Genomic DNA, 121,109 nt, shown 5'->3' with positions numbered 1-121,109 from the left:
AGTGTTTACTGAGAACACTTACCAAACATGGTGGGATTGTTGATGCGAAGAGAACGAGAAACGGTGTCACCACCCGATACATGAGTGCCAAACCTAATGATGAGGAGAGGTATTTCTCATTAAATGAGATAGCCGCTCATTAAAAATACACAAATATAGGTATAAATAGCTGGGGAAAAGGACTGTGGAACAGACTGTATGATTGGTCCCTGGTTCTGATCCTGTGCTCGTGGGCCCGTCATCTGGAAGTAGAGGGGGCAGCCTTTCACTGTCATATGGATGGGAATAAGCACAGGCTTGAGATCCCCCACCTGGATCAAAAATAAAGTACTGAATTAAAATAAAGAAAGAGGCCATTCAGATTCACCATAGAACTCAAGACACACTGCACAATCACTCCCTGCTTTATCCACAGTTTACAAAATGAACATCAGTGTGTACTAAATGACACCATAAACTCATCAGGAACATGTTTTCTGAGATCGTAGAGCAGAAAACAGGTGTCGCCACCTGCTGGCCATTAAAAGAAATGCAGATTTAAGGTAGTTCTACAATGGCTTTACCTTTTAAGACTTAGTAGCTACATCCATGTTTTATATCCAGTTTATTACATCAGTTACATCACATTTATTAGCTTAAACTGTGGCAACATACTTTGCATATGAGGTGGTCTGTGTACTCCCCCCACATGTCAGTGTAGGCAGTCACGTCCACAGCCCGACTCTCAAACGCTCCGAGTGTCCCCGTGTGTGGCGTGACAAAAAAAGCGGCGCCTTTTCCATGAGCCAGCAGGCTACTCACAAACTCTGGCAACGAGCAAACAAACAGAGTCAGTTCCTTGTTTCTTTATATCAAAAGCACAATCTGAAGATGATGCATACCCTCGTGTGCTTTTTCCTCTGCTTTCTTAGCTTGAAGAGAGTGGAGCGGATTCGTGACGTATGCAAATCTGCGATTAAGATGCAGCCAGTGTCAGATTTTCTGTCAAAGCAGAGTTATACTTTGATCAATAATTCAGCTCCCTTCACCTTTTCTCTGGCTGCTTATTTGGCTTCAAGGCATGGCAGGTGAAATATTCTGCCTCTACGGTAAAAGGAGCCGGGATAGCAGTTTGATTGGTTATCAGTAACTGCTTGCTAACAGCACTCTTCAAAATGACACCATCTCCAAACTCAAGTACTGGTGTTGAAGGACTCTGACCATTTGGACTAGAACGAGAAAAAACAGTTTTTTCAGTATCTGAAACGGAGTTATTTGATGCAGTGGATTTTTAGATGCAAGACTTTAAGGCAAGTTCACTACCAGACACCGGGCACACTGTAAGACACACTGAGTTTCTTGGGTTTGGCCACAATTCCAACAACAAGAGGGGAGTTCATTCCCTGGACTTCACAGACAGCAGCAACCTCGGTCAGCTCGAGCTAGAAGAAAAAAGGTGAGACTTTTTTCTTTCAAACTTTAGGTGTGTTCAAAAAAATGCTGCAAACTAGCACTTACGTCTGTGTGAGCAGTAAAAGTCACTGTGATCTCCATGCTGACTTTAGGTCCCAGAGTACCAGAGGAGGGGTCAAAGGTGGCTGAACACAGTGAAGCTTGTTTGCCCTGCAGCTCGGCCTGTTCAAAGCAACAATAACTATTAAAAGACAAGCTTGATATAGCCCACATGTCCATGGAGAAAGATCTATTTCCCATTAATAATATGTACTGAAACAACCTTTTCCTGCATACGCTAGTGCAACTTAATACAGTGAATGTTGTGTTGCATACCAGCCAACTGAACTGTGATGGCAGCAGGGTCTGATTGAAAAGAGTTACGGTGCCTGTGGCAGAAGCTCCAACATAAAGTTCAGGGAAGGACAGCGTGCAGTTCAGAAGACAGACGTGGGACGACTGCACGTCTGCTCGCACTGACAGGTGACTGTAGGGAACACACAGGTAGTGCTGTTACTTACTCACATCTTATTAATATGGTTAATATGGTTTTTGTGGATTGTATTCTAGACTAAAAGGAGGAATCACATTGTTTTATGTGACTGTGCTTCCTTACCATCCTGTCCCATTTTCCACAGTCAGTTCCAGCTCAGTTTCAAACAGCTGGCAGGAATGTGGCTTAAAGAGCACGTCCACATTGCAAGAGGCCAAGGGAGGCAAGAGACCCCTGCTGGGTTCAACTGAGATCTAAGCAGCAACACAGATTGTTTATATGGAGTCACTTCATGAACAGAATGAACAGTCAGCCTAGCTTTCATTTTATCGTGTTTCCTATGTACCTGTGAGTCTTGATGCTTTCTCTCCAGGATCCAAGAGGCTTCCAGCTGGGTGGTATTGGTAAGGAACAGGGTAGTCTGAGTCTGTTCTCTGGGTCTTATGGGTCCAAAGTCAATGCTGGGCACATTGAGAGTCACTGTGGGGCCCTGTTTAACACCACCAAATGATAGTAATGTCACAAAAATAGACGCTACAGTAATGCATTTATGCTGTGTGGTTCAATCTTACTTTGAAGGAGACTTCTACAGCCAGAGTGACCGGCTCATGGTGGTGCTGTATGTGGCAAACCAAACTAGTCACAATATTCTCTGCTTTCCCTCCCGTCACAGTAAGACTGAAGTCAAAACATTCATTCTCCTCTGGATACGGCCCAGTAAAGAATTGTCAAGCCAAAAAACAAAAAAGATATAAACATTTAAAAATTATACTTTTTTGCACTATTAAGCAGATCAACTCTGTAATGCACCTATTCTGCCAGACGATGGCTCCACTTCTATTACATGACAGCTGCTGTTAATTCTCTCCCATTGAAAACAGATGAAGGTTTTGCTGTGGTTCCACATCTGGTGCACGTACAACACAGAAACAATAAATTCATTAATAATAGCGATGTGGGAGCAGAATGAAGTGATTTAACTCCACTATTAGAAACTAACCTTGAACTGCCTTGAAGTGGGTGTGCAAATAAAAATCTCTCCGGGGATCACAATGGCGTAAGGCTCCAGCAAGATCTGATAAGGCTCCGTTGACCCCTTGACCTCTATCTCCATGATGATGACGCTTGTTACCTTGGAGCCAGGCTGCACGGGCTGAAGGACGCTATATCTCCCCAAATTATACAATTTGTTAGATACAAAAAAATAAAAAATGAACAAGGCAGGCATTGTTTAGTAAGCATCATGTGTGAGAGCTTGTGATTTTATTTTGTTATATTAACATTTATCAACCTGCTGTCGGAAGGCTCTGGTGGCAGCTGGGGGATGTCTCTCAGGACTAAGTGGCAGACACTGTGATAATCCTTTAACTTGAGAAAACACATTCTTCATTCAAGAAATGCAACATTGTTTACCACAATGATACAATGATTGCTGGATTTATTTATTTTTTTCAGCTATTTATCCCGAGTCCTCTTTACCTCTTTAGGACAAAAGATGAGCAGATACTCTTGGTCCTGGCAGGGAGCCAGGATGCCTGTTGAGGGGCTGACATGGAAAACCTCGTCTGTGGCCAAGTGGAACTGGATATGTGAGGCATCAGGGCTTTCCCGTGGAAGCAGAGGATGCAAGTTGGGCTTCATGATCTGCCAGTGAAAAGGAAGCTCCAAGTGGCTTTATTCCGAGATGAAGAAAGGAGAAAGAAACAGACATAAAATGTGTTATTTACTGATCTCTGAAAGGAATTTTGCTGTTGCAAAAAACAACAACACAGAGTCAGAAACAGAGTTTATTAGCATTTCATTATTCCATCCGGGAAACTTCAGCAATGTTAATACAGCTAGTACGGGTGCTTGAACCCTATCTTATGTTACCCTGTGGCCAAAAATTTGAAAAGGAAGAGATTTGCTTATAAAACACATGAGACGTGTGACTCTTACACATTGTTTCTGATGACAAGCTTCTTCTGTTGCACAGAGTGAGGGTTGCATGGGCTGAAACGGATAAAGTGCTCTGCAGTAAGGTCATGCACCTCTCCAACCACAGGAGGCTCCTCCCCCCCAGACACAGACACCAGCTCCAGTGCGATCAGCTGGCCCTCGCCTGAGAAGCAAACGCACATTACACACAATGCATAATTTATTGCGGAGCATAGCTCTTAGCAATGCCTCTTGTTGGGATTTACCTTCAATGGAAATGTCTTTCACCTGGCAGTTGTCACACACAACAGTGAAAACCTGGCAGCTCTTCTCAGCGGTGGTTGGAAAGAAAACCACCTGTAAATCCACATTAACACTTTTTTTTTTACATGCTCAGTTTCCATAGATACAGTCAGCTGATTAGAAGTCAGAGGTGGGGGAACTGAAAGGAAAAAACAAAGAAGAATTGAATTAACATATTACTCTACCTGATTTTAAATCCAGACTCACCTCAACAACAGTGGCCTCTCCTGGCTCCAGTACAAAAAGGGAGGGACTGACAGCAAAGGGTGGCTGCTCAGAAAAGTATGTTCTGGCCAAAGACTATATAAAGAAAATTGGAGCTAATGAGAATGAGACTGAGCTGTTTGGTTGCAGAAAAACTGAATTAAAACATTGATATATTTATATGTGTCAGTTTTTTTACCCTAAAATTTGAAGCTGGCCACTCGTCCTTGGGAATAATGCAAAAGGTCCCAGTGCTGAGGCCCACATTTTGGCACAGAAACTCAACAAACTTGACTCCTCCAATGAGACAGTAACCACAGTCCAGGACTCTTGGTACTGAAGAATAAGAGGGAAGCATATCAGCAGTACATCGGCAAATGAAGTAACTAATGTGAATAACAACAAAATTGGTGGGGCAGATTGCAGTGAAAACATACAGGTGAGAATAGGAGGAGGTCTCCATGCCTCAATCGGTACCACAAATGGGCCCTCCGCCTGGGTCTCCACCACTATAAAGTCCTTGTAGTCTCCCAAGGAGTCTGGAGCAAAACGCAGCGTGTACTTACAGCTCATCCCCGGGGCAACAACGCCCCCTTCACCTGGGAATCTCCCTGCCAAAACGTATCACAATGACAACAATCTGAATTTTGTGTGGTACTGCTTATCTTCAGATAGCTTAGTGTAAGTTAAAACGTGAGGTTAATATTGGCATACAGAGGAGCTGCTGTCTCCACAGGAATGCTAAAACTGTATTCCAAAATGAAAACTTTTTTTTGTGGTTAAAGCTCTGTGGCATTCCTGTTTAATGCAGTCACTTACACTTTGACACACTTGCTTATTTCCTCACCACATCAACAACAAGAAAATATGCACCATCCAATCAGAACCAAAAGGAGCTCACCCAAGCCAATAGAGAAGTAAGGAGTGGTAGGAGGGATCACTCGGATGTGGCGGCTTGAAGAAGTCACGTTTTTAAGCTCCAGTGTAGTCTGAGACAGGAAAGGGCAGGGCAAGGGCTTGTTACAGTGCACCAATTCACAGAAAAAGGAGGATTCCGTTTTTGTCTGGTTATAAAAGCTCTGAAACACACCTCATAGATGTTTCCCACACTATAGTCGGTGAAAACCACCACTGAAGGTTTTGCTAGGAAGACTGGAATCGGCTCCTCGGCGGGGCTTTCAAAGTAAGAGTACAAACACAACCGCACCTGAGCATTGTGTGTATTCACAATAAAGACAGGCTCACGGGAAGTGAAAGATAGGAAACAATCAGTTGTGGCTTTCAGTCACACTACAATACACAACACACATAATAGTCAGCTTGTCTTTTTTTTAGAGACGCTTGGCTGTACCTGCAGAGTTTATCTATGTACAGTACATATTGATTCTGTGTGTGTCTAGTAGAGTGTGGGGACGTGCATTTGATGTAAACAGCCTGACTGCATTATGTGAGACTACATCATGTTCAGAGTATCAACTTACACATCTCTGCTATGGCACAAAGGGGGTACAGCTGTTTTCCACTGAGGTAAATGATACTCGTGTTTGCTGTGGATATTGAAGGGGATTGTCTTGCCTGAGCTTCCTGCATTTCCCATGCAAAAATGTCCTATCAGCAATGTGCCTTAACTGTACATGCTTCCTTATCACAAAATGATAAGGATGTTCCTTGAAATTATTAAAAAGCCTTTTATTCTCTTTAATTACCTTTTCTTTTTAGCGCCTTTGCTCTCAGGCTCTGCCTTCCCTTTGGTTCTGGGCCTGATGAGGGACGTGCCGCCCTGCTGTGAATTTAGGGGAAGGAAGCGCGGATTGCGAAGGAAGCTCTGTCGATCTTTCAGCTTCAGAAGTTTCTCCCAGCCATCCGCTCGATCCTTCACACTTGGCTCACCCTTCCATTTTGGCTTAGGCTTGGTATGGTTTGGCTTGGAAGATGATTTTGATGGAATTACATTTTGAATTTGAATGCACGTTGTTCCCAGGTTGTCTTTTTTTGCTATTGTTTAACAACCTTTTTATCCAATCATTATTATTTTTGATTGTATTTGGAGAAGAAACACAAAAATTGAATTAAAATACCTACTCGACCTTTGCCCAGGAAAAAGGGATCAGCAGCGATATATAAAGATCTTATCAATCTCCTCACCTCCCTTTGAGTTTCCTTCCTCCTTGGGGTGTCTGAGCAGGACTCAAAGGTCACACTGTGGTCTAACTGGATGTCTACAAAGCCCTTTTTTTCTGGGCGGCGAATGACTGTGTAACCATCATCCTGAGGCTTTCGGGACACATGCATGGTGAAGGCAATGGTCGGTTTGGCAGGATTCCACTTTTCTGACAAGAAAAGAAAGTTTGTAGCACCGAATCACTGGCAACTAATAAATTTAAGATAAATGTTAAAGAGGGTCAGATACCTGCTGCTGGTGCTCGTACATGTGGTTTTTGTGTAGCCAAGTAATCCTTTGGGGAAATCAGATTATTCATTTCAAGAAGATCTTCATCCACACACCAGGAAAAGGCTGATTTGACTGAAAATAGGTATAAAAATCGAATCAAATGAGGCATTCTGAAAACAAATAAACACATGTAGATGGTGGGATTAAGCAAGCATGATGAGCTCTTTGGTACATGAGTGCAGAGATACATACAATCTCAGTGCATCAGTACCCTCATCATCTTTTTGTGTTCTTATTCTCACCTTCATTACTACTCTCTCACTTCTCTGATTTATTCTTAGTGCCGATTGGTTGCAGAAGGCTCACCACACACATATAAACCTAGACAACGCAGTGGTGGTCAGCAACTAGTGTCTTGGTCCCTCATTCCTCATCCCTCAACTCCATGAGCACTGACTTTATCTTTCTGTTATCAGCTTTGTTTACTAAGTATAGTTGAGTTTGGAGTTACCAGCAGACCTGTTTTCTGTTGCGTTTCTATTACTCTAGTTTACAAAAACTACTAGGAGAGAAACCTGAATCCAATAGCCCGCTGTGTGGTTGGTTCACAGACTTCTTCTTCTTTTGTTTTAGCCGGAGCTCCCACCTCTTGTTTGTAATTTCATGATTGAAATCTTGTTGAATGCCACCAGCGTCATGACATCTTATATGTTAGGTTCCTTTGAGCCATACATTTAGGGACAGAAACACTAGTATATTACAGCAATATAACACAGTTATATTTTTAAAAGTTTTTAAAGTTTTTAAAAGTATCTCACCTGTAAGCAGTTCCTGATGATCACAGACATCTCCTGCTGTCGCCTTCATTCTCTCATAGGCCTGGTTTTCTTTGGCTGCAGCACATGCACTGGCCTGAATCATGTGATTGTCCAGCATGTCAACCTGCTTAATACGCTGTTCATACTCCGAATGAACCTGTGTGGCAATAGGGGAAAAATAACACTGTATTATTCTTCAGCTGACTTTTGACAGTGATTTTTTTTACAAGTTGTAGATGAGTGTATATGATTACCTGTTGGAGTTCTTCAACGTATCTGTCATGATAGCTGCCTCGTACACGTTTTGTTTGAACTAGGTTGGACACAGTGTCTTTTCTAATTATGTCGTTTGTGTAAAGATCCTTAAAGATGCTTGCTAGTACATGAGAAATATTCTGGGATACAACGAAAGAGAAGTTAGCTTTTTCATTAGTATTATTATCATTAGTTTTGATGTTCCCTAGACATTTAAAGGTGTCAGGTGGATCTTACCTGGGATTTTCCACACGCGGGTCTGTGAGTGTTCACAGAAGGGTCAGCCCGCAGCTTTCCTCTGGTCTCCGGCTCCTCTTCCATAGCTGACACGTCTACTGTAGCTAAATGGATCATGCCAAATGTTACAGAGGTGTTAGTAAGAAAGAGATATATTCGTAGCTTAGATTAAGTAATTTATAAACTGGTGCGACGACTTCATAATTTGTCAGCCATGTTTTCTTACATGGGGTTGCTATAGCAACAACCAAACTTCCTTCTAGACAGGAAATTACGTTTTAGCATTTTTATATGTAAATTTAAATTATATATTATTGGTAGTAGTAGTACTAATTCGTGTTAATATTAGGACGACAGTTTAGTTTAGTTTTATTGAAATCGGTTCAAATCACTTCTAAGTATCTTCTTCTTCTCTGCTCCCTTTAGACTGCGGTCAAGTGAGCAGCACTGACATGTGAAGTAACGGTCAAGCCAGCCGTACCTCTTACGCGTATTACGGTATGGGTGCTGACTGGCTTAAAAACACCTGAGTCTTCTGTATCCTGCCATTTATCACTATTTTGCTACTCGATCCACTTCCAGTTTTGAAATATTTGCAATACGCCCAACCAATGCAGTGTCGTCAGTGCAGGGGCGGATCTAGAGAAATTTTCTTGTGGTGCCATGGAAATCAAATGAGGTGGAAAAATCAAAGCGTTTTTTAAGCACATAATGTAATCTATAACTTAATTATTTTCTGTATCCCACATAATTAAACATCTCAGTTACAAAAAATAATAAATAAATATGTATCCCAATAAGTATAAAATCCAGAAAGCTACACAACATGGGGCGATTCATTTACAAACACAAGTCTAACTTGGGTTTCACACTGTTTTCTGTTAGAAAAATTCAAATTGTTGCTTACATTTACACAAAATGTCAGAAATCTGCACTGTCATGAACAAATGTTTTTCATCATTTGCTGGGCTGAGGTCTTTTGCACCTGCAAATTGTCTTATTTCATTAATAACCTCACTGGCACACAACAAAACAGCAAATACATTACACACTGACTATGTCTGTGAAGGTTCTCAGTCATCCAGTCTTCAAGCAACTTAAAGAAGCTCCTTAGACTACACACTGACTACATAAGACAACACAATGTACTAACTACACACTCCCAACACAACTCCACAGCTATCTATCATTTCAAAACTCTCTCACTCGTTAGCTCTTGTTGCCCAAACTCCCCAAACTTTCCCCTCTTCCTCAACAACCAAATCCCGCATGTTGCCATTTTTTTAACAGGTCGACATGGTACATTTTTCCACCAATAGGAAAGAGGTGGCTTTTTTTCTTTCTTTACTTTTTTTTAACCGCTTATAAAAAAAAAATTAATCATTGCTCTGGATTTAGTGGCCTGTCATTAAAATTTTAAAACTGATGTACTTTGAAGTAAGAACTTTCAACACGAGATAAAATAGAGACTCAGGGTGGCTGCAGCTTGTTGCTATGTCAGCTTCACATGTCGGTCATGTGATTTGGAGTTGCAGCACACAGAGGGTTAATAACACTCACTCACAACACTCATAACACCATTTGTTAATGGTGGAAGGGGGGTACAATTATGCAATATATTCAATTTTAGAATGTATATTCAGCTGTAATTGTTGCTGGGCTCAAAGTGTTAATGTTATCTTATTTTAATAAAGAACACTGTCATATGCAAAGCTAAAGTGGCATTAGGAGTATTAAGAGATCATTTTAGGGCAGCACATGCCACCCCATGCCACCTCTCTAGATCCGCCCCTGCATCAGTGTTGATCCTCTTCAGTTTGCTTACCAGTGGGAGTGGAGCATGCCACAAAAGGTGACAACTCATCACAGTTGCTTCATTCCACACTTGTAAAGCAGCAGAGCTCCTTCTGCCTCTAACTGATTCACCCTTTCAGCCACGAACAACACTTCAGGATAGTAAACTCTGTCCAATGTAATTGGGATAGAGTTTACTATTAAATTTCTCTGAAACCATCCAATTCATTGGGCTGTGAGCTGGAAGGGTAAGAGTGAAGGTAAACTACAGTAAGAATCCAGTGAAATATTTGTGCCATCCTTTGCAGTTTTAGTTTAAAGCCGGGACCGGGATTGCTCAGTAGATAGCATGGTCGCCCCACGATCTGAAGGACGGGGATTCGGTTCCACTGAACAGCTACGCTGAGGTACCCCCGAGGAAGGTACCATCCCTACACACTGCTCCCCGGACGCCTGGTTAGTGGCTGCCCACCGCTTCACTGAGTGAATGGATTAAATGCAGAGAGAGTAATTTCCCCACGGGGATCAATAAAATATACTTCATTATTATTAACATCAGTTCAAAGTTGAGAATATTCAAAGCACAGTACTGTAATTTTCTCAGAAATCATACAGTTCTTTGGGCTGTGAGCCAGAGGAGGAAGAGTGAGGGTGATCCAGAGTAAGAATCCAGTGAAATATTTGCGTCACCTTTAACAGTTTTCCTGTAATAAAAAAAAACAAACAAACAAACAAACAAAAACCCCACACATAATCAAAAATACAGTGCAGCAATTTTACTTAGTTGGGGATCAGGTCAGGGTGAACAGGAATGTACAGTATAGTGAGAAGATATTGCTTTGGAAATATATTATCAACTCTTACAGGATATATAAACGTGTTTTTTTTTAAATTTTCAATGCATAGTGCAGGAATTAGAAATTAATTTATAATTATATATATCAACTGCTAATACTTCAAAACTTGAAGTTGGATTGAGAGGTAAAATAGTGAAAATGGCAGGAGTTGGCACCCGTACCGTAACATGCGTAAGAAAAGTGCAACAACATTGTGTTTGTGGCTGGGGGTGCGGCTAGCTTGACGGTGACTTTGCATATGAAGGCTCACTTGACCACAGTCCCTTTAGGGGATGCCAGAGCATATTATCTGCCTCCATCTTGCCCTATCCTTAGCATCTTCCTCTGTGACACCTGAACCTGCGTCAGGTGTCAGGTGTCTTCACTACATCCATCTTGTAAACCTGCCCTTTCACTTCTGTTTCAAATCACCCCTGACAATCACTCACTCCACCCTGGCTACATTTTCTTCTCCACCTCTCTTGAGCAATGTCAGTTGCTTTGGATGGCTGACCGAAGCAACTTAAAGTGTGAAGCTCATCATTTTTAAACTCAAAGAGTCTAAGCAGTAGTTTCCAGATGACAGGACTCTTTCAGCGTTTGATAAAGTTGAATGAATTTGATAAAATCCCTCTTATTTTCAGTTGGCTCTGATACAGTGAACAGTCTGAGACAATAAACCACCCGATGAAACCAGATATACCCAAAACACAACAAGCACATACCACACTATCATATTGTCTCTTCTGTGCACATGCAATTAGTTTTCCAAGAAACTTCGCAGGAAAAAAAAGCTGTCTGTCATTGTACAACGTGGGAAGATAAAAAACAAACAGGTTTTAGCTGTTTGTGTAATGCAAGCTGCATTTCAAAGCATTAAAGTGTGGGCATGCGCCTGTGTCACTCGAAATAGCTGCTGCACCAAGCAGTGTTATTTAAACACATTTGAAAGTCGTTTGTGTTCAAGAGGCCAACGATTCCAGAACAAAATCTTTCACTGTGTCGATCAGCTCATATGGTGCTCAAGTGGGATTGTCAAAGGGCCAATTGTGAGGCTGGCTTTGTACCTCCTTGTGGTTTGTCAGGCATTTTTTTTTTGCCCACAAGACATGCTCGAACACAAGGGCTCACAGGCCAGAGAAAACAGGGAGACTCTCATAATAAAGCGGCACAAAGAGAGATCTGTCAACAACTAAAAGGAGTCTGTGCAACAAGCAAACACTATTTACCTATGTTTCAAAGCAAAGCATCCACATTAAGTGACACACACACCCAAACCCCCACACACAATTGATCAGGAGCATTCTTGCGTGCACAAGAGATTGACTCTGTGAGAATGAAAATCTGGTCCTGCTTGTTTTTCTTTTTCCACTGCTCAACCTGTTTCTTTAGAGCAGTTCTCATTGTGTGTTGAGGTCAGAAGGCTTTAGAGTGAGATTTCGAGATCAGATGTGTTTTTAAAAAGAAAACCGAAGTGACGATGACATGGAGGTGGTATGCTGTGGAGTAATGACAACACTAACCCTGCACAGTGCAAAGAGGGATAGGCTAAAGCACGAGGGCTTTAAATGGCAGTTCTGTACCAGAATGGGGCAAAACCCTGAATAAATCACATCACACTTTGGGTGCCAGAATGGCACAAATAACGCACAATGGCAATCAGGTCGATGCTGCTACATTATAAAACTATCTGGAGGTTTAAGTTTGACTTTATGAAAGCAAAATTAGTATTTCTTTCCACATGTGTAATTTTCACTGTAAGAAGACATAAGAATATTCACAGTGCTTTACTTGTCCGACCGGTGTTGCAGTGGGTGTGGAATCGAAAGCACGCAAGAGCGTCCCAAGTGGGTTGGCATTCACTGCACACTGTGTGGAGGGCACCGCGGACAGGATTTATTCCTCCACAGGGCAAAAAGACACGTTTTATGTCCAGGATAGCTCCTGTTATTCAGCCCGGGAACTGCTGCACTGCACATGGTGATTTCTATTAGCTGATATAAAAATGGACCTCAATGGCACATCCAGCAAACTTGGTGAGTTGCTCAAAAATCTGTGCATGTGAGCGCACTGATTTAGTCTACTTGCACTAAAAAGCGCACGTTTTTTAATGTGTTTGATTTATCGATTTTGTGCCAGTTGGAGCACTATTAAGCAAGCTTCACCAAACCCATGTTTGTTTTTGATGTTTGAATGAAAGTTGGGTCTGTTTTCTTTTTCTCTCCTCAATAAATAACAACGTCTCCTGTCTAATGTCTAAAATTGAGACAAAAATAACAAATATTAATCAACAGGAGCTTTTAATACTTATACATATATATCATAAAATAAAAAAAGGAGCCAGTGCTTCTAAACAAAAAAACATTGTGGTTTCCTGGTTAGAGAAATGCTTCACAATTTCTCACGTTCCTTGGTTGCTTTCTGTTGGTTTTCTTTCAACGCACATTTGCCATCCAAAACAGTGAGGTGGGCTCCTGGTTTTGGCATCGTGACATGTTTCTGTTACCACGACAATGACACGTTTCATCGAGCTGAACGAATAATATTGAAGGTATTGCAGGTGTTACGTTTCATCTAATTTTCCACTTTGCTTTCTAACCACACCCAGAGATCGTTGATCAGGTAGCACAGGTTTTTATCGATGAGCTGCAGTTCTTACACATCCTTGTGGATATTAAAACATCCCTCGCTCTTTAAATATCCTATTTAAATTTGCAATTTTTTAAACTACAGGCCAATCCGCTTTTCCCTTACGATGGCGCTGTTTCACATCTCATTACTAAAATGGTTATTACGTAAATATTCATAAACGTATAGATATATAACAATTCTTTTATTTGTGTTTGGAAGCAGCTACAGCAGCCCGTCAAGACATGAAAATAGTGATGTGTAAAACGCGTACTGCTTTTCTTTTTTTACATAGAAATTTATTTAAAGGCATATTGTAACCTTTTACCTCTGTATAAGCAACCGCAAAATTCTTCTTTAAGCGCACAAGACCTTTTATTATTGCAGACAAACCTCACTCTGTGAGAGTGATGGCCCACTTAAGCCAGTCAGATGTGTTTCCGACCATTAGAAGTTTTTAAAAAGTTTATCACTAAGATTACAGGTTAGATGAGAGCAGACTCACACCCTCATAGCGCTGAACGGTTCCTTCAGAGTGTGCAAACAAGGACAGGTAAGCAAAGTTACTGCAGCTCTAACACAGAAACAGATTATTTTTGGGACCCGCCCCATGAGGGGAGATCTACGTGTTGCTTCTCTTTAACGCCGAGCATCGACCCGACCGGCCAGTCTCTTTATCCCACCGGGATAAACAAGAAAGTTTATCCGAGATGTCTTGTTTTCATAAACGGCCAAAAAGGACAAAATCCGAGGAACAAGCATTTCTGGAACACCTGAAAAAAGTTGCGAAGGAGAACGGAAAACGCCTGGGTGAGTCCTCCAAAGGTGCAAACGCGCTTGAGACGCCTTCGACTGTTTTGCCAACATTGGCAGGCGCGTGCGCGTAATGTTTGGATAACATGGATTTTGCGAAACTTTATATCTTCAAACAAGAGAAAAAAAAAATATCACCAATCACGTGCAGCCTTGGACGATAAATGTTTCTGTCGTGACGTTGAGAATAAACATAAGGTTTGTGTTTTGATCCGTGCACTCTAACGCTTTATGGTAGCTTCCTCGTTGCCTGGAGCGGTAAATTCTTTGACGTTAGGGAAGTTGCAGCGTAAGGGTCTGTGTGATGGAGCTGAAAACGAGGTGACAAATGAGACTACAGACACAGGATGTGCTAAACTTCAATAAGACTTCATGAGCTGAGGGGAAAACCTCTGCGGTGTTCGATTCTCGGGTTTCTGTCTCTTATTGTTTCCCCTTCTAGACAGCATAGTTTCCTGGGTATTAGTCATCTGCACAGAGGAGGGCAGCACAGTATTTATATCTAAATTTCTTTCCATTTTATTGTGTCATTTATAACACAGTCGTAATCTAACAACACTGCATTCCTGTTAAGCAATTAAAAACCATGTCCTACACGTGTTTTTGTAGGAAAATATAATTGTTTGAAATAGTCACATTCCCTACTCAGGTCACATGACATTGTACTGTGTGGGAATGGTTTTCCAATGTGACAAAGACTCACTTTTTGATCGTCAAACTAGTCTTTTTATTTATGGCACGGGGGTTGTTTGGCATCCAAACATATGACGTGAACTTGTGCCATCACGCCTCCCTCTCACTTCACAGTTCTTGGAATTTTCTTGTGCTAGCTTGTGTAATTGGGTGCACACAGTAAAGAGCTCTTCCCATCTGAAACTGATTAGTTCGCTTGAAAAAAATGCAAACAGAGAAGTTTGATGCGTAAGGAACATGTCAGCGCCTGCTTTCGTAACATGAAGCTGTTGGATGACTGAAAGCAGGCTGCTCTTCTTCACAGTGAAGTAGATCACAAGAAAAGAGGCTTGACAAACACGTAGAAGGTGCTCAGAGCAAAGCCTCCAACAGAAAGCCTGACTGGGCAGGGGTGGTGCAGCGCTGGCCAGTCCTCCTCCCTGGCTGCAGAGAGGCCAGAGACTCATAAACAGCCTCTGTGGGCTTGTGGTGTGATCTGGGCGAAAAAGAAATGTCTGTTATGCTGCGATCCTGCCCACAGCCATAAAAACACTCCCTTCTGAGTCGTATTTAATGTGTTATCCTCAAATGCCCTTTGTTTACTTAGAAAGTGTTGCATATTCTCAGTCTCAGTTAGAGAGAATTTTATAATTCATAAAGCTGTGTGAAACAAACACTTTTACACTGATAAACGCCAGCACTGATTAACAAATATGCTTTGAGTCATTCATTCGGATGATAGCACACACCCTTCCCAGAATGCAACACTCAGAAAATTGCTGCACCTGAATGATAGGCTATTGTCTCTACTTGTCTGAAATGTTGTGATACACTGCACTGTACTACAGTACGACAGGTGTGCTGGGGATAAAAAAGACACAGGACTGCACATAGCTTAGATTTTATTCTAGATATAGATGGTTCCAAAATTCTTTGTTGGTTCTCGTGTATGACAGCCATACGGGACCTATAAATTAATTTAAGGTGTAACTAATAATGCTTATCTTCATTTTCTGTCACATATACTGTTAAACTGGTGCATCCTCATATTAAACATGGCTAAAATTGCAAGTATTGATAGGATATTGATCAGTTTTATTTAGAACATTTATTTACTTCTCCTATTAATGCTCAGTTTATTGCAATATCTAACCAAGTGTTTCCTGGAACTTCATGTATATTTTAAAATACAGAAGGCAGAAACTTGCGTGACTGCTCCTTTTGTCCTCACACCCGCAGGTTTGGAGGGAGATTCAGATCTCCAGTTCTTGTTGTTGGGAGGAAAACTGGTCAAGGTTCGCTCAAAATCCTGGAAGCATGGCCGCTACTTCAAACTGGAGGAAGACTGCCAGACCTTTTCGCATGAGTCGAAAAAAGCATTCAAGCAAAACCACACCTGTGAGTGTAACCTCTGTGCCTACTTTATTATATATGTTTGTATATTTACATGCCCAGCGTTCCATCCAGCCAGCCATTGTCTTCCACATATCCCGGACAGGCCTCCAGTCTGTTGCAGGTCCATGTACAAGTTCTGTGTTCCATTTAAATTATTTTAGTCTGATGAGAACATCTACCTTTTTGACCCGCAGACCGCTCTTCTATTATTCTGTCTGCTAAGAGCTCTCCTTTCAGATCTTAACAAAAGCGTATTCTCTTACAGCACACACACACACAAGCACACCCTCATATGACAATAGTAGTGAATATGTGTGAAAACAGCTCCATGCTGATAGGTACTGTGGTGTGGCGAAAGCTGGACTGGGAAATACTAGTGTGACTCCCAGCTGTATGTTTGTCTGTGTGTGTTAGAGAGACTATTTTCCTTAGGTTTTCGGTTCAGTGAGCCACTGTCTGGCTGTGAATGTACAGCATGTGTGCATCCACTGGGACTCAGGTAGCTCAGGTTTCCAAGCTCACCTCTGCCCTGCACTTGAGCCTTGAACAAACACTGAGAATAATGACTCTAATATTCTCTTTACAAACACGATGTTTTCTAACGTTACCGAGCTTTCTTACAGATGGGCCTACACAGGAATTTCTTTGTTTACGGAAATAAGCTGCTATTTTATTGCTTTCCTGTGGGCTCCAGCTGCATTTACCAGTCAGCTCTAAAGCGCTTTGATTAAAATAGAGGAGATTGTGGGAGGACAGCATGTATTGTTTTGTTTTTTTTACCATATTTTTCATGAGAGCATCTGCTGCTGTGCTTTACTCAAGTCAAATTTGTCAGCTTGAAAAGCTGGCTTAGCCTACTTATGTCACTGACAGCATAGCTTAGTTTGGGCAATTTAACGAGGTTTTAATCCATCCACTGATCCACTCAATAACTGATCCATTAATCTATCAATTGATTATTTTGTGCGTATCCTTCCTCCTAGGGGAGCTTTCCCAGGCCAGATGAGATATATAATCGCTCTAGTGGATTCTGGGTTCCACCCTGGGTTTTCCTTCCAGTTGGGAAAGCCTGGAAAACCTCCAAAGCAAACTGCCCATGAGACATCCTAATTAGATGCCCAAACTGGTATTTAACAGCTGTACTCAAAGCTCCCTCTGGATGTTCAAGGTCCTTACTCTTTCTAATGTGGATTCCAGCCACCCTAAGAAGGACACTCATTGTATTATGACCTTTTTCTAATAATTACAGGTGAGCACTGGAACATAGAGTGACTGTCATTCAAAGTTGTTCTTTTTGTTTTGTTTGTTCGCTCACTGGCATGGCTATCTAACCCTTAACTCAAACTTCCCTTTGAGGAAAAGACTGTTAGAAACAACAGAGTGAACTTTCGTCAGGCCATCACAAAACTCTCTTTGTGTAAACATTTCATGTGGTATTCGAACAATGTCTGCGTGACACGGATAACACGACTTGGACATTGTGGCAAGTCTCTCCAGATGGGATTCCCTGAAATTGGTCCAAATTCACAACCTCTGTTTTGTTGGAGATAATGTGCATGCACAGATCAACCAAACACTCCCTTTTCTGCTGAGTGCTTTTAAGGTATTTTAGTCATCCAGCAATCAGCTGAGGCAGGGCTTGGAAAACATGGGTGTGTTTCACTCCACTGCCCCCTCAATGTGTTGTTTTTGTTTTGACCTATTTTGAACTTTAGATTCCTTTAAAGTAGAATGAAGGAATCTAAATCTCTAACTTTGGGATGCAGGGAGTAGATGTGGAGTGATTGTGGCCCAGCCATAATATATGGCCTCATGGCTAAGCCTGGAGTCTTTTGCTGTTTTGTTACAAGGGCCTGTGCTGCTGTGTAGTGCAATGACATCACACGCGGCAGTGCATGCTCTTCCGTACATTAAGGCCAGCTCTATTGCACAACAATAGAGCTGGCCTCCGATGCATTGGCTGCATCAGTGTGCAGTGACCTTTTGTGTATGTATGTTGTCTTTGTATGGGTGATATAGATAAACATTTTAGTCCGAGACACTTTGATTGTATGGGTGCATGTGTTTGAAAAGAGGTTCAGGAGAGGTCAGATTGTGTAAAAATGTTTTAAAGTGCAGTAAAGTCAAAATCAAATCTGGAATGGGTTTGTGTTGCAAAAGAACTCAGGTTTACAGGAGATAACAACAAAATGTTGGAGAACCCATCTGTTAGGTCTAAAAACGACTCTTAAACATTAAGACTGTTTGGGTAAAATGGCTCAATCTGGTTTATTATAAACATGATTTAGTAGTACGTTTGACAGCAGGACATTCATGAAGACTTGCTGTTGCAATGTTGTAAATAGTCTATTACAGATTAATCTGCATACATCAATTTTTTTCATCCTAGCAAGTATTTAAAGGATTATCTGTAATGAAATTATTGCCCAACTCAACTTGGTTGACCATTTTAGCGTCTTTTACCTAATTTTTTGCTTTTATGGCCTCAAGAGTCAAGAGCTCTGTTTTCAGCAGGATTAGTCTGTTTCCACTGAAAAGCTCTGATAAGCCAACTGTTTACACACTGTCTAGTACCAAAAAAAGATAGTGACTAGCTCGTGAACATGGTGCAGCATTTAGCTGCTGTCAAGAGTTTGTGAAGGCCATTGGCTAAGGCTTTATAGTGATCTAAAATATAACAAAAATGTTATGCTAATTTTGATGTCCTGTAAATAGACAATGCTTGCTAAAAAAGCAACGGTAGCTCTTTCTTGGTACCACATTATGCATTTTTTACACACATAAATTATCAAAAAGTCAGCCTTTGATTCATAAATGTTGTCGGGGTCCCACCAGTGCATGCAGAAAGTTGCCTGGAAGACGTAAGTTTTGTGCTGCAGATTTGTGAGTGAAGGCAACAGATGTGGCGTGCTGAGACAAAAGCCTTCCTGTAGATAAGATAGAAAAACAGTTTCAGTTGTAACCACTGGGACAAAAAAGTCGGCCGCCACAAGATATGGACTTATCTTAGGAAAGACTGTGTGTCAAGGGATAATAATGGCTGAATGCTACCATCCCGATAGCTGTTGTTAATGCCAGAAATAAAAGACGTTACATTTTAGACAACATAGCAGTTAATAATGAATATATTAAAATAATCACAATTTGCTTTTTATGATATAGATTAGAGGTGTCATACCTGAATTTTTAAAAATATTTTGCTTTTTCACTTTTCCTCAGTTCACTCCTTGTACACGATGATTGTTTTCAAATAACTTTTCCCAACAAGCTACTAGCTAAAAACCTGGCATGGTGTGCAGTGTGTCCTTAAAAAATTTGAGGAATTGAAGCAGTTCGAGCAGTGACTTTGAGGATCTTGTTAAAATTAATTATGCATGGAGAAAAGTACAGTGAGATTTTAACCCACCGTGCAATACCTAAAAAACTATCTACTGCAGATGAAAAGTGTCCAAAAAGCATGTTATTAAGAAAGAGGAAAAAATTTTGTTTGGAGCTGCATTTCAGCCAGTGGTCATGTCAGATTTTGATCTGCAAAGCATCTGAATGGCAATGGCTTCATTTGTTTTTATCATGGCAGTGATCCCAAACACTTTGCCAATCTATTAAAGCATACCTGGATAGAAAATAACAAACTGGAACACTAACAGTCATGGATTGGTCTCTCCAGAGCAACATTCTCCTCAACATTACTGAAGCAGTGTGGGATCGTCTTGATAGAGGCTGTATTGAAGAATACAGATGGGCTTACCAAATATTGACTTTGAGGCTATTAAAACACTAACCTTCAGTGATTTCTCAGGGCCACACTTTCTAACAAACACCCCTTCGCTCTCCAAACAGTCTCCATTGATGACATTGAATCGGTTCGAAAGGGCCGCCACTCTGAGGGCCTTAAAAAATACACCGATGCCAGCGTTGAAGACCTCTGCTTCTCCATCATCTTCAAGGGGCGCAAGAAGAATCTCGACCTGATGGCAGAATCTCCGGAAGATGTAAATAAGTGGGTCAGCAGCCTGGAGAAGATCATCAACAACATGCACAACCTCAGTAACCAGAAGAAGAGCGAACAGTATCCTTAGCAAACTCCTAAATAGAGAAATGTGTTTGCATGTTTTTGTGCGTAATACATCAAATCCTTACATCTGAATGCCAGCTGGATATTCAGCTGCATACGTAAGGCTGACAAGAATGGCGACAACATGATGACACTAAAGGAGGTGAAACACTTCTTGAGGCAGATCAATGTTGAGGTTGATGATTCTTACGCAGCGGACCTTTTTAAGGTGAGACCTTGTCAAAAAATTACAAAATATATCTTTGAAATTCACTGTTAATCTTTCATAAAATGTTAGATCTGGTTAAATAATTCACTGATTGTGTTGCACAGAAATGTGACACATCCAATTCAGACACCCTGGAAGGCGAAGAGATCAAGCAATTCTACGAGATGCTGACACGCCGTGAGGAGATTGATATCATTTATGGGAAATATGCTCAAACAGAGGGTCAGATGAGCGACAGAGACCTGCTGAACTTTCTGCTGAACGAGCAGCGGGAGCAGGCGACTGCAGAGGACGCCCACAGGCTGATTGAGAAATATGAAGTGGATAAAACAGGTAGACTTACTCTGGACACCAGGGAATGATAAAATTATAGTAACCATATTATTAAAGCTTTAACTCAACTGTGTTATACACAATTTTCCACTCAACACTTTCATCCATTTGTGTCACAGCAAAGCAGAACAATTGCATGACCAAAGATGGCTTCCTGATGTACCTGCAGCAGGACGACGGCTGTATTTTGAACCCAGCCCACAGATCTGTGTATCAGGACATGAACCAGCCCCTCAACCATTACTACATCTCCTCCTCACACAACACATACCTGATGGCAGACCAACTCAAAGGGCCAAGCAGCACAGAAGCCTACATAAAGTAAATTTTGCAGAATTACTTTTATACTGACAGCATTAAACAAAGGTGAAATAGAAGCATGGAATAAATGTGCTACTTTGGATAGATGTTTTTTATCATATTAATGGCTTATCTTTTAAAAATATGCATCAGCCTCCAGGTAGACTGAACGGAAGTTCTGCCATGCCTGTTTTAGACCACCCTAGTAGTTCCTAGGCCTTTATAAAATACTGTTTTGGGATCCAGGAGTTTTTGGTGGAACAGAAGTCACAGCGCAGGAATCTCTCTATTTTCACAGGCGAAGTTCATGAGTTTCAGGGATGTAAAATCACTAATTGGTCATGAATGTTTTCTTTGCTTGCAGAGCGCTGATGAAGAGTTGCCGATGCGTGGAGCTGGACTGTTGGGACGGGGCTAATGGAGAACCTGTTATTTACCATGGCCATACGCTCACATCCAAAGTGCTCTTCAAAGATGTTATCAAAGCCATCAAAGACTACGCCTTCAAAGTACGTGAGATATTCACTGACTTTGGATGTTTTACTCTGCCTATGTTGGAGACCGCATTGAATTCCCAGCCCTTTCCTCGCCTTAACACATTAGAAACTGGAAAAGGTCTGAAGTTCACCTTCACATTGTTCCCTTTGTTTTCCAGACTTCCCAGTACCCAGTGATTCTGTCTCTGGAGAACCATTGTACAGTTGAGCAACAGAAGCTTATGGCCCGTCATTTGGTCTTCTTCCTGGGTGACGCTCTGGTCAAAAAGCCTCTGGGTGACACCATGCCAACTAACTTCCCATCACCTGAGGTGTGGAACCCATTATCTGTATTCACTGACATACGATATATCATCTTGGGATCCTTACCCTAATAAAAAAAAATCACCAAAGGAAGACCACCCCTTAACATTTTCATTCCTAACACGCTACTGTGCCAGATTTCTCACTTTGCTGTTTTCCTTAACGTGACCCAAGTTTTGTTTAGGAAACAAAGCTAATGTGATACAAGACATCATCGATCTATAGCCTCAGATAAAGCTTGTTTCACTTTGCGCCTACTGAGTAGCTAATGATTTGCTGTAACAGCTGAGTGAGTGTGTTTGAGACAACACCTTGTTTGATAACAGAGACTTCTAGTGAACAGAATTTAGTCTCCAAATACAATACAATACAATACAATACAATAATAAATGCTAGAAACAGATTTACATGTCATACATGAAATAAGTGTTGATCACCTACAACCCAGCCACAATGCTGATTCCCACTGACTGGGTTCTTATGTGTATAGAGCTCATCTGTCCACAGAAACAATTTTTTTCCATTCCAACCTCTCCACAGGAGAAATGGTGAATATGATCTAGAGAACACCATCCCCACAGTCAAGCACGGAGGTGGAAGCTTTATGCTTGGGGCTGTTTTTCTGCTAAGGGTACAGAATGACTTCACTTCACTGAGGGGCCAATGGACAGAGCCATATATCATTAAATCTTGGATGACAACCTCCTTCCCTGAATATTTATTAAAAAATATATATAAGGATGGGTCTTCCGGCATGACCCAGCATTCAAATCAGTGACCAAAACCATTATGTCAAGGCAACAAATAAGTGGCTAAAGAATAAGCACATTAGCTCACGGAGAGGCCTACCCAGTCTCCAGACCTCAGTCCTTCAGAAAAGCTGGAGAGGGAGCTGAAAGTTTGAGTTGCCAAAAAGCTAAAATTTCAGGTAAGAAAATCCCCAAAAGTGGGCGTAGGGTTTTCAGTGCGAGAAACATTTTGTCACTCATTGGGAGTGGGAGACAAGAAAATCCAGATAACCAAAATAAACTTTTTGGGAAGAAAGCTAAAAGATTTAGAGCGTGTTTGTAAAGATGAATGCCAAAACCCCTGCTGAGATATGTGCAAACCTGGTGACCAACTACAAGAACCTAAGTACTAAGTCATGTTTTGGTTGAGGATAAAAAGGGATTAAAAACATCCCTCAATGACGGCTGAATCAGTTTCTAACTTCTGCTTATTGTACTTTTTCTGGATTTTTTAAATAACAGTCTGTCCCTTTCCATTAAAAGGAAACTAGCATAAAGATTACAGATTGTTCATTTCCTTGTAAGTACGCAAACTTACAAATTCGGCAGGGGTCTCAAATCATTATTTCCCCCACTTTTATGTGTTACTTTGGGAATTTGCTGCAAAATGATTGGAAGACCTTGACAACTGAAAAAGACGAGAAATAGAGAGAGAGAGAGGAAATAATTTTTTTTTAAAAATTCAGCTCCCATGAAGTGGATGCCTGTGGCATTTTCAGCCTCAACACAAATTTAAGTTATGCTTTAGTCTGTTGGCTGTTTGGAGGGTGACTATCAGGAACGCAGTCTCTGTTGTCACAGTTAAATGTGTGCCTGTCTATATTAAGCAAAGCAACTTTGATTTCCAAAGCACAGCACCGTGTGTACCTTAAGTGTTAGAAATGACACAACAAAACAGATTTTGTGTCTCTTTGTAGGCACTTAAGGGAAAGTTCCTCATCAAGGGAAAACGACTGAACAAACTGGATTCGATCTTCACCAATAACAACGTGATAGAGGATGGCACCGTGTCTGAGGAGGACGAAGCTGCAGAGTGTAAGGAGAATAGCCAGAAAGAAAAACCAAAGGTGTGCCAAAGGCTCTTTACTCATTTGCAAGAAATTGAAATAACAATTTTCAGTTTCAGATTTCACGTTTGTCTCTCTGTTCTTGTTTCAGAAATCAAATATCAAACTCGACAAAGAGCTCTCAGACATCGTCATCTACTGTAAGAGCGTGCACTTTAACAGCTTTGAACACGCCAGAGAAAACCAGGCCTTCTATGAAATGTCGTCCTTCAAGGAGAGTAAAGCATTCAACCTGGCTGAGACCTCAGGTAAACGCACGCTGCATTAACTGTCTTTATTGCCATGCTTGAACTCACAGTTTAAAAAAAACATCTGCTTTAACTTGTTGTAGCTACTGCCTTCATGCACCACAACATGGACAAACTCAGCAGGATCTACCCTGCTGGCTCCAGAACCGACTCCTCCAACTATAATCCGGTGCCCATGTGGAACGTTGGCTGCCAGATAGGTGTGCTCCAATACGCAGCAAGCAAACTAACGTAAACCAATTAAAACTAATGAAACAGTTTGACGCTTTTTCCTCTTTGATTTGGTTTTTAGTGGCGTTGAACTTCCAGACTAACTCCAAGGAGATGCACTTAAACCAGGGACGGTTTCTGATGAACGGCTTCTGCGGCTACATCCTGAAACCTGAATTTCAGAGAAACCTGTCCTCTCAGTTTAACCCCAACGCACTTACCGAAGGGTCGTGGCTGAAGAAGAAGATCTTTCATGTCATGGTGGGAGTTTTTTCCAGAAAGATAAGCCTATATTAGAGGTTAACGGTGTCCTGTGAAATTTCCTTTTTAAAAGAAAACAAAGTTCACAAAGTTTACAGTATGTGTAGTGTCAACTTGCTAATGAGCTTTAATCATTTCCCCTAGCTCTGGCCTAGAAGTTTGAATCCTTTTATCTTTGTTTGCCAGCTTGCAGCTATTTAAAGGAATTTTAACACAATCATTGGCTGAATAGTTACTGACATAACCTATCTTGAAAAGAGGAGCTACTTTTAATGTTTTTTAATCCTCAAGTCCTTTTATTACATTTTGTATTATTAGTTATGATCTGCACAGTAGCTAGTAGCACTTAAAATAAAGAAAGTGGATTTTTAGCCTTTTTTAACAACTGATTATGCCACCACTTGATAAACAGATTAATCATCATGCTGGTGGTGAAAGCATCGAAGCGTGCTGTGGAAGCTGGACATCATGCTGTAGATATCTAATCAAATCTGAACGTAGACTGTAGTCGGACTGTCACGTGATCGCGTCTGTGCATTTTTGTCTCACAATTCAACAGGTGATCTCAGCTCAGCAGTTACCTAAAATCAACAAGGAAAAGCAAAAATCCATTGTAGACCCTCTGGTGAAGGTGGAGATCCATGGTGTCCAGGCAGACAATGCCAGCAAGGAAACACATCACATTGAAAATAATGGTGAGTGTTATATGTGCAAGTATAGCATAAGTGCACTTACTTGTCAAACACTTTTTCAAAGAATTTAGAAAAACACAGATATTCGTCCTTGCAGGATTCAACCCTATGTGGAATAAGAAATTCCAGTTTGACATCAGTGTGCCAGAGCTGGCCTTGGTGCGATTTCTGTTGGAGGACCACGACACAGCATCGCAGAACGATTTTATCGGGCAGTACTGTCTGCCACTCACCAGCGTACAGAACGGTAAGAAAGCTCACAGATTTGATGAAGCTAACACGATAAAGCAACGCGACACCAACTCAGAGTTAGCAACAATCTAATTTTCGAAGAGGCCGATGACTGAAATGGTCTGTGCGGTAATTAAAATATGGAAGTGTTAAGACAGTATCCTCTCTTTTCAGTGCTCGCTCACAGCTTTGACTTTCTTTGTGCACTATTATCACATTATTATCTTCTTTAGTTCCACTTTAAACATACTTTTTCTCCCTTATTTAATTCTTCTGTGTGGACCGCAACAAAACAGAAATTAAACAGATACAAATTCATGTAAATCATAGCTCAAGTGATTGTTTTGCATCTTTTTTTTGTGCTACGCTTTATGAACCAGCTTCTCATTTTGCTGACAAAGCTCACGCTCGCTTCCTGTTTTCCAGGATATCGCCATGTCCCGGTGCTCAACAAGAGAGGGGACAACATTTCTTCTGCCAGTCTGTTTGTGCACCTCATGCTCCTGGATGCCCCGTAGGCCTGTTTGCAAAAAGAAAACCAAACCAACTTCACGTCTTTTGTAAATTCTAATGGAATTTAAAACCCAGATTTTAAAGCTAAATAACTTGACTCTAGTTTTCGTTTTGTTTTTTTACATACCACAGCTGCTGACTCACAAGTGTCTGACACTTTTAGGTCATTGTATAATTTTAGCTTTTTAAAAGCCGGTTTGGTGGAGAGCCTTTAAAGTGACAAAGAAAGAATGAAGTGAATGAGAGGAAAAGTAGCCAACTATATTCACCATTCTCTGGAGAAGTTTAATTAATGTGCATTATTATGTGAGTTTTGTGTGAATCCCACCTGAAATATACTAGATTCTCAGCAGCTTTACGGGATAGTCTTATGAGACTTGATTTAAACTTTGTCCATCTTGATGCCATAAGAGTGATAATGACAATGTTGATAGCAAGTGACATAGTGTGTCTGTGTGCTTCTGTCCTTTCATTATGAATGCATTATAAATGCTCCCAGCATTGTATATAGAAGATTTTCAAGATGGTGCCTGGAACAAGTTCTAATATTTTGTGTCATGGTTTATTTGTGTCTTCCATTGCTCTACAGCATTTTTACAGTTCACACATTTTTGCACTAGCTCTTGAATTAAACCACTCCCCGAATCCCCGGTCAATGGTTTTCTGTTTATTCACTGCATTTGTGATTCAGATAAAATGCTAGCAAAACATCATCTCAGTATGATCTACATGAAATGAAAAAAAAATATACAGATAAATATAAAGCAGAATAATTAAAAAAATAATCTTAGAAATGTCAGTCACGTCCTTTAAATTATTACAAGTTACATTCATGGTCATAATCATAAATACCATTTGTTAAATCTAAACAACTTGGGATGTTGGTCGATTTTTTTTTTTACCCCTCTGACAGCAAAACAAAATATTGAGATGAAGGTCAGAAGCTAAAATGCTGCCGTATAGTTTGGTTTACAAGCGGATTTCTCAGCAGACAGGCTGGAGATGTGTGATTCCTTCTCAGAAAATTCCTGCTTTCTTCTTTAAATCATTCTGGCGCCACTTTGGCAAGCGCTGGAAGTCTGCGCGAGTAGTACTGAGCAGGTTCTCAAAGTCCAGGTCAGATAGATAATCCTGCCAATCGGAGCACAGAGGATGGGAAACGGTTAGACTGACCTCTGCTGTACACAGAGCTCTAGGCACAGACAATGGCAAGGCCTCCCACCCTTTCTTGGAAAGCCCCATATTGTCTCTTTGTAGTGTCTTTGTGTCTTTTTGTGGTTGTTCATGACTCGCTAGAAGCATTTTATGTGGCTCTGCAGTCACTTTTAATCTCTTCGTAGTCACTTTTCATCCATTTGCAGCTGTTTAGTGACCTTTTCAGTTGATGATTAAAATAGCTTCATTTATATTACTACATGTTAATCCAAATTCAGAGAAATGAAAGAATCCCATCTGATGGAAATAATACTTTTAACTTGCTAACAAGTGCATATTATGTTTTTGTGTATGCTAGACAACATATCACACGATTGGTGGCTGTGGAGTTTTGACTTGAAATGGCAGTACAGTCACAAAAATCTGCTTTGCTGCAGGTAAACATACTAAATAGGTGTCGAATCATATTGAAGTATTTTTTATGGTGACGTGATTAATTTTACTAAAAAAAAAACCCCAAAACAATAACTTCTAAATTGTAATTGTCATGATTAGACGTCACTTTTAAAGGTGTTAATTAATGCCCTGAGAAGGACGTTAAACAATAATCAAATGCTGATTTTTACCATTTATAATTGATCTGCACACACACCTCTTTCTGGGTGGGATCCACTCCTTCTGGTAGCTCGTCTGGAGTCTTGTTGACGAGGAGCTCAGGGTCAAAAAACTTTCCAGCTCCAGAAGAGGACAAGGAACTAGCAGAGGAGGAGGACATCCCAGACTGGGGTCTTGTAGGACTAGAGGGTCTGGGGAAAAAATCTGTTTCATCTTGGAAGTAGGCCTTGTTGGGTGGCGGAGAAGTTAGAGGGCCCCCAGGTGCTCTGTAACCACCCCCACCTCCCCCAGCGGGAGTCTTGTTCAGCTTAGTGTTCTTCAGGTCCTGCAGCCACGAAAGAGAAGTTTTACAGAAGCAGTTTCACAAAAAAACAAAGGTAAACCTCCGAGATGTAGACATTCACAGGTTAGCAACACTACTATATATGACATTAAAGATGTTAGTAGGTATTACAGCTGTGATATTAGCACATCAGTGTGAGTCACTTACTAGAGTGATCTGTGAGATAGATGTTGAATCACTCAGCTTGTTTTTCATCTCCTCATAGGAGTTGCCTCCCTGTTCAGAAGATCAACGGAACCAAGATTCGTCACAGTAAAGGTTAGTATTCGTGCAGTGACTTTTTCATCTTCAATTAATCCATTGAATCATCCACTTGTGTTTGTAAGTTGTTCCTAGCTTCTGAGATGATTAAATCAATTGATTGCATGTTATTGTAATGGGAATTTGTAATGCCTTGATCATGCTTTCTATGGGATCCCAGAAAGATGAAAGGGGAAACTGTTATAAACTCACGCTCCACTTGTGGGGATCCCACGCGTTGAACCATCCGGTGAAGGTGGGCGGCTCGTATCCCTGTTTGACAAAGATGATGGGCGTGTCAGGGTCACGTCCAGCCGGGTGAGTTCTCAGGTAATCCCGCGCGCTGTTCAACGCCTCTTTGGTCTCATACTCATAGGAGGAGTTACCGATCCACAAGAAAAGCTGAGATTCAGAGACAGAAAACAAGAAAAAGAGACAAATTACTCAAAGAGTCTGCTGCGTAAGTTGCCAAAAACTGAGCTTTAGGCCTGATTCTGTCTTTCCGTGTGAAGTATTACATAAATAACCTTGAGCTGAGTCACTACCACCAGTATAGATTAATTAGAAACCAAAGCAGGAGGAAACAATAAGCTTGTGTAATACAGTATAGTGTTTGTTTCATATCTATCAGTTAATGTGCAGTGAGTTTCACAATCTTCCTGATGAGATGCTCATAAACAGGAAGCAGGCCCCAAATCAACGGCAGGGTCTGACTGATTTCAGCTCCTTTGATTGCTTACCTCTTCCCAGGTGTCCAGCAACATGACGTCATCTTCATCTAGGTCACACTGGGCGAAATCATCCACCTCAGTAATCTTAAAGCGCCCCGTCTGATTGGAGCATTCGAACAGCCGGGGACTGTGAAGCGGCTCCTCCCTCTCAAATCTGAAATGACACAGGCCGTCCTGTCGTAACAGCAGATAATGTTCCCTCTCTCTCTCTGTGTATGATGACATTGGGCATATTCCACTGACCTTGGTATAAAAATAATCCAGACAGATTTAATGTAAGCTTGGAAATGGTTCAAAATATGATTAAAGGGCCTTTTTGGATGAATCCTGAAGTCCTTGCTAATTTGTTATTACTGGCTATATTTTTACTTTCTGGACCCAGATTGAGCGCCCTTCATTGTAAATACTTGACTGCTGGAGTGTGTTGTTAAGCGAAAAGCCAAAAATATCCTATTTTTGTCACAATATGCAAAAGCAATGCTGCCATTAAAATATTTTACCTCCTGTCACTGGCATAGGAGCCCTTTCCACCCAAAGCTATCCAGAATTCAGCAGGTTCCTGGCCCTCCATCACCACCCGCTTCTCATGCCTGGACAGCACATCAGACATCGCTTTCCCCATCTCTCTCTCATCCCCATTACAGCCCTGGGATAGAAGCAGAAATCAGGGGGGAAATGGTTTTAATGTGTCAAATACAAACTAAACTAATATTTATGTTATTTCAAAGCCTGCTACACAGCCCCATGATAGATACCTTTCCATACCACAGGTAGGAGATATTGTCAGTTTTCAGCAGGAAGACGTCATTGGAGCTTAGAGAAGCGGCCCTGGCCACCACCTCTGTGGCTTTAGTATTCAGCTCATTAGTCCCTCTCACCTGGAAGAGCCTGGCATCTTTGGCAGGGTTAACCACACCAGGTCGACCTGTTCCTCCCTTTAGACACACACACATTGAGTTTCCAGTTTCTTTCAACTTTTATTTAAAGCTTTGATCGATCTATTTTTGCATCATGGATACTTTTATTGTATCCATGTAAATCTCATTTTTAATTTAGATTTTGCTGGATTACTTCCATGTGTCATAATTTCACACACAAACCATACAGATATTTTACTTTTAGTCATTGGTGAGAATTTCTAATCCAGTTAAGAATCCTTTTCAGTGTGAAAATCATAAAATCATACCTCAAAAATGATAAGTTTGCCTTTGAAAATAGCCAGGAAGTGGCGGGGCTCCTTTCCCATGACCACTCTGACCTGAACTGGGGCTCCATTGTACTTGTTATCAATATTGACAGCCTGGAAGGCACTTGCTGCAATCTCATCGCTTGTGGCATGGCGTCCCTGAAGTAACAAAGAAAAGACGTTTACACATTGAAGGTGCTTGTCAGTTTTCCAGAAGCAGGAGGAAATGGAGAACAAGGAAGCATAGATTGGTTTGACACTGACCTGCCACATGTAGAGTATGTACTGCTGCTGGCCTGCTCTTTTATATGAATACAGCACCAAGTAGCAGTCTCCTCCATAAAACTGCCCGTAGGTTTTTGGGTCTATTTCAGCCAGTTCCAAATTCTCAATGCACCACACCTGACACAGGCAAACAACAGCTCAAACAACATGCAACAATGCAACTGAAGTCTGAAAAGTATCTGCACTGTGTTTGTCTGTATTCCTGCATATGTTTTCCCACCTTAACGTCTCCTGATGCATCGTCCACCATGCGGTACTGTGCTGCCAGTTCAGGGCGCGCGTGTAGCTCCATCACGTCAAACTTTCCGTCGTCGACCTTAGCTGTGCGGACACAAAATGTTCAGAGTTAATGATGAACAGCATAATATCAGCAAATAAGATTAAATAGCATATCAAGAGATAATATGTTAACTGTGCTGGAATTTATTTTGAAGAAGTGGATTGAGCAGTAGATTTGAAGAGGCTACCTATCTTTCCAACGTTGTGTGTGGTACCCAGGCCCTGAGTTTGGTCTCTGTCTGTCCAGGATTTGAACAGGTGCTTAAAGATTGCTGACTCTGCTCCCTCAGCCATCACCTCCACAGTGGTGCTGGCTGGGTACTTTTTTGCTTTAATGTAGCTCTGTAGGAAAAGATTGATGGACAAAACTTGTAGTGAAAAACATCTCCAAAAAAGCACATAAAAACTGAGATAATCCCCTCAAGCCATGCGATCCTTGGAAAAGAATAAAACGATGAATTTATATTTATCCAAAATCATTTAAGGAGAAAGAGGATTAAAATTTACACAATTAATTTATAAGACAGAACAGGAGGCACTAAGAGATCCTTGGTGTCGTCATTCTGTATACTCACCAGTGCCCGATTCATAGCTCCTTGTCGCTCTTCTTTGGAGGCCTTCTTTCCTTTCCAGACCATCACACTAGACCCTTTGTTGTCCAGAATGAAACAGTCCTGAAACCCCAAAAGAAAAAAAACATTGAAACTGAACCACTTTTCTTTTTTAATACTAGCATCTAGGGAACATTCTCAAAGAGTGAACACTAATTACCGAGGATTTCAGAAGATCTTGTGTCAGAGGTTGTTTGGCCACTTCTTGAATCACTAGATTCCCACTATTGTCATAAACGCTGAGGAAGAAAATCAGAAAAAATGGGTGTGATATTGGTAAATAGTTGAAATCAATTTCTACAGTTTTGTGTGATCAATGCAGTGGAAGCATAATGTACTTACTGGTAGAGTCGGACACTGTTTTTCTGCGCACTATCAGGCACATCATCGGAAGTGGCCTCCTTCAGCTGTGCCGGTTTTGGTCCGAGCACAGTCGTCAGGAATTTCATGAGCTCGGGCGAGCTCCGCTCATCTCCTCCTTCCACAACACCGATCTGAGCGCGACCTCCGCGTTCCCTGTCCCGGATGTCCTGAGCCAACAAGACCGCCTGGAAAGACGGAGGGAGAAACAAAGACACAAAAGTGAAAACTGTTCGCTCAGTGACAACAGCGACTAAAAGGTTCACGTGTTACACAAAAATCTACACTATCACTGTAAAAGAACTGGTTGTTATATAGTACACATATCTCATTCAAACACATGCACTTTTTCTGTGCCTAATGTTTATCTAACATTAATACTCAGGGTTCAGTATTTTGCCCAAGGAAACTTTTGCATGCAGACGGGAGCAGGCGGAGATCAAACCACCTGTTTTACCTGATGAGCTAAAAGGTAAATGGACTGATTCTTATATAGCGCTTTTCAAAATAAATAAATAAAAGCTGTTGGTTTTTCCTTTTCTGTTGTTACCATTCCTTCCTAACTCTTCTTGCATGCATGTTTCCAATTTCACAGACAACTGAAAGCTTACTGCTAAAGGCAGTGGTGTACATTATTGAAGATCCACAGCCGACAGGTTTCAAGAATTAAAAAAAAAAAATCACTTTACAGACACTTTCAGTGCTCCTTAATTTTCCAAGGGTTTGCCACAGTGGATGGATGCACGTTTGATTTGGCACACCTTCTATGTCCTTCCTAATCAGAATCAGAATCAGAATCAGAATCAGAATGGGGTTTATTGCCAAATGTTGAGCAGGTTTACAACATTAGGAAATTGCTGCGGTGCTTCAGTGCAATGATGCAATAATGCAACCGAGGCCCTGAGTTCATAAAATTCACTTGACACACAAGAATAAATTAAATTAGTCATTAGTCAATCTAGTCATTCTCCCTTTGTCAGAAACAGCCTTAGTGCAGACATATTTTATCACCTTTTTGTTCGTAAAATGTTAAATTTCTTTCCTCTTTCCCACTTTGCTTCCACGGTGTGTATTTTTCACGAGATCTGACTACTTCTCGTGCCGCTGCTTATTGTAACCAATCAGTGCAGAGGATTACCTTGAGCTTCTCTCTTCTGTTGCTCTGGGGACCGTTCCACTGCACTATAGCTTTCCCGATATCCAGAAGAAATATATCTCCTTTGTTAAAGCTGCTCCATGACACCTCCACCTGCATGGAAAAACACACACAAACGCAAACACAGTGGAGAGTTGAATAACATTCAAACGGACAGTACACTCCGTCTGAAACAATACAGCGTATTAATTAATCACACTCTCATACCACCCCTCGGGCAATTAACACCTACACAGACAGCTACGACAACAAGACATAATCTGTTTAAGGAGGGGTGCCAACACCTCTCTGTAGCGTGACTGTGTGAAGCCACTGATAGCAGCAGAGGGAGGCAGGGAGTAAGACTCTCGTAAAGCCTTTCATATCCCTTTAATTTGTTTTCTGAATACCTCTGTTGCTGTGACATCCTTCCTCCCTTTGACATGCAGCAGTCGCAGGACGTTGTAGGCGTTTGTTTCAACGTGGTTGAAACCTGAGGCCACTCCACCCTTCTTGTAGCTGTGGAGAGAGAAGTTTACTTTACCAAAGTTCAAGTGCAATAAAAATATAAACCCAGTGACTTGAAACTGAATGGACATTTAAAAAAATAAAAAATTAAAGGAACATCTTTTTTCTTATCAGTATGATTTTTTTCCTTAAGGTTGTATAACCATAAAGCAAACATGCAACTAAAGGTTAAAGGTTAATAAATTGGGCAAGAGAAATTGGTGTTTTTTAATGCTAGGCCTCAGAAAACAAGTGTGTTTTGTGTCATAATCATTTCATAGAGGCGGATTAGTGTTGTAAGCCATGACTCAGGAAGATTACAACATAAGTGTGTGTGTTTTTGTGTGTGTATAGGAGAGACTCATTCCCTTGAGTATATCACCATCCCCCTTTCGTTCAAACACCAGCTGCCTTCATCGGGAACTCACATCAGGCCATTTTTGAAGTAACTCCTGAACCGCGGTGACTCGTAGCCCTGCACCTCCCTGTACTGGACCGGACTCCCACCCAGGTACTCGTCCAGCTGGGTGACGTAGATGGCAGCAGCACCTTGTTCATCCTGAGAGGAGGTTCTTCCAACCCAGTAGTGGATATCAGCAGACTGGCGGGAGCCTTTATTCTCACTTATCTGATGATAATAATGAAAAGCATGAGAGGTGACACATATATGAGATATATGTATATATATTTATATATCTCATGAAATCACCCAGTTTTTTACTCACATATAGAACTATGTAACAGTCTCCCTCAAAGAAATTGCCAAAGGCCTGAGGTGGAACGGGATCCATTTGCATTTTCTGAGTAAAGAAAACAACCATTTAGACCTCAAACAAATATGAGATTTCAACATGCCGCAGCTCTACATAAAGCTCAGCAGTGTGGACAACAATGTCAACAACATAGGGTGCGTGTAATGCGTTTTAGACTCACATTGACGGTCCATATCTGAAGGCCTGGCTTTCGGCGGACATTTTTAAATGCATTATTGTTTTCATTCATCATTCTGCTGAACTGTAAACATAAAAACAAAAAAAAAAAACATGTATACTTATCGTTATTGTCACAAACAGTTTACATATTTGCATGAAAACTATTGATGAGCGTCTAATGTCTTAATTGTTATAGATTAAACTCAAAATATTCTCACTGTTAAATTTGAATGTAGGTTTGCTAGGGTTTACATACTGTGTCATCACATTTGTTAATGCCCCAAAAAACACATCTTTATGCCACAATGTGACAGCAAGCTGTTAAGACGCTTAGCGAAAAGTTTTTTTGTTATACCACGGTTATAACCAGGTATCTGTTTATAAGATATGTTTATAAGATATAAGACGGACATAACTTCTAGTTCTACAAAATGATGTCACTGTACATGTAAGTGCCTTTAACCTACACTAGCTTTAATGGCCAGAAGGGGGCAGCTTTTCATAATGCGAAAAGAAGTTGTAATGTCCACAAGAAACCTCTGACATGGTTTTACTACTGTAGTAAACACTCTTCTAATGAGTTTATGATCTTGTTAGTTTAAGCACAACACAGGGCAATATTCATTTAGTAAATTATGACAATATTTAAAATGAAAGAGGACGTTCACTGTTTGACTGTAGTAAAAAAGAAAAAAAAAATCTTAAAAATAACAGGTTTTCTGCACTTGCTTTTAAGCTTGTATTTTTGTTAGCCAAGGCTAGCAACCCTCTTAATACACAGTCATTAATGCATACACCTTATTAATCAAACCAGGTTGATAGCGTTAGCATAAACTGATTAACTACAACAAGAAGTATGGTCAAGGCCTTTAAAAAAAAAAAAGAGGGTAAAAAAGCAGAACTTAAGAGATGACATTATGGTGGCTACAGTCTATGGACCTTTCACTGTGTTTTGCCATGTGATTAAAATAAGCTATCCCTGTTACATAATGATCTCCTTTTTATTCATGTTGTCCACTGACACCACCACTAGCTTGTTTTAGCTTTTCAGCAAAAGGTAATAGCTAGCTAGCTGTGGAAAAAGAGTAAAAACTATAATAATTAATTAAAGCTTGTTGTTTGTTTGTTTTTAACTGTTTTTTGCAAAAAGAAGACGAAAAAAGTAACGTAAAATAAAACAGCTAAATGATATAAAATTAGCACAAACTCTGAAGAGATAAATACTTAGAAGATTAACTAGCACACTGAAAAATACATGTTCACTCCTGACTCCTTAAACAGTACTTGAACAGAAAAAATATTTCACTTTAGAGACCTCTTCCTCACTCTTCCTCATCCTGGCATCGCTGTCTTTTCACTGGAAACAGATGTCTCCAAAATGACAAGTGAATGCTTTCAAAGGACTGACTCTCTGACAGCAAAGCACCTCTAATCCTGCTAATGAGTATCAGCTTGGTGCTGTAGGAAAATACAAGCCCTGCAATCAGCGGTGCTTTAACAGCCTCTTGACTGGGATATCAGAAGCAACAGCACTGATAAGCAAACAGTATCACCAGCTGAGCCAACGTTAGGCTGTATGGAAACAAGAACATATTATGAATGCACTTGCAACACTGATGCCATAATATGACATTGTGAAACAGCTGGAGTAGATGTGGTTGTTATGTGTGAACTTATTCTTGGGATAAGTAATATAAAGCACTATTACATGTACTAGCTCTAATCTTTGTTCCGGGTCTAGTAATAAAATATCTACCCGGGCAGTGATTGGTGGTGTGAGATGAACACTTAGTTAACCACACCCTTTATAGTATTATTAACAGGCTCTGGTATTTATGTCTTCTGATAAAGCGGTGACACACACTCGACAAACAAAAGAAGCAGGTGAGATTTGAAAATGAAGAGACAGCACTTGAGCTTAAATAGCTAATTTTAAGCTAACGTCTTAATGTTAGCTTATAAAGCAATTAATCAGGTTGCGTATGAGCAGCTTTGAAAAGAGATTATCCAAGTTTAGGCATCCAGTAGAGCTAGGTGCCAAAAGTGTATGTTGCCAAATGTACATGTTAAGTACAGGTGTAATATTGACAAAAATATAAAGACTTAAAATATCTAATCGTAATGAGTCGATTGAAATATCAGCTACACAGCAAAAATTTATCTAGATAAAGGTCAAAACAGGGAGGGCTCTATCAAACATAATGACCCAAGTCCAGTGAACAAAAACAGGGTGTGTTTTATTGCTTTTCAACTCAACTTTGTCTAAATTAAAAAGTAATGCAATCTCAAAGTGTCTGTAAACTTGTGCTAAACTTTGGTCGTGCCCTGTGACCTTACTATCAGCCATGAGACTGGAGGGCGTCTGTTAACAGCTTGAGAAATAAACACGATACATATTTAAATGTCATTCTTTTTATTTATTTTATTATTTTATTGTTAAAACGTAGTCCCCAAATTTTATTTCCCTTTTCTTAAAAACAAGGTACACCCTGCCCTGCACGTTTGTCCATTACCCATTAGAGTTTGACAGGAATGCCATAGTTCCATTTCAAACAGAGCACACATTCAGCTGTAAAGTGTATGTACACAGAGATTATTCCTTATAACATACGGATAAAAAACAAACATCTAGATGAAGAAGTGACGCCACTGTGATATTTGATTAATTGAAAGTAATCACCTCAACTACGATCACGCCTGGTTGCCAGTTATCAGTGGCTTCAGCTGTGGTTGCAAATCCCTGTTATAAAAAATAAATAAACTGTGCAATCTGATCCCTGCTTAAAACAATTACTGAAAACTTGAGCAAATAACACAGGAAAGATAAACCTGCGAGCGGCATTGCTTCTATTACTCAGACAGGAAAGACTGGTTCCCTATCAATTAACCTGCATTGTCCTTTGGTGGAGCATACACAATCACTTTTGTTAATGCTGCACCGTACGTATTTCTTCAACTCGTGTAAAATCCCGTTGGTTAACCCCCCGCCCCCCCCCAAACCTGTGTTTATAAAATCCTTAAATGTGATAATAAAGATGTTATTCTTTCCAGATTTCACTGAGTCAGTGAAAATAAATAGAGGTGTGTTCACAAAGCAGAAAACAAGGTAGCTATTCTCAAAGAAATAGTAGTAGGATGGGTCTTACGTTGTCCTGTGACTGCCGTGGTGAAGTCCTGGCTGGTTCCTACAAGTTGTGGAGATAGTGATTTATGTAAAAGGTCTGTATTTATAAGATACCGCTGCCTTTTCCTCTTATGCGCAAGCTGCAGTGCGAGGCATAGAGGGCTGGATGTATTTGTTACCACACCCAGGTATGAACACACCTGCCATCTTCTATCTCGATATTTACAGTGCCACGGTGTTAGATACGCCCCCTCTCATTTCTTCCCAGCTGTCACACTTGATGCAGGTGGAAAGGGAGGTGTGTGTGTGTGTTGCACAATACACCACAGAGTCAAAAAAAGCCACTGAGACAGACCCCAGCTTCACTCGGTGTCCTGATTGTGATTTATAGAAGCCAATCACAGTTGTGTTTATGTCTGAGTCCTCAGCAGCACAGTGGGCATTACAGGGACCACTTGACACCAATTATTCATTTTACAACTGTTACAACTAGCAGATGGGGGAATTGGACTGAGGGAGCTCCGAGTGCTATTGGAAAGGAGTCAGACGCTTTTCCGTGGCTAAATCTCTCGTTCTGCGCGTACTCACACCGACACTTGAAGAACGCTTGACATTATCGAAGGTTTACAGCACCGGGCGTTCAAGCTTCCAGTGGAGAAGGTGTTGGCAGATTGTGCTTACATTTATTTGCAAAATGTGCAGAGATATTAAAAGTTTCACCCAAAGTCATTTCCACAGTAATAGAAGGGGGGGAAACATTATTCCTAAGCCGTACATTGAAGTTAATGTAATGAAACAATCATGGGTTGGTTCCTTAGAAAGTTAAGAACACCCTTGAGAATAAAGAGTGCAAGAATCTTCCAGATCTTATAGATCAGAATTGAAAAGAGCCTGTGAATGCTGACTGCTGTTAAACACTTCAGAATCAAAGCTCTTTTATTTCCCAACCAAGACCACCAAGCCCTGCATCTGCTGGTACCCCACACATTTACAAAGTAAGTGAGCAATCTTTTAAGTCCCCTTAATGTGCATTGCAGTCGGTGCTTAAATCACAGATCAGACTATCTTGCTGTTTTATGTTCAGCGTTACGTCGCTTATGCTTGTCTTTGTGTCATATAACTCACACAATCCCTGCCTGCGAGTCTGAACACTACAGTGTTATATAACCATCTTAGATCACAAATTGAAAGCTAAAGCTTTTCTTACCTTTGACCTCTCACTTCTTCGTTCACTCTTGGCTTCCATTATGACCAGAAGATGACTTAGACACTGCACTGAACTTCAGTCCCTGCATATCTGAGGAGAAAAGAAACAAGCGCTCTCCAAGCTTGTACAAAGGGCTCGGTAATACCTAATCCACTGCTGCAGTAAAAGTGGCTGATACGCCAGCGGAAGCTAAAAGTTCACATCAAGATATCACATGAAGCTAAGCTCTCCTTTGGTTGCACATTAACCAGCTCATAAATGCTCGTGCTCATAAATTCATGTACTTAACCCAGCAGCCACAGCAGAGAACAGCGGAGCTCAAGTGTGAACTTCTTGGGATTTCCTTGGGTTTACAGTTTTGATTAAAACACAATAACATCAGCTCCTTTTGAATAAAATTGTAAATAAGAAAACTGTGTGAGAGCCAAAGACCTGATTGCAAATGAAAACACTGAATGTTTTGGCAATTCCTTCAGTTAGCATCATTAAGAGCTTTTTCATCCATGTTAAAATGTCACAAACTACAGTGCACAGAGCTCCAGCACTGATTCTTCTGGTATGATTTTCAACTCAAATGAAAAAATGTTTAAGGCAAACTCTTCCTTCAGTTGCTTCAAAATTTCTCCTAAAACATTAGAAATCCTTGTCACCTCTGCTAACGTTAAATACAGCACTGATAAACTATGCTATATTTAGACTTTCATCATTATCTGCACATTATCATTCATTTAGAGTCATGTTTTCTGGCCAATGGGAAGAGTCAGTTGGCCTCCAGTGTACACTTTCAGTGAGCCTCCGTGAACTGTGGGCTTCCCGTTCTTACCTGGTGTGCTCGTCTGCTGCTGTGGCCCATGTGCTTCTAGATTCAGAAATGCTCTTCTGCAAACCTTTGTTATTACAAGTGGTTGTAACTTACTGTTGCCTTCCCGTCTGCTCAGAGAAGTCCATCAATCTACTCTCCTGAGGCATCAACACAGCACCAACAACCATGCCACATCCAGTCATTTAAATCAGTTTTCTTCTTCATTCTGGTGCTCAGTTTGGACTTCAGCGGCTACCTTGACCATGTCTACATACCTATATCCACTGACTTGCTGCCATGTAATTGGCTGATTAGATATTTGCATTAATGAGCAGGTAAACATTGTAATCAATGAAGTGTTCATATGTTTCTGCATGTTTTTAAGTTCATATATTTTGTGTTTTCATTTTTTTCCTGTAGCTGTCACATTGCTGTGTTTTGGGCTTTGTTCATATGGCTTATTAATGTTTTTTTTCTGTGTTAAGGACATGGGTTGTTACAGAGGTTCGTGAAAGCTGGTGTGTGCAGCCCACGCATTAGTTGAATTCAGGCATCGCTAAATGCTATGCACTGGTCCTTTAGTTCATTGTAAAATGATTATCACAGTTATTGCCATTAAGTGAGTTTTGTGAGAATCATTACTCCACGACAGACACAGACAGTGTGCAAACTTGCAACTTTAATAACGTTGTACAGTACGATTTCAACAGCATTCTTTACAATGCACCCAGGACCCTTTCCCCGAATAAATATAATTTTATATATCTAAGCTAATCTTTCCATTTTTTTTCCTCAAACATTTATTGGTGGACAGTGATGTCATCACAGATATTATTATTTTTTTCTTCAGTTACCTAAACGGCGTTTCAATGTCCTCAAGAATCATCAATTTACAGTCACTGCCGAGGATAAAATGATGTTGTTTAGTCACAAATCACATTGAATTGTAAAAACCTTTGGTAAATTTAACAATTCAATGCTACATAACTGAAAATCAAAAGTCTTCCAGGACTAACAAGCTACTTTTCTTCCCCCTCTAATCCAGGAAGTGTTCATTTCACTTCTTTTGGATTAAATGACGTTATCAAAGACTCATTTTCAACTTCAATTTAAAGATTCAGTGAATACGCTTTTGGAGAATTGACTAAATATGCAGCATAAAAATGCTCACCCCATAACCCGACACAAGAAAATCAGCACAGTAATGAAGGCACTTCATTCTGTAAAGAGAAGTTAAATCACAGTTGGTTAGAACGAAAAAAAAATCAAACGAGGAACGACGGCCTGCATAGCACTGCTCAACACAAAAACCCAACAGGTCATCGATTCTCAGAAACAAACGAAACAAAAATCGAAAAATTTGTGTATTTGATCGTTTTTCGGTAACTAAAATACTTGGAATAGTAAAACCTCCTCTCTCTGATAGAAAAATTACTTTATGCTTGTCTTGCGCTTAGAAACATTTAATATGTACATACAGTAATAGAATCTTTTTTCAGCTAGAGTCCTGTACAAAGAGTCCAAGAACCCAGAGAATCCATACTGTTGTTTTATTTTGATCAAGAGTAGATCATTTGCCTGAAATCCTCCAACTGGGGAAGCTTCCCAGAGCTCTTCGAAGGACTGGAGCCGGGCTACGGGGCCGTGGCAGAGAGGGGAGGCTTCTGTTCAGCAGGGCTTAGGCAGGAGGGATCAGCTGGAGTGGCTGTCTGCTACCTGTTCCTTAGGCTCTGTAATAGACTGTAAACATCCTCCTCTTTACTGAGACCCTCAAACAAGGGAATGAGGTCCAGAAGCTCCTTGTCTGTCATATCATCAAACCAAGACTGCACTGGGACCTGTGGCAGAAAAACACACCCACATTTACATTAGAATCAGAAAGAAAAAGAAAGACCGATCTTATTTAAAGAAGGAAGAAGTGGCTGACAATAGATACCATAGACGCTTAAATGTTGCATTACAGTCGGGGTGTTTTGTGTAAATAATTAATGAGGGAAATAAATCAAAGAGTGGCAGCAGCAGAAACTTCTCCACAGAGCTGAGAACTCTCATAAAATTGGGAACACTGCCTCTGGCACGAGAACAATGGTGATTATTATTAAATTATTATTATTATTATTATTAAAAACCCTGACAGTGTCTTACAGATACAATCATCGACATCAATAATCACTTCATAAGTAACTTATTTCCATCACAGCAGTGTATTTTGACCCCGTTCTTGATTAGGCAACAAGTGCAATTGTAGCCGCCATTTAGCTTAACCTTAAAACTTCTTAAGATGTCACATGTTTTGGGATCATGTGAAAAGGAGTTGTGCTGTGCAGAAGTCTTGCGCCACCTCTAATTTCTTTATATTTTGCCCGGAAAATAGGTGCAGTGATTAAATGAAGCGTGCAAACATACCTGGAAATACACTATAAATGAATATATGCAATTCTAACAAGCTTGAAAGTTAATATTTGTTTGACCGCCTTTGTTCTTCAACATAGTCTGTCATCTTTTAGGCAAGCTTCCTTCTTCTTGAAGGACATACAAAGCCCTTCTTTGGATCTTGGCTGCCTTTTTTTTGTTCTGTTCTCTGTCAAGATGATCCCACAGTGCTTCAATAATGCTGAGGTCCAGGCTCTGTGGAGGCCAATCCATGACCCAAAGTGTTCCACTGTGCGTTTTTGGATCCAGTTATGCTTTTACTGCACTCGGGTTCCTCACCTGTTCTTCCCACCTGCATCCCATCGACGGCAATCAGCAAAGCAGTATTTAAGACTAGCCTAGTTCTCCAGTCTTCGCCAGTTCGTTAGCTACCTCGCTGTGGTAACTAGGCCTCCTTGTCACTCATCATGTTATTCCCTGGTACTAACCCCTATCTCAATGTGTCCTCAGTCTGCTTGTGAAGACTCCAAGTTAACCCACCTGCTGCGTATTCACTTGGACGCTAGTTGCTTCAGTCACAACTCACCGATCCAGCCTGCAACTTTACTCCTTGGACTCACCGCTCACACCTGCCTGCCATCATCTCTGGATCACTGGAAGCATAAGGTTGGAACCTCACCCTTTCACACACCCTTCCAGACACTCACTCGGCTACTCTCCCCACCTTTCATCCCTATAAGCCTGACCCCTTACCTCATTCTTACCTTTGGCCATTGCATACTACGTTCCCACGCTTCCTTTCCCTTGCATTCAAAGTTTGTTAAAAATCATTTTTCGTGTGTCCATTGAGTCTGCTTTTGGGTCCACTCCCACCTACCGGCCTTTCGGCCTTGACAGATTTTCAGTCCAGTTCTTGCATAATTTGTCTTTTATTCCTGTTTTCTCGTTTATGAATGGTTTCTTGACAGCCACTTTTCCACTGAGACCATTTCTGAAGCCGCTTCAGTGAACAGTAGATGCATCAACTGAAGGGCCAGATGCCTCTTCTTCTTTTATCCTTCTCTTGTCCAGTTTCCTCAAATTCTTTAATGACACACTGCTGAGATATGCCAAGTTTTTAGCTAGTAGACGATGCCAAAATACTCATTTGTGTCTGTGAAACTGTGTTGTCTTTGACATTTTTCATACATTTAATTAAAGAAATGTGAACAAATGTGAACAAGAGTTTTTTGCTAAGTTATCTGTTATGTGTGGATAAAAAACTGGCGCCTACTTCTGAAGAAAGAACAAAATGGTCAGACACAATGACTGGACTGTTGATAAAACAGCAAATGTCCAAAGGAAAGACCTTGAAAGCCTGAAGAACTATTGCTCAAGACCACTTTAAAAAATTCCAAGAAAATCCGGTTCCTTGGAAGCAGAATATGCACAAACGAGGCGTGGTTCAAGACTTTTCCACAGTGTTCTACTTCCTGCTACCAAGACTGAATGACTTTGAATCTGTATGTTTTAGATCAAAAATCTCTTTAAAAAATAACTTACTGCATTCTCAGGGTGGAAGATGTAAGAGGCAGGTGAGTTGTCTATGATGATGACTTTGCTGAGCTCTCGGCCCAGTCGGCTGAGGTCTTTGACGTAGTTTCCTCTGTGGAAAACACAGGATTCCCTGAAGAGACGGGCGCGAAACACCCCCCATTGGTCCAGCAGGTCCGCCACAGGGTCAGCATACTAAACAGGCCAAAGCGCATCAGGTTGAGCAGCACACAGCAAATGAACAGAAGTATTACTGTAACTGTCAAAGCAGCTGGGAACCAACCTTGGCTAAGCTTGCTGTGAAGAGGACACATTCAAACATCTCCCCCATTTTCTGGAGGAACTCGTCCACATGAGGCCTCTTCAGCACGTACACCTGAAACCGAGACACGTAACGAACACGTCTTCGTTATGTCTTTTATTTTCAAAATACATTTTTTGGAGCAAAAACCCAAACAAGAAATCTTCTTCTTGAAATCTTCTTTAGCTGCTCTATAACTATTCAGTTCAATTTTACCCACTTGCAGATTTGTGTTTAAGTAAAATTGGGATACAAAAATGAAACTTAAAACATTTGAGCAATACTTGGATGCTTTGAGGTCTTATTTTTCATTGCTTGTCATCTTCGTCCTTCTTAGTAGATCTCTGCAGGTTAGTTGCTGCCTCCAAGTGCAAGTAATCAAGCATAGGCCAAAGCAGATGCAGAAAGCCTATCCTGGATTACTTGAACCAGGTTACAGCTACAATATCACTTCCTTTGCTTCAAACCGGACACAGACAATTAAACCTTCAAAAGGACGCCGCCCTTTATGCACATTTCTACTAAGTGCACAATCTCTTCTGCTACAAACTCAACAGCAGCTTCAACATTGTGCGCCGAAACACTCGCGTCACTGTCCAGTTATCTTTACTGCAGCAAGGATTCAAAGAATAAATCAAAGACAACTAAACAGTTTGAGCTTAAATCGCTGTGAGATAAAAGGGAATAATAAATACAGAGGAAAGTAAAGTGAAACCAAGGTCTCCACCCTTATAAATTCACACATATTGTTTTATTCAAGCCCCTTTCTGGAAGCCCTCCATATCGGTGCAGTATTACCTGATGAACGGTGCCATCAATCTCCACCGGAACAATGAAGTCCGCATTGCTAATGGGCTGCAGGATGACAAGAAACAAGGAAAAGATTCAAAAACTTCACTCTGACAGGTAAACAGCCCAGCCACAAGCTTGCATGTGGTTTAAAAAGAGAGACAGGTTAAAAACTCCTGTAAGGTGCCCCAGGCAAATGATGAAGGCTTTCAGCATAATGTGGTTCCCTCTGCTCCAGTGCTCCGTATCTCAGTGTTAAATAACAACCAGGCGTGAGACTCTGGGGAGAAACCTGAGAGCCGAACAAGATGACAGACTTGAACGAGGACAGGAGGAGTGCTGCCTTTTTACTCTGCATGACTTGTGTCATTTTTTTTTCTCCTAACGCAAGAAAAGGGGAGAGGAGAGGAGCAGGAGGCAAGAGGAAGATAGATGCCAGAGGGGATGTGGGTGGAAGACGAGCAGAGGGTGTAAAGACGGAGGATGAAAGGATTAGGTAGGAGGCACGACGGTGTCATTTCAGAGAGGGAAAGGAAGAAAAACAGGTGACAGGGAAAATCTGCTTGTTTTCAGAGACACACAATTTTATGTAGGAGCTTATAGTTTGCTGTATAGAAAGAAAACTAACTGAAGATTATTTAGACATATCACTTAATTTAAATTCCACTGCTCAATTTTAAAGAAATCTCCAAAGCTTGGTCTTTGATAATGTCTGGGAACGACAACTTTGCTTCCGAATTTATTGCTTAATTCTGCATTACAGAGTCAAATACCAGTGGCTACACAAACAAGCGTTTGAAGTTCAAAAGCTATTTTAATCAAAATGTTAATTAGCTCCTTCCTTCCCCGCAAAAAAAAAAAACATTTGGCAGATAAAATCAGATCCTGCCCTCACTGTTTGAAGACTAAAGAGTGTCGAAGCTAGGCTAATTAGCCAACTTGTTTATTTGTTGTTGCTTTTTCCTCAGATTAGCTTTTAATTGAACTACGTTTACCTACAGCTTTAATGACGTATTAAACTCAGCCACTGCACCGGAGCATGAGAAGCTATTTCCCCAAATCTAGCATATAGGATAAGACAAAATGAGAGAGCATCTATTCTTAACCAGCTAGTCTAGTTATCGTGATTTTTTTTTTGCTATTTAGCTTTATAGACATGCTAATATAACATGCTAATGCTACCATGTTAAACCATATCAAAAGATTCCCGTATTTAAGCCCAAACGTTTAATTGCATTTTCTTTGTTTAAATTAATTACAATATAGTGAGATACAGAGCAATTATTTAAAACTTGTATGTATAGTACTCGCAACTAATGCACATTTTAAAAAGCCTGTAAAATTTCCTGTTATGCATGTGTGTTGTTACTACGATTATTCTGGCATTAAACTCCAGTTAGAAAATACAGTTCAGTACCATCCAGCAGAGGGGGTGTTTGCTATAGGAATACAAAGTGCAGCACTTTGACCTTCCAAATGTCCATACGTGAGTCTAATAGGATCAGTGTGACAACCAGAGGTGCTTTCTTCTTCCTTTATCTGACACCAGAGTGAGTCAATTAACAGTAAAAGCCTCCCTAGATAAACAGTGTTTATTCTACGCCTCGGTTTTGCATTATGATATTTAGCTTTGGTTAATGTTTACACCAGAGGGCAAAAATGACTGAAGCTCTTCTAAAACTGTCTAAAAAAATAAAAATAAAAACTGTGACAAGCTGGAAAGAGGACAAGGATGCCAGCATACCGTCACAAAGAGAATGGGAAGAGATGAGTGCGATACAGACGGAGCCAGAGATGCAGAAACAGACTTCGCTCTGCTCCTGTGCCTACTGCTCTTCTGCTGAATCACTCCATCATCTGAAGACTGAACACACAACAGCTGCTAATTGCCCTGCTCTGTAACAGACTCGGATCAGAGTCGGCAAGAGATGTGGAAATGCAGCAGGATTACATATGTGGGGGGGCCACCAAGGTAAACGTTATGCGGGCAGTTGTGTAATTATGGATTTCTGCAAAACCGTGGGTTGCTTCACCTGCTGACCACACTCTGGCTCAGAATCAGGGCTCTACATAAGTTTACGCACCTTTACTTCATGAGAATTAGTGCAATTAAAAACATCTCCATGTAATTCTACAGCATACCCTAACATCACAAATTACTTAAAATACACCTTTTCTCATTGGCTAGCATTCCAATTAATTCAAACTTTAGCTGGCCTGTTATATTCATATGTGTACAGTAAAAGAAGTTAGATGTCCCTGGGTAAGGTAAGAAGAAAGGTTGTATTAAAAGACTGTTAGGGAAGCAACTTATGATTATTTTGCATGTTGCATGGCCAAAGTTCTTAACTTGACCATGTTTTTGGCACTTTTTCGCCCTTCTGCTTCAGGGATGAGACCCAGTTTAACCGGACAATGCCATTTCTCAGTACATAAATCAGATGAACTGCAATGTCCTGCACAGAGTGCTGACTTAAACCCCATCCAACATCTTTAAGATGGACTGCGACACCAAGTGCGGGTGTTGATCGTGGCTCAAGAGTTGGGAGGTCGCCTTGTAATCGGAAGGTTGCCGGTTCGAGCCCCGGCTTGGACAGTCTCGGTCGTTGTGTCCTTGGGTGTCCTTGCCTACTGGTGGTGGTCAGAGGGCCCGGTGGCGCCAGTGTCAGGCAGCCTCGCCTCTGTCAGTGCGCCCCAGGGTGGCTGTGGCTACAATGTAGCTTGCCATCACCAGTGTGTGAATGGGTGGATGACTGGATATGTAAAGCGCTTTGGGGTCCTTAGGGACTAGTAAAGCGCTATATAAAATACAGGCCATTTACCATCTCACTAATACCATTGTAGCTGGACGGGACTGCATCCCTGCAGCCAGGTCCCAAAAATATCAGGGAAATCGATCCCAAGAGAGGAAAAGGCTGTTGTGGAATTTTAATGCTCAGATGTTGAGCAAGACATCTTTTGACAAGTGCTTTGCAAATGCACGCTGTTCAAATTACTACAGTGTACAGCATGCCGATCAGTCTTCATTCATTTCAGCTACTTGTGCACATCTAACACACACACAGCAGCTAATCTCAGAGAGGGCTCAGGATTTATCTCCCCATCCATAATATGCAGGATAAAAGCAAGAGTATGTGATGTGTTATGTAACGTTTCTTTTTTAGTCTACGTCCATCTGTGCAGCGTCTCTATCCCTTGTCAGTTGTTGTTATTCTGCTATAATTGTGTAATTTCCAGTGAAAGCATGTATTTTCTTTGGAAAGAAAATGCTTAATATTTGACATCAAAATCACCTTGAAACGGGAAAGCTACAGGAAATCCTGCTATGCTTCTGAAAGGAACTGAAAATGCTGCGTTGTGCCACTTTCTGTCTCCCTCTCTTCCTCTCTCAACGTATTTCCATTTAATGCATTGTGAATCCATTTCATACCGCACACTGATCTGTGAACTAAATGAATTTTGATGGACTGGGTATCTGGTGTGTGAGTTTCATCAAAAGGAAAAAAAGAATAATTTTGGGCTCGTTTTGGCCTGCAGTGTATTAGATCCAGGATTTCTGCACAGTCCATTCCACAGCCATTCAAACCAAGAGTACACTGCATTGGACACACCCTAGTGTGTGGGTGAGCCTGTATGATTGTGTGTGAGTGTGTGAGTGTGTGGCCCTGACCTGCTGGCATGTGATTCTGATGGGTGTGTCCGCTTCAATGTTTGTGTGCCTTTCGTCCTTTTACAGTCCAAAGCAATCGAGTCAATGTACTCAAAGTTTTTTTTCTTCTCTACAATCATTTTAATTAAAAGGAGTTCCACTTAAGTGGAACATAAAACTTCTACTTCAACTTTACTTTGAGCTATTTTGTTGCGTAGCTCGCCGACACTGACCGCAAAAGCACTCAAGCGCAGGTAGTACTCACAGGCATAACGAGATCAGTTGAAGCCGGGGCAGAGCTGTGCTCAAATGGGTCACTAGGTGTGCCAGGTGTGTCAGTAGAGGGAGCTTTTGATGGTGAGAGACAAGAGCCATTTACAAGGATAGTGTACTAGTGCCTACTATACTGGGCTTTCCCTTTAAGTGCCTGCAGCAGGCTGAAAAAGGCACTATAACATGTTTGTGAGTGAAAAATAGCTGTACATATGTGCCATTACATATACAGATGGAGCATTTTAAGCATATTTTCAGCCTCTAAGTAGTACTGCTCACTACTGAAAACAAAAGCAGGGCTGGCACCAATTAAGCTACATACAAATTGCAGTCTAATGAAAACCACAAATATCCAAATGTCATGAATTTTAAGTTTGAAACTTGGCTTGAATTATTTATGGTTTGAGAGATCAAATTATTTTAATTATCATAATGAAATTAGATGACAAAAAACCATTAGACGTGGATGTGGTATGATCATGTGTAACTGTTGGGCAACCCAGCGGTGCAGCGGTAGGCTGATATATATTTTGAAGACCGATACCGATATTTGATGATTCATTAATTAATTAATATTAAGCACCACAAAGAAGATTCTGTGTTTGAACTCGTTGGTTTTTCCTGTTTGCCATGTGAATTTCCTCCAACTGACTAAAGACACGTTACATTAATTGAGAAGCATAAACTGGCCACTGATGTGGATGCTGTGCATCAATGGTGTGCTGTGCTGTGCTGTTTTCTCTTATGGATCGCTTGATGCTTCACCTGCCTTGAAACCCAGTTTGCAATGGATGCATGGATAGAAACTTGATGAGAAAATCAGTCTTCCAGGTCTTCTCAGTCAGATAGCTGTTCTTGCTCTTTCTCGTTCTCACCTGTTCGAACGGGTATTAAGAACCCTTTATACTCTGAAGGACATAGATTCATGCGATTATGTGTAGCTCAGTGATGCTAACAGGGCTCATGCTATTTGTCCTCAGACCGTATTCAGTAGAGTCATTTTTCAGGACCTATTTCTGTTTAATCCAACTGTGGCTGCACAGCAACAGCATGAGGAAAAACAAAACGCAGCGTCGACGTATTTCAAAGTGCAGTGTGTTTGAGGTCATGTAGGGAGGTGCCGTACCTTGAAGGAGCTGTGTACAAGGGTTTCGTCCAAATCGATCACTACGCAGTTCTTGCCATAGTCTGCTATGCTGACCTCTGGCAGGAGGAACTTGGCTGGAGGCTGCAGAGAAAACACACACATGCATACTTAATGGTAAGCATATAGAGAAGTGCATTATCGGGAACAGGCGGCCACACACGCACACACACACACACTGACGGTGTGTTGGTGGCTCAGTCAGAGTGTTGGATAAGATCACTTCGGGTGTTTTGGGTGACACTCAAGAAACACTTCTCATGATTAATGACCTGCAGGCGGGTGTCCCTAAGCTTCTGCTCAGAGATATATCAGCACTTTGATAACATGGAATGCTTCTTCTCTGATTGCAGATGTTACATTATTAAAAGTATGCAAAAATCACAAAGTCATATAGATTTCACTTAAAGTTTTTTAACAAGAAGTCTTGAAACTGCTTAGAAAATCGTCGATGCACAGAGAGGAAAAGGGATTTAGTGTGTAGCCACAAGCTGTATGATTTGGCCAAATTATATGAGCTCATCTGACTATCCTACATAAGGAAAAAAGAGCTCCAATTATCTCTGCTCGACCCTGATTTCTACATCACCAGTGCTTATTTCCAGACTATCCCCAGAATGTGTTAAGAGCATCAACAGGGAGCAGTTTTTTCCTGACATTATACTTGATGTCCAATTAAATGCCATCGTATGTGAATTTAGGAGCTATTTCTTCAGATGATAATATTCAAAGTGACATGCCTGCTTTTCTTGCTGGACTCTCCTCGGCGCTGATATTTTCTGTGTTACCTCATGATGACAGAGTTCTGGTGACTGTGCTGTCTTTATGATCGGGTGGGACACTATTGTCCTCTACGAGGTGATCCTGAGGTTACAGGCAGGCACGGGGCAGATGGTCCGGCCATGGGGGGGCACACACTCAAACCACACACACACACATACAGATCGTGCACCAGCATTTACACGTTCATCCACACACATAGAGGCTGGGATCAACGACTCTGCCAGCCTTAAATACATATGCATGTATGTGTACTTCTGTGTGTGTTTTTTGGTCCACCATAACTGAATTATAGTGCCTAATGGCAGGACTGCATGCTGATGTATCACAGGAAGCATTCTTTTTGAGCAAGGGCACTGAATGGCATCCTGTCAGGGCGTGATGAATGTGATTTACACATGCAGGTTGAACAAAGAAAGAAAGGCTTACTGGGACCTTGACATTCTCACCAGCAGTTAAAATAACCGTGCTCCCAAAGGCACAGCCGGGGAGCGCTCTCACAGACTTGTTAAATGTGCTAACTGATTGAAAATAGTTGATCAGCTGGAAGCAACAGATCAAATAAACAAATTTATCCTCTTTGGATTTATGAGGAAATGAAAATTCCAACATGTCCTAGTTTGTCTTCAAGGAACCCACAGAACATGTACATGCAATCCCTTGCAACAGAAATTCTACTTTATTATTAGAGCATATAGAGAGGAGAAGCAAATGTCTATACTACTGCTACTGAATCAACACGTTCTCGCTCCCAAAGCGTAACATTTTACGCTAGGTGACAAATCGTCGGTATATTATGCTTTCGGCCACCCAACACGTCTCAATATTACGAGTTCGGAAACATTAGAAAACATGAGAACCGTTTGGAATGAATCTACACACGTATGTTTATTTTACTTAAACCGCTTTGGAAAACACTATCTAACATAATTAAGGTGGTGGTTAATATTAGGGATAAGGTTAGGGCTGGAATACTGGAACGCGTGTTACCGCGTGAACGTCATTCTATTCGATTTCATCCACAATCCGGCGCGTAGCATAGGAATGCGGAAGATCACCTTTCGTGTTCCCATGGAGCGCCTCGGGACGTGACAAATCATCAGTACATTATGGGTCGGAGTGAGAACGGGCTGACTGAATAAATGTAAGAGAACAACACTTGAGATAATAACAAGAATTGGCCAAGTAACCAAAACATTTGCATTTGTGCTACACACAAAAGTCTTGAGCCACAAGCTTCAGGAATAGTTCTCTGGGCTTCTTGAAGGACATTCAAAGCTCTTCTTTGGATGTTGGCCGGCTTTCGTTGAGTTCTCTGTCAAAATGATCTGACACTGCTTCAATAATGTTGAGGTCTGGGGAGGCCCGTCCATGACTGATGTCAGTCCGTGTTTTTCTGTCCAGGTATGCTTTTACCACGTTGGCAGTATGTTTGGGATCATCATCATGCTCATAAATTAAGCCATGATGGATTAAAATCTAATGGTGCTTTTCTGATTTCATCAACTTTGACAAGATCCCAAACAGCCCCAAACTATGACAGAGCCTCCACCGTGAACGGTAGATGAATCGACTCTATCAAGTCCTGTCTTTGCTCAGTTTTTTCCTGCTTTTTAAGAACATGACTTTCAGATTCACCTGCTGTAGATAGTTTTTTTTTCTTAGTCCTGTCACTTCTTTTTTTGTCCTCCACTTGGCCAGTTTCCTTAAATTTTTATCAAGGACAGGCTGCACATCATACCGATTATGCCAAGTTTTTAGCTAATAGCTCTTTTTTATGCCTGGCAGACTGTGTTATCTTTGGGATTTTTCTTGGGCTCAGCTAAAGAAATGGAAATAAATTGTGCTTTTGCAACAGGATGCTAATAAGAAGTTGCCTAAAGGTCCAATTTAAAATCGACTCGTTGCTAAGTTGTCTGTTATGTGTAGAAACAACACCGACGCGTCCTTTGAGTTAGGTGTGTTTTTTTATGCTTGAATGATTAGTGTTAAGTGGATTAAGAAAAAGATATTCCTCTGAAATAGTGAGACACGAGGACCGGAGTAAAAAGTGAGTGAAAAAGCTGTGAACTATTGCTCAAGATCACTTTAACAAAGAGCCGGTCTCCTTAAAAGCAAATTATAAAGAAATGAGAGGTGACGCAAGACTTTTGCAAAGTACTGCAAGTGATACGTGTCTTATTGTTTTAGATGTTTTATTTTTTAATTATTTATTTATAAAGCTCTAAAATAAATTATTAGAATCTTGAGGTAAAAAGATTTAATAAGAAATGTCTCCATACTTTGTTTATATTGTTATAAACATTTCAAGTTAGTCTAAATTGGATGTTTTCTGATCAGGGAAGATTAACCTGAAATTAAAGTTTGTTATTTTTGACATCTTTCTGTATTTCTGATGAGCTTTTGTTATTGGGACTCTGCTTGCTACTGTGATATTTGCCGTGTTTTAATATTTTGTCTCTTCTTTTAACACTGTGTTACAACAACAATCGACGCAGCTGTGACCCGTCCAGTTCAGACGCAGATCTTAAAGCCGTCTGTTTGGACCTACCCGTCAAGACAAAGAGCAGACCTCACCGCCGCATGCATTTCCTGTTATTGCAGGGAGGTGTCTGCTGGGTGGTGTAGTTTAAAGCTTGGCTGCGATATGGGATGCTGTGAGTGTGAATATCCTAAATTACAGTGAACCACAGGCACCGCATAGATTCCAAAATAGCTAAATGAATTGCCGTTTCAGCACAAACAAAGCAGGGATCAGATGATTCCCCTTTTCTGGTGAACATCAGATGAAGCACAAGTCGCTGAAACCAAGCCCCCCTTCAATGGACTAACATTGATTGCATAATCCCAATAAAACAGTTTTTTTTTATGAAGACGAACGCCTAATTCAATCAGGTCTGTCCACTTATTTACCCAAAACTGGAGCTGCGATCTGATCTACGGAGAAAAATCGCTCTCATGTTCTTCTCTTTCAATAGTTGGAGACGCAGGGTAGAGATGGAAAAGACAACAAAGCCACACATAAATCATGTGACAGCAGATGGAACTGAATTGTTTCTTTCTATCAGTCCTGTGAGTGGAGACAAAGCAGCACAAAGGAAAGCCTTGAAAGCCACATGATCATGCGAGAGGGGACAGTGCAAAATTTCATCTGACAGCAAAGAAAAATCACCTCCGTGTCAACAGCTGCATGCAGCAAGAATGATGAGGCACAGCAAGCAGAGGGAGGAGGTTAGCGAGCTGGAGCAAGATGATGAAAAACAAAAGATAATAATACATACACTGGGTATGGGGATGACCTGGACCTGGTCACACTGGAGAAAACAAGCAAAGAGAGAGAAAAAGAGAAAGAGATTAAGGGAGACAGGGTGGAAAAACAAGGGGGGAGGGGGAGAAAGAGGGAAGCGAAAGAAAAACCGTGAAAAAGAAATCGACAACGTCAATATTCCAATCAGCAAATGGGACGGGGAGAAAGCAAGCCTGAGAGACAGAGGGAAGGGATGTGTAGTACACATGGTGAGAGGAAAGTGAGAACAACTCAGTCAAAAACAAACACAGCTGCCATAGTAACAAATACGGCTGGCCAGAAATCCAGCAACAGTACACTGTTGGGAGGGACTGTGGGCACGGACCCAGCTCAAAAATCAGCCGCGTACTATAACAAGGCTTTTTATGGCGAGGTTCGCTCGGTTCACTCTAAATTAACGGGAACTCATTTGTTAAGAGGAGGTCCAGAGCGGGTCATTACTGACCACATGTATAGTGCCTGTAAAGGGCCACACATTCCTCCCCTGAATGAGAGACATTTACAGGTAAACAGGAGTGGAAATGTGATACGTCTGCTCCATTTTTAGCCCCGTGTACCTGCCTTGGCAGCAGAACACTGTGTTTGTAGAGGAGCTTCAGGGTTTGGCGTCTTTTCCACAGCCAGAACGTTCTCTTCACACATCCTCACTACACTGGTCAGAGTGTAGTGAGGAGAGGGGGAGGCATGGGTGCCAAGCAATCCATCACCCCCCAACACACAAGGCCCACTTTATGGGGATTAGAGAAGCAGGAGGGTTTTTCGAGTGCATATGTGTGTTTGTGTGTGTCCGTACATGCGTTGTAGTGGGTTCGTGCGCGAGAAAGAGCCAGTGCGCGTCTTTTTTTGGAGCTTCTCGGCGTGCTCAGTGTGTTATTTTGTGTGCAGTTGTGTGCGTAGGCAGATATCGAAGAATGCAAGATGGGAAGTGAGCCCGTATTTTTCAAGCAGTGGATGGTAAACAACCTCTGGGTTCAACGGGTTTGAAGCAGCTGGAAAAATTTGAGGGAGCTCAGCGAGGCTGAGTGCGCCTCAGCCCTCTGCAGGAAAAGGCAAACCCTAACAAGGTCTCTGTAACAAAACCAAACAAATGTTACTTGTTACTGGAACTCCAGTCGAACTAGCACTTCAGTCATAAAATATGAACTAATTCTTGTGTTTGGACACGTAAGATGTAAGTGGTATGGAATCTGGATTGCGGCCAACTCTGACAGGAGAGATAAATGAGCTTTACCTTGGGAGGACTGCCGTTCTCCTCTGGGGGCGGGGGCAGAGAAAGTGTCTTGTTGTTGGCAGGTGGTGGCTCCACGTGGTAGTCATTGTAGTTGCGGAAGCAGCAGAAGAAGGGGCTGAAAATGCTCCGGCTCCGATGCTTCTTTAGGCTGCTGTTGGACTGGGAGACTGAAAGAAATAAAAGCCAAAGGGGTAAGAGAGGAGAGCGGTTACATGATATTCTTTTACCTTAAAGACCTGCACTGAAATCGCTACTAATATGACTTTGGAGACTGGCGACCAATCCCCGGTGCACCTTATCTCTTGCTCATCATCATGCAAGATAGACTCCAAGCCTACTTGCAACTCATATACTTAAGCAGTTAAGGATATGGAGAGATAAATGGATGGCGTTTGACTTTGGAAAGCAGAGAGTAGGAAGTTATAGCTCGCAGACGGTTTGCTTAGCGTTGATTGAAATTAGTGGGAAACAGCTAAAGTGGCTCATTGTAAAGAAGTGTGACACACTGCCCACCATCTATCCCTATTATACTAAACAACCTGAGTGATCCGTGCCTCTGACCAAATGAGCGATAGAACTTGGTTTACCATTTTCAAAAACGGTGTCAACATCAAAATACAAACATGAGAAAACACCTACAGCTTTTAGACTTTTCAACATTTCCTCCTCTCAGTGTATCAAATGCTGCTGTTCGAATGTCTGAAGTAGAAACAACAGAGCGATCCTCTGCGTTGGGGCTGGACTGTGTTTCACGTGCATAACTGCATTATGGTGACAAAAGGAGCTGAGATGTACCACATAGTGAGGCATCAGTTCATGCAATACAGAGCACTGGGATAAAAATAGCCCGTCTGAGAGAGCCCTCTGGGGAAGGTAGTCCAGTTAATTAACATCAGGAGAAGAAGAGAGGTCAAGACATAGATTAAAGTGTACTGTCTAGAAAGATAGATCTTAGATAATTTCTGTTATTTGACAAGAATTAAGTAAAATTTATGTGTTTGCCAAGAAGGGTTGATCAGAGGCTCCTGGGAGAAAACAACATACACATGTATGTCCCTAGTTACATCATTTCTCCTTCAGTCTCTGAAGCCCATGGCCTACTTTCACACCGACAGAACAGAAACAAGCAGTCTTGAATAGTCTTTAAGGCCTCTATTAATGTTCTTTTTTTACATTTTCTGCTAGTGAGGATTAGAGCATAAAAATAGAAATCTGAGCAGCGGTACTACAATGGCTAAATTCTGACAGTGCAATTATCACAAGGTGTTCCCGAAGCAGACGTTCTGCCAGCTTAATTGCTTTAAAGGTGATTTCTCGGACTTGGAAATCCCAAATCTGTTCAAGTCTTCAAAGCGTCCACAGGCTGGCTTTAGCTGAAATCACTGTTTTCAAGGCATCCAACAGTGTCCCTGTTTGCTACTGTTTTGTTAACGTGTTCATACAGCCGTGTGACACAGGCAGCACAGTTAGCCATGCATGCTTGGGCTGTTTGCAGCTTGCTCCTGTTCTGAGAGCCTTCAGACAGACGCCTGGAACTATCCTCGGGTTGCTCAGACTGGATCTGACAGGCTGTGGGCAGTTCGTCTTCTTTGTTTTCGTCATCTTTGTAGTCCAAAGCTCGGTGTGGCTCTTCCTCTATTCTGATAGATGTTCCAGAGAAGCAGCACTTCAGTAAACAAACACAACTATATGGTTGGAAAAGAAAGGCGACCTGCTGTGTTACTAAAATACTGAAGGAGATGTTTTGCCCATGCAGACATGATCCACAGTTTAAAGTCTGTCGGCTGACATTCTATATTTCTCTTTGCGGATATAAAAGTAAATACACTCTGGTACAGAGACAGCGCATTACTGTTTGAAGCACAACGGGAATTCATTTGATTATAGGAAAGACCCACTGCACTCGCTGAAAGCATTAACCTCAGTAGATAAAGGTCACCAATCACATATGCATACACAAACAGTCCACATAAAGTCATATACGTAGCTTGGTGGAATTAAACGCATAGTATAAGCTCCATAGTATAAGCTCCATAAGAAACTAAATGCTAACTGTGTCCTTGTGAGCCATAATCCCAAGGAGGAACACTGGTGTCCCAAGAGCCACCAAACTGTTTGTTGATGCTGTGCTATTGATTTAGCAAACACATATTCTAGCATTCCTCTCCATGCTGACTGACAGTATTTGTTTGTCTTTACTTCAATTTATCTATTGCTGTGAAGAGTTGCAAATTGGTTCCTGAATGCATCCAAGCAATGCTGGATGTGCTAAACTTGCAAGCTAAAAACAGCTAAATCCCCCTTTTGGGGCTTAGCAGGCTTTTGCCATCCACAGATTCATTTGCGGAGAGTTTCATCACACGGGGGAAATCACTTGGCCAGATTGACTTTTTGACTTGAACTTCTAGTGCAGAAACACTATAACACCTATAATTACTTAATCAGAAAGCGAAACACTTGTTAGCCTTTACTTTGTTAATGACTTTATCAATGACTCAGGTGAAAAATGACAGCAGCATCTTGTTCCTAAACCGTGTCACTCTGGATAATTCACAGACAAAGTAATGCCTGAAGTAACAAGGTTAGCGTTTCTGGAAAATGTCATTCTTCACGCACCACAATATAAATTCCATTTGCTTTCGTTATTTTGTGACATAGGGAGAAATCTCCAGGACAGATATGTTTTAAAATTGAACAAACCTATGGCGGTTGCAGAAAACCGTATTAAAAACATAAAAACGTCAACTCTGTGATCATATCTTTTGATATGTCCCATTTGAGACATTCAATCACCTCCCCTCTTTATTAAGTTGGCCCCAAACGCCTTCGTGTAATTCTCCGCTCCTCCATTTTGAGGCCGTCTACATTTTCCCGCCCCGTTCTGGTGCCCCAGTCGGCCTCCTGAAAAAGCAGGTGGGAGTGCACGAGGGAGAGAACGCAGAGGGAGAGAAGGGCGTAGAATGGGTGGAGAGAGAGTTACTGTGGTGAAACAGCCTATACTTGGGTCTGATTCTTACTCCACCTCCTCCTGCACCACCACCCTACACAAACAGAGCTTTCCTTTCTGCCTTGGACACAAACAACATAGCTGAGAGTTGACTGCTGCTGGAGCCTGAGCAAACACACATACTGTACACACACATTCGTGCATGCATGTAGCATATGTTCACATGTTTAGGCAGAGAGCCAAGTACACAGTGATCAACAAATAGCATACTTCACACACTGAGGCACACAGAAACGTTTCTATCAGTGTCCTTGCTGAGGAATGTGGAGTCAGCCCGCCTTGCATAGTAATGCAACTTTCGTCAGCTCTGGGAATAACAGAGAAAGGTTAAAGGGCAGCACTTGCCATTAAAAACAGAGGCGGATAGACTTGAACGAAGGCTCTACGTTTACAGTGGGGCAAAAAAGTATTTAGTCAGCCACCGATTGTGCAAGTTCCCCCACCTAAAATGATGACACAGGTCAGTAATTTGCACCAGAGGTACACTTCAACTGTGAGAGACAGAATGTGAAAAAAAAAAATCCATGAATCCACATGGTAGGATTTGTAAAGAATTTATTCGTAAATCAGGGTGGAAAATAAGTATTTGGTCAATAACAAAAATACAACTCAATACTTTGTAACATAACCTTTGTTGGCAATAACAGCGGTCAAACGTTTACTATAGGTCTTTACCAGGTTTGCACACACAGTAGCTGGTATTTTGGCCCATTCCTCCATGCAGATCTTCTCGAGAGCAGTGATGTTTTGGGGCTGTCGCCGAGCAACACGGACTTTCAACTCCCGCCACAGATTTTCTATGGGGTTGAGGTCTGGAGACTGGCTAGGCCACTCCAGGACTTTCAAATGCTTCTTACGGAGCCACTCCTTTGTTGCCCGGGCGGTGTTTTTTGGATCATTGTCATGTTGGAAGACCCAGCCTCGATTCATCTTCAAAGTTCTCACTGATGGAAGGAGGTTTTGGCTCAAAATCTCACGATACATGGCCCCATTCATTCTGTCCTTAACACGGATCAGTCGTCCTGTCCCCTTGGCAGAAAAACAGCCCCATAGCATGATGTTTCCACCCCCATGCTTCACAGTAGGTATGGTGTTCTTGGGATGCAACTCAGTATTCTTCTTCCTCCAAACACGACGAGTTGAGTTTATACCAAAAAGTTCTACTTTGGTTTCATCTGACCACATGACATTCTCCCAATCCTCTGCTGTATCATCCATGTGCTCTCTGGCAAACTTCAGACGGGCCTGGACATGCACTGGCTTCAGCAGCGGAACACGTCTGGCACTGCGGGATTTGATTCCCTGCCGTTGTAGTGTGTTACTGATGGTGACCTTTGTTACTTTGGTCCCAGCTCTCTGCAGGTCATTCACCAGGTCCCCCCGTGTGGTTCTGGGATCTTTGCTCACCGTTCTCATGATCATTTTGACCCCACGGGATGAGATCTTGCGTGCAGCCCCAGATCGAGGGAGATTATCAGTGGTCTTGTATGTCTTCCATTTTCTGATGATTGCTCCCACAGTTGATTTTTTCACACCAAGCTGCTTGCCTATTGTAGATTCACTCTTCCCAGTCTGGTGCAGGTCTACAATACTTTTCCTGGTGTCCTTCGAAAGCTCTTTGGTCTTGGCCATGGCGGAGTTTGGAGTCTGACTGTTTGAGGCTGTGGACAGGTGTCTTTTTTACAGATGATGAGTTCAAACAGGTGCCATTCATACAGGTAACGAGTGGGGGACAGAAAAGCTTCTTACAGAAGACGTTACAGGTCTGTGAGAGCCAGAGATTTTCCTTGTTTGAGGTGACCAAATACTTATTTTCCACCCTAATTTACGAATAAATTCTTTACAAATCCTACCATGTGAATTCATGGATTTTTTTTTTCACATTCTGTCTCTCACAGTTGAAGTGTACCTCTGGTGCAAATTACTGACCTGTGTCATCATTTTAAGTGGGGGAACTTGCACAATCGGTGGCTGACTAAATACTTTTTTGCCCCACTGTATAATAATTAGTTAGCACTTCAGCAGTATGTGGCTTAGTTAGCAACAGATACATAATCTAGGGTAAAAGGTGATGCATGAAAGTGTCCTTTTCCAACACAAAGCTCAAAGAACAGAGAGCAATATCAGGCCATGTCTGTAGCCTCTTATAATAATGTGTGCAGGTGCACATTATTTGCCCTGCTGAATACGCTTCAACCGATTCAGCATCCCTGCTTGATCTGAGAACTGCGTAAACGGCTCTTCAATTCAGTGCTTATGTTAAAGCTCCAGCTGAACGTTAGGTAACAGTAGCAAAAAGCACGCTACTCAAACAGAGACGGCCAGGCCCGAGCTCTCTGCCACATGTTCAGGCACAACCACTAACACGGCCGGAAGAGGAGGTGGTGAGGGGGATGCAGGAAATTCTCAGCATTCTTGACAGGAAGAGATAATCACCCTGTGACCCACAGTGTGGAATAATTCCAGGCTCCAAGAGGGATTGTGATCTCTGCCTTACCTTGAGACTTTTGAGTTGGCCTCTTTTGCTGTTCCTTTAAAGGCACAAAAAATGCCACATAAGGTCTTATAGTATTATATTAGGATGTCCATCACTCTTGATCCATCTCCCTCTGGGTGAAACTGCCCAGAGAGGCAGACAATTCAAGGTTTATTTTTGTTTATGATACATGCTTTTGGCCATTATTTTTATTAGTTAACAATTTACTCACAGTGTTAATTGTTATAACAAGGGAGCACTGCTACAACAATGTAGTTTTTGTTGTCTTTTTAGTATCTTCCTCTTCTCATAGTACTTTTTAAAAGGTGACAGAGAAGCCCATTTGTGATAGATCCTCGCAGCTCTCAGCTCATCTTTGGCGATCAAACCCAAGCCAGCAGGTATGTATGATCATTCCAGTGGGTCATGAGTCAACCTCAAGATTTTGTCTCAGTTCATCATGCCAGGTAAACCTCCAGCTGGCGCTGCCCCAAGGACATCTTTAACAGGAGCCACTTAAACTGCCTCTTCTCATTGCCAAAGAGCCAAGTTCTTTTCATTGTGGAATTAAACCCCTCACCCTGATGATGTCACGCCATTACGTTCAATCGTGCTTCCTTTTGCAGACGATGTTCTTTTCTCACCAGCATATAAAGGAACAATGTGCAATTAAGTATGAATGCTTAATTGGCTTGTGGATCAGCACTTTTAAGTCTTAAATCCACGGTTTTGCCATGGAAAAGGATGGCATTCCAAGTAAAGGCAAAGCATATACCTCAGGTGAAGGAAAAATGGGGAGAAAGGATCACAAGATCAGCTGCAAGCCATCAAAAACAGCTACACTGAACAGCAGTTTTGGATTGGAAGCTGAGCCCTAAGACAAAGCTTTGCTAGTTAGTTGATCATTTTCATTTTATGTATAATAAACACTTATAGAAACATAAGTATTTATATTTAGCAGCAAAGCAGTTTAGAGTTTTTATATTACTCGCTATTTGAATTTTATTGTCCGTTTTTCCCAAACAGTTTAAAAGCCTCCACACTCTCAGGTCCTTCGGTTATCCTGTTTGACTGAGTAAATGGAGCATTCTAGCCCTTAAATCCAAATCCTATCTGCAGCTGAAGGCTTACCATCCAAATTTAGGCAAACTACTGGCTGCTAACAAAACAAATTATGTAACTTAGACAACTTGAGTGCAGGACAACCTTCGGCCAATCAAAAGAGCACTTTTATTAGTGAGAAGGATTACATACCATTATAGTGATATTAGTAGTGCCTTTGCGACATGCTTTGACGGCACTCCAGTAACACTTAGCTAAGCAGCCAGGCGGGTAAAGTGTACAGTACCTGGGGGTATGATGGTAAATGTGAGAACAGTGCATGTGAATGTGGTGCTTTAATAATTTAGATGGAAAAGAGGTCGGATTTAAATAGTACACTCAGCTAGTTCACAGACAATCAACAAATAGGAAGACTTCAACGTGTCTTCTGTTCTGTATAACTGAACAAAAGCTTTCAGATGGTGAAATGTGACACAAGTTGACAACAAATATCACATGCTAAAATCCTGCTATTCCTTCAGGGAACAGGGCGTAATTTCACAGATTATCTGCTGCCACCCCTCACTGAGATTTTTGAGAGTGGGGTGTTTTCATTAGAAGCTGTTTAAAGCTCAGATAAAATCCTTATTCACCTGCAGCCAGACTGAAGAACGGGGCTCTCACACAAACACGTACACCAATAGGTAATCCACTATTCGCCTGCAGCTTGGGATCTAATTGCTTCAGCAAACAGCTTTCAGAATCATGTGAAGAAGCTGTTTCTGTCCCATGCTACCACTACCAGAACAGAAAGGGGGGATTCCTTGTTGCGCACAGTAAGTGTGGAAGGAATCCCTGCAGCAATGTGCTATATCTACAACTAGGATTTGAACGAAGGAGGGAAATACTTACAATTTCCGAAATCACAAGCTATCGTGCTATGTGTGACAAAACCCAAAGATATTAAAATTAATGTTAACATAAAACTACTACTGTTGTCAGTTTGGGCAAATCTGTCCACAATATTAATATTAGCCAAAGATAACCCGAGTCAAATTAAAAAGCAGTTTTTAAATGAATTTTTTTTTTTTTAGAAAAAGTTATTCAAACCTACATGGCCCTGTTTGAAAAATTAATTGCCCCCTATACCTAATTTTTCATGCCATTCTTGGCAGCAAGAACTGCAATCAAGAATTTGCCATGATTGGTAACGAGTGGTTCGCATCGCTATGGAGGAATTTTGGACCACCTTTCTTTGCATAATTGTTTTAATTCAGCCACATTGGAGGGTTTTCTAGCATTTTTCTGTTTTTTGAGACATTCTGAGGTGGACTTGCTGATGTGTTTCTAATCATCGTCCTGCTGCGTAGCGAAAGTGCACTTGAGGATCAGGACATGTTCATTTACAACAAGTCATCCAGGTCCCAAAGCAGCATAACAGCCCCAGATCATCACACTACCACCACCATGTTTGATTGTTTGTTTGATGATCTTTTTATGAAATGTTGTGTTAGTTTTACGCCAGATGCCAGGATATCATAGCTGCTCAAGTGGGTTTTAAATCTGTGCTACACTAGTTAGTTCTTTAAAGGGAACTCTGTTCATTTTCACCCTTGGTGCGGTTCGTTGGTGCAGATGTGAATACTGTAATCACACTCAGATGCAGCCCAAAATAAATGCACCAAGAGGGATGTGGTTTTGGTCCAGTTCCAAACAGACTCCATGGCGTGATCCAATCTCAATCTGACCCAACTACCAGGTGTACACTTCAAGTTTGAGCTAAAAGTCTTCCTGTAGCGGGACATGCTTCTCATTCTTGGATGTGGCTGGGTTTACAAACCGTAGCAACGAGACATAGAATGAATCAAGACCTCAGTTGGACAGATCCTTTATCTACAAGTCCAGAAGACAGCACCTTCTTATTTCTATATGTTGTTCCCACTTCAGACACATCAGACCAATAATTGGACTGAATGTGCATTGTATGACTACAAACCATGTGAAAACAGCCTTAAGCCTTGATTTTTGCTTTGGTCCCCTCAGAGTTGGAGTCTGAGTAACAAATTTCAGCATCGGATATTAAGCGTGAGGGTCCATGCGGAAATCAAACTATGGATGCATCCCAGGTGGTGGACTTCAAATATGTAAAACAGAAATGACTACTCAGCTGTCGGATCTCCAGCTGTCTATGTCCATATCTGCAACGGAATGTAAATAAAACTTTGTCTTCTAGTTTCAAACCACTTGTTGAAAATGATATCTATCACACTCTGAAAGGACACACGCAAGAAGGAAGACAGCAGCAATGTGGTGACCATAGGACACCAATAAAATTCAGCAACTCGTAGCGATGACAGGTGAAATAACCTGAGTGACGCTTATCTGATCTGATCTCAGCCACTGGTAGCAAAGACTGAAATGAAACATTAAACAGTTGGAAGAGGAGTGAATAATTTTATACACTGAAGAAAGCAACAAAAAAATTCTGTAAGAATACAGTTTAATGAACCCTTTTAAAAACAAAGGATTTTTTTCCCTCCACATCGAAAGGAGCCAGCTGAGGTGGTTCGGGCATCTGACAAGGATGCCTCCTGGGTGAGGTGCTCGGGACATGTCCCACCAGGAGGAGGCCCGGAGCAGATCCAGGACACGCTGGAGAGATTATATCTCTCGGCTGGCCTGGGAACACCTTGGTGTTCCCCCGGACAAGCTGGAGGAGGTGGCCGAGGAAAGGGAGGTCTGGGCTTCTCTGCTTAGGCTGCTGCCCCTGCGACCCGGCCCCGGATAAGCAGAAGAAGATGGCTGGATGGATGGATTATTTCCTTTTTTTCCCTTTCAACTATGCATGTAATTTTACTGTTTACCAATGATAGAAATGCCCATACACTTCAATAAAAATCCATTAAATACTGGCAGAAAATTAACAGGACAATTAACAGACACCAGTGGTGGTGCAAGCATTTCCCCTATTCCTGGACATTTACAGTGTAACCTCAAGATTTATTAAAACAGAGACTAGCAGCACCAAATGCTCCCTCACGAGAAGCTATAACTAGATTTTTCTTCTTCTTTTTTTTTTAGCAAATCAATTCAGTATTCTGCAGATAATTGTATTCAAAGACACTTTTTAAAACTACTATGTTATACACCAAGAGTCAGTTCAGCTATTAGTGTCGTGGATGCTAACACACATGGACTAAAGCATCCAAATCAATGAGCAAAAACTAGTTAAAGGATGCTAAAAAAAAAAAACCTTGAAAACACAGAATTATAAACAACCTCCGCTGCTGCTCATTAAAAACAGACACAGGAGAAAAATCCCACTGAGAAAGGAGACAATTACAACAGATTGGCTTCCATAACAATATTAACACCAAAGAGCATCTGCTTGCACTCGAACATGTGTTTGGTTACATGCCTGCGCGCAGAATCGAACACACTCAGCTGATCCAAACAGCTGAGTGGCGTTAGATAGCACTGGATGAACTGAGACTGACAGTTGTGTCTGTCAGTCTGTGTGCGTTCACTGTGCCGAGGTCCTGGGTGGGTTATGTGTTAGGCCATCGGGGCAATAATAGCACAGTATGATAAAATAAACTCCCATTAAGCCTCCTTACTTCCCCACATAGACAGCTGAGGCTGAGGTGAAAATTACAGGCTGTGGAGGTACATTCAGTTCCAGCAGATGCCTTTAGTCACTCTCACTGACCCTCAGCTGCCCTTCTGGCTTTATTTCGCCTACTTATAGAGAGGATTTACATGTACATGTACATCCTACATAATCTTATATAACTAAAATTACTCAGTAACTCAGTTATTTGATTGAGCCAAGATGTGGTTTGCAGGGACCTAATCGCATAAGTCATTTGGTTGGCACACACTGCATGCAAGGTACGAATCCCCGCCGCTGCTGTGTGAACTCTGACACACAGCCGTGGGTGGGTCGGCCCCTGCTTTCCTCTCTTAGTTGCACAGCGGCATAGGCGCTGTGGTGGCGGTGCCAGCCTGCTTACAGCCCCTCAGGGATGAGGGCTGATGCCGCTTCTCGAGCGCTCAGTGAAATGAAGGAGATGACAAGAGCGGGGGAATTAGCCCACTGAGGGCCCAGGAAGGAATAATGAGAGAGATCTGACTATTCTGGTGGAGTTACGCAACCGACAGCAACACAGCCCACGTTGTTTGGGGCTGCTGCGGTAGTTCATTATTAATATATCCTTGTACATTCTCATCTACTACTGTGCGCTGAAAGCCAGAGGCTCAGTGACTGATGGGAACTCCTCCTTGCCCATCTACTTCTTTACGACAGTAAAGAAATTAATGTGAGATGTAATTAGGGACGTCTTTAGGCTCCACTTTAATACAGACAGGCTTAACTATTCAGTGACCCAAGAGTAGGAGGATCTTTTAGAGAATTAGGGCTCTTAAATGAAAGAAATTAAAAACTGGTTAAAATCAAAGCTGACTATTAAGTCTCTAATATGAGTCAAACTCCATCACACTTGATCTCCCAGAATGCAATCAACAGCCCCTTTTAGCATGGTAAATAACCGTGTCTTTCAAACTCCACATCCTCCTAAAGACATCTCTGATATCAGACTTTAAAGGGCCCCGCGGAGATAACAAAGACATTATACGACAGTGCTTCCTGTGATGAGTAATGAAGTTTTTCAGTATTCAGTGTTATTCTCAAGTACAAAGTCATCGATGAAACAAGTAGGCACTGAAAAAAAGAGATTTTTTTAAGTATTGCTCATTAAAATACTGCTTGTTATGAATGAATGGGAAACAAGTAGGTCATATACTTGTGTGCATGTGTTGGTGTGAGCATGTAGTAGACCTGGTTGTGTTTCGCTGTTACACTTTCTCATGCGTCTGCTCTCTGAGGGGCATTCATCTCCACATTTCCACACAGAGAATGTCCTACTTAGAGTCCCCGGAGACTTACAGTTAAACAGTATTCACCTTTTACCTCTGGAGGATGACGGGGGTGGGGATGGGGGGAATTGTCTCTCTGTATCTCCCGCGGGCATGTGCGTTTGCTTATTATCGGATCATCTGTTTAAAAATGTATGAACCTTTTATGCTCTTCTGTCAAATATCTCACAAACTGGGGCGCAGCATAATTCAGGGAGGGCGACAGAAAATCATTGTGGACAAAACATGATCTGCTGCTCAGATAGCCAATTACTGATGATAAATGCCAGAGAGAAGAGGGCAAAATATGCATAGAGGCCGTCCCCTTGTCAAGGGCCGGCCTGCAACCCAGATGCTTTCTCCTGCTCTCTCCCTCCTTGACACAAACACCTCTAGCTCTCTCGCTTTCTTGGTCTTTCTTGACCCCGAACTTTCTCTGAGTGTATTGATCTTTTTCGACAGCGTCCGTTTGGATGGATGGATGCTCAATTAAACGTTAGCTTGTTGCACGTCCGACTCCAGAACTCAACGGTTCCATCGTTTTAGGAGCGTCCCTGAGAGCAGAAAGCGTGCAGGCTGCTGTGGCCACACGGCAAACGGTCCCTTTGCTCCAAAGGGACTGTGGCTTTTGGAGCATTGAATTGCTCTTCACAGTCACTGCATGCCTTATGTGTCAAGATATACAGGAAAGGCTGGTGATGTAACCCCACAACAATACTGTGCATTCAAACCAAAGTATGGCAGGCACGTACCAGAAGAACCAGAGTGTCAGTCATTTATCTTCTGTAGTTAATTAGAAGGAGTTTCAGTCTGAAGTTTGACGGGTCGAATGTCCCTGACAGCTGCAGTCAATTAAATCAATAGTTGAAAACAGACCCAACACTATGCTGTTATCCGCTGAAGTTTGGTATGCTCGATGTTTTTCTTGAACTGCAGCGCATGCTTTCTCATGAAAATCAATATAACCCAGATCAAGATGGACGTCTGCTGGTTAGTGTATTGTTTTATAGCGAATTTCACTGAAATCCTACTGTAACAGTGGTTTTAAAGGCCATGCCGGACATTTTGAAACAGCATTTGCTCTAAAACAAGCAACCACAGCATACGAGCTGCACTTGAGGCCACATTCGAACATAAAACTTCCCCACAGTGCTGTCAAACACGCAGTCCAAAGCACACAGACATAAAAAGAGGCCCAGAAAAACCCAAAGCTGGTTTGTGCTGAAGAACCAACAAACGGGACAACAAACTGCACGTCTAGTTTTTCATGTACACGTTCTGACACGCGTTCCTCGAGGCCAGCCGAGAGAAAACATGAATAATTTTGATATATGCTTAAATTCAAACAGTCTTTGCTGCTTGTAGAACATCCCAGAGTGCTTTTTCCAAAAGGAGTAAACTTTAAAAAAAAATGCATGCTCACTCACCACAGGCAACTTTTAAAGTGAAATAATTACTGCACTTACATGACTGTCAGTCTAATTCAAATCCACCGGCCGACCATCATACTCGAAACACAGGAATGAAACTCTTGGTAAAGAGAAACAGGAACATAAACTCATGTCTTTCAGGTCTTCTAGTACTTGATTAAGCAAGAACATGATACGAAACATGCCGCAAAAATGTACTTAAATAGAACAGTGGTGGTGCATGCATTTCCCCTATTCCTGGACACAAATGGTGTCTTTTTAAGTACTTCACTTTACCATTTTAAACTTTAGCTTTACACTTCAATTTATTCAGAATGAATCAAAAATAGTTACAAGTACAAAATGTAATTGGTCAAAATTAAAACATGATAGAAAAATGTAGAACAGCTTGGGACACATTTGATGCTAGCAAGCATTTATAGCAGCAGAGGGTTTTAGGAAGCATGCTGCTTATTTCTCTGTCTTTAATAGATTTTAGAGAACAGTAATTCCCTTCTACTTGCAATATCGAGAGAACAGTGATAACTGACCTTAGGTTTAAGCAAAATTGTCTCTTTGATCTCTCTCTCCTCAGGTCAGGTCTGTGAGAAAGTTTCTATGGATCCTGTAGGGTTTTAGTGGCATACCGTATATCAGTTTAAACAAGAAATATCCTAAAACTATTTTAAACTAGACGCTAGTCGGGGACTTCAGAGCAGGAATATGTTCTGTTACAGCTGCTTCAGAGTGAAAGTTTAAGTCATCACAGTCATCCAGGGTGGGAGTGAGGAGTCCACCCACACTATTTTCCCCTGTGGCCTCTCTGAGGATGGATTGCAGTGCTATTGCATCTTTCGTTGTGTCTCCTAATCCATAGATCTACTGGCTACCTAATCATTAAGGGCCACTTTGCTGATTTCTCACTCAAATCTTTATTGCAAGCAGAAGAAAATCCAACATAAATCTTTCTAATGCATTCTGTGTCATACGAGATAAGCCTAATTGGTGCTGGTAAAACTCTCCCAGCCATTATAGCACTTTTTTATGAATATTGGCTACTTTATAATATGCTGTCAGGATCAAAGTCTACCAACTGAGGAAATGTAGTGAAAATATTATTTGGGTTCCTTCCCAGTTTGCTTTAGCATATGCAAGTAGTGATTCTGAAAAATCTGAAGGTGTTCCTTTATACACAAGGGCACCGTAATTGATTTTGCAAGCTTGTCTTTGCTGACACAACCACAAAAGCATGTGTGCCGCCCCTCAGGGAATCAAATCGGAGAAGTCAGGTGAATGTGTAAACCATTAAACTATGGAACAAGTGCAAGTAGTCATTTTGAAGACGCTATTTGTGTAATATTAAAGATACACTTGCCATAATAAAATGTCAATTGATTTGAGCACCTTGGTATAGAAAGTTGTATATTTTTAAGGAGGAGCACAGTTTCTGGCATTTGAGTGGAATTTGTCAAGATGAAAATCAAGTAAGCATGGAAGTGAAAAACACTGCAGTTCTGTAAATGGTCACTAGAGGCCGCCTGCCAAAATGACTCCAAAAGGAAAAAATGTGATTAAAACTTCATCCAAATCATGCTACGGTGAATTTTTCCCTTAATGAAAACTATATTGGAGTGAATTTTAATGTGGTAGCATCATAAACCGAGGGATGGGACTGCCTGCACAGCAAGTGAATTAGCGCTGCACAATTTTTTCCTTCTGATTATTAAGGCTAATAAACACCACTACTCAACACATATACTCAAGAGTTGCATTTTTTGGGTAAAATTCATCCTAAAAAAACAAATTTTGAATTTTGAAACTAAATCAAAATGAAGTCACTACGAAGCAATGAGGAGCCGGTGCTGATGTTTCTAAACAAGAAAAAGGAAGAAACGGAGATTCTGGATTCATCCAATTCAAAAGAAGGCAGCAGGGAGAATTTCATGGCTTAATCCAGGAGTTGCAGCTGTATCACGGCCACTTTAGTACATATTTCAGGATGTCAGTGAGGCAGTTTGGGCTGTCAGATGACCACATCTGAGGAGGCAGAATAATAATTTCAGAGAGCTGAGTGACTCGAAGCGGCGTCTAGCTATGTGTGTGAGGTAAAATGGGATTATTGAGCTACAGTGCACAATGCAGCAATCTGATTGGGTAGATCTGTTTGTTCACATCTGAAAAATTGGATAAATCAAGCTTGGTTTGGTTTGGCTCACAGCACATTCCTGCCCCTCCCTGAGCCTGGTTGTGTCAGAGGTTTCTTCCTGTTAAAAGGGAGTTCTTCCTTCCCACTTTTGCCAAGAACTGGCTCAACGCGGTGGTCTGATTGTAGATTTCAGATTGTTTTCTCTTTATATTGTAGGTCTTCATCCTATAATATGAAGAGCCTTGAAGTGATGGTAGTTGTGATTTGGTGCTATTTAAAAAGAAATGAATTAATCTGAACAGTATAACCAGCTGCTGGTTGTGGTTTCATATATACAGAACAGTTATAATATAAGGTTGTGAGCTGCTTCACATCTTCTTAACTCTAAACTCTACATTACACAGAAAGGCCACACGACAATTCATTTGCTGCTTACAACTTTAAAAACATGCTCCACCACTTGCTGTAGCAGGACTAAAATGATATAAATTATTACAGTCCCCCTCCACCCGCCCCACTTCCGCTTTGGGCATGCTCATTTTAACACAGAGACATGGGCTGATCCCACACAAACAGTTAATAAGCTTTTCAGTCAAGGAGCTTATGGCTAGGCTAAAACATTCAATTCTTCCCAATGAGCTGTCCAGTATGCTATTGGTATTAATGAAGATGTGTTGGGAAACATCTAACACTCCAACACTTCCCTGGAGGTGCAGATAATCAGCTTTTCTGAGCAGCACTGGCTGAAATAGATTCATAAATCTGTAATAAGGACCTGCACTTTACAGCTCTGACTCCAGCTCTTCTCTCTATCTTCCTCTCCATCAAAATGCCGCTCTGAATATCGACTTCGCTGTACGCACACAGAAGTCCAATGTGATTCTCAAGAGAGGTGGAAGGCTATGCTCTGGTAAAAGATTGTCTGTCGAACACTTGAGCCCGGTCTGGATAGAAAATTGCTGTAAACAGCAGAGTGGCAGGTTGTGCGAGGGACTCTGAGCCAGCCAGAACTCACAGTAGCTCCTCTCGCTAGCCGAATGCTGCACACACCCTGCAGGTGTGGTCCACACATCATAAACACTTTATTAATGTACAGCAGCGTGTTCCAGGAATAACCTCAAAAACCAAGAGTGGATGAAACCACGGGCGTTTCTCCAGATTCATACATAATTGCAGCTTCAGTATTTTTTGTCCTTTTTCTCTGGCAACGAAAATAATCTCTGACCAAGAAGACTCGGAGGAAATCATACTTGGAGATGCCATCGGTTTGCAGAAATCCCAGTGACCGCTCTTCGTCTCTATGCATCTTCTCACATTATACATCTCCACTTGCATGTAAACAGACTGAGTACTTTAATGACTGAGTTTATTTTTTAATTATCGAAGGTTAATGGAGTCTGTGAAGGACAGTCTAGCATCTAGGATGGCGTAAGTGTGACAGGTTGGCCAATACTATTCCCTATTATTTGCCTATCGCGAGATATGTTAATATCATCCTATAATCCCAGCAAGCATTTCTTTTCTCCACATAACGTCAGGATGAAAAAGTAGTTCCAAAACGAAAGATGAACTAAAGCCGTAGACGTTATTACAATGTCAGATCGAGTCACGTCTTCAATGTTACGTCACCTAGAAATCCTTGTTGTCTTTATTGATTAGAATAAAATGAACAATCATACAAAAAAAGTTTAAGGGTGGCTTCAACTCAGCTTCATCTAAAGCTTTTGAGTTCATTACTTATGCTACTGAGCTAACTGGTTTCATATGTGAATGTTAGCATTCCTGAGTTTATGAGGCTGGTATGTTGGACAGAAAGGCGATGATTATAAGAGTCTGACATGTAGAGTTCACTATACAACAAATGAAATTGAATTTAGGTGCAGAAAACCATAAATAGACTCTGGTAATACTGGTCTGTGTACGCTGGGAAGATGTTAGGTGGACGTATGCAACTGTGTACTAAACTTGTTAGCTGTTCAAAAAGACAAACACATTATATTCCATCTTAGAAATTATATTTGTATTTTTCACTTTTGTAAGAACTAAGCACTATTCTATGTGGAAACAACGTAACGTCTGTCCAGCTAAAGTTCAGGTTTTGGTGTCCTACTGCGACCAGTTTTGACCAAGGCAATGATGTCAGGGTTTGCTGGGCTATGCTTCCTGCAGTACTTGGATATAAAAACGAACATAATGGTTAAATAACAATGATAGGGTGGAAATGGTGAACAGTTCTTTGTCCAGGAGAGCTCTTTTGATATCATTGTTTGCAATACTCTCAGGACCTGTCTGATTAGTTAAATTGCTGATTAATGTGTAAATATTAAATAAAAAAATTGCCGGGAAGTTATCGCAAATACCCCAGTCTTTGAAAATGATAAAAGTATTTTCATTAACTCTAAGATCTTTTGTTCTCCTGACTAAATCACAGCTGGCATTGGCCTGAAGTATTGTCCAGGCTCTAATCTTGCTGCTGGACCAGAGAATGGGCAGAATGACATTACGTCTGTTCAGGAGAATGCAAATAGCTCGCCCTCAGAAAGGGATAAAAGCGTTATTTGTATTTGTTGGTTTTCCAAGAAGGTTTTCTTAGTTAGAGTTGTTCCAGTGACTCCAGGCTGAATTCAACAAATGCATTCATCAGTGTGTAAAAGAAGCAGCTTCATAGTGACAGTCAGTAAGACACAATTTAAAGCCAATTCGGTAAGATTTTCAAGCAAAACAGACTCTTGCTTTGCCATTAATGCGAGCGCAAGATTGTAATTTCCCTGAAGTATCTGTCATCACTCACTCTGCGGGAGTGCAGAGCTAAACTCAGATGTGACCTAATCTGATTAAGGTAAACGGCTCGTCCACTGATACCTGCCTCGCTGTGAAGTTATCGGAGCAAAGCCTGAGTGATTTTGCTTAGCGAGACTGAGCCTGGCAGGCCTTGTGGCTCCCCTCCTCGGCTGCAAGTCCAGCCATTGCATTTCATTGCATCAGAAAAATAAATAAATAAAAATGATAATGGCTGCCAAATGAAAAGTGTAATTTGAGTTTGGAAAGATGACTCTGGTTGCTTCGAAACATCTAGACTTGAATCAGAACATTTTGCTTCTTTATCAGATTAGAAAAAAGAAAAACGTGATGCAAAACAGCCCGAACGTGCTCCAAGCAATGTTTATTTTCCAAATGTATGATATGCATGACTTCATCCACCATCCCCATTATGATTAAATCCTTCATCTCATTCAACATCCTCCATTATGCATAGAGCTCTAATCAGCACCTGACCAAATGTTTTTAAAAAATGGCGCTAATGAGTTACTACGTCTTTACTTGGAATGAAACCGATAGGACTCTGAAAATAGCCTGCCTGTGCTCTGAAATATTCAGTGTGTGTGCGTGCGTGTGTGAGTGTAATGATTTGTGGCTTCAGTGGAGCCCAAGCAAGCCGCAGAGTAACTTTCCTGGACAACAAGTGCTGTTTGCTGTCTGCTTTGACAGGGACTGAAGTGAAGGGCCGGGGGCACTGTTCAAGAAGCTCCCTGCTGATACTTTTTTATGTACGACAGCAGCCATTTGAGGAGCCACAGTGCACGTTTGTGTGTGTAAGTGTGTGTGGGTGTGTGTTAGGCCTTCTTTGGTCAGTGACTGACCCTGGATTTTATCCTGCCAGATTAACTGTCAGATTCCACATGTCATCTGGGTTTTACTGTTCAAGAAGAGCAGGGCAGGAAAGTGTGGGAAACAAGTGCAAAAAAGCGCTCTGAAGGAAAGAAGCAATATTTTAACTTTTTTCCCCAACTAATTTCCTGGATGATCTTACTCCTTCTCACTGGGTGATGAATGTGTACGTTTAGTGGTAGTTTTGATGGATTTGTTTTTGGTGGGTTTTAATTATGAAGCTACAGTAAGCTGCTGGGGAGGGGGGTAAACATTGGGAAATAAATCACAATTGATGGAGTCAATTTCACATTAAAGCAAAGCCCATTTTAACAGTGCAGGCTGGGAAAGCAGTGACTCAGAGTGGCTCGTGTATGTCAGTGTTGCTCAGTGGTAGGTGATGCGGGAAGGTGACCTTTTCTCCAACAGAGCACTGGGTGTAGCAGGAAGCTGTGGTCCCTCTGGCCTCCAGGCACCCTGCGGCTCACTTGGATGGGTGCTGGTGGCTGGCGGGGGAAATGTCAGAGCCCTGAGCTCCGCGGACGCTCGTGTACCTCCCCAGTGTGTGCACACAGATTCCACACAGAGTCTCGTTACACAACAAGATGTCAGCTCAAATGAAAATGGAAATATGCATCAGTTTAAAGAGACTGGCAAAAACCTCTTTCAAAGTTAATGAAAACTCCTGACTGATGAGGGGGATTTGACAGTCATGTCGTCGCCACATGGTGAAGCGCAGTCTTTCGTAAAAAAAAAACAACAACAACAAAAAAGAAAATGTGTTTTCGCACAGCCTGCATAATCTGCAGAGCAGCTGTTGAGCTGTTGTTTTCAGCCACTTTTTGTTTTTTAACTCAGCAGCAAGGGGACATTTCCCAGCAGCGTGAATAGCCAAGACACTTTCAGTTACATGAGGATACTTGTTTTATGGAGGATGTACAGAAGAGAGATAATAATGCAAACTTCTGTTTGTTGTTGTTGCTTCAGTGCTATTTTATTGCTCAGATGGATAAATGTGTGCAAACCTATCACTAGTGACTTTGATGTTGATAGGCGCATAAAGACACCGTCTTCTGACCTTGCACAGACAATCACATGTTTAAATTCATGTGCATGCAGTTTGCAAATACCACAACCTCCTCTGATCACTTGTTATTGGTGGTGTGCTGTTTTCAATGCATTTTACAGTGTCTGTGGCAGATACAGGGATGTTGAGAGTGCAGAGGGGGGGAGAAGTAGTAGAGTACCCGCCCCCAGTAGTAAACCCTGCTCACTCAGACCTAAAGAAATGGCACATGTGTTAAGTAATAAAATGCTGGTGGGATATTTCTGGCTAAAATAAATAAAGCTATGAGTGACATAAAGTTAGAGCGGACTCCCAGCATCAGACTGTATATTTGCAGGCTGAGCTGGGGGCTCTGGCTCATAATGTTTCCCTGCTTCAAGCTGAACAATGGAGGTTTTCCGTCGATACTCTTGTCTTGCTGTTGCAGTCCGGAGCTCAGTATCCTCTCTGCACCGAGGGCTGCAGATCTGGCAGATGGGCACTGAGTCAATCTAAACAAGCAGCGGGCTCTCCGGAATACATGGAAACCGAAAATTCACGCTTTTTTAAAAATTATTATTTTTGTGTGAAAAAAAAGAGTCATGTGTGACATTTCTGTGCGCCTTACCTTTATCTTGACTTGAAGAAATGCTCTCCTCCTCTTTCGGATTTGCAACCTGTGTTATTATGGACGTGTTGTCCATGGAAACGAGATGTTACGCACCTTCGGCTACACCGTTTTATTCCTTGGCAAACATTACCAGGCGCACTACAGTCCCCCTGGCTGTGCGCAGGCTTTGGAGCGTCCGCTGTTTGCAACGTTAAAATCCCATTTTTGCACTTCCCATACCCCGGTGCTTACGAACGAGACAAAATATCAGCGAGAAGAAGAAGAAACAGGAAGAAACGGTCACGACGGCTGGTCCAAAATGTGAGGTGACAGTCCGATGTGCAGGAGACAAACAAAGCGTCAGTCCCGCATCGAAGCCGTTCGTGTCCGATGTGGCTGTTGCAGGCAGCATAGCCCCCGCCTTCTGCTGCCGCTACTGTACGCTCCAGCTTCTATCCACACACTACAATATCAACTGCGTGATACGGTTACAGTGTTTACCCAGAGATGGCGACCGTCGTCCTACCGGCCCTGCAGGCTGACTACAACAGCAACACGCCTGCAACATTTCTATTATCCTCGTCAGTCCATGCTGAAAAACCCTCTCAGTCCGCCCACCACCCACCGATTGTTGCTATCTTGTCATATCCCTGCAGCTCAGGGAGGGGAAAGAAAAACTTCAGACTGCATGCAGACTCGGGACACGTTTTACGACCTGCTTTGTAATTTTTTATCTTATTTATTTTTCATTACGTTTGCTATATATATATATATATATATATATATATATATATATATATATATATATATATATATATATATATATATATATATATATACCCTTTACACTAATTTAAATAAATCATCTCACAGTTCAAGGAAATTAATTTAAGTGGAGTAATACTAAATAGCCCATACTAATTAAGTAAAACTTAAAATCTCACACTGTAAAAATGTGACTGTGTATAATTTACCTTAAGTTGTTTAAAAAAAATTAACAACAACAAAAAAAACGCATTAATCCCCGAAATTTAAAGAAAGGAGGGGCGGGGTGATGATATGGCTGTAAACATTTCCAGAAAAAAAGGGGAAAAAAGCTCTCTTTTTTTTATAGCTTTGGCAACTCAAAGCCTGCCTAAAAAAAGATAAATATTAGCCCGTTTGTTGTTTTTAAAACAATTTCTCATTACAAATAAACCTTTTACACAAAAATCGCCTTTTGCGAAGTGCTACAATCTTGAGCTACAGCATTAGATATGTTCAGATCGCAGTATGATGATCCCAAACCTACACCCGAGGTCATCTGGAATCCTGCAACAGATGGTGTGGCCCCTGCAGAGCCATGATCTCCACATCATGCAGTCAGTCTGGGATTACATGAAAAGACAAAAGAAACCCAGACAGCTTAAATCCACAGAAGAAATATGTCAAGTACTGCTGTATGTTTGAAACAACCTTCCTGAAAGATAGTTTAAAAAATTAACTCATATATACTTCAAAAACATTCACTTTCCACTTTTTATGTTCAAGCCTTTTCAAAAAAGCATTGCATATAACACAGAGTAGAGCAAACGCTGAGATATCGCCATAGTTTGTCCCTAAATGGGGTTAAACTCCAAGTATCCCATAATAGCTTGACTCTGACATGCCCTGTCCCTTAAATGTATTTGTTTTTAAATGCATTCTCCAATCCCAAGAAGAGATGACCCTGATGGCTGAATGCTCGTTGTTGTTTTGAAACCAAGAGATCAGCCTATAAATTACACGTAAAATCAATGAATTGCTTCTTGTTTACATCATGTAGCTCACAACCATCCCGCATACACCTGCGCGTGCACTGCAGATTCTCCACATGCTGTTTCAGCCTCAGTGGACCATAGAATGACAACAGGGGAGATAAAGTGGTTTTCTGGTCCGTTGCCAACGATGACGTCTCTTAGTGTTCGTCCCTCTTCACCTTAGCTGTCACTTTAATGGAGCCGAAGCCCACAAAGCCCTAAATGACCCCACCTGAGACATGTGTATGATTGCGCGCTGACAGCAGGAGAACCGATGCTTCTGATAATTAGTATGTAATCTCCCCGCTGAAACGATGCTTTCACTGCAGGTCAGCGCCTCGGCTGTGATGTTTACAATAATGTATGTGTAACAGCAACACAACCATTTTGCACAATTGTCTGTCCCCACCTGGCAGTCTGTCTCAGGTTTCTGCATCTGTCAAGACTGCATGGCTTCTTGAAATCTGAGGGGATGGAGCATGTCTGTAACCATGCTGGGGCACTTTGCATAGATAACTCATCAAAGGCAAATACAAATGTTGCAGTAAATATATCTGTGTAAGAACCTGTTAGAAACAGGCTATCATAATCATAACCACACTGGATGGATTACAAGTTCATCATGCTAACAGACTGTAATACAAGGGTGCCAAACATAAGGCCCAGGGGCCAGAACCAGCTCAGCACAGACTGTCCCACTGGATAGCTTCTTTTATTTACTACAGCAGCATTTCTTTATCATGTAGGAAAACTACATGTGAGGCACTGTTTACAATAACAGAGAGGGGAATTTCACTGGTTTGGCCCACTTGAGATCAAAGTGGGCTGTATGTGGCCCACAAAGAAGAATGAAGAAAACCAAACCAATGTCTTCATTAAAAATGGTAAAAATGCTTTGATGTTGTCTAAAATCACTTTGCATCCTTTCTATTTGGAAAAAAAAAAGATACCCAACTGTTTTTAATCATGTTCATAACTATCCATTCTTCTATAAACTTTTTAGTGTGCAGTTATACCTGTCAATAAGCTGCCAGAAAACACATTTGCTCGATGGTCAATTAGGGGCTTTTTCTGATGAATGAAAAGCCTCTAGACTAGAACACTGTCTTTGAGTCACCCCTATTTTCTTTATATGGGAAAGTGGGAAATAAGGGCACTGATTTACATGTGCGAAAGCAAAAACAGAGTTTGTATAAGCTTGAAAGTGAATATTCTGTGCATCCACCTTTATTCTTCAACACAGCCAGAACTCTCTTTGGCAAACTTTCTTGTCATTTCTTTAAGTAGTCTTCAGGAATAGTTCTCCAGGCTTTTTGAAGGACAGTCAAAGCTCTTCTTTGGATGTCGGCTGCCTTTTCTTCTTCCTTTCAGGATGATCCCACATTGTTTCAATAATGTTAAGGTCCGGGCTCTGTGGAGGCCAATCTATGACTGATAGTGTTGCATTTTGTATTTTTCTGTCCAGGTATGCTTTTACTGCATTGTCAGTCTGTTTGTGTCATTGTCGTGCTGAAAAATGAAGCCTAATCATAATCTAAAGGCACTTTTCCGTGTTCATAATTTCAGTTTTGAGAATATCCACAACACCACTGTCTGAAATATAGTCATAAACCATGACAGAGCCTCCACCGTCTTACAGATGCCTGTAAACTGTAGCGTCTCACCTCTTTCCTGAATTCCTCTGTGCATGCTGACGATGATTTGAACCAAAATTTTCAAATTAGGATTCAAGACTCCATCAGACGTGTTGTCATTGATTTTCAGTCCAGTTTACACTGGTTCAGCTCTTGAATTAGGTGCCTTTTGTATGTTTGGATGATTAACAGTTCAGTACAAAGTTTATGATTATCTGTTAAAATTCTGTAGAGTTGGTGGAGAACAAATTAGAGTGAAAAAAGTATATTTAGGACTTTGGTTTGGCCAAACAGAAACTTTACAGAAAATACAAGTCCCAGTTAAGCTTCAGTTAACTTATGCTTGAACTACTCAGATGTTACCATATTAAATTAAAAAGTAATAATATTGCAGTGTTTTGCTCATAGCTTGTAATCGCTGCCCCCAAGGTTCTCAAATGTAATTATTTCCAATTTCAGCAATGATGCTATGAGGGAAACGACACTGATTACTGAGTGAAGTTACTCTAATTAATGGCGTTCAACATCCCATGATATCAGTTCATAAACATAAATATATACAGGAAAAATTATAGGAACATGTATTTCCAAAGCAGATCAGTTCACGGGTGTAGCACTGCTTAGCATCTCATATCACATGAAACACTACAAATAAAACCACAACGATTAACTGTTACACTTGCTCGACTCATGCAATTATATACAGTTCTTCATCTGCAGGTAATCAGAGAGCTGTATCACATAAATATAATGTTCAGCACATAAATATTACACGTAAGTACCTCCTTGTTAATCTTCTGCATGTTCTATTAAAAAGAAATCAGTTTACTGTGGCCCTGAAGCAGCAGCCAAAGAAAGTCAGTCCAGAATAAATAGTGCATAAAGAACTTTAAAGCTTATTCAGGGCCACAGATTAGGCTCTGCAATAACAGCTGCAAGACACAAGTACTTGGAGAGTGGAGCGTGCCAGCAGGATAAAGATATATGCATGACTGACCAATACTGCGGTGAAATATGAGAACAAACACTGGTGGAGTCACTTTTTGATCATGGACATCAAACGCTGTTGGCCTCTGACATTTCTCTGTCTGAGGCGGGGGGAAATGGCACCGCTATCCAGCACCAGATTTCTGTTGATGAATAATTAAAATAAATATCTTCTTGATATTAACTTTGATAGGACACAGATGATCTTTTTCAATGCCTTCAAATGCGCTGTCAGACTGCGGGGTGCTTGAATGTTTTATGAGTGTGGGTGTAGTTCAGTAAGGAGCTGGTATCACTGAATAATCTCTCTCGCTCTGCATGAGTCTCTCTGTGTCTGCACGTTCTTGAGCCGTTCAGGTTGCTCTTAAACCTGTATATACCTTTCAGCATTGTATAAACAGTGGCACAGTGAAGCGTGTAAAGGGACACACAGTAGCCTGAATCCTGCAATGTAAGGCAGCACATTTGTATTAAAGCTGCAACTGGACCAAAGACACTTTTGTATAAACTGGGACACTCAGAGTTGCAGGTGCTTTGTACAGAAAATGTACAAGTCCAATTGCAAAAATATGGGACCCTATCTAAAATGTATGGCATAGACAAACAGAATTCAGTGATGTGCAAATCTCATAACATCAAATGTTTCAACTCAGACATTTTCCTGTTCCATGAAAAAAATATTAGATCATTTTGAATTCGATCATAGCAACATGTCTTAAAAAAGTTTAGACAAGGCCCCAAATCAATATATATATATGAATCGATAGTTCACCGTGCTATCCATACATGCAGGTTAAACCTCTATCATACAAGAAAAAGCCATGTGTGAACATGATCTTTCTCTCTCTCATTTAAAATGGTCTAAGGGAAGGAGGAATGGGACTATTCAGCTTGTTATCGGCTCTCAGTTTAAAAGCCTTCATCTCTGATGGTATGTGGGTACATAAGTGCCTATGGAGCTGGCAGATTGCACATCTGGAACTGCACCATCAATGCTGAGGTTTTAGAGCAATATTTGCTCCCATCCAGGCAACATTTTTCAGGGAAAGCCTTACATGTTTCAGCAAGAAATGTTAAACCACATACATGTTAAACAGCTAACTTCATATAGAAGAGTCCAGGTGCTGGACCTTTTAACAACTGAAAACATCACGAAACAAAAAATACAACAAAAAAGACCCGGGACTCCCCAAAGTCCAGCAGCTGGTTTGTTCAGTTCCCAAACATTTAGGCTGCTACACAACAGTAAACATAACTCTGTTCCTTCCGTTTCCTGTGTTCTATGGTACCATTAATAATATATGTTTTTGTAAGATTTGTAAATCATTGCATTTTGTTTTTATTTACATTTTAAACAGCATCCCTGCTTTTTTGGTCATTGGTAATTGATATATAAATTATATATGCATATTCAGGTCTGGGCTCATATTAGATGAGAACTATAAGAAATTTCTTGTGTCCACATGTCAGGTGATGTTGCTTTATATCATCTGCAGAATGCACCGTAAAAATTTCAAAAATCAGCCAATATTTCCCACATATTTCATTTACATACAGTTTGTCTGTGAAGGTTCTCAGTCATCCAGGTCATCGTAGTCTATGGAGCTTGGAAAGAAAAACATTTGGACTTCTTTAAGTTGCTTGAAGACGTTTCACCTCTCATCCAAGAAGCTGAAGAAGAACTGAAGAAGTTGATGAGATGGATACTTCTCAGATGAGAGGTGAAACAAACTTAAAGAAGTCCACATGCTTTTCTTTCCAAGCTCCTTAGACTATATGTACAGTTAGGTCCATAATTTGTTGGACAAAGACACAAAGTTTGTAGTTTTGCCCCTGCACAGCACCACGGTGGATTTTAAATCAAACTATCAAGATGTGATCAAAGTGCAGACTTTCAGTTTTAATTAAAACAACAGCACTGCATTAACTGTTTAGGAATTGCATACATATTTATAGACAGTCCCCCCATTTTTAGACTAAAAAGTAATAAGCAGTAATAAGCAGTTTCATGACCAGGTGTGGCCCGTTCCTTTGTTATTTATGACAGATGAAGCAGAAGTGGTACCTGAAGTTGTCTCATTATATTTATTGATTTCACTGTAATTTTAATTATTTCCATTTTCTCACACCGATGGCCGAAACCCGTTAATCACATAGTACATGAAACTTTTCATGGCTTTTCGTGAATTTCATTTATGCTAAATTTTATGAGTTTTCAGCCTGTTCAGTCCCTCAAAGTGTATTTACAAAAGAGGAGAAGTCCTTAAGATATAAGAGACCTCAGTGTCCTGGAGATTTATTTTACCTGGGAGTAACCAGAGATTTTATGGGAAGACTTTGGTGTCACCGATCTGTAGTATGACTACTACAGAACTATAAAATGTAAGACTTCTACCCCAGTTTAGGGCCTTGGCTCTCTGAAGAAAAAGGAGGCATGAAGCTGACTTCCCTGGCTACTCTTGAATTTGGGTATTCTCACGTCTAGTTGGAAAGAAAAGGTCGCACAGATCACGCTTTGGACTGTATTGGCTCATTAGTTTACCTTTGCTGCCACCTAGTGGAATAGATATAAACTTGTGATAGACTGAACATAATCTTGAGAGAATATGCAACAAAAAGAATATTCTGTATATCTTATTTTGTAACTAATCTAATGAAATATTCCTTTATGGATTAAGCCTTATCACGGTTTTTCGGCATTAGGACTATTTGTTATGTTATTTTCATTCTAATATGTCATCTTTGGCCACTTGATCCTATACTTTGAATGTAACTGCAATATCCAAGCAGTAGCCGACTGTTTTAATAGTTTTACATACTGAAGACCATTGTTATTCCAGGAACCGATTCTACCAGCTTTAAATGGCTTTGAATATTTATTTGTAAAAAGACTGAATATTTTGCATATCACAGAGGGGAAAGCATGTAAAAAGTTAAATTTACATAGCCACATAGCCCAGCATGAAAACCTAAACTCCTATCTGTTTACAGTAAAGCAAGAAAAAAAGCCAATTGTGCAAAAGACATCAAAAAAATCTTGTAAAAATATGGATTCACACAGATCTAAAAGAAGAAGAAGAAGAAGAAGAAGAAGAAAAAGAAAGAGGGATCTGAGGTCTGATAAGTTTGTTTTTCCTTCTTTTCTTGTGAGAAGAGTGGAAGATAGAAAGAGGGTCTTCATGGGCACAACTCCACAGTATCCACAGAGAGACACAAGGTTACCATTTCTGAATGACTGTAATGATTTAATCCTGGCCCATACCCTACAATAAACAGACTGAAATCGGCTAATAGCAGTTTTAGTTATTCTTTTCTCTCGGAAAATGTCATTATTTTTGTCAATAACTGAAATAAATGCTTGTAGATCTGTATGAGCTGATAATAGATTTGTTGATGAATGCCGGCCCATAGACAAATAAATTCACATTTACTGAATACAGTGGATATTTTTTCTCCTTTTTTTGCTTCCTCGTAGGGGGCTTGTCTGATTGCTGGGGTCTGTAATGTTGTATGGTCTTTAGCTTGGAATAGAAAGTGTCTCGCGGGAACTGTTGTTGTGATTTGGCGCCAAATAAATAAAACTGGAGTGAATTGAATTGAATTTTGTGCACACATATTAATTAGCTAGATCAAAAGGGCAACGGATATAACTGGGTGATGGAACAGTAATCCAGAATATATACTTTAGAATTAAGTTGTTATCTTAGCTGACAAAAAATATCGATCTAAACTAATTTTTTATTTCAGTTTATTTTATTCATTTTTAAAATTTTATTTATAATGGGTTTTTTTTATTTATTTTTATTTATTTATTTATTTTTTACCCCTCAGCATGTGTGACGAATCTGCCGAGAGTGTACAATGGGCACACAGCGTACGTGTGGCGTAGAGAAAGTGCTTCCCGGCGGCGGAAGCAGTGTTTACTTGCTCTCAGAGATTTCATCATTCTCTTTCTCGCATTACTCCGGTCCATGCTTCTTCGCGGCACAGCATCAGCACTGCTGAGGACCACCACTGAGATTTTCCGCTCCTGCCCGGTGTCCACGGTCCGGTTTGTTCGGCAGTCGCTTCGCTACCCGCGTAAAAACCGGCCGTTTTCAACGTCGGTGTGCTTGTGTAAGAAGAAGAAAACAAGCCTGTGGCTGCAGCTGGCGGAAGGACAAACCATGGACGGCAACATTGAAGAGATTCTCGCCCCTTTGAGGCTTGCAGTGAAAGAACAGGTAATTGGGACTTATCGCCTTATCTTTATCGTTATAGATAAAGAGTGTTTGTTCTCAGTGTGATTAAATATATTTTAGTACCGCCCACTCTGTCACATTAGCCTTCTCGCTCGTAAGGCTAGCCGGCTAACACGACCCGGCGTTCCAGATCAACTGGCGTTTAGATCAACTGGCGTTGGTCGAACAGATGTGTGGCAGTCTTGCGTTTCAGGAGCTCCTACCGACAAACCAGCAAAAAAAACGCCAAATGTGTCATCTGTGACACTTGTGAGGTTATCTCAAACACACTCCGTCAGTCTTGATGCTGTTGAACAACAAAATGTTTAAAAATGTGGCGAGTTTACCTGGTGATATCCTCATGCGCGACGCGATCGCGAAAACAGCAAACAAGTAACACCACGCCGTTGTTGTTCACAGGACAGCAAGAGTAAACGATCGGGAGACCCTTGTCGTCGTTATCGTTCCACTCGCACGGTTTATTTCACCGAATTCAGCGTTTTTGCTCCACAACTAAAGCGAGCAGTTTGCTCTGTGCACTAACATGGACTCGAGTCAACCAGCGCCACCTCTGGCCAAGTGCCACAGCCTACAGCCAGATCAACCTGTGACACACATCTGCACCACGTTTGAATTCGTGTCATGCACATTTGCACCTTTCAATTGTGTGTTTGTGCGTCATGCAAACAAACCTTTGAAATGAATGAAATGATATCATGTATTTAATATCAGCCTACATTTGTACAAAATGCCAAATGACATACACATAAGAATCACCATCCTGATATCAATACTTTTGCCCATACGAAAAATGTCGTGAACACACTAATATTTCACCAGTGTTGTAACATCACATGTCGTTAGCGTAGTCTGTCTGTGTCTTCCCTCTGCAAACAAACATGTTAGAGTTGGTTGTGATATACAGTCTGCATAAGTGTGGTCAATCTAATAAACATTTGTAAGGAGATGGCAGTTACTGTGAATGTACAGCAGGTGATTAGTAATAAACAGCCAGACAATGACTCTGACAATCTCATTCAATCTTGCAGATTGCACCTTCTGTGGAAAGTGGTACCACACAGTGTGTGTGGACTTCCCCTGTGCAGAAGGCGACTACAAATGTTGTGGGTGCTAAATAAACAGAAAAAAGTGATCCCTGTTGTCTTTGCTTACTGATTGTTTTCAGTGTTGACAATCCACATTGCTGGCATTGCATCTTTCAACATGTTTGTGGGCAGATTTGGATGTACCAGGGGTAAGTGCAGCCACTCAGCCTCTACTCACTGTGATCATAGCAGCAGGTGCAGATGTGTCACAAGTTAATCTAGTAGTGGGCTATGGTCATGTGTTAGTGGTGGGAACAGTCATATCCACTCACTCTCACTGGCTGTTTATTACTAATCACTGTGTAACTGCTGTGGATTCACAGTAACTGCCGTCTCCTTACAAATCTTCATTAGATTAACCACACTTATACAGACTGTATATAACTCCAGCCATGTTGATGAATTGCCTATATTGGCTGGAAATATTCATTTTCAGGGAAAAGACACAGACAGACTATGCTAGCGACATGTGATGTTACAACACTAATGAAATATTGATGTGTCATATTTGTCCAAGGCGTATTTCATTGTTATGGAAAAAGAGAATATTAAAATCATGATGACCAATTGGAGTGGTGATTTCTATGACTTTGTGTATATAATTTGGAATTTTGTACAAATGTAGGCCAATAAGGAATATATGATATCATTTCATTCTTTTCAAAGGTTTATTTGCATGACGCACAAACACACAATTGAAAGGTACAAATGTGCATGACACGAATTCAAACGTGGTGCAGATGTGTGTCACAGGTTGATCTGGCTGTAGGCTGTGGCACTTGGCCAGAGGTGGCGCTGGTTGACTCGACTCCATGTTGGTGCACAGAGCAAACTGCTCGCTTTAGTTGTGAAGCAAAAACGCTGAATTCGGTGAAATAAACCGTGCGAGTGGAACGATAACGACGACAAGGGTCTCCCGATCGTTTACTCTTGCTGTCCTGTGAACAACAACGGCGTGGTGTTACTTGTTTGCTGTTTTCGCGATCGCGTCGCGCATGAGGATATCACCAGGTAAACTCGCCACATTTTTAAACATTTTGTTGTTCAACAGCATCAAGACTGACGGAGTGTGTTTGAGATAACCTCACAAGTGTCACAGATGACACATTTGGTGTTTTTTGCTGGTTTGTCGGTAGGAGCTCCTGAAACGCAAGACTGCCACACATCTGTTCGACAACGCCAGTTGATCTAAACGCCAGTTGATCTGGAACACCGGCTGCTCGCTGTCAATGAATCAGTTGCTTTCTAGCTAGCTGCTAACGTTAACTGTCAGTTATGTCTGCGCTCTCTGCCACGTTTCATTGAGCTGCTGCTGTTGCAGCTGCTTTTGCATACACTTGTGGAAAGGGCGTGGTTATGATTGGAGGCCAAATTTGTACTGCTAATAAAACAAAAAACAAAACAAAAAACCTACACAACACTGATCCTTCAGCATATTTTTTGTAAGCATGCCCATACTCGTGTAGTATGGTTTTGTTGGTTTATCTGTGTCTGAAGCCAGCTCACTCTCTGTTTAGGGGGACCTGGTTCGCCAAATGAAACAGGATGGAGCTCCAGATGTGGATATTACTAAAGCTGTAGCAGAACTAAAGGCGAGGAAGAGGACTCTGGAGGCCAAGGTAAGCAAATCAAGTCCACTTGAGCTCATGGTACTCTGGAGTAGTTAAACTTTAGATATATGATATGCTCTTCAAGTGCTTATACACCCCCAGACAGCCAGACCACTCTGAAAATACGATGCTTTTCATTAAAGCTGAGAAGTGTATCATCAGTCCACCTGGCTGGGATGCTGTGAAAACTATATCAAAATGACAAAGAATGATCAAATCTGGGTTTTTGAGATCACTCTGAGTATTTTTAAGCTTTTTTTCACAATCTCCTGTATAAGACGATCAGATACTGAGCTATAAAAGATCTTAACATGCCTCACAAAATGATACCTGAGTCAGACCTGACGGGTAAACGAAAGCAAGTAAGAGGGTCCTGGAAGCAAAGCTATTATTATGGTTTTGTATTTTCTAATTATTTTTTTATTTTATTTTGACTTTTTGTTTTTAATTCAGTTTAGTGTCAGTTTGTTTCCAGAGTAGATTTGTGATTCAGTGTCGTTATTGTTTGGAAGTGTTTAATGTATTTTAGTGTAATATGTGGATGGCGTATGTCAGTGCGAAAATTGAGGAAAATCATCACAGATTTGACAATAATAACACACAACCCTCTGAAAGCATTTTCATCTAGTTTTAGTTAACTCTAATATCCATGCCAGGAAGGCTCTGTGTTTTAAGGCCAAGAACAGACTTTAATGCTCAGATGTTGTTGTGATTTTAATCTTGGCACTTTGTATAAAAATTGCAGGAGTTGGCACTGCAACCCAAAGATGACATCGTCGACAGAACCAAGATGGAGGATACCCTCAAGAGGCGATTCTTTTACGACCAGGCCTTCGCTATCTATGGAGGTAAGACCTGGATAGCCAGCAGTGGAAATTAAGCTTTCGGTTAGTGCTTAAGCCAGCGTATGATGGCGTCTTTAAGCGTTCTGTTACCATGCAGTAATGCTCCTCAGGTGTGAGCGGCCTGTATGACTTCGGCCCTGTGGGCTGCGCCCTGAAGAACAACATCCTGCAGGCGTGGAGGCAGCACTTCATCCAGGAGGAGCAGATACTGGAGATCGACTGCACCATGCTGGCCCCCGAGTCCGTCCTCAAGTAGGTGCACTGAACCTGTTGTAGTCGTGGTCTCAACATTTGTATTAGGCTTTAATAGGCTGTTTATTTATATTTAATAAAGGGTAATTCAGAAACTGCTAAAAAAAAAAAAGGCGCCTAGTGGTTCCTAGAGTCAGCTCCAAAGTGCTGAACTGTGGGTTTTTGTTAACGGGCGCACATTGATTTCTGCGATTTTATGCATGGAAGCTGCCACTAATAGCAGCTTTCCATAGCCCGGTTGCAGATACACTGTTGAATGTACGAGTTTCTTTGGGATGCATTTTAAATCCTTGGCATTAATACACTTATTATGTTATTTCTTCCACCAGGACTTCAGGACATGTGGACAAATTTGCAGACTACATGGTGAAAGATGTCAAGAATGGCGAATGCTTCAGGGCTGACCACCTCCTCAAAGGTGAGCATGGTTTGCTTCTAGTTTTCCAGCACCGTGTAAACTAAAGGTGGATCTGTATTATTAATGGGACTCTGCAGACAGGAGGGGCAACTGCTGCTCGTCACCTATTCTGAGTATTGCTGTTGTGCCTGAGGGGGGGATGGAAGTGGCTGGACCAGCAGAAATCACGCAGGGCTTACAAAGTAATACAGCCGCTAGAATCCGAGACACTGGAACTGTACCAAGAGCTTGTGATGGACTGAGGACGTGTCCCAAAAGGCTTTTTATTTTCCCAGATAACACAAAAGTGTGTAATATTTATTAACAGAGGTACTTCAAATTGCATGAGGAACAAAAACAAAACAAGCATGTTTTCGTGAAGCTTTTTAGTTTGCAGCACATTTTCACATATGGTCAGTTTTTTGTATTTCACGTACTGTTTGTTATCGTTATTGCAGCTTACAAAAACCTCGCAACTGTCATGAGTACATATCCCAGAGTTGTGACATTGTACAATGTAAATAAACATGAATGAATTTGCTGCCATTTTAACAGATTATACATTAGGAGATGACATAAATAGTGTGTGCAACCAATGTGGAGGACATATAAGGCCTCCTCTGGGTCTGTGGGGTGTGATTGGTTCAGGGGTTGTTGGGTGCCTTAGCCCCGTGGTCTCCTACCAGGTGGAATTAGACTTCACTTGTTGTGCTTCTTTTAATGCACAGTGTTAGCTGAGCACACACGCATTCACTCATACTTTTTATAATGACTATATTTACGTTGAGCACTGTTGTAGGACTCGCTGTAGGTGCTGGGGGCAGGCTGGGATGTTGGTGGGAAGTCACAAAAAACAACAAAAACACCACTGTCTGGTTTTTCTGTGTGTTACAGCCCACCTTCAGAAGCTGATGTCTGATAAGAAGTGCACAGCAGAGAAGAAGGCTGAGATGGAGAGCGTCATCACCCAGGTCTGTGTTAATTGAGACAAAATGAGTCATGTTGAAAAACCTTTGTTTCTGACGTGGCTGTAAATCACTGATTTTGCATTTTTTGGGCTTACCGGTTTCCAGTTGGACAACTACACCCAAGAAGAGCTGTCTGACCTTTTCGTAAAATACAGCGTCAAGTCCCCTACCACAGGAAACGAGCTCACACCTCCCATCTCCTTCAACCTGATGTTTCAGACGTCCATTGGACCAGGGGGGAATATGGCAGGGTAAAATGACTCCTCAGCACTGTGCAGAAACGTTTCCTCACATTTGTGTCATTAATTTTGATTTTTAATCAATCTGCATTTTCAGCTATCTGAGGCCTGAAACAGCTCAGGGAATATTCCTCAACTTCAAGCGTCTTTTGGAATTCAACCAGGGAAAACTGCCATTCGCTGCTGCTCAGATAGGAAACTCCTTCAGGAACGAAATCTCTCCTCGCTCTGGACTCATTCGTGTCAGGTGAGGAGGGGGTGTGTCCTCTGGTTCAAATAATATTTTGTTTTTAAGCTGAGAGAGAAAACGGGAATGTGACTGTGTGATATATATTTTTGTGCAGAGAGTTCACCATGGCTGAGATTGAGCACTTTGTGGACCCGAATGAAAAGGATCATCCCAAATTCCCCAACGTAGCTGACCTGGACATCATGTTATACTCCTCCAAGGCTCAGACCAGCGGCCAGTCTGCACAGATCATGAAGCTGGGAGACGCTGTAGAGCAGGTGGCTATAACACTGGAACACCAATGATGATGTCAAATCCAAAATAGTCAGTTTAAGATGAAAAGCAACAAAAAATGTATCTTGTCTCACTTAGGGAGTGATCAACAACTCCGTCCTGGGATATTTCATCGGGAGGATCTACCTCTACCTTACTAAAGTTGGTATTGCCAAAGACAAGCTGCGTTTCCGACAGCACATGGACAACGAGATGGCTCACTACGCCTGTGACTGCTGGGATGCCGAAGCCAAAACCTCCTACGTACGTCCCACTGCAGCGTTTCCTCACAGCTTTATCAGCTTCTTTGTATGCTGATGCTCAAAGTAATGTTTGTCCCCTGCAGGGCTGGATCGAGATCGTAGGCTGCGCTGACCGGTCCTGTTACGATCTGCAGTGCCACGCACGGGCCACCAAGGTCCCTCTGGTTGCTGAAAAGCCTCTAAAAGAACCCATATCCTTAAATCAAAGTAGAAACACAACTTCAGAGAAAGTCCCAAAACACGAAAGAGCCTTTTGATGTTGGTGATCGGTGTTTCTCCTTAACTTCTCCACACAAAACTGTAAATGTCGTCCAGTTTGAGCCCAATAAAGGAGCCATTGGGAAGGCCTATAAAAAGGATGCAAAGATAGTCATGGAGTACCTCTCTGTGTGTGACGAGTGCTTCATTACAGACCAGGAAAAGCTGCTCAGTGAGAGTGGGTGAGTGCTGTGGCTAATCATCATACTGATGGTTGTTTCAAGTACATTTTCAGGAAAGAGTTAGTTTTTCAAATTTGTGCTCCTCAGAGAGTTCACCATCGAGACAGAAGGCAAAGCGTTCAAACTCACAAAGGACATGGTCAGCGTGAAGCGATTCCAGAAGACTCTGCACGGTGAGTTTCACTCAAGAGAAACGTGAGGGGAAATGATACCGGAGCAAGTGGTTTTATAATGTCTCTGTCATCCACAGTCGAGGAAGTTGTTCCCAACGTGATCGAGCCCTCGTTTGGCATCGGTAGGATCATGTACACCATCTTTGAGCACACATTCCAGGTCAGAGAAGGCGACGAACAAAGAACGGTAAGTCTGACAACATCGATGTTTCTGCCCTTACAAAATGACACCATGTTCAGTGCTGCTGCACTCATCCTCTTCATCTATTTCTTTATGATTAGATTTTGATCTGGAACATTGAATCCTTGTGATTGATTTATGTGTATTTTACTAACAAGTTAAAGAGTAGCACTTAATTTCATTTGCCTGATTTTGTTATATTGTTGTAGCTCCTTACAGAGTTGAGTATTTTTGCATGCTTTGTTTTATTTTTGCTGGTTTTCTTTAATGATGCGTCTTCATTTTCACTGCAGTACTTTAGCTTCCCTGCTACTGTCGCTCCTTACAAGTGCTCCGTCCTGCCTCTGAGTCAAAACCAAGAGTTCATGCCTTTTGTGAGGGAATTATGTAAGTGATTCCAAAATCAAACATCCTATTTCAGTCAAAGAAGAAAAATGGCACTTTTTCCAACTGCTTTTTTCTTTTCTCCTTAGCGGAGGCGCTGACCAGAAACGGCGTATCTCACAAGGTGGACGACTCTTCAGGATCCATCGGGAGGCGCTACGCCAGGACGGATGAGATCGGAGTGGCGTTTGGAATCACCATTGACTTTGACAGTGTGAACAAAACGCCTCACACAGCCACTCTGAGAGACCGTGACTCTATGAGGCAAATCAGGGCCGAGGTACTGCTTCACTTCACTCCATTTTTACATGTGTTAGGGCTGCGTAGGTAAACTCTAGGGCGGTGCTTTTGTCACAGCACAGAAAAACATAAAAAACTGAGCAACCATGGTAGTGATTTTCATAACCTTTCAGCTCATTCATTCATTTTGTGTGGTTTGGTATGAAAAATGGTCTCTAAAACATAGGCTGTACAGTAGAATTGGTGTTTAATGTATTCCATTTATATAGCGCCTTGCTGTTCATCCATGGGATAGTTGCAGGAAGTTGATTGTAAGTGATGACATCCAACAATGATGGCGACCGATAAAGAGAAAGCTCTCTGTGTGAGTCTGTGACAGCTGTGTGGCGTTAAACCTCCCACCTAAACCTTTCTGTTCAGCCACGTATTTTAAAATTTACCGTAAGCTTTTATGTCTGTTACTTTAAAAAAAATCAGATCAAATGATTCTATAAGTGACGACCAAAGAGAAATACATTTAAGGCCCAATGAGTTTCATCCTTTGCTTGTGCTTCACCTCTCCACAATTCATGAAATTCAGCTTGGTGCTGTTTGATTGTCATGTTGAAACAAAAGAAGGGATAAACAAGCAAACAAAAACACTGAAAATGTGCCTCGACAGAAGAATAACAGAGTGGAAAGATGCGAGGACATGCATGGCTGCAACGAGGCTGAGCTTCTTAGTGTGGCAGCAGATGATGTATTTCAGTCTGTTTCACTCACATTTCATGGAACAGAGATTCCTCTTTTACTCATCAGTACAGCTGCATGCATAAACTGTGCAACAACAACAAAATCAATTGTGTTTTTAGGCTTTAAGTCCATTTTCTCTGGTTTACACTTGTGTTGGGCTCAGAGTGATGCCAAGACACGAGCCATACATATCTTTGGACTTGATTGATAATTCTTTCGACAGTAAAATTACCTGCAACATGACTTAACCCTACTCCAAGTGCATTTCACCTCGAGTTCCACACACACCATATAACACCATTAAGTAAAAACGCTCCTCTTTTTCTCTCCTCACAGGTCGGCGAGCTGCCCGTGATCGTTCGGGATTTGGCCAGCGGCACATTGACCTGGGCGGAAGTGGAGAGCAAGTACCCCATCTTCGAAGGACAGGAGACCAGCAAGAAGGACACGAGCGAAGAGTAGAGTTCTCCTGTCTGCCAGCCACTTCATAATAAATCCACAGACTCGTTGCTTATGCACCGCCGCGACGATTGCCGCGACTGGATTGTGACGAGCTGTAGTGGCGCACAGAGCCCTCTTTGTGATCCACACCACTGCAATCACTAAATTGTCATGTATTTATCATATCTTAACAGTTGTGGTAAAGCTTGCACAGGACTGTTGTTTCATTGACGAGCAGCATTTCATCCATGCACGACCATGCCAATACGATGTTAAAAGGGAGAAATGTAATCAGGGTGTTTTCAGTGGAAGGAAGCGTCCACCATTCCAGTTTCAGGCAGATCTGATTGAGATATTTAACAGTTTCAATAAAAAGAGTCGGCACTTACAGGACACGGACAAACAGCTGTGATATTTTCTTCTTGTTTTTGAGCCACTGCTGCTCAGCGATTGCTTTTAATCTCAAAAATGTCTTCTTAAGCTTACGGTAATTCAGGAGTTTTTAAGATGACCTCCAAAACTAAAATCTTAATGCTCGGAAATTAAAACCATGTTTTGAATGTTTGCTTTTTTCCCCTCCAGTGGAAAAAATGTGGACTAAAAATGTCCAACGCATCAGTTTTATTAGTTTGAACATAAACGGTGTATCAGAGCCAACATGAATGAAACAAGTAAATCCAGTATGATTTAAAAACAGAATAGTCAGCGAAATTGTTTTTAGCACGTGACAAGTTGATGTGTTTAACGCAGCGTACCGATTCATGTTTCATGTGTATGACAGATATTCTGCTTCCTACCATGATTATATTGTTTTTGTTAAAAGTGGGATTCTTTTATTTTTTTGCCTCATAGCTCAACATCATATCTGAGAATTCAAAGCAAAGCAGCAGCCGGCACAGTGGCGTTGTGATTAGCAGGCCTAACAGTAAGTAGGTCCTGGGTTCAAATTCACTGGTTCCCTGGGATCTTTCTGTATGAGTACTCCGGTTTACTTCCAAAGATGCACTTAGAGTTGATTTTTAACCTATTCTAAATTGTTTGGGCGTACCCTGCCTTCTGCCCTGTGACAACTGGGATATGCTCCAGTGTTCCCTCCACCCCCATGATGCTTGGAGAATTGGAAGAAGATGGGTGGAAAATAAAGGACTGATAGTATTATTTTTCACCATTAGCTGGCACCACTGATTCACTGTTACTTCCACTACTAGCTCATTTTTATTTAATTTTTTTCTATTAAGGGCCTGTTAAATTCTCAAAGGTGGGTAAAGGTAAACAGGTTTTTGCGATCCTACATGCACAATAAGGCACCACTGTTAAGGTGAAGTTACAAAGGCTTTAAAGTGTGGGCTCTTCCTTTATTACTGCATTTATTTACTACATTTATTACTTAGAAAAAGCAAGGCCTAATGCACAAACATCCTAAATGGATATTTGTTTAGCTGGTTAGTCAGATTACTTTGCCTCTTTATTCCAAAAACTAATAATTCTGCCACATGTACAGATCAAGAGTTTGGAGCCTTTTTCACCTCAGTTAACCATGAGACTGTGCCTTCTACCAAAGCTTCTTTCAGCTGCTTCCTCGTTCACAAAAGGGGTCATCACAGTGCACTGACTGTCAGACTTGATCTGACAGATGTTCACACCAGATGTTACTTTGCTACTAAATAATTGTTAAGGATAAAGCGTCTCAGAGACACAGAGAGTGAGCAGGATGAGATTTCTGACTTCCAGGCATCAGTGATGTTCCGTTATACTTGTTTAGGACAAATTTTCCAAAACACTTTCTTGCAGAGTTAAGCACACTGGCTTCAAGTTCACTGTGTACAATAATCAAATAGTTTCACGTTGTGCATTTATGCCCCATGCTATTTATTTATTAAATGTGTCATGTCAAATGAAAACATCTTTTAGTGTTGTAGTCAGAGCTCATACTTGGATGGAGGAACAAAAGAGCCACATCATGTTATTTCTATCCTGGGGCCATTGTTCTGCACAGTGTATGTATTACTAGGCTGTTAATGCTAATGACTAAACAATACTGTTGACAGAAAGTCAGGACCAGTGCGGTTTCGTTTTCAACCTGGAATGGAGAATTAATTTGAGCTTCCTGGATGATGCAACACAACAACCTCGTTGCCAGAGTCGGATTATAAAAGAGAAGAAAACATTTCCCTCTCTGTGTCTCAGACTGAAGGAAGCTTGAAGCAGACTTTAACAAGAGCAACCTGTTGAGTGTCAGCATGGAAGAATTACTGGCTCCTTTTAGGCAGGCTGTGCGGGAACAGGTAGGTTTTTCATCTGAAGATCATGCTCGTTTTCCAGATTTCTTTTCTCAAACAAACAACAGCAGCTCTTCAACAAGCGTTATTCTTGTTACTTTTTAATCATAGTTGGTTTCGCTAAATAGATCATGATCATTTCAAGTATCTGCCATTTCTGTTTTCACATGTATCAGAGCATTGCTTAGCCCAGGGGTCTGCAACCTTTAACACCCAAAGAGCCATTTGGACCTGGTTTCCACGCAAAAGAAAACACTGGGAGCCGCAAATACTGTTTGACATCTAAAATGAAGATAACACTGTATATATTTTTTTTTTAACCTTTGTGCTTTGTGTGAACAACTAAGGTGTGTTTATGAAATCCTTTAAGTGCTAATGAGAAAATTACATTTTATTTATGTAATTAACACATTTTGAACTCTTAAAGAAATATAACAAAAGGAAAGACACCCAGCTGAACTAAAATGATCCATGTAGCAAACAAAAACCGTTGTGAGCCGCCGCCCTTATATCGCCTTTGGGCTTTTGGAGCGTTGACCTGGCTTTTAAAAAATAATTGGAAAAAAAGCACTATGCTGCTAAAAAATGAAAAATAGATATTTGCAATATTCTGCCTAAATATGTATTTTACCTGGTCAATGTGTGTGGCGGGGCGTGGTCTGCATCACCGCTGCAGGGGAGACGGACGCACCTGAGCGGCACCCGCAGTCACGCCTCGCGGTCTGTGCTCTCTATGCTGTTGTGTTGGTGTGTGTTGGTGTGTGAGCTGAAAAGCTACAGCCGGCTGTATGCGTACAGCAACCGTGTGTGAAAAGTGGTCAATAAAGAGATGCTGAAAAGCGTGTTCATACAAACATCGTCGGGTGTTGGCCGTGATGTGTTTACAATGGGACTTCTGCTCCTGAACTTCTGCAAATCAGGGCTGTACGAAGTCACTTTCATCTTTATGCAGGACTGTAAGCTGTCATCTGTGAGGCGTGAGCGGTGTTTCTTTTTAACATAGTTCACGGTGGAGAATAGTTGCTTACATAATGTGGATCCGAAGATCCATAATTGGCCTACCTGGGGTTGAAAGTCTCGATAAATGCACCGCGTTTCCGCGGGTGTGACGCTTATTTTGAGCGATGAAAAAAATAATGGAATATAATTTTATTTTTATATTTCAATATCACAATAATATTCCAATTTAGAACTACAAGTTAAAAAAAAGATCTAACATAAATAAAATATACTTCAGCTAAATACTTCTAATTTATTTTCCCAAACCTCGCGGAGCCGCACTATAAGGACTAAAGAGCCGCAGGTTGCCGACCCCTGGCTCAGCCTTTGTTACTGAAACTGAAAAACCACATAATTCGAGTGTGGAGAGGAGGTAAAGTGTAGTTCTGTTCTGCAGGGTGACTTGGTCCGTGAGTTAAGGGAGAAAGGTGCTCCGGAGCAGGAGGTGAGCAAAGCTGCTGCAGAGCTGAAATCACGGAAAAAGACTCTTGAAGCAAAGGTGAGAGTCTCACAGCTCCTGATTGGCCTTTGCACTGATTCTGCTTTCAGTTTGACATGTTTTTCCTCGCGTGCCTCTCTGCTAACTTTTATGACCCCCACTCTGATTAAGAAATAGTGCCTCACACCATCATTTCCCATTACAGGAACTGGCTCTGCAGCCCAAAGAGGACACAGTGGATCGAGTGAAGATGGAAGATACATTGAAGAGGAGGTTCTTCTATGATCAGGCATTTGCCATATATGGAGGTAAGGTAGCAGAAAGGAAGGATAACAGAAGCTGATACAGGAAAAGCTGAAAAACCAAGAAAACACTTGTGGAAATGCTTCATTTTTAAATCAATATTTATTTTATTAAAAAAAAACTACTTGTCCCTCAGGTGTGAGCGGCCTGTACGACTTCGGGCCTGTGGGCTGTGCTCTGAAGAACAACATCCTGCAGGTGTGGAGGCAGCACTTCATCCAGGAGGAGCAGATCCTGGAGATCGACTGCACCATGCTGACCCCCGAGCCCGTCCTCAAGTAGGTAAGCACAAATTCAAGTTTGGCTTCTAATAGATTTGTCCTATAACCAGCTCCCCATTTGTTTCAGGACTTCTGGGCATGTGGATAAATTTGCTGACTACATGGTGAAAGATGCCAAGACAGGCGAATGCTACCGGGCAGATCATCTTCTCAAAGGTGGCTTTAAACTTTCTGACAAGGTGTCAGATTTTATGACATGGACAGAAAATGACAGAAAACTAAAGGAACTATGAGAAATACAGAGTAGCATCATAATCTTGCTGATGTTAGACATATTTTGGTGATATTTATTTCCCTGCAGAGCGAGTTCTGAACAGGTTTTTACCTGCCTTGCTGTTTAGTATCTCCTCTGAGGAATTGATTTCGAGCTGCACAGATAACTGATAAGTTTTTTCTTCCACCTGACATCGGTCAAGCAGCTCAACAGACCTTTTAAAAAAGAAAGAAAATGAGAATAATTATTTAACATTTAAACAGAGTGTGTAATAAATACCTATTTTAACCTTGTACTCTTAGTTAAAGGGATATTTCGAGCGATTTTGCACATGAAGATAGTTTTGTGTTGTCTATGGGTTTATTTGTATGACATTTAACCTTTTTATATTGTACATTTTATATAAAGGACTTATTGACTGGCTGGTTTTCTTAGATCTCATTATTGGCTAAAACCAAACAGACAAACAGCATCAATGAAACAATAATCTAAAAATGTGCGTGTTAATCCTTGCATCTATCTTCTTTTTCGTTTTATTCCTCACAGCTCACTTAAAGAAACTGATGTGTGAGGAGAAGTGCTCAGCGGGGCAGGTGAATGAATTGGAGGATGTCATCACACAGGTGTGTGCCTCGCAAACACACATGCACCGGTGTGTTGGTGAAGAAATAATCCTGTGATGCATTTGTGGTCCCTCTGTTTCAGATGGATAACTACGCTCAGCAGGAGCTGGCCGATCTATTTGTGAAATACAACGTCAAGTCTCCTGCCACAGGAAATGACCTCACACCTCCTGTCTCCTTCAACCTCATGTTTCAGACGTCCATCGGGCCTGGAGGGAACATGCCTGGGTACTCATATCTGCACTTGCAACATTCCTTTCAAGGTTTATTATTTTGCTGTGTTGAAATTGTGCACGTTGGTATTTCTGCAGCTACCTGCGACCTGAAACAGCTCAGGGAATGTTCCTCAACTTCAAACGTCTGTTGGAGTTCAACCAGGGAAAGCTTCCCTTTGCTGCTGCTCAGATCGGAAACTCCTTCAGGAATGAAATATCTCCTCGCTCTGGACTCATTCGTGTTAGGTAATGCTTAGAATGAATTATTGCTGCCTTCCAAAAGGGATGTTGGGTGAAATATCAGCATTTCCTGCTTGCAGGGAGTTCACCATGGCTGAGATCGAGCACTTTGTCGACCCAAATGAGAAGGTCCACCCTAAATTCTCCAATGTGGCCGACCTGGAGATCATGCTGTTCTCCTCCCAGGCTCAGACAAGCGGACAGTCAGCACAAATGATGAGGCTGGGAGATGCTGTGGAGCAGGTAGGTGTCGTTTTACTGACATACCTTAGAGCACCAAAACTATAGCATAGATGAAAGATGAATGGTTAGAAGCAAGTTTGGTATTTAATTCAGTATTTGACGCACATCTTTACATTCACTGTCTCTCTGCTGCAGGGAGTCATCAACAACTCTGTGCTGGGCTACTTCATTGGAAGAATCTACCTGTATCTGATCAAAGTGGGACTATCCAAAGACAAAGTGCGCTTCCGTCAGCACATGGAAAACGAGATGGCTCATTACGCATGTGACTGCTGGGATGCTGAGTCCAAAACCTCCTATGTAAATATTTTTTCTTTCCACTAACAGACTTATAAAACCATTTAAAGCATTATAAAGACAGCGTCCAGTTTTATATTTTAGTTGCACCTTTGTGTTTTTTCTTCTTCAGGGTTGGATTGAAATTGTGGGCTGTGCGGATCGCTCCTGTTACGACCTTTCGTGTCACTCCAGAGCTACCAAAGTCCCTCTGGTGGCAGAAAAGATGCTAAAAGAGCCCATATCCTTCTGTGGTCCCAGTCCAACAACCTGACTATAATTACACTAAATGTGTCAGGTCAGACCTATAGCCTATTAATAAAATATTTTAAATATCCAACTTTATTTATTTACAATATAGGTTTTTGCCTTTGAACAATTTTCCTTCGTTTCAATTCAATTTTATTTAAAGAGCACCAATTCACACCAACAGCTTTATATTAAAAGGTAAAGACCCTACAGTTGGTAACCGTGGGAAGGAAAAACTCCCCTTTTATCAGCAGGAAACCTCCAGTAGAACCAGCTCAAGCAGGGGGAGTCATTACTGCGACTGCGTGGGGGTGAGGAGGAGTGTTAGATTTCATGCTAAAATCACTCAGGCTGTGGATACAGGTTTGAAAAATGAAGCCTCTGTCTTCAACCTGCATTCTTTGTATTGGCCAGCAGGGGGCTCATGGTTACAAAAAGAGGCAATATAGTTTGAGAAAAGAACCCTACTACACTTTTATGATCTCAGTAAACACTTTTTTTTTATGAGTTTATGATCTGAGTAGCCAGTTTTAAGCCCTGTTTGATATAGATGTAGTGTTTATATTGTAAATTAAAGTCCTATTTAGAGTAAAATAGACCTAAACCATGTATAGGATGTGGAGTGTTTCTCAGCCGGGTCTTCTTTCAAACACACAAGATGGCGATGGCCAAAATGCTTAAGCCAAGGCTTCACCAACCAGTGGCTGATGTCTCAGTGGCTTTATCCATCCTTTCTTCATTGTTATGTTTTTTTTCCCAAGTTTTATGCCTTAATTAGTTCATACAAAACAGTAAATGTCATCCAGTTTGAGCCCAACAAAAGTGCCATTGGAATGGCCTACAAAAAGGATGCCAAGCTGGCTCTGGAGTACCTGGCTGTCTGTGATGATTGCTACATCAGCGATCAGGAAAAGCTTCTCAGTGAAACAGGGTAATTAATGACGTTCATGCTCTTAACAACCATAAAGTTCATTTATGAAGCATTTTGTGACTTGATGTTGTGTTTCTGTCTGTAGGGAGTTCAGCTTTGAGACAGACGGCAAAACCTTCAAACTCACTAAAGATATGGTCAGTGTGAAGAGGTTCCAGAAAACCCTGCATGGTAAGAGGTGACATCAATCCTGTTTTTTAATGCCAGAGTAGGCAAGTTATTGTGGAAGGGTGGCAAAAACAACAACAACAAAAAAAAACAACAACTCTCAAATGTCTCTATTTTACCCTGTCACAGTGGAGGAGATTATTCCCAATGTAATTGAACCCTCTTTTGGGATCGGCAGAATCATGTACTCGATCTACGAGCACTCATTCCACATCCGGGAGGGGGATGAACAGAGGACGGTAAGAATACTCCACAACAAGAAAACAGATCTGAGTAACAGTTACGTGTTTGTTTTGATTTATTTATTTATTTATTCTGTGGTCAGTATTTCAGCTTTCCTACCATTGTGGCTCCATACAAATGCTCCATCCTGCCTTTGAGCCAGAACCAGAACTTTGTGCCATTCATCCACCAGTTAGGTGAGTATAGTCTTTCCATTTCAGTAGAGTGTTGGCTGTTACAGTTAAATACTCAAATGCTCTTTTCAATAGTATTTGGTGAATACTATTGAATACTAGAGCCAGGATATAGTTAGCTTAGCTTGGTTTAGCTTTAGTCTGACATTGTCTGCAGCCTGGCCAAATTAAATAGAGGATTTTCTTATTTCCCTTAGTTGATCACTGGGAACAGAGATACACCCCATCATGAATCATGGGGTGTATCTCTGTTCCCAGTGCTTTCTCCAGTAACTAGTTTAACTAATTGTTTTCTGTTTGGTTCTCATGCATTGTTTATGCACAGATCTCTGAATGTCCTGCCACACCAGTTCAATCAGGTTGAGGTGTGGACTTTGACTGGTCCATTGCAACACCTTTATTCTTTACCTTTTGAGCCATTCTGTTATAGATTTGCTGCTGGTTTGGGATCATCGTCCAGTTTCAGCAGAGCTTTAGTTGTCAGACAGATGTCCTCATATTTGATTTTCAGTGACTGCAAGGTGTCCGAGTTCGTTAGCTAAAAACAAGCCAAAATCATCACCCCTCTACCACCGTGCATGACAGTTGCTATGAGGTGCACACGCTGACATGCTGTGTTTTGTTTTCACCAAACATAGCATATGTTTGTCCTGGCAAACCTTCCAAACTAGTCATACTTGTTTAGTCTGTATTGTTATGAAGTTTAACATTTAACATGCTAAGGCTTGCAGAGTCTCAGCTATAGCTCCAGCGGCATTTGCAATTCCTGTGCATGTTGCACGGTCTGACCTTGGGCTGAATTTGCTGGGAATTGTGTTATTACACACCTGAGTGCTCCAGACCAACAAACTGCCAAAGCATCTGCTTTTACATTCTCTTTTTCAGATTACTGAGTGACTTTGCCAGGGTTATAAGTCATGGTAGGGCTTGGAATACTGAGTATACATGTAGTATTACTTAGCAAGTTTTAGAGGTTGGCAATAGTCTCTTCCTATTTATAGTCTTAATGTTACACCCAGCTAATAGCTATATATTCATACTTAAGCAAATGTAATGGTTTTGTCATCATCTTCCTCCTTGTAGCTGAGGCTATGACCAGAAACGGTGTGTCTTACAAAGTAGACGACTCTTCAGGGTCCATCGGGAGGCGCTACGCGCGGTCAGATGAGATCGGAGTGGCTTTTGGAATCACCATCGACTTTGACACAGTGAACAAGACGCCTCACACGGCCACTCTGAGAGACCGTGACTCGATGAGGCAAATCAGGGCCGAGGTAAACCAGTTAACTGTTTTGATTTTTGAAAGTGCCATATCTGTTTTTTTTTTCATTGGTTTTTTGGATACTAATTTACTAAAATATATCACAGATCACAGAGTTGCCAGACATTATACAACATCTGGCTAGTGACACCTTGAAGTGGGCTGAAGTGGAGAGCAAGTACCCCATCTTTGAAGGACAGGAGTCCAGCAAGAAGGAGTAACCATCCATCCACCCATTCATTTCACGAAGTGGGACACACTCTGTACAGGTCCCCAAAACCTATCTCCAATTGGAGATAACATTTGGAGAACAGTGTTGCTCAAGCAAATCACCAACTGACATGTTGAACTGTTCCTATGAAGGAGGAGAACGGTTTAATAATCTATAATTTTCTACATTGTCACGTTTGATTGTCAAATAAACAACAAAATATTTGTCCTACAGTTCGTTTCATTTGCCGCTTAAATGACAAACTGTATTGTATTTTGAGATATTGTCACTAGTTGGCACTGCGTGTTGTTTTATATCTCCCAGTGAGCTGTTGTTAGAATCTGAGACACGGAGCTTCAGGCTGCTCAAATTTGCAGGAGGCTTAGACCATCCCAAAACAGACCTGGCAACATGTAGAATGGAAAATTTTTTTACAGATAAAATATCTGGGTCTTTTTTCTTTTGACAGTAAAAATAGTTCCTCAAATCTTCAAAGTATGTTATGTTAAGCAGTGTGACGCAATGCAGACATGAGTACATGTAACTATGTAAATATAATGAGGGCTTCAACTTCAGACTTTTCAGTATTAAATGTGAAAATATCGACATATGGCTTGAGTGAGTTTTGCTAACTATTTGCTGCTTATTAGCAAATATAGGCGACCTGAATACATGTCCAATGTTGTGTGGCTCATAGTCTATTATACTGTTTTAGCAGTCCTCCCGTTCCGCCCCCCCTGTGTCAGTGGACAAAGTACAAATACACCATGTCACCTTTAACTGGTGGCAGCTCCCTCTCAGGGAGTCAGAGGGACCTGCAGCTTGACCTGCACTCTGTGGAAGCACAGCAGATGCAAAACTTTATCTTTCCTTTCATGTTCTTTTTTTATGTGACATTTTAAAGTGCCTTTGAAACAATCTGAATTTTCTTTAACAACTACTTTGGGCTTACTGCAATCAAGGTCAGTATCACAACAGGTGGTGTGGAGGACAAACTGAAGTGCATGACCGTGTGGCATTTCAACAGCATGCATCTCATTCAGACACCATGAAGAGAAAGCAGGAAGGGGTTTTACTGTAGTTCATTGTTGCTTCATTTAGCTGAGTTTGATTTTTCTCTTATAGCAACACGTAGCTGTTTCATTGTGTGCAAGCCTAAGCTGCAATTCATCAGAGAGAAATCGTTTAGTTAAAAATAGCAGCAGCTGCACTTTAAATTCTAATCGGTCAGTTTACCCTCCACCTTTTTATGAGAAATGAGAAATGTGTCAAACAAGTCAAAGAAACAATATTCTTAAATAATTGAAGCTTAAAATCAGGCATTATACAGCAAGGTTTTTGGAACAGAATATATTAAATAAGGAGGAGAAAGCAGGTTCTTATTGTACCAAAGAAGAGGCATCAGAATCCACAAAGCAAAAGATAAATAGTGAAAAGAACCACTCTTTGGCACAATAGGAGGGCATGCTTATAGTGAATTATGCAGTTTATTATGCAGATGCAAATCAAATCAAATCAAATATGATCTTGTAAGATACGTTTAACCGTCAAATATTAAACTATCCGACCAGGCCTACTAATACAGTTCATTTAGGTTTAACTGATTTTTTGCTATAGCTGACTCTGACTGTTCCTTAGTTGCTAGTTTCTAGTCTTACTAAAGCAAATTCTGGTACCTATTAGAGTCAAAATACTACTACTAATAATATTAACAATAATAAAAATAATAATGATACAATATGTTTTAGGGCAGGCCTCCCATGTAACAGAAAAGTCATGACCCCTATGGTATTTCAGTGTCTCTCAGTTCCTCTGTCAGCTCCACCCCTCTCAACATGGCGACTATGAAAAGTGTGATTAATTAATGCCAGTAAAACCAGCATGTCATGTGACTTAATTCTTCCCATGTTATCACTGGACTATTAGAAACTCTGATACAACAGCATCGTGACCAATCATGTCATGAAGTCATTCGTAGATCTCAGGGTGCAATCAGCCACTGCTGCTATACACAGCTTACCTTGTTAGCCAGCTAGCTAGCTTGTGAGCATAGAGAAATCCTTGAGTAAATCATCGGTTAAGTCAAAAACTGCAATCCTATAAGTGGTTCCTGGTCCCAAAAAGCTTAAGAATTGCTCAATTTAAACTACCTAAGTGTAAATAAACCAGAAAAAACAACATACCATTTTAAAAGTACTATTTAAAATCTGATGTGTTAGTAAGAGTGATCTAATAGCAACACTGATGGTTTTTTACTCTGAGGTGTTAAAAAATAAAAAATCCTACTGCTCTGCTTTCCTTTGAATAACGGATGTGGAAACTTCGTTGACAGCTGGACTAATAATCTTTAAAATTAGCAGTTATTAATCCATTTGATAAATGTACAAAGATAAGTACAATAAAAATGTGGAAAGTCCTCTGTGATAGTCACAGGTTAAGAGGAAGCAAATGGCTTTTGTTACTTTCCATCTCTGATAATGTGTCACAGAAAGTTCACGGATGACAGTTACCTAAATTTAGAATCAGCGATGGATTAGAGGTCTATTTTAGTTGGGTTATGCAAAATAATGTAATAAATGCCCTCATACAAATACTGCAGTAGGACTGTGACACTTTTTGTGAGGCTCAGTTTATTTTTAGGATTACAGCTGTTCATGAAGAATAATGTGCCACCCTTCCTGTAGTACAGCAGTGACTGGGATCCAAAGGATCCCCAAAATAAAAGATAACATCAGGGGAAAGGGGATGAACCTCTGGCATATGTGTCTTACTGTAGGCAGGATAACTCAGGAATGCTATTTGGCACCGCCTGTTTTAGGTGTGACAGACAGATTAAAGTACTCTGACTTCTCTGTGGTTTATATTCAGGAGCCTCCGGAGCTCCGTGCTGTCCTGACTGCATCGCCATGGGGCTCAAAGCTGCTCTTCCCAAGTATGAGATTTATTTCTACAACACTGTTTTGTGTCTGGCCATGTTCTGGGCCACTAGCTGGATCTTTGAGGTGTCCAGTTGTGAGTATGAGTTAACACACTGACACACATGCACACAGAAAAAGAGCATCCGAATATTAAGCCTACTGTATTTGGTCATTTATAATGAAAACTGTCCTAACTGGTGGTGCAGGTGGATTCAAACTTAGGACTCTGAGTTAAAAGTTCACAGGTTTATTTACAACAATGAAATACCAGGAATTGTATCTGAAAGCTTTAACACAACGAGGTCTGATGTCAGGTTAACAGGTAAGTCCACAGCTTAATTTTTCCCACAGGAATGTCTTTAAACAAATTTTGCAAATTTCTCTCAAGAGTTTCTGCACAGAAGCATCCAAAATGCTACTAACTGTGTAGGGAAGCTGTCCATCAATGACCCAGATGGTTGGAGGGGGGTTGGAAGGGGGTACAACAGACTGGACTAAGTGGGTTTCGACTGGAATATGTGCAACGTTCCACATGCTGTCAATTCTCATATTCTGGGGTAGCTTAAGACAGACACACACAGAGTTAATCAGAACCTCAACTTCAAAAGGACCAGTGTAGTGTTAGAGTTGGGTGAGTACTCTTCCCAGGTAAACTGGAAAGTCCAGGTGGACCTGTCGGTCGATGCCACACGCCAGAGACCTGCATCTAGCTCCTGGTTAGTTCCCTCTGCTTGCTTGTTGGTCACATGTGTTTCTTGAATGATGTTTGAGCCAGAGGTGACCAACAACTAAACGTGTACAGAATATGATGAACCAGCACAGGACTAGGTGACAGAAAACTACTAAGAAGACCATTTTGTTTAAAGGATATCTATTTATATTTATAGCATAGAAATACCTATGAAGTACTAGTTAATCATATATTAATTCCGTGACTCTATCCTAGACTATCTATACTTTATAAACAAATTATCTTGCAAATTAAATCATAAAAAGGACTAAAACAAAGCTTGACTAAATTATTTTCCTCTTTTTCCTGATCAGCATACATTAGATTCCTCGAATGCAAAGTTCATCTGAGACTGTAGCACAGTCACGTACAGACAATACACTGTGAAGTATACATATGGGGGAAGTGTCACAGTGTAAGGTTGAGGAGTCTGAGCTATGTAGACCACGCTGAGGAGAACAGGTGTCGGTATTAATACCACCGAGCACAAGAAGAAAATAGTCCCTCTGTTTGGCCTACATTTGTTTCACTGTCAATCTAGCAAAGGTTTGTCATTTGCACTCAAGGGCAAGAAAAGAAAACACGGTGCACAGAAACACTTGGCTTCTGTACCAAACTATAAAATGTTGTATTCCCCCCCCCCCCCCCCCCAATTGTCCCATTGTTAGCCAGTGCAAACAGAAAGACTTTCAAAACCAGCGTGAAGCCAGGATGGTACTACTTTGGGAGGAAAATGGTAAGAAAATGAATGCAGCTCATTTGTCATCATTTGTTTGCAGAAGTGTTCTCATATTTCTAATATTGTTGTGCTCGCTGGTCTACAGGAAACTGCAGATTTCGAGTGGCTGATGTGGTTTTCCACCTTTAGAGACCACATCATATTTGCGCTCTCTGGTCATGTGCTGTTTGCCAAGATCTGCTCCATGCTGGCTCCACAGGTGCTTCTCCTGACAGATTGATGGATTGTTTTCATTGAGCTTCTGTAGGCGGATTAATGTAGTATAGGACAGATCCAATATTTACTGCTAGTGTTAATAATCTGAGTGAAGCACTGAACTGCAATGAACCCAAGTTTATTTCTCACCATTATCTGGCAACCTCAAAATCTTCTTTGTCACACCTGAGCTTTTATTTGTTTTTTTGTTTTTTTTAGCTGCTCTTTTCCCAGGGTGGTATGATCTAACACCATACATCTTTAATGACCTTAAAAAACAAGAACTGGGTGCACAAGAGTTCATTTAAATCGTCTGATTTCCTTGCATGAACCTGCCTTTTAAGTGTGGTCTAAAAAATTTTCAGCAGGGTTGAGGTCAACCCCTTGGGAAGGCCAGTCCAGAAGCTTAATGTTAGCCTGCTTTAGCCATTATAAAACACAGTTGCTTCTAAGTTTTAACCGTTTGGTTGTTGAGGTGAAGGTTAAAAACTTGGAGGTTGTCCTCAGTCTTCATTGTTCCGTCCACTTTGTGCAATGTATCAGTACCAGTGGCACCAAAACATCCCCAGAGCATGATGCTGCCACCACCATGCTTGACACTTGGGACATTGTTCTTCGGTTTGAAAGCCTCAACTTTACTCGTCCTAACATACCTCTTGTATATGTGTTATAATTGCTCAATCTTTTTCTTATTTGAGCATAAAAACTATTCTCCATGAGATATTTGGCTTGTCCATGTGGGCTGCTGTAAATTTCAGTTGAGCTAGAGGATGTTGATTTTGGAGCAAGTTTATATCTCTTGGGTTCATCAAGTTAAAAACCACTGTAGAACCTTCAAAGATTTAAGTGACCCTGTATGTATCATTCACTCGTTAAAGATGATATTCATGCCCGTGATGAATGTATGAAAACTTTTAAACCACAAGGGTGACACCATTTTTCTGTCCCACAGTATCGGTCCTTGGTATATATGGTGTATGGCCTGCTTGCTGTGTGGACCAGCATGGGCTGGACCTATGTCACCCTCATCCTCTCCCACTGTATCCTGCTCTACAGCATCTCTTTAGTGAAAATCCGCTGGCTTTGCTTCGTCACTGGTCTTTGTACGCTGGCTACATTCAAGTGTGAACCCTTCATTTCCTGGCAGGTAAGCTGCTGGCACCCAAACACCTCAGTGTATTGTCTATACATTTCTCATGGTCGATTCCCCATGTCTTCTCTAAACAGGCAGGTTTTGTGGAAGGGGACTTTGAGTTGCGTCCTGTTTTCTTCTATGGAGGATGTGGGTTTACAATCATGCGTTGTATGAGTTTTGCTCTGGAGAACTGTGAAAGAAAAGATGGCAACTACAACATCTTGGAGCTGCTCAAGTACAACTTCTACCTCCCTTTCTTCTATTTCGGGCCTATCATGACTTTTGATAAATTTTATGTTCAAGTAAGTTTAATTTGATTCTTTACAGGTTACAAAATTATTAAGTATGACGATCGTGTGACCTAAAATTGATGGTTTCTTTTACTTTTCTTTACTGCTCATGAAGATATTTAGAACACACAATGTAAAGTTTACATGCATTTATGTCGCCATCAGTAAAAAAAATCTGACGTTTAAAATATCCCTAAATAACAGGGCCTGTTGTCTGCAGAGGCTGAAAGTTTCTGGCTTTCTCCGTAGTTGTGATGTGTGTTTGCTGCCCTCTGCAGGTCAACAGGTGTGACCTTACCAGGAAAGAGCGGGAGATGTGGAATATCAACCTGCACGGTGTGATCCACCTTATCGTCATCATTGTAGTGGACATCCTTTTCCACTTCATGTACATCCTCACCATCCCCACTGACTTGAAGCTGATGAAGCACCTGTCTGACTGGGCTCTAGGTCTGTGCCACTTCACGAAAATTCCCGTTTTAATATTTTTAAACCCAACGGCATGCAAAAAAAAAAGCACAAATGAAGACTGAACATTAACATATAATTAAAAGCTTTGACTTTATGCAAACAAACATTAACATGAAAATTTTCCAGTTTTAATTTCAATTATTTGAGATGAAAGGAAACTTGCAGCAGAACTGATGTCACTGCATTGTTTCCAGTGGGGCTGGCTTACTTTAACCTGGTGTATGACTGGGTGAAAGCAGCTGTGATGTTTGGAGTCATCAACACGGTATCCAGACTGGATCACCTTGACCCTCCTAAACCACCAAAATGCATCACCATGCTCTATGTGTTTGCTGAAACGTGAGTGAGGCTTGAACACAAGTGAGTGGTTCCAGGCGTACATGTGGTATAATTCTATAGTACTAAAGCTGATTTTGTTTTGTAGTCACTTCGACAGAGGGATCAACGATTGGCTGTGCAAGTGAGTGTCTCCAAAAGGCCACCAATATTAAAGTCATGTTAATCATTTGAAAAGCAAAGGTTCTGATGAAGCCCTAATCCACAGGTATGTGTATAATTACCTGGGTGGAAAGCACGAGAACATGGTGGAGGAGCTTGTGGCTACACTGTGCACCTTCGGCATCACCATCCTCTGGTTGGGACCCTGTCAGGTGGTCCTGGTCTGGGCTTTCCTGAACTGTTTTGGTCTCAACTTTGAGCTGTGGACAGGCAAATTCTTCTCCGTGGAGCCATTTAGCTCTTTTGAGGTTGGTCAGATGAGTTTGTTTGTACACATCAATAAGCAGTTTATAAAGGATAAGGGATTTAACGTGCATGTTGTATATAAATATGATTTGCAGATGGCAATGTCAGAAGCGATGTCTCGGCGCATCAGAGCCATCTTCAACACTTTTAACTTCTGGAGCATTGTGTTGTACAACATTCTGGCCTTGAACAGTTTGGACTTTGCAAAGTTGGTTGCCAAACGGCTGCTTCTAAAAGGTGATTTTGGTTGTTAATTATGAGGCAACTTTGCCATTTCTTACCAGCTTATTAACAAGGAATTACCTTCCCAGGCTTCCCCATAACCACCATCATCGTCATGTTTGTGACCTACTGTCTGATTCAAGTGATCAAGGAGCAAGAGAGGAGACAGGCACTCATAGACGATCCCGATCCACTCCCACCGGCACCGCCTCCAAACGCTGCCACCAGTCCTACCACCTCTGCAACTGCACCCACTGCTGCTCAGCCAGTCGCAGATCCCAGCAAAGAAAAAGCAGAGTAGATATTTAATTTTTAACGAATGGTTACAATGATGAAAATTGTGAGTTCTGTCCAAATGCTAACAGTATTATGAGTTTGAATGGATGCAGACAAGCTCGCTGTAAATAAAATTTTAAGTATTTTTACCTAAGGGAGAATTTAAAACTTAATGGAAAAAAATTACAGTAAATGAATATTTACTGTAACATATTGTGAAGTTCACCTGTATACTAACCAGGACTAACAATAAAACTACATTGTCGGGACTGTGATTGGTCTAGAGCAAAAGTAAAGATTAGTGAAAACATTTGTACTTTGTGTGTTTATGCAGGTTTTTGTTCTCTCCGATGAAACTGCTGGCGCTTTTTACACTACATGAGTCAGTGTTGAGTCTTGTCATAGTACCGTGAGCCATTTCTGTTGCATTACATCAGCACTTTGTCACTGAATCCTGTTTGCTGCTTCCACATGGAAAACACTTTGAATACTGTTGGGAGGGAGTGCTACAGACACCTGTGGTGAATCACTGCTCTGACCAGAACAAGGCAATAAAATGGATTTAATAACATCAAACGGCGGAGGTTCCCTTTTTTTGTTAGGGTAAATTTACCAGGTAATTTTGGCAAATCACTAAGAAAAAAAATATGTGTGACATTTAACTGTGTTTTCATGATTACCTGAAATGTTTTTAATATTTTTGTGTTAAACTGATGCAATAAAACATGAGTGTTTGAGCCTCTACAGCTTTTGAGACATTAGCTGTCCCATGTTTTTTGACACGAGCAGTGTTCAGGGTAAAATGGTTCAGCTGATCAGTGAAAATGTCCCACTGTACTCAGCCAAAGCCCCTCTCATCCTTTCCTCTACCCACTAGTTGTATTTTTAAAACACTTTTGATGTCTGTCACATTTATCACTTCTATATCAACATGTTTCTTTCATCCTTTTTTCAGGTAGTGTAATGTGAAAATGGAATGTAAGACATAGAATAAGAAATATATCAAAATATTTTTAAAATGGGGAACTTTAAAAAATATCTAAAAAACTCAACTCAGAGGGTGGCCCACTTTACCTGAAATGAATCACCCATTTTATCTAATACATGAGGGTAAATTGGGCTGGTAATTAAAAATGTTTTTTCATACAAATTTGCTTAATTTAGAAAATTATCTGCATTTTTCTGGCAGAGGACAGCACAACATGGATTATGAATCAAAATGTCTAGATGTTCATTTGGTTCTTATTCACCTTATTATTGAAGAGTAAGTTTTAACAAGTCAGGTCACTCACCATGGAGTTTTCTGTGGCAAAATGAACCATCATCCTTGCAATCTCAGACGAATCACATCAAATGCTAAATGTTAAGTACTGTTTACTTTTAAAGACAGCTTTTAAAGAGCTAAGACAGTCAAACCTTAAATGGCCCATTTTACCTGGGTTATTACATGCCTTTCTTTTTCAATGAAAGTGTTTTGGTTCTGTTCAAATAAAATAAATTGCTTCTTAACAACACTTAAACTAATTCAGCTCTTTAGAAAACAATAATTTTCATAGTGGTAGTGGCAGCCTATCAGATCACCAATAAACTGAGAACTGTTAGCTTAGCAAAAAGACTGGTCTAAAAGAGCAGCTGAACAAATATATTGCCAAATCCTTATTTATAACTCTCTCTTTGAAATGAACAAGAACACTATGTTAAACATTCTGTGTATTAAAATAAATCTATTAGTCATTTCAGAGTTTCCTCTGTTTTCCACAGAGTCATCGTCACATGTATGTAATGCTACAAAATGCTAAGATGACCCCCTCAGAGAAGCCTACTAAACCATGTACTCCAGGGTCTGCCATGACTCATGCTGGACACAGTTCCCATTAAGCAGTGTGTCAGCTGTCTGGGAGTGGGTCGGTGTGGACTTCGAGGTGGGACAAGGGGAAGCATGGATATTACATTTCAAGTTCCAGAATAAAGCCCATTGCTCTACACCAAGCACCCAGTCTATAAATAAACCTCCAGTTGGAGTTCAGTTGAAGGGTCAGGACAGCTGAGGAAGTGGGCTGTCTCTGGTGTGTCTGAATACTCTTTTAAATCCTCTTTCCAGGCTAGAAACTAGAACAGCTTAGTTATAGAGGAGATACATTTTGTTTGATTTCTTTAGCCCCTGAAAGGCTCTTCATACTTCTTCTGCCAGGAACGATGGCTCTGCCTATAAACCCAGCGGATGAGCCCAGATTGTACCAGCAGACTCTACTCCAGGATGGCCTCTATGACCTGCTGGAGAATGATAAGCTGGTCGACTGTGTGCTGAAGATCAAAGACAAAGAGTTTCCCTGCCACCGGCTCGTTCTGTGTGCCTGCAGCTCATACTTCCGCTCCATCTTTCTTTCTGACCTGGACGAGAGCAAAAAGAGGGAAATTATCCTGGAGGATGTGGAGCCAGGTGTCATGGGGCTCATCGTGAAGTATCTGTACACCTCCAAGATCAATGTGACAGAGCAGAATGTCCAGGATATCTTTGCTGTTGCTAATATGTACCAGATCCCTTCAATTTTCACTGTATGTGTGTCTTTCTTACAAAAGCGCCTAAGCCTCAGCAACTGTCTGGCTATCTTCAGGCTCGGCTTGATGCTGGACTGTCCCAGATTGGCCATCTCTGCTCGAAACTATGCCTGCGAGCGCTTTCAGCTCATCTCCAGAGATGAAGAATTCCTCCAGCTGCTTCCCAGTGAGCTGGCAGCCATTTTATCAAATGACAATCTAAACGTAGAGACAGAAGAGGAGGTATTTGAAGCTTTGATGAACTGGGTGTCCCGGAACAAAGAGACAAGAGAGAAAGAGCTGCCGAATTTGTTGGACTGCATTCGTTTGCGTCTTGTCAATGAGGACTATCTGAGAGAAAAAGTGGAGAAACACAAACTTATCTCCTCTAACCCCGAGTTGCAGCAGAAACTCCAGCTGGTTAAGGATGCCCACGCTGGGAAAATGCCAGAAGTTAAAAAAAGAAAAAGCAAGGAGGAGGAGGATGGTGGAGCAGGGAATGATGGAGAGAGTGAAGATAAAGATGATGAAGAGGGCCTTCTCCCAAGCATCCTGAATGATAATCTTCGATTTGGGATGTTTGTCAGAGACTTGATCCTGATGGTTAATGATGCTGGCGCTGTGGCCTACGACCCAACGGGGAACGACTGCTTTCTGGCATCACTTTCCACACAGATTCCCAAAAACCACGCCAGCCTGGTGACCAAGGAGAACCAGATCTTTGTGGCCGGAGGATTATTCTTTGATGAACAGAACAAGGATGATCCACTGTGCTCATACTTCCTGCAGGTAGGAGAACGTCAAGACAAAGTTTGTAGAAAGAAAAGAGAAGATGAAAAACTTCCAATTACATGCGGTACACATACAAATATAGTTCAGTGCAAATATTTTTCTACACTGTAGTTCTGTACACTGTAAACATTTACAAATGTTTGACTCCTGTGACCACAGTACGACCCGGTCAGTGCCGACTGGCTCGGCATGCCTCCCCTGCCTTCTCCCCGTTTTCTGTTTGGAATGGGCGAGGCTGAGAACTCCATCTTTGTTTTGGGAGGAAAGGAGCTGAAGGAGCAGGAGCACATGCTGGATTCAGTCTTGGTATACGACAGACAGTGAGTACAGCCTTGAGTTCATGTATGAAATTTTAGGGAAAAAGCACTCAGTTTGTCATCCTTAATAATTAACTACATAATGTGCTTTGTCATTCACAGATCCTTTAAATGGGGCGAATCAGAGCCGATTCCATACCCAGTTTACGGCCATACAACATTATCTCATAATGACACTGTATACGTGATTGGAGGAAAGGGAGACAACAAGTGAGTACATGCTTCAAGCAAAATATTAATGTTCATATTAAAAGTGTGACCCTAAAAGGCTTCAGGATTTAAAGGAGGGTTTTCTTTATCTCAGAGGTCACTATTGTGAGTCTTTGTCCCTTTTGTAAAAAGGAGCTGTCTAAAGAAGATGTGTGCCTACGACGCCAAGCGTTTTGAATGGAAGGAGCTCGCGCCCATGAAGCACGCACGCTCCTTATGTGGAGCCACCGTTCATGAAAACAAAATATACGTGGCAGGAGGCGTCACTGACAATGGCCTGACAGACACTATGGAGGTGTATGATATCGCTACCAACAAGTGAGTTTCCTATATTTATATTTCTTTTCTTTTACTTTATTTTTTAGTTTAGTTTGTTTCTAATTATCTGTTGTAAAGCACACAGTCAGTGTAAAGTTACAACACATCATAATAAATGTAATAAAACTGTGGCTAAATGGTTTATCTAACTGAACATTTTTCTGTGTGTGTGTTAACGCGGTGCAGGTGGTCCGACTTTGTGCCGTTTCCTCAGGAACGTAGCTCCCTGAATCTCGTGTCGTTGGCTGGTTCCCTCTACGCCGTTGGAGGTTTTGCCATGATGCCTTTAGAGGACAGCGAAGAGGTTCTTCCTAAAGAGATGAACGACATCTGGAGGTAGATCGTAACAGACTTTAAAAAAAAAAAAAAAAGTTATTTCAACTGTTAAATTGTCTTTGCACAACTGTAATCTTAATTATATTTAGTATTTACTCAATTGTGTTAGTATTTAAAATGTTACTCAGTGAACCCAACATAAGATGCCACCGTCCTGCTTCAGTTCATAGTGGATATTTAATTACTTAAATTTAAACGCAAATGAGGGAGATAGGAGCCCTGGGAAAAACAATGACGACTGTCTCTTAACCTCCTCAGGTATAATGAGATGGAGAAGAAGTGGAATGGGATCCTGAAAGAAATCAAGTACGCCTCAGGGGCTTCAGTTTTGGGGGTGCGACTGAATACCTTGCGTCTCACCAAGATGTAAAACCCCCTCCAGTCCCCGTTTATGAACATGAACCTGTTTAGTTCACAGTTGTTGTACCAGAGTCCAAAGAACGGTTCAGGGCCACAGACATCAATGTTCAGCTCAATGTGTTCATTGTTCTCTTCCGTTTTATTTTACGCATTTGATTTTTTGTTGTAGCTTTTCTAATTATAACAAATTAATACTGTGGATTTGTTTTTTTGTTTCTTTTTGATCTATAATAATTTTATATATGTCTTTCTACAAGTTTAAATCTGATTCAGACTAAAACTACAGAGTCAGTAACCTAAAGACACCTGTTGCACTGTGTGGAATAAATCAAAATATTAAAGTGTCTAAATCCGAGTGGAAAATATAAGCATTTCCCAACAGATGGCAGCAAAGTTGCCAAAAAAAAAGCACTACTGTAATATAAAAAACAAAACACAAAGACACATCTGAATTTGCAATAATATATCTATACTGTTTAATATTGAAATGATTTCATTACGCTCTGTTGTGTTACAGACAGTAAACACTAGTCAATAATACAATAAAAGACAGAAAATACAGTCTAATGTTATTAGCACCTCTAGACACTACTGTCCTTGTACTGTTTTTAGTATTTTATCATAGCTGAACGTGACGACTACTGCCTACACATGGGCTTTGTACACCAGAGTTAACTAAGTTGTAGTGTTAACATTATAGAGAGTCAGCAAATAACAGTACACATTATGGTTTCTTTAACACCGCTGCAGTATGAGTAAGGGAAATGCAATGTGATGCGAATGTGAATAATACAGCTTTGAATAGACTATGGCATTGATGCTTATGGTTACCATCACATGTAGCTTCACTCAAAAACAGGGGAAAGCCACCATAAAACATATGTTAAAAAAAACAACAACAACAACTAAACTTTCTCATGCAAAAATTACACTTGTTTCCCACTTTTAGTTCATATGGAGCCCTCAAACTGCCAAAAGGTAGCAAAAGATTCATTTTAACCTGAATTGAGGAATATCACACACACACACACACACACACACACACACACACACACACACACACACACACACACACACACACACACACACACACACACAAAACATTCAGTAAAACAAACACAAAGTTATTTAATTCAGTCAGGTATTTTGTGGTTTTCTCATTTTACTATTGCAGTTACTATTTGCCAAATCACGTGCTCGTTTTTCTTCATTCAGGCTTTTTGACCTACTGATGTTTCATTTTCCTCACCATGTGTTAAATTCTCCTAATGCATATATAATAAATATGGATGAGTATTTGTTAATGGCAGTGACTAATTTGAAATTCATGTAATACTTGTGGAGTAACTTAGAGCGCTTTGTGGCTAGCTTAGCTGAAAACAGTGCCCACAAGGATTGTTGGCTAGCTAGGCAGCTATCATGAAACTATGCCAGCCAGCATTACATACAGTAGTGTTAATCAATCTATTCTTTTGCCAACAGGTATTCAAAAACAAAGTTTCTTAGTAATAGTCAATCTACAGTTTGCCATTTGACATCACAACAGACTGCAAAAGACTATTTTTGTGCTAGCATTTAGACTGTTATGTTAGCTTTTCAAAGTTTAACCAAGTAAATTGAAGTTTTATAAAAAGCTTTAGATCTTGTCATTTTTTTCCACAATAGATGAATCCTTTGTCTATAAATGTAATCAAATTTGACACAATTTCTTGTTCACAATTAGTGGAAATGTGTGCGGCATTAGTGAAAACCAGGAGGTAATTAGCTTCATCTCAATCAAAAAATTTAAGAACCCAACCAAATATAGACTGTTGGGACAGAAGTACTGGGCAACCTACACATTACACCTTGTGTGTGGTCAATTACTTTTGTCCATATTCGAGTGGTTTCGAACAAGTGAAACCTCTTAAAATCTCATTTGTATTGCACTAACAATGCTACTTTTTGGTATCATTAGATTTGTCAGTTTTGGGGCTCCATGTGTTTACCCAAACACTAACAGATTTAACAGAAAAAAAATCAACTCTTTACTCAAGAACAAAAAGAAATACAATACTTTCTCTCCAATATCCATCATGAGTTTCAGTTTCTAAAATAAGACAGCAATATTTCCAACACTTTTCTTGAAGGTGAAGGCCACAGAATAAAATTCTTTTGGATACACACTTCATCATTAGCAGCTTTCAAAAGAAAAAAAAAGAGAGAGAGAGAGACCTAACTTAGTAATCCCATGAGCACTCTCCGAAGTGCCACTCTCACAGTTTGCTATGTGGCAACCTTGGGTGCACTGCAGAATGCACAGTCACCGTGGTGTCTAGGCACCCACTTAATCACTGACAAACCTTCATTTAAGGACAAGGACAGGTCCACCTTTGCCTAATCTAATACAAGCCTTTGGCTGCTAGCCTTAGTAAATTAGAATTTGGCTAATCAAAATACATAGAGTCAACCTGCCTGGAATACAGGACTCCTGCACACTGTGCAACATTTCCCTTTTCATGTCTAACAATCGTAGCTTTACTGCCGTTTCACTGTAAAACACTTAAAAATAATAATAAAACAGCCTGTTTAATTCATTTTTCACAATTTAGGTAATATCTGGGATAATAAATGTCCATATCTGATACATTTCCTCTTTACAACTCATTGAAGTCTTGTTCTGATGTCACAGATGGCCTTTATCTTTGCAGCTGGATTGAAGGAAGACTAGTTCACAAAAACAAACAAAGGAGGATTAACAAGTCAATTTAGAGTTTTATACCCAAATTCCTCTGGTTACTGTGTCCTCCACTTTATACTATATTTGATACAATGTGCAAGTGTTATAAAAGAAATATATTCTTAGCACAAATACACTATTTTGAGCTTTAAATATCATCAAATCATTTCAAATATGAGCAGTATGATGAATTTTGATTTCCTATCCTATGCATGCTTGGAAGCCTTTATTTACAGCCGGTTTCTTGGTCTGATTCCACACAGGTACACTTTTGATGTCCCTTTTCTCTTTAAATTTCACTTCAGAGGACTGAACATTGCCAAGGACACATTTAGTCAATAACTGCATTTTGATAATTTCCCATTTTAAGGCAAGGAAGTATTTTAAGGAAAGGAAGGATCAAGGAAACTGCTACTATATCTGTATCTCCACTAGATTGAAGGATAAAGTGCACTAAAAGTTTTTCTCGTAATTGAATTTGGCAACTCCGTCCTTCCCTTATGTTTTCTCATGCAATGAAAAAGAATAGTCACATATTAAGTCCCTTCAACAGAGGCAAAGTGGAAACACCTAAGAGTAATTTCTCTTGATAATGGAAGTGAGCAAACCAGTCAGAAACCGCCTGCACTGATTGCACCCTCAAGGAAGAGTCACGGATACTTGTTAAACAGTGGGACAGTATTAAAGAGACTGACCAGAATGCAGAGTCATCCTCGGTGTGCCACATGCCACACCACAAGCAAGTAAAGTTATTCAGGGAAACAAAATTAAGGTGCAACTTACTAACCACAAACTCAGACCAACACTGAACAAAAAACCCTTAAAAAAAAACCTAAAAGGAATTTAATGCTGGAATTTACTTCAATTTATACATGTCTGCTACCCATTTTCACCTTGTATCTGGAAACACAAAACAAAAGTGCATAAATCAGTAGTATAAACTACTATACTTCCTCCTTTACTGTCAGCTACTGTCACTATCCATAACGCAAAAACATTCAAATCCCTCCATATGTAAGGCAAACACACAACCTGTAACCACGGTATCTCAATGTTGTCTCTTGGGCTAGTGCTTCTTAAAACAGGGAAGTGGGAAAAATCTCAATTTTGAGCTTTTACATGCTTCTTCGATGATAACGAGACACATACTATGAACATTAATGTACATCTAAGGGTTGGAGTGCAGTTTACCGAGTTGCCACAAGAGAGCAACAGCACTAAACAATCAGCCTACCAGATTAAATCTTAACTGGCATGTTTCATATATGTCTATATGTCTTATTATGTCTTTAGATTCTTCTGCACATTAATCGAGGAGTTTTATTCACTGTATGGTCACGAATGACAATAAAGTTTCATTTGACTTTGACAGTGTTGGCCATTACCTCCTCACAGTGCTCCAAATGTCTCATTTTTAGCTCACTTCCAATCCTGGAGTTCACTGTAATCACAGCCAGAATATTGTTCAGTTACATTAAGTTCAAGAACTCTACACTTTTAAATCATTTAAAGGGCAGTCTCAAACAGGACTCTGTACAAAAGCAGCAAACCAAAATACAAAACAGGTATCGGACACATGAAGAAAAACACAAAGTGTACCATTATTAAATTACGTCTGACGTGGCCCTAACGGTTTAACCGTGGAAATTGAAGAAATACATAGGGGGTGAGCTTAGACATAAGACTACATGAAGGTGCTTTTTTTTTTTTTTTAAATATAAAACAGCTTATTACATTTACAAAAGCATGTCCACAAATTCCAACTTTCCGTAGTACCAGCCAGGACACATTTTGGGGCACATTCAACTGACTCTCCGAATGTAAACATGAGGAATAAATCACAAGGAAGAAGCACATCTTAACAATATTTACAGGTTAATGCCATACTACAGTTAGGCTATAAGTAGATAAAGTGAGCGGGAGCAGAATGATAGTGCGTATTCAGAGACCGATACGAATGCAAAATCGACTGAAGTGTCAAACAAGAGTTCTTATTTTAATTTTCAAATAGGAGTTACATGAAGTGATTGGCACCACTCTTAAATTGATTTGATATAAAACCGAGGATAGTGACACTCTCCCAGTCAGGAAAACCAAAAACTAGCCTGCTAACTTAACCTTTGGGGAAAACTGACAGTATTTTGACGCTTCCAGCACATCTAGGTGACGGCTTCCTAAAGGTTGACTAAATGATAAAAGACAAAGGTTCCGAAACTGCATTTTGGCATATGCTTTCTTTCTTGGGAATTGATGACTACTGGAAGAAAACCAGAATGATTCTGGTACCGAAAGCCTCGTCACTTGCCTACAGATTCTGCATTTTCTGTGCAAATACTTTAACGAGCCACTTCTTTAGTTACACCCTGCTAGTTGTTGTTGGACCCCATTTGCCTTCAGAACCGCCTTAGATCTTCATGGCACAGATTCAACGTTGACATGACAGCATCACACAGTTGCTGGAGATTTGTTCGCTCTACATCCATGATATGAGTCTCTTGTTGCACCACACCCCAAACGTGTTCTATTGGACCTCTGTTAAGATATGGTGACTGTGGATTTGACTACAGTAAACTCAATGTCACGTTAAAGAAACCAGTCTGAGATCATTCGAACCAGCATGTTATTCTGCTGGAAGCAATGGACATGCTTAGGAGCAATACTCAGGTAGGGTGTGGTGTTTAAATAATGCTCAGTTCCTACTAAGGAGCCTAAAGTGTGCCAAGAAAATATCCACCATCCCATTACATCACCAGCACCAAAGGTAGAATGGATCCATGCTTTCATGTTCCTTATCCCTAATTCTTCCCTGCTATCCAAATGGCAAAGGTGAGCCCGTGTATCCAGTTTCCTGTTCTTAGCTGACAGGAGTGCCGCCCAGTGTGGTCTTCTGCTGCTAATATGTTAAAGATGCTCTTCTGCACAACTTGTTAGCAGCAAGTGCTTATTTGAGTGCTATCTGCTCGAATTGCTGCTCACTTGATATTTTCATGTTATAGTCTTTTTCAGACTGAAATACTATGACCAGTCCGTCTGAATCCAACAACCATACCATGTTCAAAGTCACTCAAATCAGCTTTGTGATGCTCAGTTTGAACTTGAGCATGTTGTCTTGACCATGTCTACATGCCATGTGACGGGCTGATTAGCTCTTTGCATGAATGACCAATTTACGGGTGTAGCTAATGAAGTGGTCGGTGAAATTCGACGCAAAAATCACAAGTAAAATATCTTAAATTTGTACAAAAAAAATTACAATTTCTGGTCACTATGGTGTGCAGGTTAAGAAATAGTCAAGATATTTGAGTGGTACCAATTTTCTTGTTCAGCTCTCAACAAGAACACAAATAAAGATAATTGCAACCTATTCCTTTAAGCAGTTTATACTCGGATCATGATTTTTTTTTTCCAGATCTACTATGGTTATGACACACAATAGCCAAAAGTGTACACAGAGCCAAAGCCTTTTTTCAGGGGTATTACGCTGTGCTTCCCCAGTTTTAATTAGCTGCTACACGTTACTGTTTTAACAAAAATAAATCACTCTGTTATAATATAATTCAACACTAAGGGCTCCTTTTAGTGGCCACATCTGATGTGCCAAAAATGTATCTCTGCCAGTACTCTTTAAGAATTTTAATTGTTAGATTATAATTTAGTATTTATCACTTCACAACACGGATTACATCAGATTGCAATGAAATGTGGCCATTTGATTCGGCTACGTAAGCACGTTTTTGTGAACATTGCTCTCCCTACACTCATCTAACACACAGACAGTGTTTAGTTGGGAAAATAAGCAGTAAATAACAATAGCAGTAACACTCAATTTCATCCTACACGTATATTGTAGGTCAGAGTACATCAGGTTTTACTAACAAGTCACAGAAAAGTGCCATAACATCTCATAGCCAGATCTCGCAGGAGACGATGCACGCCTGCTTAATGTAAGCCAAAAAA

The 121,109-nt window shown here is 41.0% G+C and overlaps 8 protein-coding genes and 1 non-coding gene across 16 annotated transcripts in view; 6 read left to right on the top strand and 3 right to left on the bottom strand.

Moving 5' to 3' along the window:
* Window positions 1-8,321, bottom strand: part of dlec1 (DLEC1 cilia and flagella associated protein) — an 11,169-nt gene extending 2,848 nt beyond the window's left edge. The window contains exons 1-29 of one of the 3 annotated variants that reach the window (XM_026179634.1): window positions 8,051-8,321; window positions 7,813-7,953; window positions 7,559-7,715; window positions 6,759-6,872; window positions 6,494-6,678; window positions 6,055-6,272; window positions 5,830-5,895; window positions 5,439-5,523; window positions 5,250-5,337; window positions 4,786-4,959; window positions 4,548-4,684; window positions 4,352-4,444; window positions 4,108-4,198; window positions 3,863-4,025; window positions 3,404-3,596; window positions 3,216-3,292; window positions 2,925-3,087; window positions 2,735-2,831; window positions 2,497-2,627; window positions 2,271-2,414; window positions 2,048-2,178; window positions 1,768-1,918; window positions 1,498-1,614; window positions 1,303-1,421; window positions 1,029-1,208; window positions 882-949; window positions 655-806; window positions 196-311; window positions 23-93 (exon numbers count right to left, since the gene is read on the bottom strand). In XM_026179634.1, coding sequence (XP_026035419.1) covers window positions 23-93; window positions 196-311; window positions 655-806; window positions 882-949; window positions 1,029-1,208; window positions 1,303-1,421; window positions 1,498-1,614; window positions 1,768-1,918; window positions 2,048-2,178; window positions 2,271-2,414; window positions 2,497-2,627; window positions 2,735-2,831; window positions 2,925-3,087; window positions 3,216-3,292; window positions 3,404-3,596; window positions 3,863-4,025; window positions 4,108-4,198; window positions 4,352-4,444; window positions 4,548-4,684; window positions 4,786-4,959; window positions 5,250-5,337; window positions 5,439-5,523; window positions 5,830-5,895; window positions 6,055-6,272; window positions 6,494-6,678; window positions 6,759-6,872; window positions 7,559-7,715; window positions 7,813-7,953; window positions 8,051-8,167 — 3,739 coding nt within the window. In that variant the 5' untranslated portion in view covers window positions 8,168-8,321. Of the gene's footprint in view, window positions 1-22; window positions 94-195; window positions 312-654; window positions 807-881; window positions 950-1,028; window positions 1,209-1,302; window positions 1,422-1,497; window positions 1,615-1,767; window positions 1,919-2,047; window positions 2,179-2,270; window positions 2,415-2,496; window positions 2,628-2,734; window positions 2,832-2,924; window positions 3,088-3,215; window positions 3,293-3,403; window positions 3,597-3,862; window positions 4,026-4,107; window positions 4,199-4,351; window positions 4,445-4,547; window positions 4,685-4,785; window positions 4,960-5,249; window positions 5,338-5,438; window positions 5,524-5,829; window positions 5,896-6,054; window positions 6,273-6,493; window positions 6,679-6,758; window positions 6,873-7,042; window positions 7,456-7,558; window positions 7,716-7,812; window positions 7,954-8,050 lie in introns of those variants that run through there. The other 2 variants (XM_026179636.1, XM_026179637.1) reach the window with 2 other exon arrangements.
* A 4,219-nt stretch (window positions 8,322-12,540) lies between these two features.
* On the top strand, window positions 12,541-26,570 carry plcd1a (phospholipase C, delta 1a). 2 transcript variants are annotated; one of them, XM_026179633.1, is made up of 15 exons: window positions 12,541-12,716; window positions 16,033-16,191; window positions 20,029-20,257; window positions 20,342-20,471; window positions 20,576-20,804; window positions 20,924-21,125; window positions 21,469-21,613; window positions 21,760-21,912; window positions 23,610-23,759; window positions 23,851-24,007; window positions 24,091-24,207; window positions 24,300-24,478; window positions 25,038-25,173; window positions 25,268-25,417; window positions 25,828-26,570. In XM_026179633.1, exons 1-15 carry the CDS (start codon window positions 12,686-12,688, stop codon window positions 25,917-25,919), a joined length of 2,259 nt encoding a protein of 752 aa, XP_026035418.1. In that variant the 5' UTR covers window positions 12,541-12,685; the 3' UTR covers window positions 25,920-26,570. The 2 variants fall into 2 exon arrangements, with proteins under 2 accessions (XP_026035418.1, XP_026035417.1); XM_026179632.1 differs by lacking the exon at window positions 12,541-12,716 and adding an exon at window positions 13,866-14,118.
* On the bottom strand, window positions 26,566-38,727 carry vill (villin-like). 4 transcript variants are annotated; one of them, XM_026179628.1, is made up of 21 exons: window positions 38,625-38,727; window positions 37,440-37,478; window positions 34,295-34,375; window positions 34,087-34,161; window positions 33,790-33,989; window positions 33,265-33,373; window positions 32,858-32,968; window positions 31,702-31,907; window positions 31,520-31,598; window positions 31,324-31,422; window positions 30,937-31,090; window positions 30,690-30,790; window positions 30,449-30,586; window positions 30,185-30,343; window positions 29,754-29,933; window positions 29,499-29,644; window positions 29,008-29,152; window positions 28,481-28,669; window positions 28,175-28,243; window positions 27,722-28,009; window positions 26,566-27,045 (listed from the first exon to the last, which is right to left on the bottom strand). In XM_026179628.1, exons 1-21 carry the CDS (start codon window positions 38,661-38,663, stop codon window positions 26,932-26,934), a joined length of 2,721 nt encoding a protein of 906 aa, XP_026035413.1. In that variant the 5' UTR covers window positions 38,664-38,727; the 3' UTR covers window positions 26,566-26,931. The 4 variants fall into 4 exon arrangements, with proteins under 4 accessions (XP_026035413.1, XP_026035414.1, XP_026035415.1 ...); XM_026179629.1 differs by lacking the exon at window positions 37,440-37,478 and having other exon boundaries at window positions 38,625-38,726; XM_026179630.1 differs by lacking the exons at window positions 37,440-37,478; window positions 38,625-38,727 and adding an exon at window positions 35,600-35,798.
* Window positions 38,728-40,083: 1,356 nt separating this feature from the next.
* On the bottom strand, window positions 40,084-75,772 carry ctdspla (CTD (carboxy-terminal domain, RNA polymerase II, polypeptide A) small phosphatase-like a). Of its 2 annotated transcripts, XM_026179626.1 has the most exons (8): window positions 75,121-75,772; window positions 54,807-54,973; window positions 53,550-53,582; window positions 49,471-49,572; window positions 44,432-44,488; window positions 43,616-43,708; window positions 43,342-43,527; window positions 40,084-41,264 (listed from the first exon to the last, which is right to left on the bottom strand). In XM_026179626.1, the coding sequence occupies exons 1-8, from the start codon at window positions 75,194-75,196 to the stop codon at window positions 41,139-41,141; spliced, it is 840 nt and encodes a 279-aa protein (XP_026035411.1). In that variant the 5' UTR covers window positions 75,197-75,772; the 3' UTR covers window positions 40,084-41,138. The 2 variants fall into 2 exon arrangements, with proteins under 2 accessions (XP_026035411.1, XP_026035412.1); XM_026179627.1 differs by lacking the exon at window positions 53,550-53,582 and having other exon boundaries at window positions 75,121-75,768.
* Window positions 75,773-83,408: 7,636 nt separating this feature from the next.
* On the top strand, window positions 83,409-92,899 carry LOC113029332 (glycine--tRNA ligase). The gene is made up of 17 exons (XM_026180162.1): window positions 83,409-83,724; window positions 86,345-86,446; window positions 87,183-87,285; window positions 87,393-87,534; window positions 87,864-87,952; window positions 88,826-88,902; window positions 89,005-89,150; window positions 89,236-89,385; window positions 89,483-89,645; window positions 89,740-89,904; window positions 89,987-90,094; window positions 90,198-90,343; window positions 90,431-90,516; window positions 90,594-90,703; window positions 90,991-91,084; window positions 91,171-91,361; window positions 92,390-92,899. Exons 1-17 carry the CDS (start codon window positions 83,473-83,475, stop codon window positions 92,513-92,515), a joined length of 2,250 nt encoding a protein of 749 aa, XP_026035947.1. The 5' UTR covers window positions 83,409-83,472; the 3' UTR covers window positions 92,516-92,899.
* Window positions 87,650-87,786, top strand: LOC113029933 (small nucleolar RNA SNORA84). The gene has a single exon (XR_003273527.1). It is a non-coding gene; the product is annotated as a small nucleolar RNA SNORA84 (small nucleolar RNA).
* Window positions 92,900-94,615: 1,716 nt separating the features above from the next.
* Window positions 94,616-102,075, top strand: LOC113029814 (glycine--tRNA ligase-like). Its single transcript, XM_026180830.1, has 17 exons — window positions 94,616-94,779; window positions 96,170-96,271; window positions 96,417-96,519; window positions 96,651-96,792; window positions 96,863-96,951; window positions 97,556-97,632; window positions 97,715-97,860; window positions 97,944-98,093; window positions 98,168-98,330; window positions 98,466-98,630; window positions 98,740-98,847; window positions 99,641-99,786; window positions 99,872-99,957; window positions 100,084-100,193; window positions 100,280-100,373; window positions 101,454-101,644; window positions 101,739-102,075. Exons 1-17 carry the CDS (start codon window positions 94,735-94,737, stop codon window positions 101,850-101,852), a joined length of 2,031 nt encoding a protein of 676 aa, XP_026036615.1. The 5' UTR covers window positions 94,616-94,734; the 3' UTR covers window positions 101,853-102,075.
* Window positions 102,076-102,604: 529 nt separating this feature from the next.
* Window positions 102,605-110,138, top strand: hhatlb (hedgehog acyltransferase like, b). The gene is made up of 12 exons (XM_026179620.1): window positions 102,605-102,804; window positions 104,711-104,854; window positions 106,159-106,226; window positions 106,315-106,428; window positions 107,377-107,571; window positions 107,652-107,861; window positions 108,128-108,299; window positions 108,515-108,659; window positions 108,745-108,780; window positions 108,865-109,066; window positions 109,160-109,301; window positions 109,376-110,138. Exons 2-12 carry the CDS (start codon window positions 104,749-104,751, stop codon window positions 109,585-109,587), a joined length of 1,602 nt encoding a protein of 533 aa, XP_026035405.1. The 5' UTR covers window positions 102,605-102,804; window positions 104,711-104,748; the 3' UTR covers window positions 109,588-110,138.
* Window positions 110,139-111,479: 1,341 nt separating this feature from the next.
* Window positions 111,480-115,440, top strand: klhl40b (kelch-like family member 40b). Its single transcript, XM_026179619.1, has 6 exons — window positions 111,480-112,889; window positions 113,052-113,212; window positions 113,312-113,419; window positions 113,552-113,737; window positions 113,924-114,073; window positions 114,332-115,440. Exons 1-6 carry the CDS (start codon window positions 111,759-111,761, stop codon window positions 114,441-114,443), a joined length of 1,848 nt encoding a protein of 615 aa, XP_026035404.1. The 5' UTR covers window positions 111,480-111,758; the 3' UTR covers window positions 114,444-115,440.
* Window positions 115,441-121,109: the final 5,669 nt, after the last annotated feature.

The sequence above is a fragment of the Astatotilapia calliptera genome, chromosome 9, assembly GCF_900246225.1.
Source record: "Astatotilapia calliptera chromosome 9, fAstCal1.2, whole genome shotgun sequence".
Lineage (NCBI taxonomy): Eukaryota > Metazoa > Chordata > Actinopteri > Cichliformes > Cichlidae > Astatotilapia > Astatotilapia calliptera.
This window is presented reverse-complemented; position numbering and strand designations above follow the sequence as displayed.

Excerpts from the sequence above, each read along its gene's own strand:
- plcd1a (XM_026179632.1), top strand. The coding sequence starts at position 14,019 with ATGTCTTGTTTTCATAAACGGCCAAAAAGGACAAAATCCGAGGAACAA. Across the intron at positions 21,614-21,759 it reads TCAAAGACTACGCCTTCAAA|ACTTCCCAGTACCCAGTGAT; the intron begins GTACGTGAGATA and ends TTTGTTTTCCAG. Across the intron at positions 25,174-25,267 it reads ACATCACATTGAAAATAATG|GATTCAACCCTATGTGGAAT; the intron begins GTGAGTGTTATA and ends TCGTCCTTGCAG.
- vill (XM_026179628.1), bottom strand. The coding sequence starts at position 38,663 with ATGGAAGCCAAGAGTGAACGAAGAAGTGAGAGGTCAAAG. Across the intron at positions 28,244-28,480 it reads GGGATCCCCACAAGTGGAGC|GGAGGCAACTCCTATGAGGA; the intron begins GTGAGTTTATAA and ends TCTTCTGAACAG. Across the intron at positions 28,010-28,174 it reads CTATCTCACAGATCACTCTA|GACCTGAAGAACACTAAGCT; the intron begins GTAAGTGACTCA and ends TCGTGGCTGCAG.
- ctdspla (XM_026179626.1), bottom strand. The coding sequence starts at position 75,196 with ATGGACAACACGTCCATAATAACACAGGTTGCAAATCCGAAAGAGGAG. Across the intron at positions 54,974-75,120 it reads TTCTTCAAGTCAAGATAAAG|TCTCCCAGTCCAACAGCAGC; the intron begins GTAAGGCGCACA and ends TATTTCTTTCAG. Across the intron at positions 49,573-53,549 it reads AGGTCATCCCCATACCCAGT|CCTCCAGCCAAGTTCCTCCT; the intron begins GTATGTATTATT and ends TTTTCTCTGCAG.
- LOC113029332 (XM_026180162.1), top strand. The coding sequence starts at position 83,473 with ATGCTTCTTCGCGGCACAGCATCAGCACTGCTGAGGACCACCACTGAG. Across the intron at positions 91,085-91,170 it reads GCCTTTTGTGAGGGAATTAT|CGGAGGCGCTGACCAGAAAC; the intron begins GTAAGTGATTCC and ends TTTTCTCCTTAG. Across the intron at positions 91,362-92,389 it reads TGAGGCAAATCAGGGCCGAG|GTCGGCGAGCTGCCCGTGAT; the intron begins GTACTGCTTCAC and ends CTCTCCTCACAG.
- LOC113029814 (XM_026180830.1), top strand. The coding sequence starts at position 94,735 with ATGGAAGAATTACTGGCTCCTTTTAGGCAGGCTGTGCGGGAACAG. Across the intron at positions 98,094-98,167 it reads TCTGGACTCATTCGTGTTAG|GGAGTTCACCATGGCTGAGA; the intron begins GTAATGCTTAGA and ends TCCTGCTTGCAG. Across the intron at positions 100,374-101,453 it reads GCCATTCATCCACCAGTTAG|CTGAGGCTATGACCAGAAAC; the intron begins GTGAGTATAGTC and ends TCCTCCTTGTAG.
- hhatlb (XM_026179620.1), top strand. The coding sequence starts at position 104,749 with ATGGGGCTCAAAGCTGCTCTTCCCAAGTATGAGATTTATTTCTACAAC. Across the intron at positions 106,429-107,376 it reads GCTCCATGCTGGCTCCACAG|TATCGGTCCTTGGTATATAT; the intron begins GTGCTTCTCCTG and ends TCTGTCCCACAG. Across the intron at positions 109,067-109,159 it reads AGCCATTTAGCTCTTTTGAG|ATGGCAATGTCAGAAGCGAT; the intron begins GTTGGTCAGATG and ends TATGATTTGCAG.
- klhl40b (XM_026179619.1), top strand. The coding sequence starts at position 111,759 with ATGGCTCTGCCTATAAACCCAGCGGATGAGCCCAGATTGTACCAGCAG. Across the intron at positions 113,213-113,311 it reads GTCTTGGTATACGACAGACA|ATCCTTTAAATGGGGCGAAT; the intron begins GTGAGTACAGCC and ends TGTCATTCACAG. Across the intron at positions 113,420-113,551 it reads GGAGGAAAGGGAGACAACAA|GAGCTGTCTAAAGAAGATGT; the intron begins GTGAGTACATGC and ends TTTTGTAAAAAG.